Here is a 144,179-nt window from a genome sequence, read left to right on the forward strand (position 1 = left end):
ATGAGAACATCCACAGTTTCCTCAATGTTGACTTTAAAGGGTCTGTTCTTGGTGTCCTTGGTCTCATAGGAGGCCACACACCTGTACGTTTCTGCGGTGAATTGCTCTGTGATGTTCCCTGCACTGTGACGTTTTGTATCTTTGGTCATGTCTTCTGCAACCTCCTGGGTGTTTTCAGATGGCATGATGACAATGCTATATATTTATAAAAATACTTTATTTTAGAGATAATAATCTGAAATACATATATATATATATATATATATATATATATATATATATATATATATATATATATATATATATATATATATTAGCAGCTAGATTTAATTTCATGTATTTGTTATAGCGAAGTGTTTTAGTAAAACATTACAACATTGGACAAAATGACGGAGGTACTATGTACCAAAAAGCAGAAAACACCATTAACCATTGGTAGAACTGTGTCGTAATGTAAAATATTCCAAGGTCCAAAATTGTGAACAGGTTTAACATCTTCTGCTTCCTAACACTGCATTATACTGCAGGAGGTTAATTGTGGCTACAGAAAGGAAAGGCAGTGTTATTTGATTGCTAACTTTTGGGATATTGCCAAAAGCTTGGTTGGCCTAGTCACCCAGTTGTGCATAATGGGGAAAACTATACAAATAAAAATTCTATAGTTATCTCAAAGTCAGTTCCTTAATTCTCAAAAAGAGCCAAAAACATATTTCTGATCAGATTTTTTTCTAATTTCTAATTAGTTTTTGCAATTTTACTTTGGCAAAACAAGCTTTGCATATATAGGGGTTACAAACTATTTTCCATATGTTATAATGGTGCTACTAAATTGCAGTTACAATAAAATTTAGTGGCAATACTAGTGTACTCTACCTGTTTTTAGGAAACAAAGGCTCCAAGTCGTGATTCTGCGGTATAAAGAACTGGATGACATCATTGCACTGGGAGATCTTAGGGTCCAGTTCCATCAATGCTGCAAAGTACTTATCCAGCAATTTCAGCCTGAGCATCGCTTTACTATGGGCCTTCTTCCACAGCCTTTTATGAGGAACATCTAAAAAGTACATCAAATTCTGTTGATTAAACATACCTTAAGATAGTAATAATAAATACAAGAGATGTACAAACCACATTTTTATATTGTGCAATTCCAGTCGTATAGTTTTCTGTATTTGTTATTATTATTATTATTATTATTATTATTATTATTATTATTATTATTATTACGAAACATGGTTGACGGCTAATGTGCATACACTGGTGTATGAGCACCAATGGCCGTATTACGGCTCTTAAAGTATTTTGAAAAAAGAGGAAAAATGCAAGGGTTGTGTGTAGCCAGCATCTGTATAGAGACAGAATATTATTTAACTGACATTATCCTTTAAGATGTATCCTTTTAATTTTAAGCTTTGAATTATCCATTAAATAATGTTTATAGTATACTATTGATTAAAAATTGCCATTCATTCCTCACCTCAACATTCAATTTACCTTCAAATTTTGGAAGAACTCCCTCCGACTTCCTGCCGAATGCACGCTCCACGAGAAACTGCTTCTGAAGCTGCTTCTATTGATTTTATAAAAGGAAGTGACATATATATTCAGCGGTTAAGGTGGTCAGACGTCCTGTTTTGGACGGGACAGTCCCATTTTTGGATCACTGGTCCAGTGTAGGGATGGGTCGGTATACCGTTTTTTTGGTTTCCCGCAGTTTAGCTACATTACGGGATTAATACCTTTCGTTTTATTCTACACTGTAATTGCTTTATACAATGGTTAACGCATTTTCCAGCTGCAAACACGCTTCTTCTAAATCAAGCACAATACACACACAGGCGGAAGGCGGGCGCGAACCTCGCACTAAATCATAACGGCGATACCACTGTACAAAAGAGCCGGCTCCTTTGCAAGGAGCGTATATCAGGCTTATATCTTTGCATGTGATTACATCACCTACCAGCTCTGCTGCTGCCTTCCCCCGTGCACGCTACACTCTCCCCTGCCAGCCTCAAATCTGCCTCAGACTCGCTCACCAGGCTACAGTCCGACGACTGCGTGCAAGGGTACCTGCATCCCACTACTCACACCAATGTGGCGATCTTGGTTAACGCAGGCAGGCACATCACGCAGGGCGAGGACGGAGGCTAACCCGGGACCTCTCCCACTCAAGCATAGCGCCCATGCCGCTGTATGAAAGAGCCGGCTCCTTTGCAAGGAGCGTATATCAGGCTTATGTCTTTGTATGTGATTACATCACCTACCAGCCCTGCTGCTGCCTTTCCCCGTGCACGCTACAGTATGTTCATGAATAATACAACTTCATTTATGAACTACCATTTTTCCATGTTTTTGTTAAATTCATATTGTAAAAATATTTGACAAGATTCAGAACATTTTTGTATAAATGCTGTGTTGTTTTTAGCAATAATTAAATACAATAGTTTCAGGTGTCCTGGTGCCAATTTAATTTCTTTAAAAATATATATTTACATAGATAGTTGAGCACCGTATGATACAAATAGTTTAAAACAGGGGTTTTCAACCGGGGGTACTAGGGGTCATAGAGGGACACAGAATGACTCACAAACGCACAAATAAAAATTAAAGGAAGAGAAAATAATGATCTTAGTTTTTTTTAACGGTATTATATATTCTATAAACCACGATATATTCTTAATTAATCTTTGTGTTTAGAAGTATAAATGTATAAAGTTATACAGAGTACATCTGGATATTTTTTTATGCTGGCTTTAATTAAAAAAGAAGTGCATTATTGTTCGTAATTATAGTTTTACCTTGAGGTTAATGTTTGTAAACATTTGAAATGGCACGCAATTATGCTGAGGTGGGAAGTAAATTATTTTGTATTACTTATAATGACTTTGCCCAATAGAAAGTGTTTCCAAAGATTCCTAAATATTGCCTTTTAAATCTTTGCACCAAAGGTATGTAATTAAATGAAGAATGAAGCGTAATGTTTGGTTTTCTGTCTCAGCAGTTTGTCAGTCCCAGACCGTTGTGTAAAATTATATATTAAATAAAACAGGGAAAAAAAGAAATGTTTAACCAGATTATTCTGCCTTTTATTGCAACTGTGGTACTTTTCAGTAAGTGCAACTTGTAAAGGGTACTTTAGCTGAAACCTCCCGACAGAAGGGGTACAGTTTCAAAAAAAAAATTGAAAACCCCTCTTTAAAACAATTACAAAAAAAGCCCACATCCTTGTTTCATTTGACCTTCATAATCTGCAACAGAAAACATATACAGAACAAATACCATGTCATATTAAATGGTTAGAAATTCAATATTTTGAAATAAATAGATCATATGAAGTAACCTTTTAATGGAAATATTGAGGTATGTAATGTTTTGATGCAGGAAGGGTCTGGTTTGCAGATTGGACACTGGAGGACAGATAGAGATGAAAAGTGGAAATCAAAGACAGAAGATGCAGTTTCTTAGGCAGTAAATGGACTGTATTTGCAGCAGTAATCAGCAATAAAATAGAATCTCAGAATTTGATATTATTGAATTGCTATTGTGTAATGTAATGACTACCTGTTGTGCAGAAATGACATTACAAAGACAATAAGATTATTTATTCACAAAAACCTTATTTTTTAAGTAAAAGATCCCACTTTGGATATCATCAAGACTCTCTGCTTTCACTTTCAATATAATATTACGTGAACATAAAAACCCGAGCTTTGACGCTGGAAGTTAGTCAATATATTTCCATACTGTCCAAGTTTAAAGATTTAAAAATCTGGTGACTTTATCAATCGTGCCAGTTTAATTCCTTTCGGTGTTAAACCAAATGGAATGTTGGGTGTGATCTTACTCACGTGCAGTTTTCTGAAATCTTCAAACTTTCTGTAGACAATAATGTCATTTTGATCTGACCACAGGACCGACGTCATAAATCTCTGAAATAAGTAAACTACATGTTTAGAAAAGAAACGAAGAAAAAACAACAACAATGTAATTCCCCGTGTCTAGATTGTATTATGAATACTAATAATACAAATATTACTAAAAATGATAATTATTATTATTATTATTATTATTATTATTATTATTATTATTATTATTATTATTATTATTATTAGTTGTAGTAGTGGAGGTAGTAGTCCTATTTATAACCCATTAAATGGGACCGTCCAGTAGTAGTCGTAGTATTGGAATAGAAAAAGGTATTACATCTGTAAAATATAAATAAACAAGTAATAGATACGTGTCACAATATTAATATATAATTTAATATAAATATATTTTTTAAATCTACTAAATACATTTACAAATTAAACACGCACACACGCACACACACACACACACACACATTTGTATCTTACTTTTTTATTTTTGTTTTGCATGACTCCGATGAACCTCACGTGCACAGGGTACCTCTGGTTGATCATGTTTTGGTACTTGCCGGGCAGCTGCTCAGATTTTTTCCAGTGTATCCACCTGAACTACAGAATTGAAGAATGGGGAGTGCGATTTATAACAAACCTACCCGCCAATCAGAGGGTAGGGTAGGCGGGCTTAACAGGGAGAAAGGGTTCTATCAAACCATATATGTTTACATTTGAACATTTTTCTTATAAAGCAATAAGGCTAATATCTGGCTAATATGCTGTTACAATCCTTCACAATGCAAAACAAAACAAAGTATGATACAAGGAGAAATTATAGTTATTAGTCACCTGGCACTGAAAACGAGTAGGTAGAGTTGGCTCGCGATGTGCTCCTCATTAGCACAAACTCCTCTGTGGCACTGATAGGCGGGCGGTTTCAGTATTCTACATGTTAAATCAATATTTGCATCATGTTTTTGTGGTCCTCTTTGTAGTCCCATCAGCTGTGCTCACAAGGACAGTGGAGAAAAAAAGGGTTAACTAGACATGACTTTTATCTTCACTTGAAAAGAATGAACAGTATTCTTGAACTCATACTTTGGCCATATGCCAAGTGTAATGGACAAATTCTGTTTTCTAATTAGAACATAAGAAAGTTTACAAACGAGAGGAGGCCATTCGGCCCATCTTGCTCGTTTGGTTGTTAGTAGCTTATTGATCCCAGAATCTCATCAAGCAGCTTCTTGAAGGATCCCAGGGTCTCAGCTTCAACAACATTACTGGGGAGTTGATTCCAGACCCTCACAATTCTCTGTGTAAAAAAGTGCCTCCTATTTTCTGTTCTGAATGCCCCTTTGTCTAATCTCCATTTGTGACCCCTGGTCCTTGTTTCTTTTTTCAGGCTGAAAAAGTCCCTTGGGTCGACACTGTCAATACCTTTTAGAATTTTGAATGCTTGAATTAGGTCGCCACGTAGTCTTCTTTGTTCAAGACTGAACAGATTCAATTCTTTTAGCCTGTCTGCATATGACATGCCTTTTAAGCCCGGAATAATTCTGGTCGCTCTTCTTTGCACTCTTTCTAGAGCAGCAATATCTTTTTTACAGCGAGGTGACCAGAACTGCACACAATATTCAAGATGAGGTCTTACTAATGCATTGTACAGTTTTAACATTACTTCCCTTGATTTAAATTCAACACTTTTCACAATGTATCCGAGCATCTTGTTAGCCTTTTTTATAGCTTCCCCACATTGTCTAGATAAAGACATTTCTGAGTCAACAAAAACTCCTAGGTTTTTTTCATAGATTCCTTCTCCAATTTCAGTATCTCCCATATGATATTTATAATGTACATTTTTATTTCCTGCGTGCAGTACCTTACACTTGTCTCTATTAAATGTCATTTGCCATGTGTCTGCCCAGTTCTGAATCTTGTCTAGATCATTTTGAATGACCTTTGCTGCTGCAACAGTGTTTGCCACTCCTCCTACTTTTGTGTCGTCTGAAAATTTAACAAGTTTGCTTACTATACCAGAATCTAAATCATTAATGTAGATTAGGAATAGCAGAGGACCTAATACTGATCCCTGTGGTACACCACTGGTTACCACACCCCATTCTGAGGTTTTTCCTCTAATCAGTACTTTCTGTTTTCTAAATGTTAACCACTCCCTAATCCATGTACATGTGTTTCCTTGAATCCCAACTGCGTTCAGTTTGAGAATTAATCTTTTGTGCAGGACTTTGTCAAAAGCTTTCTGAAAATCTAAATAAACCATGTCATACCTTTATGACCGGTTTCCGGGTTATCTTTCAATTCATGTCTGATTTGCGCTTTATTGTTAAGCAAATAACGTTAGGAAAGAAAGATTGTGTGACGCGATCAAATACTAATGACTGCCACACTGATATACAGGTAGGCTTCCCTCAATGCTTTTTACAGGGAGGTAATACGGAAGACCAATACATTTTCAGTAACATCCGTAAGAATTAATAATTGGTTTCTAATTACTGGAAATGCCCTTACTTCCCTGAATAATTTTCTCCCCCTTTTTTTGGCACCTTAGCTGTGGAAACCCCAAAAGCATAATTATCTGCTTCAAATATGTCACTGTAAAAGCTTGGAGGGCTGATTGATTTGTTTTCAAATATTGATACAGTATAAAGTTTCTAGTTCACAAAGGATCAACCAGCTTCAAAACAGTGAGTAACATCATAAGATAATAATACATGCCTCATTGCACGTTGATTAAGTAGTGCAGTGCCGTTCATATGCATATGAAGTGGTTGATGTCTGTTAGATCCTGGAAGACAGACAGTTTCATTGTATCACCTTAAGTGTAGCCAAAAGCCATCGCACGCCCCTTCCCCTGGAAACTATGCAAAATGTCTGAGCAATCAGCTTCATGATAAACCTTGCGTATTAAATAGTGTTCAGTATTGACTCAACAAGTATGTTAACATTTGGTGTTCAAAGACAAAATCAGGTGGACTGAAGAACTGCACACATATTTGCTGGCAACATGGGAATTTCCAAGTGCCTCTGTACCAATAAAATATGCCACAAATGGCTATGCTGCCTGTAGAATGTTAAAAATGGTCAATTTCAATAGTTTGTTCTTCCACAGTGACCAGAGTTGCTGCTTACGATTGTTTGGACTCCCTCTGTCTTGGTGTAGACGGAAAATTGAATTTACAGAATCAACAACAATGGAATGAGTGTCCACTTTCAAATGCAGTTAAAGGGAAAATAAATCTAAACCCACAACCCATACCCCATACCTTCAGTGATGCTTATTACATAATAATAATAGCATGATAGCAAATGTCACAATATATATTTTCAAAGCCACTATAAGCGCGGCCGTCATTATTATATATATATATATAGATCATATATATATATATATATATATATATATATATATATATATATATATACATACAACACACACACACACATGTATATATAGTATGTGTGTGTATATGTATGTATGTGTGTGTGTGTGTGTGTGTGTATATATATATATATATATATATATATATATACACACACACACACACACACACACACACACACACTACCTTAGTTCAAAAGTTTGTGGTCACTTAGAAATTTTCTTGTGTTCGAAAGAAACGTTTGATTTCTAATGGAATATCTACATAGACGTACAGAGGCCCATTATCAGCAACCATCTGTCCTGTGTTCCAATGGCACGTTGTGTTTGTTAATCCAAGTTTATCATTTTAAAAGGCTAATTGATCATTAGAAAACTCTTTTGCAATTATGTTAGCACAGCTGAAAACTGTTGTGTTGATTAAAGAAGCAATAAAACTGGCCTTTTTTACACTAGTTGAGTATCTGGAGCATCAGCAATTGTGAGTTCGATTACAGGCTCAAAATGACCGGAAACAAAGAACTTTCTTCTGAAATTCGTCAGTCTATTCCTGTTCTGAGAAATGAAGGCTCTTCCATGCAAGAAATTGTTAAGAAACTGAAGATCTTGTACAATGCTGTGTACTACTCCCTTCACAGAACAGCACAAACTGGCTCTAACCAGAACAGAAAGAGAAGTGGGAGGCCCCAGTGCACAACTGAGCAAGAGGACAAATACATTAGAGTGTCAAGTTTGAGAAACAGACGACTCACAGGTCAGTTGGCAGATTCATTAAATAGTACCCGCAAAACACCAGTCTCAACGACAACAATGAAGAGGCGACTCCGGAATGCTGGCCTTCTAGACAGAGTTGCAAAGAAAAAGTCATATCTCAGACTGGCCAATAAAAAGAAAAGATTTAGATGGGCAAAAGAACACAGACATTGGACAGAGGAAGATTGGAAAAAAGTGTTATGGACAGACGAATCTAAGTTTGAGGTGTTCGGATCACAAAGAAGAACATTCGTGAGACGCATACCAAATGAAAAGATGCTGGAGGAATGCTTGACGCTATCTGTCAAGTATGGTGGAGGCAATGTGATGGTCTGGGGGTGCTTTGGTGGTGGCAAAGTGGGAGATTTGTACAGGGTAAAAGGGACCTTGAAGAAGGAAGGGTATCACTCCATTTTGCAACACCATGCCATACCTTGTGGCCGGCGCTTGATTGGAGCCAATTTCCTCCTACAACAGGACAATGACCCAAAGCACTGCTCTAAACTATGCAAGAACTATTTAGGGAAGAAGCAGTCAGCTGGTATTCTGTCTATAATGGAGTGGCCAGCACAGTCACTGGATCGCAACCCTATTGAGCTGTTGTGGGAGCAGCTTGACTGTATGGTACGTAAGAAATGCCCATCAAGCCAATCCAACTTGTGGGAGGTGCTTCAGGAAGCATGGGGTGAAATCTTTTCAGATTACCTCAACAAATTGACAACTAGAATGCCAAAGGTCTGCAAGGCTGTAATTGCTGCAAATGGAGGATTCTTTGACGAAAGCAAAGTTTGAAGGACACAATTATTATTTCAATTAAAAGTCATTATTTCTAACCTTGTCAGTGACTATATTTTCTATTCATTTTGCTATATTTCCTATTCAAACTCATTTCATGTATGTTTTCATGGAAAACAAGGACATTTCTAAGTGACCCCAAACTTTTGAATGGTAGTGTGTATATATCATATATCAGTTTTTGTAATTGCTGTATTCTGCCACGTGAACGCCCCGGTGTAGTGTCAGAAAGTGGTACGTGTAAAGAAATATGACCTTGTAATGTCAAAAAGTGGTACACTGTCAGATTCGGGTACATGTGCAACCATCTGATGGGTGTTTCGCGAGTGTGAGGACGTACATTGTTCACTTTCTAATGAGTGTTTTGCAGCTGTGATGAAGTGGTACATGCTTATTTAACCCTTTCAGGACCAAGCACTTTTCAGTGGGCTGCTCCCCCTGGACCAGGCATTTTTTGGCTGTATTTGACTCTTACAAAAAATAAATTTTTTACAGTAGCGTCCTTTTTTTAAGAACACTCTGGGAAATATTATAAAGTACTTCAGAAACCATACTAACTTTTAGCTTTTTTTCAATGTAAAGTATTTTTTTTATTATGTATTCTGCTTAGAGATACATGTATAAAAAAACATTTTATTCTATGAATCAACAGACGTGACAATACTTGAAAGTATTGTTAAAAAATATTGATGTTTTGGAAAATTACAAGACGTTGCTTAACCTGAATGATGACAATGGCATAATTATTCTCAGGGTCTTTTTGTAAGCAATATTGTATGATCAGTGGTAAGGGGGAAAAATTACCTGATAACACCGTGTAACAATTTTTTTTTTTTTTTTTTTTTGGTTCCTGGGTAGTAAGTGTTATTTCCTAATTGCTTATGCCTCAAAAGTATAGAAAATGGCTATTATTCCCCACAAACTTTGCTTTTGTGACCAGGACAGTGATATTTTGAAATTTACCTATTTTCTAGAACATTCCAGATAGATTCAGTGCTGAGTAAACTTGGAGTAACTTCTAGAACTTTCTAGAACTTTCCAGTAATATAAATAGTAGTATAAATACAGGGGCCTTAAGCCCACCAGTTCAGTTTAGTTCCAGCTGCCTAAGTGGATACATATCTGCATTTTTCTGAGATGGCATCAAAAGGCTGCAATGGTGGCATTCCTGATGGGTCTCCAAGGCGATTTTACCAAGTTGCCCTGCTATCTTTGCCTTTGGGACAGCAGGGACACCAAGGCGCACTACCACAGGCGGGACTGGCCACAGCGGACCGTGTTCTCTGTGGGGAGGAACAACGTCAAGTGGGAGCCACTGGTGGACCCCCGGAAGGTGCTGATGCCACCACTGCACATCAAATTGGGCCGTATGAAACAATTTGTCAGAGCTCTAGATAAGGAGTCGGCAGCCTTCAAGCACCTTCAAGACTTCTTCCCTAAGCTGTCTGAGGCAAAGGTCAAAGCCGGTGTCTTCGTCGGACCACAGATAAAGAAGATCCTGGAGTGCAATGAATTCCCCAAGAAGCTCACTAGTAAGGAGAAAGCGGCTTGGAACAGCTTTGTCGCAGTGGTTCGGGGCTTCCTTGTCAATCACAAGGCTGAAAACTATGTGGAGCTGGTTGAGACTCTGGTGAAGAACTACGGCACAATGGGCTGTAGGATGTCCCTCAAAGTCCATATCCTTGATGCTCATCTTGATAAATTCAAGGAGAACATGGGAGCGTACTCGGAGGAGCAAGGCGAGCGCTTCCACCAGGATATACTGGACTTTGAACGCCGCTACCAAGGACAGTATAACGAGAACATAATGGGAGACTACATTTGGGGGCTGATTCGTGAAAGTGATTTACAGTATAATCGTAAATCCCGAGAAACTACTCACTTCTAAATCTTTTGTAGTCATTTTTGTATTACTTTAGTATAAATACATGTTAATTTGGATTCATATGTTGTTTTTTTCTGACTTTATGTGAACGAAAAGACCATTTTCTCATTGGAAATAGGTAAATTTCAAAATATCACTGTCCTGGTCACAAAAGCAAAGTTTGTGGGGAATAATAGCCATTTTCTATACTTTTGAGGCATAAGCAATTAGGAAATAACACTTACTACCCAGGAACAAAAATTGTGTTACATAGTGTAATTTTAGTTCATTTTTTGTCCAGTGGGGACCACAAATAACGGTACTCTCATGAGGCAGTATCAATCTCATCAACCGTCAATCTCTAGAAGAAACCGTACACTGCCATCTTCAGGGATCAAGATCAAAATCTAAGTGTGGTGATGATGAATTACTGGACGAAAAAAATAGATCCCCCAAATGTAAAACTAAATAAATAAATAAATAAATCCTGAGAATTCTCAGCTTGTTTTCTCAAGTAATTGTGTTTCACTGACAGTATATTAACACAACATGCTTGCAAACTGAAGGCTGTAGTTTCAAATCCCATAATGCTAAAAAAAAAAATATATATATATATATATATATATATATATATATATATATATATATATATATATATATATATATATATATATATATATATTATAGATATATTAATATTCATATTATATATATTTGTATATTATACATATGTGTGCCATAAGTGCAACTAGTCCATTTTAAAATATCAATAAATTGTTTAATACAAATGATATACATGTCATAACTCTCTAGTATATTTCCTTGTTGACAAAACTGTCATTAAACAATAATAAAAATAAACGTTGGGATAAAAAGGAGGACATTTTCACCTGAATGGTGATTTATTTCTCTTACTGTATGACAGTGTGGCAGAGCTTAGGCCTCCCCTATAAATAGCATGTTTTGCTTTGGGGTTTCTAAATAAAATATGGTTTTGGAGTTAGGTTGTAAATAATGTGTTTAATTTGTTTAATTAGATGACAGGGCTGGGAGGTTAGACCTACCTGTTTGCTTAATTAAAATGAATGTGCAGGAGGTGCCCAAGGGGAATTGAACAATTGACAATCAATTAACTCTGCTCACCTGCCTTTAAAAAGAAGATGAGAAACCAGTTTCTTTGTTATTCTTGGGGGCGGTGCTGTTTGTGTGTTTGGTGCTTTGTCTGCTCAGCTTGGAGGGGCAGGACCTTACTGTAGGGATTATTTTAGGGGCTTTTTTAATCCTACCACAGTTTATTTAGTTTATGTTAGGAAGAAGGTACCTGGTGTGGGACCTCCCTGGGCAGCGGAAGTAGTGCACGGCCTGAACATTTGTTTTTCCTTTCTGCTATTCATATACTACTAAGTATATATCCTCTGGCCCTAGGGCTACCATTGCTGGTACCCTAGTGGTGGCCACCAACACTGCAACTTTAAATAAATAAAACCTGGACACCTGAGCGGTGTTTCAAACACAAAACCTTCTGTTTCTCAGTGGATACCCACACTGTAACAGTACACCCCTGTTACAGACAGATATTGACTTTTTTCACCTAAGAATTGGGAACTACAAATTAAAAGTGAAATTGTGCTTTTGGCTGACTGACTTTTGCTTTGCCAATACCCTGAAAACACGTAAACTATCATTGCTGTATGGAAAGTCTGGCAGTTCTCGCTGATAACTTGATGTTTCCATTATTGTTTTTATTCAACTGCCACATGACGTTATTGATAAACTAAATCACTGGGTTTAGCTGGAGCAATGGGTTAGCTGGAGTCTGTCAGTATGCACACTCATCCTCTTGAGGCAGAAGGAATATTCATTTGGTGTGTTGTTGATGTGTCAACAGGGTTGTTTATCAAAGATGACGTCAGACAAGGAAACCTGGTTTTAATCTCCAGAACATTAGCAAAGAAAAAAACAACTTGGGCTTCCCTGATGTGCCGGTAATTACTGGCACATCAGCAGCAGTAACAATAGTAAAGTTACTTCCTTAACTGAATTATATCAGGATATAAAATGATTTTTTTCAGGAAGCTGTGGGACGAATGTTAGCAGCATAACCATCAGTATTGGGAGGGTGGGTTTAGCGTGTTAGTAACGCTTGCTTGTTGATGAATATAAAAACACATTTACGCTGGGGCCCCCTTCGTTTTGAGAAAACTATTTCGTTTTTTCTTTGTGGTTCTCTAATTCTAACAATTCTTGTATTTTTATGTCTGTCTGTCTGTTTTCATTTTGAGAGTTGCCAGGTAAACTACAATTGTATAGTACTGATCTGAGTTGCCAGATCTGGAGAGTTGTCAAGAAAGATCTTGGCCCATAATAACAATAAGCTTGAAGCATTGGGTGAAGCCAATGCCTTGATGTTTTAGTGTTCTTTCAAGAAGTCATATTATCAAGATATCAAGGCCACCCCCTGGGAACAGGAAACAAGGCAGATTATAGAGAGTTCAAGTAAATGTATGTTTAAATAGAACATTCATTTACAGTCATTTCTTAACAATTAGTCAAAGATGATTTGTTTTTACAGAAAGTCTGTTAATGTTCCATAAAGGAAACTGACAGCTCAACAAAATGGCTTTGGTTTGGCCTGGACCCACAGCATTGAAGCTTGTCAGATCTTTTTTTTTTTTTTTATATCAGATTCAGTTTTTTTTCCCTCATTCGATTGGTTCGCTACTCAGGTGATAAACCTTGCTTGAAATGACTTCCAGATTTCCACACAAAATATGGAAGTTAAGAGAATTTGAAACCAAAACTAAAAACCTGTGCACATGCATACAGAGGGTCCTCACAGTTGCACAGTAACCTGCAAGGTTAAATAATGGTAAAGAAATCGAGAGTTAACCAGATTATAGCCAAATGCAATTCGAAACATTTGTATGAAGCTAGGTGTTTATGATTGGTGAATACAGAGTGTGACGGATAGACAAAGACTTTATTTTTCCGCATCAGTTTCATTCTATCATTCTCATGGTAGAGAATGGGTTTCCATCACATCAGGATAAAAGAAAACCTGCCAGGAAAAAAGCTACTAGTTAAACTAGAACCTTGACACGTTTTAAAATTCTGATCTTATATAACATGGCTATGTATGGAATGTCTTATGATAATCTATTTATCAAAATTATATGGACAAAAACGCTTACATAAGTGTTAAAACAGTGATGTCATTTGACCTACACGTTGTCCGGGCGAGCTTTCCTTAGCATCAGGGTTAAGAACATAAAAAAGTTTACAAACTAGAGGAGGTCATTCGGCCCATCTTGCTCGTTTGGTTGTTAGAAGCTTATTGATCCCAGAATCTCAACAAGCAGCTTCTTGAAGGGTGCCAGCTTACTGGGGAGTTGGTTCCAGACTCCCACAATTCTCTGTGTAACAAAGTGCCTCAAGTTTTCTGTTCTGAATGCCCCTTTATCTAATCTCCATTTGTGATCTCTGTTCCTTGATACTTTTTTAAGGTACAATTCTGCATGCTTGAATCAGATTGCAGCATAGCCGTCTTTGTTCAAGACTTAATGGATTAATTTCTTTTAGCCTGTCTGCATATGACATGCCTTTTAAATCATGAATAATTCTGGTCACTATTCTTTGCACTCTTTTTAGAGCAGTAATATCCTTTTTGTAGCGAGGTGACCAGGACTGAACACAGTATTCTAGATGGGGTCTTACTAATGCATTATAAAGTTTTAACATTACTTCCCTTGATTTAAATTCAACACATTTCACTATATATCCAAGCATTTTGTTGGACGTTTTATAACTTCCCCACAATGTCTAGATGAAGACATTTCTGAGTCAACATAAATTCCTAGATCTTTTTCATAGATTCCAATTTCAGTATCTCCCATATGGTATCTATAATGAACATTTGTATTGCCTGTGTACAGTACCTTACACTTTCCTGTATTAAATGTCATTTGCCATGTGTCTGCTCAGTTCTGAATGCTGTCTAGATCATTTTGAATGACCTTTGCTACTGCAATGGTGTTTTCCACTCCTAATATTTTTTAGTTTACATGCTATACCAGAATCTAAATCATTAATGTAGATTAGGAATAGCAGTGGACCTAATACTGATCCTTATGATACTCCACTGGTTACCTCGCTCCATTTTGAGGTTTCCCTTCTAATCAGTATTTTCTGTTTTCTACATGTTAACCACTCCCTAATCCATGTGCATGCATTTCCTTGAATCACTACTGTGTTCAGTTTGAGAATTAATATTTTATGTGGGACTTTGTCAAAAGCTTTTTGGAAATCTAAATAAACCATGTCATATGCTTTGCAATTATCCATTGTCGATGTTGCATCCTCAAAAAAATCAAGCATGTTAGTTGCTGACTCTCCCCCAGGATACTGTTACTATATAGGTAATTTTCCATTTTGGATCTTATGATAGTTTCCATAAGTTTAAATATAATAGGTGTCAGGCTTATTGGCCTGTAGTTACCGGGTTCGGCTTTGTCTCTCTTTTTGTGGATCGGTATTATGTTTGCAATTCTCCATTCTGTCGGTACAACCCTTGACTCAAGAGACTGTTGCATGATCTTGGTTAGCGGTTTGTAAATAACTCATTTATTCTCTTCATCTATGATGTTGCCATTTGTACCTCTTAGACATTTTACTTCCTCCTTGAATGTTATTTTGCTGTTATAATATTGGAAAAACATCTTGGAATTGGTTTTAGCCTCTTGGCAATGTTAATTTCTATCTCTTGGTCTTTCTACCTTCCTTTTTGACTTGCGCTTGCAGTTCCAAGTACTCTTTCTGTGTACTGTGTTCTTGGTCCCTTTTAAACTCTCTGTAAAGTGCATTTTTTTCTCTGAATATTTTTTTAATTGATCTATTAAACAATTTTGCCCATTTTATTTTAGGTTTTGATTCATCTATTTTTGGGATGTATTTGTTGAAAAATAGCCATCCTTTCTCTGTGGATGTTTTCTCTATTTTACTCCAATCTACTTCTGTTAGTCTGTTTCATTCCTTCATAGTTTGACTTTTTAAAATTGTAAACCTTAGCTTTAGTCATTACTTTTTGGGTTTGTAACAGGGCGAGCAGCCCTGTACAGTATTTATTTTTAGAATGGGGTTCCCCTTCCTCCCCTGTAGTTTATTTTGCGTTTTGTGTTATGATTTATTTATTTGTGTTTATTATGTAAATAAATGTCGGTGAACGTAATGGGTTTTGTATTGTATTTGTTTAAATGATGGCTTAGCCGCATTTTGTTTTGTTATTGTTTTTATTTTGAAACATGTTCTGGCAGAGGTGAGGGAGTAACTCATCCTTTGCCAGGAATGATTAAAAACCTTGTGCAGAAGGTGGTCATCTCCCGAATGAAGTGATTCATTTGTTGCTAAATCGGGAGATGGTCACCTGCGTAAAAGCCTGCAACTCTCTCCTCTCAGGGTGGATGTTCGAGAGGCGGAATAAGAGTGAGAGAGGAGAGAAATTAAAAATAATAAGGATCACTGAAGGCAGTTGTCCAGCCTGACCTTATTTTCAAGTAATTATTTTGTGTTTGTGATTAGTTTTATTTAAAACCTCTGCTCTGTGAGCAGTGTTTATTTTTGTTCAAATATTTTATTTATTTTTTGTTGTATTTAAATAAACGGCACGCTGCGTCTTTTGCCTGCAGTACCTTGCTGTGTTCTTCCGGCACCTGGCCTGATGTCACCACTCACCGTCCTGTTATAGGGTTTTAAAAAGCAGTTCAAATGAGGACATGCTGTGATCTGAGTGTGCCAATGGTTCTGACTTGTTTTAGTTATTCTGTCTTTATTTGAAAAGACTAACTCATGTTCCCCTCTAGTTGGTGGCTTGACAAATTGCGTTAGGAAGCAGTCATTTATCATTTCTACCATTTCAATTTTGGCTCTCGTGCTCCCCACCGGTTTTTCCCATTTTATATAGGGGATGTTGAAATCCCCCATTAGTATGGCTTCTCCTTTGCTACACGCATTTCTAATGTCATTGTATGACAGATTATTTTGCTTGGTATTTAAATTTAGCAGTCTATAGCATGCCCCTATTATTATGCCCTTTGAATTGCAAACAGGCAAAAATGCCTTGCGTTTGAGTTTCATTGCGGTACCATAGATGAAATTTACAGCTACAAATGCAATTTCAACATTTGTCAAGTCTGTGTATGTTTTTGTGCGTTCTTTGCTTAACACATTACATCAACTTTTGTTTACCTCAGTGTTTTTTGTTGGATATTAGAGCAAGTAATTTTAAAAGTTTTTTTTTTTTTTCTAATTCTACATTTTCCTACGTCTGCAATCATCCTCAGTAGTTCTGAGTTGTCTTGGTCCGATTTTGAGTTATAATGTTTCTATAAATTCGTATCTGGCTTTGTTTGCAGGGACTGAACAGACTTTCTGATTCCCTTTTAATCCTGTGACAACTTGATCTTTTAAAAGGTTTCTAACCTGTGCCTTACCTTCAGATGCTTGGTAAAGGCAGATAACTCAACTAACTCAATTGATCTGGTCCATTTCCTTCCTATGCAACAGCAATTCAATCACATGTATTTTAAAATACTGCATTATACTTTAAGTATAATCAGTCCAAAGTACAGTATCCAAAATGATAAGAACACTTTTTGGCTTGGTACTCATTTAAGTGTTTGTTCGAGTTTATATTTATAACAAAAAAAAAACAAACAAAAAAAAAAAACCCACACACACAGGAGCTGTTTTAACAGGAACCTTTTGTTTATTTTAATGCTGATGAAATTGCAATTCCTTCCTTTTTAGTTCAGAGTTCCAACCAACGTCGTTTAGTTTCTTTAAAAAACAACAGAATTCGCATCCATGCAGATTCCTCCAATAAAATCAAAACTCCTCTCAACATGGCAACTAACACTTGCATGTTATTTTACACTGAATTCTGCCAAAGCTTATTTGATTTAATCATGTGTATCTTGCATTTAGTACTTGTATTAAAATCATCTTTCTTATCGGCTTGAAATAACAACCACAAAAAAAAAAAAAAAAAAATTAAAAATTAAAAAAAAAATCTCTCAAGTTGGAGGGATGAGGAATTTATATATCTTATATATATATATATATATATATATATATATATATATATATATATATATATATATATATATGACATATATATATATGTTTCCATATTTACAGAAGTATATATTTTATAAAGTAATTTATGCATTGAAGAAAATAATTGTTCCTGTATACATTTAATTAATTTCTGAGGGTTGGTAAACACTACAGCAATCAACCAGTGTTGGTCTGAATACAGTTCTCATTATTATTCATTTAGGGAGTCTCTACCACCCCAAAAAGACCTGTCTATTCTGTGTATCACACCCTCAGTACCAGAATACAGCTCTTTCAAAGTTCACCCAGAAAGATAAACCCGCTGGCTCTAGGAATGTGATATAATGCTGCCAGGTCTGCAGTATACTCACTTACAGTCTCTGTCCAGGCTGCCTATATTAGCCACCCCACTTCCCCATTTAAAAAAAAAAAAAAAGAATGTCCATAGCCCCGCCCCAAAAAAACTCACTTTTACAATTTAAAAAAAGTTAAATAAGATAATAAATTGCTGATTTTGGATTAAATTAATAAGCATACATAGTTGGACTGTGCCATGTTTTTGATTGAATGATATGCAAAACACTTTGGAGAACACTTTCATAGAGGTAAGCTCACATTTGATAAAACTTAAAATGCATCAATCTCTCAAACTTTTTTTTTTTTTTTTTTTTTTAATCTCTTGTAATTATATATTTGAACACCAGGCAAACTTAATTTCTCTGTTGTCACCTGTTAGCAGTCAATATAAAGAGGCACTTATTTAATTCCTTGACCCTTGAGGTAGGTACAGCAGAATTTAACTTCCACCTGCACTAGCTTTTATTGGAAAGAGGTGTGGGAGTTGTATCTATATTTTGGGTTTATGGAACATTTTGACAATTTAACATGATGCAAAAACATATACAGGAGAAAACTGTATTCCTAATTATACTTCCAAAATTTGTATGAGCTTAGTTTAAAAAAGTAACTTTTAAATAAAAAAGCTCAGTTGACAGAATTTGGTTTCATCTTCAGCCATCTTTGTGAATGTACTGTAATCATATAAAATACATTTTTAAGGCAATAGGTTTACACATAAAAGCATATGGAAATAAACCACTGTTCCAACACCAAACACACAATCCGATGTAGAAGTGGACTTGTGTCCGGAGAAATCTCTACTGTGCTGCTCAAATAAGAGATCTGATCTCCAGACACACCTTTAGGTATCATTTAAAATAGTTAGGGTTTACCCAATTGAAGAGGTAAAAAGCATAGAAATACTGCAAATCCCCACCTTATTGCAAACTGTCCTGCCTGCAAAGCATAAAGAATTGACAGGTATTGATCGTGGGGGCATCTTGTCACTAGGGATGGGAATTTTAAACGTTTAAGCGTATATACTCTAAAGAAGTGGTTAAACCCTGAATAATATGCTAGTATAACCGGTCACATGACAAATTTCACCAAACGCATGTCTTAATGTATTCATTTTAATAATTTATCATCATATACAGTAGTCTGTCGTGTATCTGACTGCTTAAATGCCACAGTAAGGGCAGATACTCTAAAAAAGAAGGGGTTTGGCTATTGCCTGCAAGTAGTTTTTTTTTTTAATTGGTGTAACAGAAAGATTGACACTAGGGCGGGTTTTATTCTGTCGATCTGGCGCTTCAGTGGCGCACTCTGTGTTCATGCTATAGTAGGAGTGGCATGGTATCCAGTCCACGGGGTATGAAAGTTAATGACAAGCGATTTTTCTGACGTTTGTTATACATTTTTAATAAAATGGCATCTCTAAACAAAGAAATGAGGCGAAGCCACGTTTGGAAATATTTTGATGAAAGGGGTGAAAACTATTAGAAATAATTATGCCAAACAAAATTGACTTGAGATCTATGTAATTTGTTAACAGAAGGGGATATTTAAAATATATAAGAAAAGGATTACCCCTGTTTGTGGCACCGATCCCTGAACAGTAGAGTTAACATGTATTGGATTCTGTAACACGTGTGTGGTGTTTTTTTTGTTATTGTTTTTGTTCTTTGAATATAATGTAGGAAAAAAAAAAAAAAAAAGGTTTAGTTTACTTTATTCACTTTGTGCCCACAGGGCCAGAACAGGTACATCTCAATAGTGCAGTACAAATACAAAGAGAGACATTTACCAATATAAAAATAATAATTTAAATGATTTTAAAAAGACCAAATTCCCATTCGGTTTATTATTATTATTTTTTTTAAGATTCTATTGATTTTTTTAGTATTACTATGCAGGACAGCCACAATACGACTGTTCCCTTTTATTAAAAATGTGCACGGGTGATTCTACAGATTTATCTACCAGTTTATTAACTAATGCCCATAAATTAGTGACAACCCTAATTTCAATATATACTGGTGTGTACTTTTTTTTTTTTTTTTACTTTGTAGTTAAGTCTTTACGATGTTAAAACGTTATTTGCTTATTTTGGGTTTCTTTGCTTGGAAAATACTAACCAGTATGTAATATAAAGAGTGTGTGAGTGTGTGTGTGTAGATGTGGTTTAAACGCAGACACCTGAATAGCATTTAAACGTTCATAAAAAGCACATCCCCACTTGTCACTGCCCTGTGTTTCAAGCTTAAAATTAATACTATAATGTCTTGATAGCAGTTTCTAGAACTTGTTTATGATAAATAAAACCATGCTAAGCAATTAAAGGAGAACATAAATATTTCTACAGTGATTGTAAGTATTGTCATAGACTGTAAACTGTAAAAAAAAAAAATATTGTAATCATGTTACTCAGCAGGGGTCTGAGAACCTTAAACTGAATGCATATATGGACTGATAACTGGTGATACTTTTCATATTGTCAGCACTACACCACAGTATCTTAGTTTAAAAAAAAATGCAATATACATAACCACCATTATCCACCACAACTTCCTGGATAGGTAATCTCAGGTCACTCAAAACAGATCTCAATTGACAAATGGGGGTGGGAGATCCATTTTAAGGCCACAAAGCTTCTGAAGCCTCCACACTGTTAAAATATAAGGGAACAATTTCCCAAATATTGTTAAGACAGTTTCTTGAAAAGCAAACGCTACCAATTTATTTTCCGAGCAGTAATGAAAAAAGTCCTTAAGGTGAATATCAGAGACTGCTTTGCAGCTTTTACACATTTGCTCCCTCCTTACTTTCTCCACTCTTAATATAAAGGTGTCATGCTTTTCAACATAAATTAATTATTTCACGACGCAGTCACAAATAAAAAAACGTACAGATTATGGAAGAAAACTGAAGGACCTAAAATCTACACCAGAAATTGTGGAAAAGTGCAAATAAACATTTTAAAATAGCTTTTAACAACCCAGATAAAAAAAATAAAACTGCCCAGTCAATCCTGGTTTCCACATTCCAGCTGAGTTAGCCGTGCGCCCCATACGCTACTTGGCAATCATGCTTTCTGCCCTTCAGCAAAGGAGGCTGACATGTCATCATGATTAACAGTTTCTTTACATTAACTTTCAGAACAGTCCTAGAATGTGAACACTCCATTCTCTGCTGGTGGTCCGACACTGCCGATGTCACCGGAACTCATATATTGGGGCACTGTGTTCAGGAACGTGGGTGAGGTTTAAGGACTGGTACCTGTGGAGGTCAATGATAGAGGCTTCAAGGAGAGCAGACAATGATATTGCTTTAAACAGGTGGATAACCTCATACAAACATTGACACTGGAAATATTTCAGTGTGTAAAACAAAACATAGAACACAGCACATGTATCAAATTTGAAAGCAATACCTAGTGTTATCTCTATGATCAAGAAACAAAAGCATTTTGTACATGTTACGTAGAGTTCTTTTTTGCAACTTTTTTTTTCACCCCCTCATACAGTTAATTGCAAACTGTATAATTCTCACCTGTCAAACAAAGGCACATGTTCTAGGATCTAGCACAAATAAACCCTTGCATACATGTATATGTGAATCTATGAAATAACCAGCATATGTGTAGATTTACCAGCTCAACGGTCAATGTATAAAATAACTAAGGCGATGGTAGTAAACAATCTCTTTACTTACATCCATCACTGTCTGGCAACAATTCACAATACAAAATAATGTTTTGCTGGCCAAGTGACATAACACACTGTATGACTCTCACTGAAATGCAAAACCTGCAAGCACTTAGATTATGCATTTTTCTAAATGAGTTCAACTGAATACTAAATCACACTTAGTAGAGGCATGAGTTTTGCTGAAGTGATGTCTATTACAATACCTAATGTTTGCCCTATTTTTATTTTTTTTCATAAAGCGAACGACAAGGGGGGTAAAATTGTTAGAAATAAAACTATAAACGTGTGTCTAATCATATCTGTATAGAGGACAAAACATTAATACAAGGTCTATGCTAAAAACACATTATTATTATTATTATTATTATTATTATTTATTATTATTATTATTAATAAAAAAAAAATATTGAAAGAAGGGATGCAGTGTTTACAAAGATTAATCAAACAATAGAAACAAATCCTAAGGCTAGAGTTTAAAAAAAAAAAAAAGTTTAACTTACCCAAGTGTAATTCACCTCAAATGCTATAGCATTATAACTACCATCTCCTTAGTTATTTTATACATTGACTGCTGAGCTGGTAAATCTACACTATAGCGGTTATTTTATAGACTGACCGCTGAGCTGATTTACCGATTTTACACGTGAACCGTAACATATATCCTTTTAACATGTCGTATACTATTTTTTATTGTTTTACATTGATATGTACAACATAATATATAAACATGACACATAACTTTTGTCTCAATTTCTTTTTGCCTTTACTCAAAAACACAATATGGGCTACACAGTCAGTGTGAAACCAGGTTATTATTATCATTATATGCATGCTTATAGCTTATATGTTTGTGACCAATGGGTTTTACTAAATCGTGTTCTCCAAATTGAAACAGATTCTGCGGTTGTTTTACAGAAAAGGTGCATTTTGTTAAGGTATGCTGTCATTATGTCCAAATTTAAACCACCTCCAAGGAAGGTTTAAATTGAATCCACCTTTCATATTTAAAATGAGTGGTGAAATGTGATTGGATTGAGTGCATGTACAAGGTTTATTCTCTTTGTGAGAGAAGAGAGCACCGCACCTGTGTTGTTATGCTGAAGTTGGTGAAAGTAATCAGACTGTATCCAGCTGTTTGATTGCTTCAGCTCGCCGTTCAAACCGTTTTTTGTTTTGTTCAGTATCTTTGCAAATTCCTTTTTTTTTTTTTTTTTTTTTGATAAAGACAAGCTCACCATTCTGAACTTCTGTGGTAGTAATAGCCCTCGACAGTAGCTGTGGATTTCTGGAAGCAGATGTAATAAAAACCTGCAAAGGAAGCTCCACTGATATCCTTGATTGTGTGATCTGGAACTAAAAACTGTTCCTATAAAATACAATGAAACGCAGCATTACACAACTGCACTAAAAATAGAACATTTAGGTAATCTTTAAAAATAATCATTATTCTCTCCCGACCCTCAAAAATGCCCCCTAAATCAAATCGGCTTGTTCTCCTGAGCAGCTTTTGCAATCAGAAAACAGAGCTCCTTAGTTTATTCATGTTAAAGTTACCTTACACATTATCCATTCACGAAGACATTTAATTGATCTTGCCTTATCAATTCTTCAGTTTGTGTAAAAGTGTAACACTTGCATTTTCTAAACCTTTAACTCCTTTTTAAAAGTACTTGAAGTCTGTCTTATGCTGGTTCTCTATTAAGCACTGCCCTCTACAGGACGCGCAGCAAAAGTACACAGGCAGAAAGTGGAATTACCTTCCACCTCATGAAGACGTAGTCACTGTTCTTTAGTTCTTCATAGTCAAATTCATCAGAGTTAAATGTTTTTGCATATTGATAAAAAGCCTGAAACTTCCCCTAAAAAAAATAAAAAAAAATAAATTAGATAGATTTTTTTTATTGGTTTCCACACATAGGTTGTTTCTGTGTTAGATGCAGATTTTCCTGCAGCAGAGAAATGAGTCACAGGAGGGACGCAATAATGAATATGCATTATTGAGATTGTTCATACCCAGTGTTTACGATCTACATCCTCATCTGCGTCCCATTTGCGTGTTAAAAAAGGATGTTTTTTACTGATTATTTCCCCTGCAAAAAACGTGGTAAGTGTTGGGTACTCCTGTTGAGACAAAAAAAAGTTTTAAAACAGAAAAAATTTGAATGATTTGAGCACAATTGTCAATCTTTTTGCGTAACATGCATATGTTATTTTATTTATTTTTGTATGTTATCTGGGTCAGAGGGAGATAAACTATTTTCCGAGATATATCGATCCACAGTACAGTATTTCATAATAGTGAAGCGTTGGGCTTTTCTAAGTTTTTCTAGCTAAATCTACAGTAATGAGTCACACACTGCAGATGTGAATCATCTTTTTTTTTTTTTCACACTATAGAGTAACAGTTGCACAAACCAGATAATCCAGGAAGATGATGGAACTGAAGTATATCCTTAGAGGACAACTGACCTACTTTTAATGAAGAAAATGTCAGCTACAACACTAGATTAAAAATCAAACCTTATTGTTTATAGATTAAGCACCTCCAGATACATTCACCCACCAATACAAGCCGAACACTCATTCTCCAACTTCCATCTAACTAAAGAACAAATGACATGTATGTTTATCAGCTGTGAATGTCACATGAAACTGTACAAACAGATGAAAGGACTGCACACAAATCCCAACTGGTAAATCCCTCCATTGTGGTTTTCATTAGAAAAGGCAATGCAGGACTACGATAAACAATTAGTCCCCTGATAAAGGCATTGAACCTCTGCCACTTTGGACTCAAGTCAGTGTGATTTTAGTTGCCGAGGCGCACAAAGAAAGTAGGTACAAATAATGATGCGTTTTGTACCAATTTTACACATTTTATTCTACCCAACTCAAATCTTCCCACACCACCTATAAATCAGATTAAGGAAGATCAGCAGGAAACTTCTGTACTGCTTTTAATAGGAAATACGTAATGGGAGCCCTAAAAGTAACTGTAAAGTGACAAAACACACCACAATACTGGGCTGTGGTGTACACATGGTTCAGTTTATTTGCAAATCTCTCAGCAACTCACCTCAGTAAGTCCTTTGATCTTCAGGTAACCACACAAATAAGAATCTTCCTTGGTAACATGCTGAAGATTTAAAAAAAAAAAAAAAAAAAAAAAAAAAAAAAACACAAAAAAACACCACCACATCACACAGCATGAACAGCTGTCAGTGCTAGGTTTAACCTAATAGACAACAAAATAAACTGCATGCGATTCAATTGGACTTGGATTGTCACATTTTTGTAATTGCATGCTGGTGTCTAATGTCGATACATGTTTTTACAGGAGGAATGAGATCATTAACGGGATAAAAAATAACATTTGATAACTCTAAAGTAATGAGTCACACACCGCAGATGTGAATCATCTTTTTTACGGATAGCAAACCCTTCTAAAAACCGTCTCTAGTTCTTCTACATGGCACAATATCAAATTCTAATCAGGCAGCAGCAAAATGGGTGTAAAATTTCCGAAAATTACACATATTTTTAATAACAACAACATGACCTGGGTAATTACTTTACCATGATCTTTTACCAATTATATTAAACTAAATCAGTGATAAAACGAACTTCATCACTCAATACTTCCAAAACAATCCAAGAAAAGCAGTCTGCAGAGCACAGACTTTCTTTAAGTTCAGTCCTGTCAAGAAGGTGACCAACGTCCAAAACGCCCCCCCCCAGTACGAGAGGCTCTCAAAGTAATACAACAACAAGTTTTACGTTGTTCACTCCCCGCATTACTATTAATGCCACAGCACAACGGTACTGTCCATGTGTTCAGAGTCTGACTGACACTGTGTATATGTTTAACTACTCAATACAGACTTGTTCTTAAATATTGTGCAACAAAACAATATAAAAAATAAGAATCGTCTCCAAAATGTGCATGCATTGTAACATGGGAATTAGCATGCTGTTGCTAAATTTGTCTTCCAACGTGTCCGTTAGTGTCACAGTTGTATGATCATAAATAACTGGGTAAAAATGAAGAGGACAGCCAAAATTAGACCGCTCTCGGCTTACCTGTAGAACTACCTCCACATCGTACGAGTTGCCTTTGCTCTTCTGGTGCCCGCGGAACTTGGAACCGCTGTAGAGGAGTGAGGTGGCGACGCCGGGCTGCTGCGTGTTGATCGGGGGAGGAGGGATAAGAGAAACCGGGGAGATCAAGGCCGCGGAGGCGTTGCAGCAGGACTCCGTGCGGACCGGCATTATTATTCCTCCAGGTGGGCTGGCCCCGAACGCTGTCGACGCTCTCCGGCGGGCAGACGAGAGAATAAAAGGGGAGGAAATTGACGAGGCGGCTCACAAAACTCCCCAGGCCGCCCGAGTCTGCGTTACCAGGGTCCCTGTAAAACTGTAGGGACCACTGCGCAGCTCCACACAGCAGCATCCTCCCACCTGATTAGCCACCATAAAGAACTCTTTGCATTCATTGGATGGGAGACCGAAATGTATCATGGGATTTGTAGGTTCTGGGACTCGGATTTGTAGTTCTCAATTTCGCAATATAAACTAATTCTCCCACAATCCTCTAATGTGACGCCTGTTTTTTTTTTTTCTAACGTAATCCCTCCTTTGCCTAAACCGACTGGAAACAACACAAGCTTTTTGATTGGATAGCATGGTCTGCCAAAATTACAATTGATAGGTCACAGGCAGGGTCAATGCTATGGCGGCGTCTGTGGAGAGTGGAATGTGAATGTCATCGGTTTTCATGTTGATTTTAATAAAACTAGAAAACAACCAACGAATAAGAAACATAGTGTTCAGATTGGATGCATTCCTAATAAATAAGACGTGTTTTAAATTAGGGATGCAGAACTAATTATAATATTGTAATGTTCCGGTATTACACTACAGTACATTTGTGTTATTATTAATACCGGCACTTGTACACTACTTGTTAGAAGAGAGACGCTCTGTTTCTTTTCCAAAGGTTTAGCTAACCAATTTCAAGTAAGTACTTTATTTATAATAGTTTGGAATTGTAACGAGCTGAAAAATATGTTCCGGAATGTGCTACGTTTGTATAGTAATTCGCTTCCAGTGTGCTGCTGTCCAGTGATCACAAGCCTGACACAAACCAGACAACTTTTGGAATGCAGACGAACCTATTCATCAGCAAAATCAGGTATGGCTTTTACTTAAAAAAAAAAAAAAAAAAAAAGTGAAATTTTCAAAATTGTTAAACTATGTAAGAATTCTCATGTGGAAACAAAACTGCCATATGAAACACTGGAAGCTTTTTCCTGAGCTAAGTACATAGGCAAACCCCAGAGAGGAAGAGCCCTTCCCTTGAATGTATAAACCAAACCATAAACGGTGACGTTATTTTCAAAATAAAATGGACATGGTGCAGAAAACATGCAGGCAATTGTGCTTCAATATGACTCTTTGTAAAGTCATTGTGTTTGTTAAGCTCAGGGGAGGTTGTAAGATTGCAATTTATTCCAGCATGCCTCTACAGTAGATGAGGCATAACTGTATGCTAGTATATCTGGCTAGGCCAAAAATTGCTTAGGATACAAGAAATTATGTTTTTTTTTAAAATAGTAATGTAATTTTTACAAGCCTGTATTTTTGTACTGCAACGTTTTTTTTTTTTATCTACAGAAAAAAAGAAATTTTATCAGGATGTCAGTATTTCACAAGGAGAAGGTGAGTTATACAAAAACGTTGACTTTCTGATACATTGATTTGTTGCTTTACAGAATTCATCATTTATTTTTTTTGTCTCTGTAATATTTTAAGGTGGAGTGTTTGAGATCAATCTGGACCGCAGAAAGTTGAAAACTCCGGGTGGGAAGTTATTCACCGTCCCCAGTGAGGCTCTGGCTGTGGCTGTAGCCACTGAGTGGGATGTGCAAAGAGATACACTCAAGTTCTACACAATGCACATGGTAGATCGAAAATCTAATTTTGGCAGATCTTCCTTATTGCAGGGGAATATAAACTCAAACTATAAAGATGACATCACAGACCTGCCCCCCCCCCCCCCCCCTCCAAAAAAAAAGATGACATCACAGACCTATCCCCCCCTCAAAAAAAAAATACAAGTAGCAGGTTAGAGTGTGATAGCGTTTTATAGCATTCCAGTAAAGTCTATTGTCGTTCACAGACCACCTTGTGTAACACAGCTCTTGATAACCCCACACAGAGGAACAAGGATCAGATTATCGCAGCTGCACTCAAGTATCTGGAGACAGACACAATCTGGTAAGAGGTGATAATGATAACGAGAAAGAGAAGCGTCTCTTTTCTGTTTTGTTTTATGTTCTTATCAGTTTGATTCTCAATTTAACTAGTGTCACACGATGGTATCAGATTTGATCAGTTTCTTGTATTTACAGCTACAGGGTTGAGGAACCTCCAGGTTTGGTGCAGCTTCAGAAAAATGAATGGGACCCTGTTATGGATTGGATAGAAAAAAGGTAAATCTGAGTAGTCTGTGTTAGGCTTCAAAGCTCTGAAGTGCAGTATTCTGTGCAATGCATAATGACTAACAGAACACAATCCTAGCAGAAAGAAACGATAAACTGTAAAATATGGTATACCCAACATTGTCTGATCCCCCCCCCCCCCCCCCCCCCCCCCACACTTTTATTTTATTCTGCTTCTATTCACAGGTATAATGTGGTGATAGGCTCCTCGTCAAATATAATGGGACCCACAATCCCAGAGGAGACTAAAGATACCTTTCGACAGCACCTGGCCTCCTACAACTTCTGGGCTTTAACAGGTAAGAAGGTGGGGCTCAGTTTTATATGCTGCACTGTGAAAGAATGATGTGACAGGACTGGGCAGAACCTGTCATTTGCAAATAGGCTTGTGTTTTAGAAATTGATTGTAAAAAAAATAAACCACTAACAGCCTGATTTTCAGAAAGGGTAAAGTGAAAAACAGGTAGCAAAACACCACTGCGACTCCAGATAGGTGGCAAACTGTATTTTCAAAAGTCCTATAAGTCAGGATGTGTGCTTTATGAAAATGCACTACCATTAGAGCTTACCCACCCACCCACTCCGTACACCAAAATACTCTCACTAATTAAGACATGTTGCCTCGTCTTATTTAAACTGTGACAGCTGACAGGGCTAATGAGCTGTAATTGACAATGGAGGATATCAAACCGCTTCCAATTCTCCGAGAGGGAAGGGAGGAGGGGAAAAAGCTTGCAGTGCTGCAAATGCATTGCAACCTCTATTTTCTCTAAAAATGTGCCTTCTGAAAATCAGGCTGAAAGTGGCAGAAAAAATAAATTACTTGAATGTCTTTGTTGTCAAGACTGTCCCATTTTAACATTAGATAGGAATGTATAAATATCATATTAAGTGTGGATTCACTGTTGGGCAAAATTAACATATTCTACTACCCCAGGTTTGGAGTACGTGATCACACAGCTTAAATCGGTGATTCTGTCGTTTGGTTTAATCGACCAGCACCTCACTGTAGAAAAGGCAGTGCAGCTGTCCCGACTGGAAGAAGAATTCCAGGTAAAGAAAATTACTACTACACATGTGAAGAGTGTATTAGTGGCGAGGAGGGTTCTCTATAGTCCCCTAGTCCATCATTTCTTGGATCAGTAAATGTTTTTTAAAATTATCTTTAGTATGATGCTTTGAACCCTTAAATATTAGTATTTTGATGTGTTTCCTTGCCTTTCCAGATCCACCACTGGGGCAATGTGGAGTGGGCCCACGAGTATGACCTGCAGGAACTCCGCTCTCGCACTGCAGCCGGGACCCTGTTTGTGCACCTGTCTTCTGAGAGTGCAACTATCAAACGCAAACTTCTGCAAGACTTGGAGTTTATCTAAACACTGAAATCATTAAATGTACAATATTCTGTACAAAAGATGGACCATCATCTGCCATTAAAATCTACTGTGAAATTAATTTTAGGTATTCATGGTATATTATTTCACAGGAATCTCAAGCTAGATGGCACTGTTTCATATACAATGGCTGCGTCCAGTTTTTGTTATGTTGCGGAAATAAAGGGTATCTTCTAAAAATAAAAGGCAAAATAAAAGTACAAGTGTTGTCTTAAAAAAGAAACAAGTTTGCAGATGAAGTACCAAGCTTTAATATGTATTTGGTGTGGAATGATGTCCATCCGTTGTGATGCTTCTATTTTTTAAATTATAATCAAAGTATATGGTTTAAACATAAAACATCTAGCCATAGCCATTGTCTGGCGATAAAACCAATTGAACATTTTCAGATAGCACTTATTTCACATAAATGGATGTGGCTTAAATGCAAACTGTTACATTTAGGAGGGCATTATAAAAACTAAACAAACCATGTACTTTTTAATAAAAGTAGTTTAGGAACCAAATATAGCTATATCTATCTCCATCAATGTTCTGTCTTGGGAAATAAGAAATGTGTTTTACAAAGTCATCGGTGGGATTAATGTTTTGTAGGATCAGTGTTCCGAAAAGGTCTATTCCAGTACAGATGCTACACAGAGTCAGGAAGGTCCAGGTTCTCAATCTCATCCCGTAGATAGTCGATGTAGATGTTGATCTCCAAAATCCGCTTGCGGTTCCGTTTCACTTCATCACTATGCACCTGCAGAAGTACAAACAAAATGCAAGCTGCTCTGAAAATGTAAACCCATTTATTATTTACAATGTGGTTCCAGCATATGCACCCTAAGGATGTATCCAGAAGCTCCTAGGGAACGACGCAGGTGTGACAAACAACCAAAAACTAAATATAGGTGCAGGAAGTTAACAATAGTGGCTCAGTAATACTGCAACTTTACTCTGAAAGCTAGCTATCTAATACCTTTACATTTGCGAGCATTTTCTACAGACTATAATTAAAAGACTAACCTATGATGACTCGAACAACCTTGTATATAACCTTTGCCCAGTTCTGAAGCTCACTGTGCTGACCCTATGAGTTTCCATTATCCTTTTTTTCTGATGTGCATCCTTTGTTTATTACCTTCTCCACTAGAGAAGTGGTCCATTCATTGGCCCGTGTAATCAAGTCGTCTTCTCTGTTGTCAATCTTCAGTAGATGGATGTCATGAGATGCACTGACAATGTTAACGACAGTGTCTTTATCAACAAACAGCTAGGTAACAAGAAAAAAAAAAGTTGGACTAAAGGACTGCAAACAATGATCAAGCCATTCACAGTTAGATTTATGAATGCAATCTCTTCCCTGATAAAAATCTCACTAAACTGGTGAAATTTGTGTTTTAAAAGAGTTTAAAAAAAATGACTCTGAAAAGTAAGAAAGTGTAACAAGCTGAAGACAAGACACGCATGTTTGCATCTGCACATTTTGAATAGGTATTACTCCAGTACTACAAAAATGCTAGATTTGTTTGTGTCAGAACAACATGGGAAACTATTAGGCAATCCAGAACTGTTTGTTGTTTTGGTCCAGTAAGGAACTCAAGGTTGGAAACCCAGACCCAGAAATCTATGGTGTGAAGCAGAAATCACCTACTGACCATTCGGACTTCATCAGGAATGTCCTCGACAAACTCGTTCTTCAACACCTTCTCCAGCATGTTGATGGCGATCTCCTGCAGCTTCTCATGGTGGTTGTTCTCCAGGTCTCGGCATTGAGAGATCGTGAAGGCCAGTCAAGGGGGACAATGACAGGATAGGGAGGTACACCTTAGCACTCATACTGAACCAGTCAACACTTAGTGAATGAGCAAAGTCACCACAATCTACTAAGTATACCTAGTAAAACCTCCGTTTGACCACTCCCCTAAAACCCATGTTTTCCTAATCATAGCCAACCCATTTCATCACCACTGTCCCAAGTGATCTGGCCTTTTCAGTCCCATACGGTTTCCCCCACAAACTAAAAAACATTAGTTTGGAGAATAATGAATTTACCAATGGATGATGGATTAGATTAAGTGTAGCATCCACCCCTAGCAGACAGTAGTGTGAAAGGATATATCCCCTGAACAAATTCAATGAAGCCAGTCATCATGTCTGAGATGTTTCTTTCAAAGTCCTTGATTATGTCCTAAAATGTAAACAACTTATTAGCAAACAAACAACATTTCTGGTGGTAATATCTTTAGAAAATGTTACAAAACAATGTTTTTTTTTTTAAATACAGAATTGAGTGCATGCTAAATTTACAAAGGAAAACTAAACAAACAATGTTGTGATGGCTATGGCTACACTAAATACTGTGTATATCAACAAGCCGCGGTGCTGATCAATCTCAAACAGCCTGCTCCAGAGAGAAAATAACAGGTTTCAGGGAGAATGCTATAATGTGTTACAAGAGTCAACTGTAATTCATTATTGCTCTTAAATTGTTAGGTTATGTCCTGTGCTGCAGAGTCATATTTGTCCACATAACAGTCATGTAGAACATCTTCAGGGGTATTGTGACCACCCACATGGGTCTGTAACAGGCTGAATTTCTCTGGATTGGAAGAAAGGATTTAGGCCCTGGCTGGGGTTAATTCAGCATTGACACACTATGTATAGGATGGCTGATGCTTGTGTATTTCGCTTACTAAAGAACATTTTAATCCCCCTTCTTGTTGCAGCCTCCTTACCTCAAGCTGGTCCAACAGTTGCAGCTCCAGCATCATGAGGGAATCACATAGCTCATTGATCTCCTTGTTATACTGAGCAATGCGGGTCTCCAGCAATGACATATCAGTCAATTGATGTAGTTCACTGAAAATCTGAACGTATAGTTAATTTAACCCTATGTTGCACGGGTGGCAAAACAATACAGTTTACCTCATTATACAATCTTCACTTCAATGGTATACTATAATGTTTTGGCCACGATGATACAATACTGTAGTATGTGTTTGGGGAGACATAATTTCATAATAAAAATGGTACTGTTTGTATTTTATAGAAAGATAAATGTATTTAATGCTAATTTTGGGTGACTATTTTAGGAAGGATTTCTCTTAATTGAATCTTACGCTGATGGTTTCATGTGGTTAACTTGTTTCCTTTTGCAGTAAAAAAGCAATAAAAATAACTTTCATTCACTCTGATGTGAGAGTTGTAATTTATTTTTCTGCCAGATGCTTGAGACTACAGCAGGGGTTGTATTGGTAACAGCTTGCTTCAGTACACTGCTTGCTTATTTGTTAAGCACATTATGACTTCAAATGCACTGATTTATGGAATTCCCCTTACTTAAGACAAATGTGTTACACCACTGCCTTCTGTTACCCCAATTCCTTTTCAAAGCAGGCTAAAAATCTTCCAAATGTTTACTAGGATAGCACTGTACCAGCCAGCTATACAGTACTTGCATTTATGTACTTTTATTACAGAAAAAAAATAAATGCTGGATTATAGGCTATTCTTTACTCCTCATTTGTGCCTTTATTAATTATCTCAACAGTTATGGGTCCTAATATCAATGTACTACTTTTCATTGTATTTTAACTGCTTGTATTACAAGTATGAAAACAACATCTCGGGAAAACAAAACACTGCAGGATTAATCATGTTTATGCTAATCTGATTTTCTGGTAAACTCATTGTGCCGTTATTTTAAATATAAACTAATTGAGAATGTCCATGCTTTTTTTAAAGAGGACGGCAACTATTTTCCACATAGGCTGATGGAGCTACACTATAATAGTAACAGTATGCTAATGGACTCTACCTCTCTCTTTCTCTCCTCAAATCCTGCCACTTTCTCTGATCCCTTCTCCTGGTTGCTCTCTGTTGCTTCTCTGAGGCACTCAAAGAAGGTTGCTACCTCCGCCTCTCTCTTCACATGTTGCTTTAGCCCGTTTTCAAAGATCTGCTGGCAGATCGCAACAAACTTACTCTTGTAGGTGAGCATGGGGTTAAAGATCAGAACAAATGTGGCTTCCTATTTCTTCTGAGCCAAAATATTTATTCCAATTTATTTTTTCGAATAATGACATTATTTACCACATTTCTGTCCCAATGATGCTTTAATCTTTTTAAAAATAATTTTTATATATCATATTACATATATATATATATATATATATATATATATATATATATATATATATATATAATATATATATATATATATATATATATATATATAGTATATTATATATCATCCATCATTCAGAACATTACTGCAGTCTACTGGATCCTCCAACTAGATTTATGAAAATTACCTTGAAATTATTTTACTATTTTGTATGTCAGACACACTTAAATGCCATGATGATTACACATACTGGCCCCTCTATGTGTCTCAACCCTGCCCTGGACAGACTGCTCTTGCTGGGGGTAAAACGATAATTCAGTTTTTATTACCATCCTACCCTCACCATCTGTAAGAGGCTGACAGCAAAGATGGACAATTAGCTCAAATTGGGATGGTGGGATTTATCCAAAAGGAACTATTCTAAGCACAACAGAGCTAACATCTCACTGCCAATCTGAGGAACAAAGATGATGTTTTCTAAGACTGTCTATTCTGAACATTAACTCTACAGTGTTTCAAAGGATATGATTCCAGTAGCAGATGCATTCCAGGGAGGTATGCCAGTTTAGCTGTTTCTGGATCCTCAGAATACATGCTGTCAAAAAGGAATGATCCATTCAGGAACTCCACATAGGCAGCCTTTAAAAAAACACAATTATAACAAGCCATAATCTATATACATGAAAAATGATTGATAGATAGATAGATAGATAGATAGATAGATAGATAGATAGATAGATAGATAGATAGATAGATAGACAGATAGATAGAGATCGAGAGATAGATAATACACAGTTTCTGTACACCCCTAAACTGCATGCTCATTTGCACAGATGTTGTGTCGGTTTCCACAGTGTGCCAAAGATTGAATTTTGCACTCCAGCTATTGTTTTTAAAACAGCTGCAATAGAATCTTCAGTGTTCCTTTGTGTGCACATCATGGTTTTACTCATACCATGTGTAACATAGCAGAGGCTGTGCATCGCAAGCATGCATCTAAACCACAATGCAAAAGAGCCAGGCTCGTTTGCATGAATGGTTTTAAAGTTTTTAACCTCATCTTATCTCACCGACATGGGACTGGACAGAATCCATAACTCCATAACCCATTATTCTCTCCCCTCCCTTTAACCTTGGCGATCAGCTGCAGCCAATCTGTGAGATCTGAGTCACAGCACCAATGTAACAGGGCCAAGGTTGTGCGTGAACTGGCCACCCTGCGCACCACAAAAAAGCCAGGTACGGTTCTAGAGCTTGTAACCTTATCTCCTCTCACCAACAGGGGAATGGACAGAATCCATAATGGCAGTGTATCACACACCAGTATGATTCTTTGAAAATTCGCCAATGGCTATGTAGCACATGGCCAGCACATCCAATGTTAATCGATACTCATCTAATAATAATGCACCTTTGACCTCTGAAGGAATGGCTGCTCCAGCTTTAATATTACCTTGTGCAGTTCCAGTTCCTCCTGCTTCTGCAACTCTTCAGTAAGTTTTCTTTGTGCCATATTCTCATTGTGTTTAATTTCGTCAATGGCATACTGGTATTGCAGGCTAGCAACCTCACGCTACAAAACACATAAATAAAAAATAAATAAATCAGCAGTTTGATTAACCTCTTTATTTTTTCTCTTGTTTAAACATGTTATATGAGGGAATCTTTGTTTGATTATATGAATGTGCATATGTACAGTATGCATGTATGTATGTATTTATTTATTTATTTTTAAAAAATTGAATTGTTTAAAAATCAATAGGATATATTCATAAAGTACCATGCTGGTAAATGTCCCTGTTCTCATACAGTACTGATGATGCTTAATCTGTTTAGGGTACTGGAGTCTCCCTGGCCTTTGGGCAGGGGATATGAAATGAACACATAAAACAAAGCACCAAACACTAGAGTATAATGTTGGCAGATAAGTCACAGTTAGATCATTCTCAAGATTTGAACTGAGAACCTTCAGTCCTAATGCAAAAAACACAACAACAGTAATAATGGCTATATATACACACTGCACAAAGAGTATACCTACTGTGTTTTCATCCACTAGTCTGAAATCCAGGTAGACTAGTTCAGGTAGGTAGGCAGCAATAAACATTTTATAGTTCTCATCCTCACAAATGGGGTTCCCAGCCAGGTTCAATGAACGCAGCCTTTTAAACCTTCGCAAATAGACAAGCTGTAGAAAAGAAAGGAAAAGATACTGAAACTTTAAGATACATTTCCTTTAAACTTTGGCAAAGCTGTAAAAATGTGTTCTCACGTTTTCCAGCTGGTCCAAGCTGTTGTTCCCGATGGATAAAACCTGCAAGTTACACAGGGTGTCTATGTTTGCAATTTCAGAGATTCTGTTGTTGTATAAGCTCAGGTCCTCCAGTTTCACAAGAGCATCAAGACCCTCTATCACTTCAATGTTGTTAAACGAGAGGTCTACAAAAATCAGACATGGCCATTACTTGGAGAACAATCAGCTTTGAATTTACCTTTGTCAAGCTTCTCTAGTTTCTAGACTCACCCAGCCATACCAAGTTGGTCAAACTGTCCAGTCCTTGGATCCTCTCAATGATGTTGTTGTCCAGTTGTAGTTTGGTCAAGGCAGTGAACTGCCATAAATTATCAATCTTCAGGATATCTGGAACAAACAAAACGCTTCTCAATATATTGAACAAGAAATGTGGAGGCAACTGTTTTTTTTGTTTGTTTGTTTTTTAATTATTACTGGAAAAGGCACTGTGGTTCTCTTGAAATATTTTTTACAAGCTTTTGCATGTTGTTTTTGTTTTTTTTAATTTATCAGCATTTCAGGTGGACAGCCACCCACAGGTCTATAAATAAAGACCACTTGGAGATGGCTGGTAAAACATGCATGGCTGTAAGTAAGTTCTAGCACTAGGGTGAACTTACTCTTGAAGTCCAGGCGCAGATGTGTGACGTCTCGGAAGTGAATGCCTTCTTCTTTGGCTATGCGTCCAGCCTGGTCCTTAGGCCCCTGCTCCTCCACTGCCTTCTTCAGCAGCTCCTCATCCACCACGCTGGGTTCAATGGTGTCGTACAGACGGCTCATTTTCATGGGAAGCGCTACTGTATTAAAATGCACACACAACAGTTAGCTCTATGTGATCTAGCGCTTTTCTTTAAGCCATTAAGAGATATGATGATCACATGTTAAGCAAAAAGCCTTAGACTCTCATCCCCTTCAACCACAAAAACAACAGCTGTAGCAGATTAATAAATCAGTAGCTGGTTTATTGTGAATACATGGCAAACATTAAAATGATAATTGGAACCAAAAAAAGGCATCGACATATATTTTAGCTGTCTTTTAAAATTACACTTCCCCAATCTTCCATTATTATATTGAGACAAGCTATTCATAATTCACATTCTAACTTTGTGTAGTTCTAAGTTTAAATGAACAGACATTTAAAATCACTATTGTTTATATTTACATCTACAACGGCTTTAGTAAAATTAAATAAATTGAAGTTTATTTAGTTGAGAGTCAGGCACATAACAAGAAGATGTATAAGCAATACAACAATTAGCACGATTAACCAATCGGTATTTTACAGCTGTCCTAATTTAAGTTTAGCAGTTTACTTTTTTCCTATGTTTTTATTTATTTATTTATTTATTTTTAATCAGTTTGCTTGTCATTTCCCTCTGTGGTTTATTTTATATTTTGCTGACTGAAGCTTTGTTAATTGTGTATTTAAATATAATGTCTAACTTAAAACTCGGCACTTACCTTGCTTAAATAAAATCTAAAATCAGATGCACCCGCCTGCTACAAAAGACGCTTTCCCTGTTGCTAGGAGACCCATACCCGGATCCAAGCAAAACCTAGAAATACATTCATATAATCCAAGAGTTTTCAGTTATATAAAATCCAGAAACGCATATCGGCGTTTAAATTAGATTTGGAACATAAATCTGTATTTAAAAAAAAAAAATGTTTAAAGAGATAACATTAATAACTGAGGCTGTGCCTTATTGAACACGACACAGCGCAACTGTACTGGTTGGCGTTGAACAAGCCACTCAGATACGAGATTCACAATGTTTAGAACCAATCGCTAAAGAGCAGGTGCCAACCTGAAAGAACAGCGACCAATTAAAACAATGTTACATAAAGAGCTTTACCAGGCCTTCAGACTGTTGAAAACAGACGCAATAGCTAACCAATCCGCATGATCCGAAGGCGGAGTCATTTCTGACTTTTCTTTTCATTGACAGCTAAGCTGTTCAATCAAAATAACATTTCTGGGAAGTTGTCCAATTATCCAGCTCAGTGGGCTGACCGTGAGTGACCACCTGCTGTGCCAGTGACTCTCTGTTAGTGCGGATTGTTTGTTGTCATCAACAAGATGGAGTTTTTACTGGGAAACCCGTATAGCACTCCGGCTGGGCAATGCATAGGTAAGACGTACTTATTATTTGCACTAGCAATACAACATAACCACAACGCGAGGCTGTTTATTTGATTGTTTCTACATAGTTGTTTTAAAGAAAATTATGTTTTCTTGTGGGTGTTGGAAAACGCAATTCACGACAGTGCGTTTATAATAGCGCCGGACAGGGAGAAGAAAACAGTTTAATTATTAAACTGTATATGTAAGGCTTTAAAGTAAATGTTATCATAATTGCATTAAATTTGAATGATTCATGTTTACATCATGATGTCCATGTAGTAAAATACCGTTATGTGTCACTGTGATGGTTGCAGGAGATCCATTTAATAATTTTTATTTCTCGTTAAACTTCACTAGCAATTAATGTATTCCTGTTAATTAGTTTGAAACATGTAGTGGCTGTGTTTTCAGTCTGTCCAGCTTACATGTTCAGTTTGCAATTACATGTTATTAAGTAGTGTTCAGACAAAAAAAAAAAAATCAAGTTATCATCTGTTTTTAATAGCATTACGTCCCTATAGATAGATCCATGGCGATGTAATCAATTTATAGAAATATATATGTGTCAGATTGTTGAATTGCAAAGGCTATTTAAAATAAATCTCTTTGCAGTTTATTTAATTCAAAACACCAGATTTTGGTAAACAATCCACGTAACTGGTACCCGATAGAACTGCACCTTAATTTGCACAAAATGGAACAAAATTGCCCATTAAAGTGCCTTTCTTGAGTGTGTTTCCATTAAATAATTAGAGCGTAAAATTGATATTTAAGAACATAAGAAAGTTTACAAACGAGAGGAGGCCATTCGGCCCATCTTGCTCGTTTGGTTGTTAGTAGCTTATTGATCCCAAAATCTCATCAAGCAGCTTCTTGAAGGATCCCAGGGTGTCAGCTTCAACAACATTACTGGGGAGTTGATTCCAGACCCTCACAATTCTCTGTGTAAAAAAGTGTCTCCTATTTTCTGTTCTGAATGCCCCTTTTTCTAAACTCCATTTGTGACCCCTGGTCCTTGTTTCTTTTTTCAGGCTGAAAAAGTCCCTTGGGTCGACACTGTCAATACCTTTTAGAATTTTGAATGCTTGAATTAGGTCGCCACGTAGTCTTCTTTGTTCAAGACTGAACAGATTCAATTCTTTTAGCGTGTCTGCATTTAATGCAATAGCTTGTTTTAAACATTGAAAGAGAAGCAATTTGATAGAAGCTTCCAATAAGTCTTTAGTAGGCTTAGTTGCCAATTCAAAACGAGATCAACTAAATTCACCTACATATACTCTACTTCTTTTTAATGTAGCAAATGCAGTCAGATTGCTCCTGAGCTTTATGGGGTAATGCACAGTTTTTCATCAATGCAGCTAACAGACTGCTAACTCATCATTCAAACCAAATTCCTTTAAAAAAAAAAGAAGGAAAAAAACAGTCCCATTTCAGAATTCAGAACTTTTATAATATTATCCAAAATTGGCATTAATTCTGCAGCCCTTCTATCAAACTTTCACACTTGTTTTATTTACTTTCCAACCTTTTAAAATCAGCATGGAACCTCAATATTTGCAAAATGCAAATCATTGGGCAGCTGCACTATACAGTGCCTGCCACTGTGGTTTTGAAAGGATTGAGGTAGGTCTCCTCGGGGGATAAGGTTGCATAATGTGTTTCACGTCGTATGCACATCATTACACAAATGCATTTAAATTGTTGGCCATAATGTCTGTTGCTTTCAGATATCTCATGGGTTGGGAGCTCCAACTCAATATTTGAACAGGTTTGGAAAATGTCCCTTTTTAAAATTGTGAAAAAGATGGGAAACACACATCAATACCACTGGTGGACAATGGGCTGGTTAGCATTTATGTCTTAATTTATAGAGCCACTAAATAGACTGTATTTATTAAAAATGCATGTATGGGTCTTGCAATGACTTGTAAATCACAATGAATTGCGTTAGAGAGGTGCTTTGGCCTCTGGTGTAACACTTGAAAAGTTGCCAGTAGCTGCACTGTAACAACAATCTCAAGTTTTATACATGTTTTTGATAGATTGCATGCAGCTTTCCTAGTTGTATCTAATAGTAGTCTAAAAAAAGGACCAGTGACAATCTGTGTTAATAATGTATGATCCTACTCTGCACAGCAAGTCCATTGCTTTTACCGTTGAGCTGATGCTTTAAAACTCATGCCCCATGACCTATAGTATAGAGCCAAATTCAGCTTTATGGAAAACAGGGGAAGCCGGTCATAGAAAATCAATGGAAACTCGATTTGCAATAAGCTGCTGAGCTCGAACTAAACAGGGAATCGACTTTTCTTTAGTATTATTGTAGGTTAGGGTGACCACTGTTGCAGGTTTCAGTGTTAGCTTAACAAATCACCATGGGTGAGGTATATCGACTGTAGCTAAAATCACAGTAAAAAGTCTCCCTTCCATACCAGACCCTTTGCTACTGTCAGTACTCTATGCGGACAGGGAAGGGTTTCTTCCTTCTGAGGCCCTTTGCTTTATTTCTGATAAACTTTCTTTAATATTGTATCAGTTTTATAAGCCTTCATTCTCTAAAGGAAAAATAGGACAAAAAAACAGCCTCACATTTATGATTCAGCTATATATGTGGAGGTGCCAATAGCTTTTATGACTGCATTCCTTTGCTGTCTGGTTTCCAGGCCATGGAACAAGAAAATGCAGTATAAGAGTCAGACAGAAATGGTGAGGAATCATGGCCTCATGTGTCACTTGTCACTCTTTGAAAAAAGAACATTATTGCATTGGGTCAGGTATTGTATTGTAGTTTTTAGAAAAAATACAAATTAAAAAAAAGGAACTTCATTTCTGATCATCATTTTCTACTGTGTTTCGTTTTTTTTTTTTTTTTTTTTTTTTTTTAAAGGTGGCCAAGGAAATTGCTGTAGTTTCTGATGCTTAGAACAGACTAATACACAGAAAAGGGAGTCTTGGGGATAGTTTTAAACATGCATAACTCCTCTGCTGCATGTACTGTGTGCGTGAACAATAATTAACTGACAGGCTGACAACTTAAGATTTGTTGGACTAAGATCAGCTAAAGATTTGCCTCAAATCAGCATATAAAATAATTATTTGAATTAACTCTGCATTGGTGGTAAGGGGTTGTGAGTGGTACAGCACAAACATGTAAACAAATACATAATACATTGAAGAATAAGAGATGTGCAATTAATGTGAATGAAAAGGAAGTAGACTAAAAAGAAAATAAGTTATATCATCAGTACATAAAAGGATTGAAAAAAAAGTGCTGCTGTTGGATGTGCAAATTCTCTCAGTCCGGCATAATGCACAATGCTAGTGGAGCTTGTCCAGATATCCTGATAAAAACCACAGGACCCTATGCACCTGATATGTCCAGGACTGGTGTGCTTGATACTAAAGGCAGGAGTGACTGATGCAAAAGCAGGATGATTTGTTTGGGTCTCCTGTGAAATCAACAGGATTTTCTAGTTGTACCTGTTTGCAGTCTCCTGGGTTTTCAAGCATCAGCATGCTCCACACAGTGATAATTAGAACCAAACAGATCATTCTAAAAAAAAAAACATAACCATCCCTTGTCTTTGGAACCTCTGCATCATTTAAAATCAAGCATTCTGCAAATGGAATAATCTGACCTTGGTTTTAAAGAACTACAACGAAAATGTTAAGCCTGTCAATCATGACTTTAATTAAACAAGTAAGTTCTAACTACTATAGACCATTATAATTATGCAGATTAAGCAGATTTTAACAACCGACCAGTAGAAGCACTAGCTGTTTAAACATCTTCAATATCTATATTTTTCAACTGTTCTAATGACCCGCGGTAGTGGGTGAATTCATGGTGAATGTATCTGCTTGCGCAGGCTTTAGTTCCATTGCCGATGGGTTTCGGAACTGTAATGTAAACATTCAGTCACGGTGCTCGGATCCAGTAAGACTTGCTGCAGGACCCAAGTGCTGAGAGCTATTGTTCTTTATGTTTAGAAATGTTTAATCTGTACTCTTTGACAGTATGACATTGAATTGACTTTGTCTTTGGTATGTGGAGGGAGGAGAGTTTGCAGCATTAAACAAAAACAAAAAAAACAATTGAGAATCAGGTCCACTCCTTGGTAAATTGAAACATGTTCTGTTCCAGCTCTGTCCGTTTGGGCATGTTTTATTACATGTTTTAGTTTTTGACAACTGAGCCCAATAAGGGCTAGTTTAGGAGCCCTGAACTAACAACCTGTGCTGTCTTCTGCACTGCAACACATTGTTACTTGCAGAGGTCAGTCTTAAAGTTAAAGATAAACATGTTCAATAGCTGTGGTCATTGTGACCTATTTACTTTAGACTTGTATCTCTAATAAACTGTGTGATAAATTACTTTTAAGTACAACTGCTCTGCAACTGTATTGTTTTGTTAATGTAGTCTGTATTTGCATTACATGGTTTATGTTTAGTCTTTACTCCAGGAAAATAATAGCTGCTAAATACACAGTTGATTCAAGTAGAATAAATATTTCCTCTGAAAGCCTTTATTGTCCAATAACAAAACACTTTGAGGACAAAGTGTGAGAAGGAAAGGATAACAGCCTGTCATCTTATCTATTTCTAGTTTGGCTGAATTAATGGCTAAAATGCTACTTTAATCTACAAGGAGGCTGGTGTAGGGAGTACTCCTAAATTATGGTTTAAGATACAATTTTAGACATGTGTAATTTGCTTTTCTTTATGCTTTGCTAGTCAGAAAATTCTGTTTTTGACTTCCTTCTTTTTCTTACTAGCTTCCCTAGAAAAAAAAATCTTTATCCTGCATGAACTAAAAATGTCAGATTGTTCAAGTCCGTACCTTTAAGTTTGACTGTAGAAATGTGTATGATTACAAAAGAAACTTCAGAATACAAATATATATTCCGTTTTTTTAATCTTGCTATTATATACCTAAAATTCCATCAACTGCAGTATGTGGTGAATGATATCACAACCACATTAATAGATTTAAATAGAAATAAATGTGTAGTTACCATGACATCCAAAGCCTTTAAGTACCTCCACTGTTTGTTTTCAAACGCACTTTCCCTTGACAAAGGTATGTAACATACCGGGTGCGTTAAGTAAGTGAGCAGCTCAGAGCGGCTCAGAAAAAGAATCAACTTAACGATTTGCTCAGTTCCGCTCCTGCTGAGCCACTCGGAGCGCTCCTGAGCATTTCTCATCAGTGATCAGAGTGAGCGCACGGAATAGCCACCTGCAGGAAACAAGTGGAGATGACAGGCAGGATTGATAAATACGTTTGTCAAGAACGGTGAACTGGTTTCGACTTACGAAATTATGTATAAATTGGCTAAATAAGATGGTAAAAATTGTTTTTGAATTTGTATCATTTAATTTCATTTTTACAAAATGTTGAGCTGTTTTACGGTTATTGATGTATTATTACTATTAGGCTTGTAGTATTACTATTATTCATCATTTTCATTATTAATGTCGGTATTAAACACAGCCAGATATGAGGTTCAGTCCAAACAGAGAGCTGAACTCAGTGAGGTACAGCAGGGGACAGTAACTTCACACAGGGCCATTTCATCCACCATCACCTCAGAAACACAAACAAGCAAAGAATTATTATTATTCTCTATTTTTAAATGTCTCTCGGCGCTCTCGTGGAGCAGAGCTTTCAGTCATTTAAATGAGCTCAGTATACATTGTGAGCGTTCTCACTCTGAGCGACTCACTTACTTAATGCACCCACATTTAAAATATATAAATGATGTCACAATATATAGAACACTGTTACATCATGTAAGAATAAATCATGGATTTGAATATAAACAATAACAAGTAGTTGTCGTGCTGTCAAAAAAACCTATAAATACCTCCAGTGTTTTGATTCAAACACATGCTCCCTTGAGAAAGATAGAACATATCGAAACGTTGGGCAGCTGGCTCTTTGAGCTGAATTATGTATATCATTTTGTTTTTTTGTTTTTTATAATAGTGCGGTTGATTTTTATCATGATTTCATTTTTCTAAGCCACCGAAAAATCTACAGTTGGACCAGACCACTATTACTTTGTGGACAGTGTAGTCAAGCTTTATTGCTTTCACAGCTAATTGCTAATTAATTATTAAATTATGTTCTGGTGCACATTAATTTAATGTTTGTGTTTCTGAAAGTTGGAATGGTATATTAATAACCAGACGATTTTGATGCAGTATGTATTGTAAGATCAGTGCTGCATCCTAAGTGAAGAATCTGTAACTGTAACAGTAAACAGCAAGCAAAAAGATACTGTTGAGCTTGGTATGCACAAGCAGTTTTGTGTGCACGCAACTTGAAATGCATTTGTACGGTACTAAGTATGCAGCAAGCATGATGACTGAGACAGTTGCTAAATTTAACCACAAATAGGTCAGATATTATTGTAGACTAAAACTAGAGCATCTCAATTTCTAAGGATGCCTGGCAGCTTTCATAAACAACATGCATATGCAATAAGAGAATCGGAAGTGACACCAGCAATTTATGGTTTTCATACAATTCTGCAGTGCTGAAAAACATGCATGATAGTGCAAAGCACACAAGCCCTCACATTAAACAAATTGTAAGTGATGTTTCTTTTCAGTAACCAAACTGTTTCAAAGAGACCTGACAGACACAACCCCAAGACTTCCTCTGATTTCTCAAATTAGACTGACTAACTCAGGCTTGTAATTTTGTGGGTTTTACGAAGGGTGTGGTTAGATGCTGTTGGTCATTTGTGCCAGCGTTGGGTATGTTATGTGAGGGATTTGTAATGTTGCTAAGTTTGAAACCTGTTTTTTCTTCTCCCTCACAGAAAAGGCTACAGATGGCTCCCTTCAAAGTGAAGACTGGGCCCTTAATATGGAAGTCTGCGATATAATTAATGAGACAGAGGAAGGGTGAGGCACAGCACTGTTAAAGTACACTCTGGGTTTGAATGAGTCATTAAGTGCACCAAGCAAAGCCTTGTGTGTGTGTGTGTGTTTATGGGATATTGTGTAATCTTGCCAGTATAACAGAATAACAATATTAGGCCAATAGTTTATAGGGCTGAATCTGCCAAGGAGAAACCTGCTTCCAACATTGCATGTGGCACTTTGCTGATTCACATGCCCTCTTACAGTTAAGAAAATCCTTCCAGTTCTTGCTAATGCTACAGATTCCTACCTCCAACTTTCACACCAAGCTTTATACAAATTAAAGACACACCCAGTTATTATAGTTCCTTCCTCTCATCTGCACTAGTAACATTATCACTCTGTCATTTTGGTTTGCTTGGTTGTTATGCTATTAATTTGGGCTAGGCAGATAATTTAATTAGAAATCTATAGAATATATCCCTTCCTGTAGCTGCAATCAGACCATTTGACTTTCACTATAGGAAGTAAATAGATACCAGGAAGGAAATGAATATATATATATATATATATATATATATATATATATATAATCTGCTGTGTAAAAATTAACAAAGCCCCTTTTTCCTCACAATGGAACTGAGATCGTAGATCAGGGCTAACAAGAAAGAAAAAAAAAATTGGAATGTAGAACTGTGGTTATCACGTCTTTAACTACAGTGTTCTTTTTTATGAGGTCAGTGTAGTGCAATATTGAAAGCCGTACATGGATATTGGATGTAAGGGGTTAATTAACTGACCTTTCACACAATCTGGAATAGCTCAACCTGCTGTGCTATGACAGTCTCATATCTAGATCTGTCTCCTTTTATTAATCAAATCCCTTGTCCCTTCTATTCCTGCAGTTTATTTTTTTAGTATCTCATCTCACCATCTTATTTTCTGCAGCGTTATATTGCCCAGTCCGTCTCACAGTCCTCAGATAGACAGGCTCTCTGTCCTGTCAAAATGCAGCTTTATATCATTACAGTGTAATGCTTATAGTGTATCTCTCCCAAGTCATCCTTTCTGGCACAGTGCTGAGATTGAAAGGCAGATTTGGGTGGCCACAGTATGCCCTGCAGTCAATGCCTTTCATCTCTCAGGTTGGTGAGATCGGATCCTCCATGTTTGATCATGTCTCATCTTGTAATTATTGAATTTTAAATGTGAAGATGACTTTAGTGGTTCTCAACAGGGAGTGTTTAAATGACAACTACTATGCACTATACATTCACAGAAGTGTTAACAAATGAGCCGAAGTAAAGGTGGAACTTGTATAATATTGCTAACAAATAAGAGAGAAGTTATTTTAAAACCTTTGTTAACACTCATGTAAGATGACAGATAGCATCAACATGTATTTTAATAAAAGCATGTTTGAGAGGTCTGATCCTTTTATTCTACTTTTGATTCTCTGTTGTCTCTTAACCCTAGTGGTTTCAAATTCTCTTTTCCACTACACTAGCATAGTGCAGAGCAATACTTGTTCAGCTGTGTAAGTAGAAAATGTAATTAAAAACCCACACTAGACGGCTTGAACTCAGTTTTCTCGTAATAGGATGTCGGTAGGGTCCTTGAGGGCAAACCAGTGGAATCAGTTACTTTTAATAAGAAAAAAGACCATCGACCATATGAGAACTAGGGATCTTTTTAGTATTGAGTGTTCGAATACATTGATTTATAGCTGTATGGGATATTGGAGTGGCTTGGCTCCAAGAATACCTTTCCTCAGCTGCTACAAGATGAATACAGCCACCCTGCATTAGAACAAGAGAAGACTGAGGGTGATAAGCCCACTGTTCAGTATGATAAGGACCATTTTAATGCCATAGTTCTTATTTTGTTAGAGCGGAGCAATGATGGGCACATTTTGTTATACCCTAGAGATAAGGAACCTGCCTTCTAATTGTAGGATTCATTTAGAAGCAGCCAACCACACTGTGTGTAGGAGTGAGAGAAGTTATTCATAAATCAAATATTGATTTTAAAAGGCGGAGATACATTGCCCCCTATTTATCAAAGCTGTTAAAGGTGCAATAGTGTTACAAAATTAGTAAGAAACATATTAGGTGCACATCATGTTTGCATAACAAATTGATCAGAAAATAGCAGCAGAAAAGACGTCTCTTACAGCTTGTGTGTGTGGAAATGGTGTAATTTTAAAATTCAAATCCATTTTGTGTTTTAGACCAAAGGATGCAATAAGAGCTCTGAGGAAGAGACTGAATGGAAACAGAAATTACAGAGAAGTGATGCTTGGCCTAACAGTGAGTATGGTCAGAGGCACAGCCGTCACTGGAAAATTATAGTGCTGTGTCGTTTGAAATGGGTGACGTTGGCTGGCTTAGTGAGTTATTAACTGGCGTTCTCCTTGCAGCCTCGCTGCAATAGAAACATATGAATCAGATGTCAGAATCACAAAGCTGTCCAAAGCGTCATCTCATTATGTTGCTATGCTAAAAATAGGCATTGCAATGAATACATAAATAACATCATTGTATTTGTGAGAAAGCATGTGTCTGTTGATCTACCACTGGGAATTATAATTGTGTTAGCTCGTCGTATTTTGAACTGTCCAGTTTGAAATATGGCCACAGATGAGAGCTGGCTAGTTAAGCTATAATGAAAAAAACATGATGCGCATACTCATGCTATTCTTTCTAATATAAAGACAGGAAGATTATTTTTTTTTTTATTCCGTGCTATAAAACTGGTGCTACCCTCCCTCCATGGGCTTTCCCCTATGCCTTCACTACTCCATTTAACATATGCTGTGTTATGTCTGATGCAATGATGCAAAGCAAACTGATAAAAGGTTAAATTCAAGTTAGCTTGACTGCAGTTGTCAAGAGTCCTTAGAAGTGCTTTAAAACAATTTATTCTGTGTTCGAAATAGCTGTTAACTACATGCCTAAATGAAGTCTAAAATAGGTCAGCTTGTACTATTCAGTGGCATTTTGTTTACAGGTCGCTGTATATCTTAAATATGTGGGGAACTGTGAAAAATTTGTGTGTGTTTCGAATGTGCACTGTAGCGTGGGCGGGTGCGGGCGAACCGAGAGCTGATTTTTAAAGCAAAAACAATAAGTTGTTTTCAGCTTCTTGCAATTTACAGTGAAAAATATGCATTTTATTTTCCTTACATTATTACACTGTAAAATCATACTTCTGTACGGGGTCAAACAAATACGACTTCGATTGGTGTTCAAGTATACTTATACTAGTCTTACATTGACATAGCGAGTCAGTGGCATATATGACGTTACAATTTACTAATAATTTGAAGGTATTATGAAGGTTTTAAAACTTCGTAATTATTTCTACGTAGTATTAGAAAAAATACAAAAACTTTGTCATTTAAGGTTTGCCGTGTATACGATTTATTGAATTAAAAGCAGCAAAATATGGAAATTGCATGTTCCATTTCATATTATCTCAACATCATTTTAAAAGGTTTGCAAAACTTGAAAATGTCACTGACTTTGTCTCTCAAGGTTGTTTTAAAAACAAATCTATTTTTGTCTTTGTTTTTGCAGCCAACACATCTTTAGAACAAAGATTGTTTCAATAGCGACTTAAGTTTCAATGTTTTGAATGGCGTTTGACCTTTGACGTAGCGCAAATACTTCCAAGGTTAGCTCAAAGATATTCTATTTAATAGAATAGAAATAAATAGAATATCTTTGGTTAGCTGTACCTGAGAAAATACAGTGAAAACCAGCAGCTATATTTAGCTGGAAACAAGGTATTCTCAGCACAGTAATACGTTTTTAGTTTTGGTTTGAAGGCAGCAGGAGCATAGCATAGTATGTTTCTTTTTTCATTTTTGTATTTGCTTGACAGACGCCCTTGTGCATGGCCACTTGTAACAAGTTATTACAATAAGCTAAGAAACAAGCAATACAGCTTTTTTGTTTGGCGTATTTAAAATTTATTTTTTTAGTTTTTGTTTTGTAGAATGAAACTGTTTGTGCAATTATTGTGCACAGTGTGTTTGTTTCTGTAGGTTGTGTACGCATATTTGCGTTGTATTTGTAGCATATATGCTAAGTGCAACTACTGTTAAAATATAAACTGCTGGAAATGTTTGCCTTGCTTCACTTTGCACCATACATGTATTGTCTTGGCTACTTTGCCCTTCTCCCACCCCTGTTAACCCCTTCAGTCTGAACAATGGGCAAGGTTTTCTGACTGGAAAAACAAACTGGTAATGTTATGAATGCAGCAAAAAAAACTACAAAGATGTACAAAGGGGTCCTTGAATAACAAGCACCCCTCTGTCCACTTACTGAATCTAGACCTTTGTGTCTTATGTTTTTCTCAAAAGCAGCAATGTCGTACAGTAACTAAATTTGCCAAATGCTGTGTATAATGTCTTTTCTCTCACATCGTCATGTTTCCTGTTTTTCAATTAGGTCCTGGAGACGTGTGTTAAAAATTGCGGCCATCGGTTTCATGTTCTTGTAGCCAGTCGGGATTTCATTGATGGAGTCCTGGTAAAAATAATCTCCCCCAAAAACAACCCTCCAGCTATTGTGCAGGACAAAGTGCTTGCCTTGATTCAGGTGAGCTTCACTCCTGTTTATTTTTCTATTTGTACATTCTCTGGAAGGTAACTGATGTAATTGGGTGGTTAAAAAGTCAGTAACAGGACTCTGGGCCAGGTCTTCCTCATCACCCATGCTAAATAAATAACCTGCTTTGCAAATTGAAAAGAATCCATTCTAACATGCTACTGTACTCCTCTGTGGGTTCACTGTTTCAGCTGTCATTCGTTTATTACTCTTACTGGCCAAGTGCTGTGAGCTTGGGCCAAGAGATTCTTTATTTGCTGGACATTGCAGTTTCTCCCGCAGCTTCATGCTATCTTAGCAGCTAGTTTTTCCACTGAATTATAGATTGAGCCAAAGCGTATATGTTGACCCAGAAAATGCTTTAAAACTCAAAGAACATAGTATTATTTGCGCACACATAGCTACACATGGACTGTACATTGTATCTCATGAACGCCTTTACTGCCTGGAATCTAAAGAATTCTCAGTCAACTACAGAAAGGTTAGTGTGTGGGAGGTAGAAAACTGTTCCCACAGAAGAGGAATTCTCATGACAATCATGACGTTATTTGAACATAATAGAGGTCTGCAAGAAAATGTAGTGCTTGTAGTTGAACATGGTGCTGCGCCTGCCCACCCTGTGAATTCTTCAGATAGAAAGGAGCATGTATAATATTGTGGCAGCCTCAGGTTGCCCTGTGCAATAAGGATACTGTAGTCAGCTCAGGTGATGGGACTGTTCTGTATTGGTGGGCATTTATGAAGACAATTAAGGCAGGCAACAATCTGGTTGTCAGAACAAGCTGCAGTAAATGCTCATTGAAAGACAAAGAGATTGCCTCCTGTGTGTGACAAAGGAATGCTAGCCAATGGTTGTGTTACTGGTTGCATTGTTATATTGGTCTTTCAAGGACATTCAAACCTGAGCATTGGCACACCACCACGCCGTCTTCTTCCTGTTTTGCTTCAAAAACCCAGTACACTGGGAGCATATTGCATAATCTACTTTTATTCTTTCTTTCCTCTCATGGGGAGAGGGATTCAGCAGCCCCTGTTGGTGGAAGTTAGTCAGTTTAGAAATGCCCCTACACCAGTCCACTCCGATCAGCACTTGCATACAGACTTCTCCTCTGGTCCTCATTTTTGCCATTTCATTTCCAGGCTTGGGCTGATGCCTTCAGAAGTAGTCCAGACCTGACTGGAGTCGTCCATATTTATGAGGAGCTGAAGAGGAAAGGGATTGAGTTTCCCATGGCAGACTTGGATGCACTGTCTCCAATACACACACCACAGAGGGTAAATTGGCATTGACTGTTCTCTCCTTACTTAAAAGTGATGATTATCTTGAAGAAGGCTGTGTCTGTGTAGTTCAGGTGCAGTAGTAATAATATATATAATAAGCGCTGAGTAAACTCAACTGCTGTAAAAACCTTTGTATAAATCTAAGGTTTTAAACAAAAAATGCCTTCTTCACGGGGAAGTTTCGGTGTTATTATTAGGACATTAACACAGCCATATATGATATGTTAATGGTTGGAACTGAACAGCTTAAAATAAGTCACTGCATAAATGTAAATAATCCTGTTTCATTTTCAGCCACTCCAATTAACTTTTGTCTTTTAATTTCAAGTTGTGCACTTCACAGAGTGAGCCGGAGGGGGATCCTGCCACGAATATGCACATTTCCCAGTCTCAACAGGGAATAAACAGTGCCCCCTCCTTCACATCTCCTCTGCCACCTGCATACGCAGCAACACAGGTGCCCGCCCTGCAAGTGGCTGGACCTATCAATGCAAACTCAGAACAGGTATGGAAAATACGAAAACACAGGTATCTTTTATAAATATATAATACTCTCAATAGCTTACTGCAGAAAGTTTTACCTGTAGATTTAACTCATGGGTGGTGGTTGGGGAAGTTCATTTTTTCCTGTCTGCCTTCTCTCTAGCAAATCCATGTAGAAAGAAATTTCACTTAAAGGACAATGTAATTTTACTTGAGGTAACATGGCCTTTGAAGCCTCTTAAGAAGCTGCATATTTCCCTACAGCCCTTATTGGTACATTTCCCCAAACATGAAGGTTATTTCAAACAAGCACAGTTGTGCTGTTCCTGGTAGAGTGATGCTAGTAATCAAACCCTATACCCCACACATCACAGAGGTTATGGATGAGCTCATGCTGGATCCATGCTGAAGAGCTTTTCCACTCAAGTGGAAACTAGCTAATAGTTTATTGATCCAGCTGATGCATACATTAAGAGAACCCTGGATAAGGCTATAACTAGAATCCATGACCCTTTTAATTTTTAGTTTGTATAAATTAATTGTGCTTTATTTGCTATATCTATCAGAAGTATTATTGGTGGACATTGTTTAATCTACTGACATATTGAAATCTAGATAGGAAAATAGGTTGGCAGTTAATAGCTGTAAGGCCATCTTCAAGAAAAGGTTAGAAGTAAGAGTGTGATGCATGTGTGTGTCTGCCGTGTAATTGGCTTCTGGCTTTGTTTCCCCTGTCAGATCGCCAGACTGCGCAGTGAGCTGGATATCGTCCGTGGCAACACCAAGGTGATGTCAGAAATGCTGACAGAGATGGTGCCAGGCCAGGAAGAACCTTCAGACCATGAACTCCTACAGGTCAGAAACTGTCGTCCACACCTGCATTTCACTTCTTCAGACAGTATGATCCTGATGAGACTCTTATTAACATGTTGTTAACTGTAATCCCCAACAAGACACTTTCTGTATTAGCCACATTCAGTAATGTCCACAACAGCCGGAGTTGGAGAGATCGAGTTTTGCTGCCTGCAATCGTAACTGTCTCCTACAGTCACAATTTAAATGGATTTGATCTCAATCTGCTGCCAATGGAAATGAATGAATGAATCTGATGTCAGGTTGCTTTCAAGTCAATACCGGAGGCGGATGTAAACTTTAGTTGTACGGGTGTAGATGGAGTAAGCCATTTATCAGAAGATAAATGAGATTCAGAAGTGAGATTCTGAGCTATGTAGGAGGGACCTGTAAAAGACACATGTGTCTAGCAAATGTTATAACTGCATTTATGTAGTGGTTTTCTTACTCACACTGGTGTTCTTTTGTTCGATTTTAAAGGAACTAAACCGAACGTGTCGAGCGATGCAGCAGAGGATTGTGGAACTCATCTCACGAGTGTCCAATGAGGAAGTGACAGAGGAGCTACTGCATGTTAACGATGACCTCAACAATGTCTTCCTTAGATATGAGAGGTCAGTTTCAACATCAGCTCCTTTTTAATTTCTTTAAAACAGTTCCTCCACATTTCAGCTGTGCGAGGCCTGCTTCACAAAAACCTGGCTTCATCAACGTTTTATAAAATCATCTTTAAGCTCTAATTCTTACTTATTGCTGTGAGCTTATTTAACATGAATGCTGTAACAAACCATCCAAAGCCGTCTTATTTCCTAGCTTGGTCAACAGCACATTGTTTCTGATTCCAGAAGATGTTAAGCTAAGCAAGGTTGGGTCTGGGCAGTTCATGGATGGGAGACTTAGGTTCTACAGTAAGAGTGGCACTCTCCTACAACTCAACCAGTGGCCAAGCTTGATATTTGAAAATGCTGTCTGCTTGATTTGTATTGGCATTGCACTGGATTAGCATTTACACGGTAAGCCTAATTTGCTGTAGCTTCCAGTACAGAATGCACTATAACTGATGTTTCATTTTTTTGGTACAGGTTTGAAAGATATAGATCTGGACGAGCTGCCCAGAATACTAATAATGGGGTAAGTAAAGACTACTGTTGCTAATCAGTGAAAAGGGTTGTTGCGAAGCACAAATTCAGCATGTAAGATAGGAATGTATTGATGTTGGGTTTCTGATCGTTTCTTATGCTAGTATTGTCAGTGGACTAATAGGCAGAGGAATCTTTTAACTGCTATGCACACAGTAAATATTGGGGCTTGCAATCATCACGTGCCATCATAAACTATCTTGTAAGATTTTATTTGGTATAGTACATGCCATTCTTCATTAGAAGTACAGTCTGTACCATAAAACAACTGCAATTTTTAAGTTAGATTTAAATGCATTATTCAAATAGATTTTTCATTTCAGTTGTATTTGCTTGTATTTATTTATATTTTTGTTTTCAGCACCCACTGTTCTTACTGATAGACAGTAATCAGCTAAAACTACTATGTTTTTTTTTCTTTTTCTTTTTTTATATATTATGGCTAGCTGAGGCAGGCAAGTATGAAAGTTACCAATATTTTTGTATTTTTTTTTTCCCATTTAAACTAATAAATAAAAAGAGCGGATGTCAAAACATGAATACAAAATATGGATATACCGTATTGCTTCAATTTGGCGCCGTGGAGTTTATTTTAAATTGATCAAAATGACTGTGACCCTTAAATGAGGGCGGCGATTATATGAGGGCGACCTTTATTAATAATACTATGCTTTACAAACGCTGCAATATTTTATTACATGATTTAAGGCATTTTAGAAGCGGCACCGTGAGAGGCTCCGATCTGCAACACTATACTCTTGGGTGTTTTTGGGGCTTGAATACAGTGCATTTACTGACAGTCAATGAGAGCCTATTAGGTGGGAGTTGGGAGGTTGGGAGTACTGTACCAGACTGTGTATTGGTTGATATGGGGCGGGACAAGATGAGGAGAGAGAACGGTAGTTGAGTGTGATGCAATTGTCTTTCATAGTGAAAAATATTACCTCTGAATATCAGTTTGATTTCTGTTAACTAAAATATATCCTACTCGTTTATGTTTTTTCTCACTGTAATTTATCTGCTTGTTTGTAATTTCTCTGTAAGAGAAACCAAAACTAAATATTCTTATAGATAGTGAGCTATATAATTGTACAGGACTGAGTACAATTCCAATTAAATAAAAAAACAAAACAACTAAACCCCCTACAAGAAGATGTCTTCGGCCAGCGTTCGGATAGCGCTTAGAGTGACCGGCAAATCGCTGAGCTTTTACGTTTCTTTATTGAGAGCGGCATAAAGCTGATATGAAGCGTTAATTTGAGGGTGGCCTTAATTTGAAGACGTCTTTAATTCAAAGTAATACGGTAATTATACATATTCTCCCCCCCACCCCCCATTTCATTCAACTAACTATATTTCATGTTAAAGTTTTTTTTTTTTTTTTTTTTTTTTTTTTTTTTTTTTATGTAAACCAAAACACCAGTGCAGAGTTCTGCACCTTCCCTTTCATAGGAATAGAACAAACTGTGGTCAAAAGACACAGCTGTTTTATTGATTCTGGAGTAAACTGCTTCATACCAGAAACAAGTGGAATTGACAGATGTTCTAGAGGTTTGGATAATTGGATTCAAAGCTAAAATCACATATAATTTAGGCCTTTCCAAAGCAGTGGTGCACAACTCATGTCATGGAGGACTGGTGTCCCCCCTGGTTTTTGTTCTAACCATACCCTAAATTAGTTAATTGGACCAATTAAGCTTCTAATAAGGCCCAATCAAGTACTTTAGGGTACAGTTGGAATAAAAACCTGCAGGGACTCCAGCCCCCCAGGACCGAGTTATGCACCACTGTTCCAACGCCTTCAGTAATTTCGATAATTACCAATGTGGAATGTATTCCCGCTTAGTAGTTTCCTTTCTGCCTTTGTGGCGAGTACCCCTCGCTATTACTCCCAGCTTCTGGTGGTGGGGTTGATCTCATGCAGGTTACCTGGGATTAAGGACCATTATTAGATTGCAAGTTTTCAAGCCATTTGTATAATCTTTGTCTGAGGTGCTGATTCTGAGTTGTTGAATCCTCATTTTGCGTGTTATTCTCAGGTACTAAGTGAAGTTACAGAGGATAACTTGATAGATCTGGGCCCAGGATCCCCTGCTGTCGTCAGCCCAATGTTAGGAAGCACTGCACTGGCTACACAGCTGGCTGGACTAGGTAAGGTGCTGCCACACCAGGTATGGCAGCCCAGAAACAAGATTATTCTCTTTCGCTGACCTATTTACATGGAACAGTGGTGACACCTAGTGGCCATAAATGTGCAATGATTCAAGTTTTTCTAAAACATTGTATTCATATTAATTTGGACTTTCTCTAATAACAAATCTGCAAAACAGGCTTTACTAATGTATTTAAATATTGTTACATTAACATACATGTAACCCATTCCTGTAATAAGGAGATATTGCCTGCCTAATAAAAATCGCTGTGTAACTTGATGCTGTTTTTCAATTTCAGGCCTGGGTAAAGACAATGTCAGCGGGACCCTGAGCTCACTGCCGAGTTGCAATCCTCAAGATGATTTTGACATGTTTGCTCAGACGAGAACCAGCTCTTTGGCTGATCAGCGCAAAAAGTAAGCCAGGCATCGGTATGTTTTTTCAGAAAATTACCCAAGATGTCAAAAACAAACATGCAATCAGTATCCAATATATCCGATAACAGAGGGTTTGATATTGAAAACTCCGCTCAGGCGTCCAGGTTTTATTAATACACAAGAGGTTGCAGGCAGTTGTAGTGATTGGTGGCCGCCACTAGGGTACCAGAAATGATATCTCTAGTGCGGAAGGATATATACAAACATGCAGATGGCAAAAAGTCAAAACAAAACACGAAAAACAGAAGTTTGCCATCCAGTGGCTCAGTGTTGCTCCCACTAAAATGGAGGTCCCACTTCAGGAACCTTTTCCCTAACACAAACTAAATAAGCTTTGGTGGAATTAAAATCCCCTAAATTATTCCCTACCTTAACATTTATTCAATTATCCCGATTACACATGCAGTGATAATCTTTGTTGGTCCATCCTGTTAATTCTCCTTGGCTTTACACCCTGGCATGAATCTTCACATTGGTACACAAGGATAGGAACAAACAAAAGAACAAAAACTGGCTTTTCAGCCTCTTTTAAATGGCAGGAGACCAGTGTTAATTGATTGCCAATTCTTCAATTGACATCTAGCCACTTGCTGCTCACTGGGTTTCAATTAGGCAGACACTTGTTCTATATTATTTGCAAACCAATTGGTTTATGCACTCCCTGAATTTGCCATTGTAAGGCACTTAATGGTTTTGTTGTGCTTTTCATTTTTGAAGCATGAAGTATGAAGATCCCCAAGCACTGGTAGGACTGGCTTCTGCTCTTGATGTCCGACAACAGAACTCGGAAGGGGTGAGTTCTCTCTGTCTGAAGCATGCTGGGAACTGTAGTCTTTGACCCTCATGTGTTCAAACCAAGCGTGTGCGGTTTTGTAGGTTTTTTTATGGACCTCAGTGTGCCCTTTTCAGCATTGAAATGTGTCGATGCATGGGCTGCTTTGCAGTGCGCTGTTGACTTTAGCCGAAAGCAAACTTGAGCTTTGACTAATATTTTTTTTGGGGACCCTAAATGTATGACAAAGATGCACAAGTTCTGTATTGCGGCATCCACCCCAGTTGTGCTGCACATTTTCCTTTTCTTTCCATAAGATTCTTAATCTGCTGGTGTACTCTACTCTACACCAAACCTTCCCAGCCCTTTGTTTGAGTGAATGCTGCTCTGTGTTTCCCGTCACTGGAAGGCCTTGGTTTACCAAAATGGATGCCATCATAGATATATTTTTAATTGAATTAGCCTGTGCTGCTTGAAGAAGGTGGTTGACAGAAAGAAGCAATGATGGTCTCTATTATGGAAAAGAATCAGCCATCAAGAAAGGAAATATGAAGTGGCCATTCACAGTCTGTTCTCCTGTATCATAGTTTTACTCTGTGGTTTTAGTGGAAAGAAAATTGTTTTAAAAAAAAAAAAAGAAAGTATTCCTAAGCAAAGCATAATATTGAAGCTCGGGACAATTCTCCCCAAACACTGTAATATGAAGAGAAAAAAAGAAAAGACCTCGGTAAAATTATTGTAAATGTTGATCGTAAAATGTGTTTTAAATTTTACTTTTAAACATACCCATTTCACATGTTCATTTGTGAGGCAAGATTCATTTAGTTTATTATAAATAAATAAATTAGGAGAGAGTACTTTTTCTCTGAATGGTGGGGTGAGTCATGCAATATTTATTTCTTAAATATATTTAATCAGGGACTGCAAAAAAGTAGGGTTAATTTTGATTTGCCTAATATGTAAATTGAGATCTACATGCTGTGTACTTTGTGGCTGTTTTAGTTTCCATATCTTATAATTATAGGCAGGGATTTTTAAATGTTATTAAAAACTAAAAAAAAACTTGTACCTTTTTTAGTACAGAATGTTTGCATGTTTTGTTTCTAAATCCAAAAGTATTTATTGTGATCAAATAGATGTAAGCTTTCGATTACTTGGGGAACTATTTAACTAAAAAGATGCTGTTAAATTCATTCGTAGCACTGTAATCCGTTCGATGTGGCTTCTATTTTGTAAACTTAATTTATGTATTGGTTCTAAGTGTTGTAAAATACCTGCAAAATCTGCAGTCCTAGGTGTTTACAATGCTAATGTAAATGTTTGTTAGATTGCAGGTCTATTAAAAGTGTTAGCTGTAGCTAAACTCATAAAAATATATAGATAGTAAACTGGAACTTGACCATGGCAATAGCGTTTTGATACCTGGCTAAATACTGTACACTAGGACAACCTGGTATACACTATAATCAGCACAGTCACGTTACTGTGCAAACTTCAGATGAACTTGGTGACATGCAGGATTCCCAGGTGAACTTTGACTTATCGAAAGACGATGATGGTGTACAAGTATGAGCCTTTGGAACCAAACAATGTAATTTATCAGGGGTTGTATATTGGAGCCATTAGTAATTTATGTAGGTCAAAATGCTGTCTTGCTTCTGTTTTTAAACGTTTACATAGTTTTCAAAGATAAAGTAAAAAAAAAAAAAAAAAAAAAAAAAAAGCAGTAGTCTTTAAACACTACAGTTACACACAAAAAATATCAAATCAGTGGAGAACAGAAGTTGAAAAGATTTCCATGCATGCTTGTTTGTTTGATGAATTTCTGCCTGTGTTTTTTCTCATTTCTTTTGGCTGTTGTTCTTACTTCACTGTATAAGGCATTTTCTGTTGTTGATTCAGCTGAGACTTAAAGGTGGTAACCCAGACATGGAGCCAATAGACAGCTGGCTTATTACCCAAGGAATGGTGAGGATTTCACCAGTACTGTTGTCCCGCAGTGTCCCTGCAGCCGTTCCCTTCAGCTGTCCTGCCTTCCACCCCCAATTCCCACCCATTAACCATGCAAACCCTACAGTAAAAGGGAAAGCCTTTAGGAACAAGCTTGTAGTGATAGGTGATTCTCAGGGAGTTCAACAAAGTGCAAAATATGAAAACAAGCCTCTGTCATCTTGTGATACCTCCGTGGTTTGTTTTCAGGCATTCACTTGAGAAAGATCTGTTCAGCAAACCGCAGCACTAAAAAGCTGCTCCTGAGAAAAAATGGTTACAAATGTGTAACGGAAATGTGCTGTGCCACCATTAGCAGACGGTGTGTAGTACACATGAACTCCTCAATCTTGGCAATCTTGGTGCCTGTGATTAGAGTTCTTCTTTTTATTTTTTCAGTCCCTGTTATTTTTCCATGTCTTGTGTTTTACCCCATTCTGTTTCACAATTCGCCAGATTGAAAAAATGCAGCCTTCATCAAAAGTTCTTATATAATCGTGTTCTACAAATCCTGACCAGTGCCTTGCATGCATGCTGGGTACTGGCATTTCCTTTGACGCAAACTGCAAAAAGATGTGACATATTGAGACTTTTATGTATGACTGAATGCTTGCCTTTGCTCAGTCCCTTTTACTGTCATTATTTAATCCATTTCATTTCAAACAAATTGATTTTATCAACATGAAAATGCAGCCTTGTTCCAAAAGAACAGACTTGTATTTTTATAAACACAGCCTCAATCTGTGTGTAAAAACTACTAACTTCTTCCAGGCAAATTACTGTAGAGTAAATCCAAGCTTTTTTTTTTTTTTTAGTTAGTCTAGCTTTTACATTTTTAACCAAACTGAAATTAAAACTGACATATTAACAATTCAGCACCATAACATTTGCTAATTAGACTGTATTCTAAAATGATTATTGCTGTTATGTATTTAAATAGATCATAATGCTAATCTGTATGCTGAGAATAACATGCAAGACTGTCAGCATCAATTATGATGTTTGAGCAGGGCTGGCTTTTACTATGCCAATACACTTTAGCCAATCTAGCCTGTGTTACTTATGTCAGTGGCTGGACCTGAAGAGCAGCTTCTGAAATGAAGACAAAACACCTTAAAACAGATTTATAAAAAAATAAAATAATAATACTTTGGTTATTGCAATAGGGAGCACTTAGAATGACTTCAAACACCAGAAATATGTAAGGGGACAAAAAACAGACCCTGGAAATGATCATTTTAAGCTACTTGACATTAGAAATTGATCTTAAATATTTTGTTTTAAAATGCATATATCTCTAAAGGACCTTTTCAACAATTACTAATTTAATCATTTCAAGAACAAACCAAACCAAACAAAACACATCCAGCTGTGGAGAAAAAGAAAACAATTTGCATCAAACCCATCACAAGAGGCCACCTCCCAAAATTTGCAGGTATTCCGCTGCAGATTTCGCTACTCAGTCAAATACACAAATCTTGTAGCCCAGTGGGTGGGGCTTAACCATTGGGAGTCATGACATCCTGATTTAAATTTCAGGCCCATCTCGAATTACTTTTCAGTCCTGCTGTCATTCCCTTCTCTCCTCTCCGATTGAACCGTGGAGAAAAATCCACATTTAAGTTGTAACTAAGCTACAATTATGATTGGGAGAACTTCTAAGTAATCACATTTTCACACTTGTGACCATTTCGTAACTACCAAATGCTTTATACAATAAGAATGCACATCCTTCCTTCTGTCCTTGCATGAGATCATGCAGTTTGTTTCTCTTTTGTCACAGTGCAGCGTGATGTGTGTATTTGCCATTATTTCGTTTTTTGACCTTGTACTTTTCTCAGTTTTAAGTTGAAGGTATTTTATTTTGTGTGTGTATTTTTTTTTGGCTTTGCCCGCTTTGGTTTTTCCCTTGCTTTGCTCCGTAGATTCCTGTTGCGCAGTCCTCTGTCATGGATGACATTGAGGAGTGGCTCTGTACCGACGTGGTGAGACTTTTTTACGTTGATTTCTCTCTTTTTTTTTCCTCTCTCTCTTTTTGCATACATTTAACATCATTCATCAATCAGCAAATTGATTTTCCATCTGTCCACTGAGTTAGGAACAAAGACCTTAACCCAATGGCCATTCCACTGACTTATTCTGATTTCCAAAGCAACACCAATATATCGGCCAGTCACACCCACTGGCAAATGTAATTGGTCCTGCATCAGGCTGAAAACATTTTAATGACAGTGAAGTGGACAATCGGCTTTGTATGGAACACTGTCAGGTAATAATTGATAAAAAATGTATTAAAGGCTGTGAAATGGTAGCAAATTGATTTAAAACAATAAGAATCACATCTCTGAGTGAATATTTCAGTGATGCAAAGCAGTCTGAACTGCTGCTGTGATTGGTGTTTGTGTGTATGTGTGTGTGTGTGTGTATTTCAACGTTTTTGTGTGTGCATTCAAAAGCATTGATATTAAATACCTGCAAAGCACTTACTGTGCAGGCACTACTCCAGTGAATATTCTGCTTGTTTGAGGTCTTTTTTTTAATCATTTTTTTCATTGTTTAGTAGTCAGCAATTGTTTTTTTTGTCATTTTCTCCCAATTTCGAATGACCAATTATTTTTAGGCTCAGCTCACCACTACCACCCCCGCCTTTACTCGGTAGCGGCGAAGATGAACACATGCTGTCCTCCGAAACGTGTGCCATCAGCTGACTGCATCTTTTCACACTACAGACCCATCATGCAGCCACCTCGGAGCTACAGCGTCGGAGGACAATGCAGCTCTGGGCAGCTTACAGGCAAGCCCGCAGACTCCTGGCCAGACTACAGGGGGTTCTGGTGCACAGTGAGCCAAGGTCAACCTGGGCGACCTAAGCCCCGCCCCCCAGGGCAGATGCTTGCCCAATTGTGCGCCTCCCCCTGGGAGCTCCCGTCCATGGTCAGCAGTGGAATAGCCTGGACTCGAACCAGCGACATCCAGGCTATAGGGCACATCCTGCACTCCAAGTAGAGCGCCTTTACCAGGTGCGCCACTTGGGACCCTCTGAGGTCTGACCGACATAACGTGACTTTCGGCTTGTGTATCGGGACAAATATCCACTGAAAGTATACAGTAATATACCTTTCCAAACCGTTGAGAGTCTGAAGATTTTGAAGAGAATAACATTTTCACTGTATGTTGAAATACACCCTACGATTAACTAGTTTGAATATGAAAAAATACTTTTTAAAATGTACTCAAATTAATTTCTCTTTAGAAATGTCAATCTCCAGTAGTGTAATTTAGTGATCTTATACATGAAAACTGTAAAAGTATCAGTGGTAGGTAGGAACTAGGGTCAGAAATACTTTTATAAACACCAGGTTTTGATTTTACACCACATTGTTTGACAGGTACGTAATGTGAAAAAGTCAACTCATGAACATCCTATATTTAAAAAAAAAAAAAAAAAAAAATTAATTTAAAAAAAAATAATAACAATAATCTTCGGGTCGGTCAGCATTCTTGGTTGCGTAAAGCAATTTAGTCTGCTGTCTGGTAACGCAGCGTTTTAAATTCATGGTATAAACAGTAATCGAAAACCGAAACCTAAGGTACTGAAATTCTGCACCTCATAATAAAAGGTGTCTATTGGCCTGGGGTTTTAGTGAAATGCATTTTGATTGGAAAGCCATCCCTGAAGTTCTTCCTATGAATATTTCACTACAGTTAATATTTTGTTAATTTATTTTGGGTTTGTAAACATTTTGGACGTTTAGTATGATTTATGGTAAGCTTCTACTGTCAGTCGTTTGGTAAGAAACCAGCGGTTGTTTAAAAAGGCTTATAATGGGCGTCTAACCCTTACGTCATCGTTCATACATGAACAATTTGTAGCACTGCCAAAGGGTTAAAATGGGCAAATCCAGTATCGGTAACTATAACGTTTTTCCTTTTAAATATTTAAAACTAAAATGTTTATCAAAAGCAATCAGAGCTAAAAACCAGTCAAGCAAAGAAGAAAATGTTTTTTTTTTTTTGTAAAACTTGATACCCTTGTAATGAATGTCTGGGACACTGCCTTATAAATTTCAGATTTTTTTCAATAACATCAGTGATGGTTCATTGGGTAAGCACAGTTCAAAGTGAATTACTTCTAGATTAAACTTGTTTATTATTATATAACACGTTGTAAAGACATGTATTGGAATCATAAACTGGAAGTACCGTCTTTTCTTGGTTAATGTTTAATGTTTTTAAAGCCACACAGTTAAGACACTTTAGGGCAGGCAGGGATAAATGAGTTGCAGTGTTGGTCTTATCCGTGGCATTTGGTTCTAGGTTTAATAGGATATTTCTGCATTTATGTGTTTTCTCTTTTATTCCTTCCAATTCAAGACCTACTGACCAACCTTCATTGTATCACTATAGGTGGTAGAGTACTTCCTTCATCTGTCAATCAATAACATATCCTATATCCTTGTATCCTTAACAACAGTGTATTAAATCACCAGTTGCTGCAGTCCAGGCTTGACCAGGTTCTGATGACAAAGGTGGCTTTAGCAATGTACATATACTAGCCTTGAGATAGATGTATACCAGCAACATGGAACTTTTGGGTGTGAACAGTAGGTGTCAAGACCGAGTGACTTTCAGAGGCTAAATAAATAAGAGGTTTATTAGCTAAATAAGGATTTTGGACGACATTGCTTGATGTTGTGTTAATTCCCCTTTTTTTCTAATTAACAGAAAGGAGATGAAGCAGAGGAAGGAGTAACTAGTGAAGGTAGGGGTACCTTTTATGCTTCACATCCTGAACACGAAATTATTTCATGCTATTAAAAAACATTCTTGACTGCAGGTGGACGTGCTTGGTGTGGCGCAATGTCATTTCTCCACTGTGTCATGATATTTGCAGTTGAATGGCTGATGTGTTTTTGTTCGTCTCTCTTCTCCAGAATTCGACAAGTTTTTAGAAGAGAGAGCCAAAGCAGCAGAGGTGATCCCCAGCTTGCCATCGCCCCCTGCTGATGAACCCATGCTGGCTGCCCCTACGACCAGCAGCAGCAGCAGCCGCAAGAAGGCAGAGCGCTCTGAGGATACCCTCTTCGCTCTGTAATCTGCCTCTTCATCCCTCACATTTCCCCTGTGTCCGGGGCAGAGCACAGCTGTACAGAAATACCACTGCTGCTGTTGTCATCGCAGCTAGCCATTCTCCCCGTGCACACCTGCCTTCTCTCTCTCCTAACATTTCCTTTTCAAGCAGTCTAACATTGCTGTCATAACTTTAAATCAATGTCTAGGTGTAAAAGAACAGATTAAGAAGAAACCACTGACACCCTCTTTCCAGTCCACCTTTTTCTCATTGTAATTAACTCAGAAGAATTACTGATAACTTTTAACATGGACAGTTTTTTTGAAAATATATTATTGTCCTGCATGAAGTTGCTATATGCCCTTTAAGTAGTTATATTTAACTCGCAATTTCTGTTCTAGAACTTATTTCATTCAACCATAGATGTTTTTGTTTGAATTAATATTATTTTAGATTTTGGGAGAAAAAATGTATGTTGAAGTAGGTGAGAGTAAAGGAGATTTAGCGGCATTGGATGGTTATGTGTACGGTTTGTTGGTATCTAAGTTGGATTGCAAAGTTATCCTTTACTTGGTTGAGCTTTTCGCATAAAGAAATGTTTGCAACTTCTCGTGGTTTCTAGGAATAGACGAGCAGCGAAATAGGTTATTCTGTTTCTCTTTCTCATTTCAATTAGCTTTTGAATATTGCGCTAATAACCAGTTGATGAACCGTGCTGTATGTCTAATTGAAAATATAGCCATAACAGAGTCGCTTCGGTACTTCAGAGCACTTTAAAATCTGTTCATATTTAATTTAACAACAATTTTGCAGTGTCATATTACGCTTAACATGCAAGGCTGGAAGCCTAATTCTGTCCGCCGGATGATTTGCTCTTCCTACTGGGAGCTGCGTGTAATTGTTTGGATTCAAGTGGCCTTAAATATAGAAAATCAGTAACCCAGTCTAAGTGGATTTACATTCATCTATTAAAATGAGGCAATTAAATGGCATTAAGGACTAGTTACAGGGGGTCCGGTTGCAGATGATTTTGTTTCTGGATTTTGATTTAAATATTTCTCTCCATACTGTTGATCAGAATTTTTCTGAAACATGAAGTATACAGAATTGGTTCACGGTGGGGTTTTTTGGGGGTTTTTTCCCAATGAGATGTTGGAAATGCCTATCCCAAATTCTGTTTTCAATAACAGAATTTTAAGTGGATTCTCCGATTTGTAACATAGTTGGTTATTTAGATGTATTTGTAAGAAGGGGTTGTCGGTTTTATCCCTGTTCAGGATCACCTTGCCTGTGATGTGATTGAATTGCTGTAGATTTTTGTGGTACTCGTCTCCGTATTTACTTGCTACCACTTTAATACTGGCTGCAACCAATGGGTTAATATTTAATAATTGTGTTTGTTGCAGAGTTTATGAGAAAAGGAACACCTGGAAGAAATTCTCATGGTATATAATGTAGCCAGTAGCTTTTCCAGCACCTGATACAGTTTACACAGGATAAGTCTGCTCTTAACAAAGACAATTATTCCAATAAAGTTTCAACCCAGTTACAGAGGTACATTTCCAGCAATGGGATCATGTTTAGCTTGCAAACTGATGCATCCTTATACTCCATTATTGAAGTGAGACGCCTGCAAAGTGAGACCGGCGTGTTCACATTCCTTTTTGCACACTATGCCCAGCTATTCTAAGGCACTAACACACATGTACTAATACACAGTATTAACTACCTTGCTAATGCTTTACTAATAAGCTTTATATTCTTTCTTTGAAATATCCTAACCCTCTGTACAGACACTCAGTGGAAATTCTGACTGGGTCTAAAAAATGACTACTCCAGGGGAACTGAAATGAAAAAGGATTGCAGTTTTGGGATTATGAACTTTGTTCAAAGGATCTTTTAACCTTGTGTAGTTGTACATAACTCTAACTGCAAAATTGCTTGATAAAATGTTCTTTACTGAGTAAGTGCAGAGATCAGCATTTAATCATACAAAACACTACAAGTACTGTATCCATACTTCACACAAACAAACCAAGATAATTATAGCCATTGACAAGTACAATACTGTGGATTCCATATCCAGAAGTTGTGCTGCTTGGTGGCTAAGGCTAATTTTCTTGGTTATATATGAAAATAAATACCTTTTTTTAAATCTTTTGAGTCTCTTATCAAATAATATTGGATACTTTCTAATAAGTACATGTGGGTAGAACCTAAATAGACAATTTTAAAATGATCAATTCCAGATGCAGGAGACCCTAATTCACCATTGTTCTGGCTTGGTATGTAATTTGGTTTGTGGGAAATTATAGTTTTACTTTCATCAATCACAGACTCTGTGGGACAATTCACATTCAAACTAGGATGACAATTCCGTAGCTTGTTATAGTAAGCCATTTAATTTACCATTTAAAAAAAAAGATTTAAACTGTGAATATCATTTCAAATCCTACGTATTTTAACATATTGTAGGTCTAGATGAGTAGCTAATGCATATATTTTATTAAAATGGGGTTGTTTCATGTAAAGCTGTAAATCTTTAGAGATGATTAACAGTCTGTGGTTTTGTTACCCTGCTGTCATTTTGCTTGTGAATGTCTGTGTTTTCTGTTGGAGCTACCTTAGGAAGTTCACATTGAATTTCATATCTTGTTTATTCAACCCAAATGTAAAGACTTGTTGTTAAAATTCTTCAGCTAAGGTGGATAGATATACAGAAGAGCTAAAAGATTTGTCAGTGAGTAATTTACATGTTGTGTGCCCCAAACTAGACTCCCAAGTCATTTTAAATTTCCAGATGTCACAGGGGTTTTAGCAAACTAATACTATTTGTTTTCCCAGAAAGTACCTTTTCCATCTTCGGGAAACATGTTGTTGATATAAATATGGCATTTGTTGAATAACTAAAGCATGTTTGTAACAAAATATTTCTCCCATTAACTAAATGAGATTACGTTATTGTTTTATCTATCTTTTTGATAACAATATTTTAAAAAAATACAATTTTGGTTTATCTACAGTAAACGTGTATTATGGAACTTTTTTGTGTGCACCAGTTATTTCAAAGGACACTTTCTCGCCATTTTAACTTGGTTCAATGTAATTCCATTTTTGGTAAGCAGTTAAGCTTTAAGCACTAAAGTTTAAGTAATATAGTAGCCTGCACTGAAACAGAGTGTGAGAAAGATTGATCTGAGCTAGGGTGGCCAAAGAAATGCACAACATAATATAATTTTTTGGTCAATGGAAATATGGAAAATTATATATAAACTAAAGCAAGCATCATTTGCAGACATTTCTTGTAAACTGTACACATCACAGACTATAACTCAAGTTTTTTCTGGTCCAGTTGACTTCAGTCTGTAGCGCATATAATTTAACAGCAACATATCTGTAATGGATTAACTCTTTGTATATTGGATGTAAGGGTTTCAGAGCAGGGGCTTATATTTATTGAGTTGTAAAGACTCTAGGAAATGGTTTAAAGAGAAAGACTGGGTGTGTAAAGTCTTTTCCTTCAGTTCTGACCATGCTTTCAGCTGGGACAAAGCCAGCATCTGTGTGGGAGAATGATGCCTATGTATTTGTAAAAGCCTGTCTTTAAAAACGCTGTTACAGATATTAAGCTCTGTACTATTGAACTCTTGCATGTGTTAAATTTCAATAAAACCAGTGTGACCTATACCCATGGATGTGTGTGTTTGGTTACTTTTAACAAATGTCTGCTTTTATTATAGACTTCTTCCAAGAGGTATTATCGTGACGATTAACAATAACTTGAGGTTTTGGTGATCTCATCTTCGCTCTGATTGCAAGTTGGTCCACATCACAAAAATGCCATGAACATTGGCAGTGTGTTGGGTGTCACATTGCTTCATGTTATTCACCTGCGAATGCAGGCTTGTTATAACATTATTAAAAGGTGCTCTCGTGGTTATTCAATATTTGCTACACTCTGAATGCAATGGAAAACATTGTTGTTTTATTAGGTTAAAACAATTCTCTTGAAATTCTTTAAGCTCTTAACCCCATATATTCAGCTTCATCTTGTACAGCTATAGTTACAATTCAGACTTGCATTATTAACAATTAATCCTTCAAAACCCATGCGTAGCAATATTCTCATTTTAATTAAGTCCCAGATTTTTACTCCCTGGAGTATCAACAAAGGAAGTCGCAGTTTGTTTTGTCCCCCCCCCCCCCCCCCCCCCCCAATTCATTCCCAGATATAATAAGTACATTCACTGAAGTGCATATAAATCCCATTGCGCTTATAATATTGACCGTATGTTCAGGGATTTGGGGGGATTAGTTTCTGAAGGATGGAGAAAATCAGAATGTTAGCTGCACCCCCTAAAGAATTTGTATTGACCATGCGTATAATTTTAAAATGGTCTTATTGCGTTCACCTGAGGGATTATAGCACTCCTCTAATCCTATGTAGTGACTGAATCACTTTTCCAGAGGAGAAATCTCCTTTGATTAGAAAGGGCCTGTTGGATGGTATATGGAGGTGATAGCTAGACTTCCGTTCTTGTTGGGGTGTATCTCAGGATTTCAACAAGAAGAATGGAACACTCTTCATCACTCAGGAATTCAATTTTAGCTTCTATGCAGAGAGCAGGGTCAGTCCACACGTTTTATTCCACTCTTAAAACTTAAATAGCTTTTGTTTAGCAAGCAGTCTAGCTTTGATCGCCTGACAGCCTGTAAAGCACATCTTGTTGATGAAGGAAGCTGTAAAAAAGGAATTGGTACAGGACAGTAATTCATGGGTTGTCTATTATTATTATTATTATTATTATTATTATTATTAATAATAATAATAAGAAGGCCATTGTGATGTACTGGAGATTTACTGGGGGCTAAGAGGGTTACACATGGTAAAAGACCCACTTGTTCTTCGTTCAGACACTCCACAGGTACAATGAGTATTCTATGGGGGGTGATTTTCAAATCTTTTCACCACAATATGTCATTTTATCTGCACCATCCACCCTCCATCCTCCACCCCCTTGGAAACTTGCTGTTTACTTTCAGTCATGATTTCCAGTCATCATTAGCATGTTATCAACTTGCAAACAAAGAGCATGTCAGTGTGGCTCTGTTTGGCTACAAAGTGTTTCACTCTCCTTGTGCTGTATTTGACCACTCCAGCGTGGTCCTGTGTTGTGTTATCCCAGGGCAGTGATCCCTTTCTGTTCTATTTTGTCCAGCTTTTTATTCTTTGTTTAAAGTCTTGCATTCACTGTATGCTTTTTGAACTGTCTTCACTTTAAAATAAAAAGTGTGTTTTTTTTAAAGATTTTTTTTATTTTTTAACGTTTAAAAAACATCTGTTTTTTCCCTCCTCTCAGCAGATTAGTGTTATACGCTTGAATAAGCGTTATGACACTATACACTTAGCATTCTGTTTTTGCGCCTCAAGGGGCTGCAAAATCCAAACTGCCTAGTGGCCAGGCAATTATTTTGCACTGCAGCGTATGGAATCTTAAGAGCAATGCAAATTACTCAACACGCACAAATATTATGGTAACGATGGTCTCAATGAGTGCCACCTGTGCATTGGGCTACTTAGTGGCTGCCAAAAATCAAATGAAATTTAAAAAATTGTCAGAGTAAAGGAAGCAAAGTCCTCTTGGCTCACGGAAATTTTTTTGTGAGGAGGAATTGGGAGTCCTTGTGGCTGAGGTCACTGGTCATGAAATTGAGTTATTTGGAAAAGCCCCAGCCATTATGCTAACAAAGAGGCCATATAGTCCACTATAGTGGAAAAAGTCAATGCTGTCCAGGTTACCAGTTAACCAAGTGATGAAAAGTTGAAATTCAACTGTTAGGTCTAGGATGACCTGCGGAGTGAAATGATAACGCTCTACCACTGCAGCCTCTGACATCCCAAACAAAGTGACCCTGGGTTTGACTATGCAGGGTTCAATGCAACATCTGCTTAGTTTTGTTTTGTGAAAAGAGGTAACTGACCAGACGAGTGGTCAGTTACAGCAGTGAGGTGACATTCACATCTCAAATTGGGGACAAAACTGAGAAAAAAGGCTGTATCGGTATGAAAATGATTATAATAAACATTCTTCTTGATATTTACATTGGTTGTTTCCCAAATTATATCCATAATAGAGATCTACTTTCTTGTTGGGTTTACAGATCAGTGATACTGTATTTTAATTGCATTGGTGTTCCATTTATGAAAAGCCGGAAGTCAACATTCTTCGGTGCAGAACTAACTCCAAAGACTATTTAGCCTCCCAAGCGTTATAAACAGCTCTCCTTTTCCGTGAACAGGAGAATCAGCCTGGTTTGTGCCTGGGAGGATTATATGATGTAATCACAGAGCCATGGTTGTGATGTGAAATCACCCCACTCTGAGCCTGTTGTACGATTGGCTAATTCTACTGGTTCTACAGGCAGGGCTATCTCTGTAGTTCTACCAAACTTCACCAAGTAGTCCCACCTCTAGCCTCCTCTGATTGGCACACCCCTCCAGTGGCTATTCAAGCAGTTGTTACTGGCAAATTTCAGATACTGTATTAAATTTAGGAAGCCAAGCTTACAGCATTGATATGCTGCTGATATACCCTGGTGATGATGAGAAGTTGACATGCAAGAGAGAACTGGAACACACATTAGTGGTTTATTTTTTTACTGGCTATTTATGTATATAAGTAACACTGATACAAATCCATTTAAGAGTGAAGATAACAAATGATACTGTAAAATATTTTTTTCTTAAGCCAGCACAATCAGTCCTTCAACCAGAAATGCAATCTCTTGACTCACCATGACTAGTTGAAAACTAACACTACCAGTTCTTTGAGTAACCCCCTTTCAAGTTCAACAGCACGCATCATTTCTTTCTGGTCAGTCCTATCAAAGCTAGAGTTTAAATCTCATGTTCTGCATTGATTGACAACGTGGATGGTTTAATGCAATATGAAAATTGACAAATAGAATCGCCCCCTACTGCACTTGACTTTTTACATTCATGTTATTTCACAACTGCTAAAAACGAACTTTAGAGTATTTTTCGATAGTGCATATGTGTATACAAAATGTAATATGATATTATTATTGACAAATTACATTCAACAAACAATTAGTTAGCTCTGTTTCCAGACTCCAGCTCTACATAGCATGACATCAATCTGACATTGATTTTTAGGTCTGGTTATATTCTTGGTACAGTGAGTTCAGCATACGATAAAATCAGTAGTCTGCTGGATCTGGCAGCATGAACAAGTTTCAAAGAACTGGTGAAATGCAGAGGATTCTCATTTTACTTGAATATAGACATGGCCAAAAGTTTTGAATTACCTAGAATTTTCGGACTGAGACATAATTAAAAAAAAATAGAAACATCATTTTTATTTAACACCATGCATCGCAATCAAGGAAACTAAGAAACGTAGTTTACTGTAAACCATAGCAGTACAGTACTTTCTGTTAGATTTTCAATTTCAGGTTTATATATTATAGGCAGTAGACAGAGGTGGCATCCATTATGCACTCTGAAATAGAACAAGATAACCTTTAACCTAAATAACCGTATGAGGATTTGAAAGATAAATGGACTTTGATACCTCAGGAGATATTTCAAAATACTTTAGCCTCCACACACCAGGCATGCCCAAGATTGCCGTCAAGATAAAACAATGAAACCATATTCCATAAACCCGCTAGTTCCATACTTTTACTGTAACTCTGCTTAATTGCAATCCTTTGTTAGGATGAAATACATGAAAGACGTGCATGTCAGACAAAACAAATCAAGTAAATACTGAACACTGGTAAAGGGGCACAGGCATAGTTCAAATAAGTGGCTGCAAAAGCCTATTTCGATTGTGACACATTTTATACCATACCTATATAGAATGTAACACAATCTGACGTTTAAATGAGTGATCTGCCTAATGTCTTTTAAATTTATTTATTTTAAAAATAGAAACAGATGTGGAGTGATTTTTCTTCACTAGATATATAGATTTCTAATTGAAACCCATAGAGTAAGACCTTTCATCATTTCACGTTCTTGCACGTTGTCTTCTCTCGGTAGTCTACATAACGACACACCTCTTCTCTCTGTGTACAGTGCAGAGTACAGACCTATTTAGCTTCTGTGTATTGGAAAGCCTGTTAAGTAGTGACCGCGTTGATTCGCTCCACCTGTTGTCAGTCACTACAGTTCCGGCGCTTTCTTCCTGGTAGCACTTCAGTGCGCTCTGTTTGGACAACTTTCACAGATATGGAGGAGGAGGGTATGAGTGAGTAAGGGGGGGGGGGGGGGACCCTCACTATTAGTCAGAAAGTTTAATTTGAGTTTTTTTTTTTTTTTATTATTATTTTACTTGGAAAAGAAGATCTGAGAACACTGAAAAAAAAAATATTGACAATGAACAGCTTGTCCTTTGACGAGACATCGCTGGACAATTTGGATCCTACTCTGACTCTAAACGAACCCAGTGATATTGACACAGCCCTCCTGAGCGATATAGATGGTACGTTTTAATATTTAGATGTCCCTGTTAAGTTGGATTGATTGTACAGTATTTATGTAAATAAAGTGTCTGGATAATAATTGTGTTGCATGCTTAAAGCAAAAATAAATACGAGCATATGCAATAACAGTACTCTAATGTATATATAATAATATAATAATTGTTATTTTTTTCAATGCTTTTTCTCTGAATTGCTACACTATATAATATTATCAGACGTTATCTGCATATATATATATATATTTTATATATATATATATATAGTATATATATATACTATATTATATATATATATATATCTATATTATAATATATATATTATATAACTATTTATAATGTTCACAATATTAACAAAATTATTGAAAATGCATGGAAGCGATGTGCACGGATCTATCAATAGAATTGTATCTATTATTTAGATCTTGTAAAAAAAAAAAAAAAAAAGAACAAAGTTTAATGCTTTCTAACTGCAGACTGAACAAGTGCCGGTCGAGTTTATGGTGTTGATCTGCTCCGCCCACTCGAACTTGAGTAAGTGAAGTCACACCAGGTTACTATCGGATATAATGACATTGCTTCAGACTAAGCTGCGTTATAGAGCGCAGTCCCTCGGGTCTCACTTATGGGAATTGCAACAACAGTCCTGCATCGAAGGTAGCAGATATCGAACACAAAAACCATAATATTTGTCCAATATATTGGCATTATATTTGAGGTATATTTAAATTTACATACGCCCTGAATTAGAAACTAAGGTACTAAAGCTACTTAGATATCGTAAGACTTCACCATTACATCTGTGGCGTTTATGAAAATGTACAATTTGTTTTAACGGACATGGAGAAATGCAATCATAAGCACCCTTTGCAACCATGCAATCTCCTCTATGAAAAAAAATATGTTTCCAAAATATAGACCTTTTTTTGTATGGCTACATTACATTTACGTAATACAGTTCAATTCAACCCCTGCCTTTCCCCCCAGATCCTTTCAAACCTACACTATACTGTATTTAAATACAAACTTAGATGTAATTTCCAATCTTCTGTATCTTAACATATAAACTAGATATATAACCTTATTGACAAGAGCTAACAACACTAAAAAATACATCTAACCAATAAAGCCAATTCAGGTTTCAAGTATTTCTTTTATTGTCGGGATGATATACCACACTCACTTTGAGTGTTAAAGGGTTAAATGAAAATGACCGCGAGTAACCTCCTCCTGGTGTTCCAGCACTGAAGGAGTTAAACCGAATACCCTACAGTAACCCCAGGCTTGCACCTTGACAACTCTGGAAGTGACAGACTGTAAAACAACTGGGCATGGGCACGCCCACATAGCAAGGCGGCCTGCTGGGATCTCATTGGCTACCAGGAATCACCTCATGCAAAAACATTGGTTTACAAATCCACCCCTCGCTCGCTGCCATACTCAAGTCAGAGGTGTGTTTAAAGCCCCACGTGCCTTACTTTTACTTTTTAGTTTAGCTGCAGAGGCGGATGCAAGATAACAAAAACAAAGCTGTTAGAATGGTTTAGTTCAGTGTGTTAATGTTACAGCATTCGATTCATTGATTGCATTAAGCAAATAAACTAGATCTCTCTTTGCAATAATGGATTGCACTTTGGAAGGTAATAATATTATGCATTAATATTTATATTTACATTGATATGATGTTATATGGTTATTTTGGATTTAGGTAACTTTGTGATACAGTGTAATCTTTTTTTTAATACTAATATTGTTTCACTTTGCAAAGCTTTTTGTGTGCCTTTCATTAAAATCTTGCACAGCATTGGATGAACAAGCCTCCTGTTCCTTCCTGTCTGTACTTGTGCACTTATTTAATTAATATAGGTGATGATAACACTGAGTAAATCAATTTGCTCCATTGAAACCTTTATGCTGAGGTGGCTCCAGCTATAGAGGTTATGTGATAATCCACAGTACTGCTGTCAGAAGCCTCTACAAAAATTTGTTGAACTAGTCTAGTAATATAAATTACTTCTCTCAAATGCACACTGTGCATGGATGATGGTATATAGCGTTTTACTGTTATTATTAATAGCATGGGTAAACTATTCAACTCTTAACCAGTAATACCACCATAATAATTGCTTATTGGATTACTAATTGCTACTGTCACCTGATACAGTGGCACCATGTTCTCCCTCTGAATCGGGTTTACTTTTATTATTTGTTTGGTGTCCTTTAACTTTACATCGGCAGCTGTGCTGTTTTACAGAACAGTTTTGTTCTTTTGTTCATATGGTTTGAGTTTTAATCTGCGCTGGTTTTAATACAAGGGCTATATGCCACAAGACATGCTTTTTGAATGTTTTGATACACCTTAAAGTGAAGACACTTTGTATGTTAGACTGTATGTCATAATTTTAATGGATATTGTCATTTCCTTTTTTTTTTCACCTGATATTTGGTATTCATAGAGCAGTATATAGTACAGAGTGAATGTGTTTGCTTTTACCGTTTCTATTTCCGTGCATTTTTCCAGTGCAGGATTGCAAATTTTCCACAGCTTTTGAAACTATGAGATGATTGCCTTAATTCAGTTAATCTGCAATTGCAACTTTTTAAAGGCTAAGCTAAAACTAGAAGAAACTAAGTCAAATTGTAATTGAGTATTGTAAAGTTTTGGTTAACTTTTGAAAGCTCCACAAAGCAACCTGCAAAGGCTGATTATCACAGCCAGTTGCAGGTTTGTTACAGTATACGGTATAGCTCCTCTTGATTAAAAAAGCTTTTTTCGCTGTCTTTCCCAGATATGCTACAGCTGATCAACAACCAGGATGTGGAGTTCCCTGGCTTGTTTGATCACCATCACTTTGGAGGGAATGTGCCCACCCAGGAGACCACCCCTCCACCTGTCCTGCATGCTCAGGGCTCCCTCGGCACAGTGAACGCACCTATACTGAACGGGTACCTAGGCAGTACCAACAAGCAGACAGCAGCCCCCACTACTGCTGCTGCAACCAAGCTGTACCAGAGAACCCTCTCCCAGCCCCAACTCCAGCCCGAGCCAGCCTTCCAGCATCCCCAGGCACCCATAATGATGCCTGTACCCCCTGCCCAAGACCTCAGCCAGCAAGCTGTCAAACAGGAGCTCAAAAAACAGCATCAGGGAGCGCCGTCGCAGACACAGAAACTTCTGCAACAACAACAGCAGCAGCATCAACCCCAGAAAACACATCAACCCCAGGAGCCACAGATTCAGCAGGTCCCACCACCCACCAGCATGATGACCCCGCACTTCACATCTCCCCCACAGTCCCAGTCACCATTCACCCCCCAGCTGCAGCCACAGCCCACCATCTGCTGCCAGAACCAGGGAGGCTTCAGCAGTAAGGCCTGGTCACAGTACTTTGCTACCTGCTGTATTGCGTGTTTGCAAGGCAGACTCAAAACATTACAATATATGATTGGTTTGTGCTGTGTATAGGTATTTGTAAACCTATAGCTTGGTTTCCATACCTCAACAGTCTGCCATGAATTTCATGCAGTTTCATGTGCTTTATGGACAACATAGCGGCTACAAGCACCCTCCAGCACTTTTTTGTTTTTGGCAAAAGCATGCATGTTTGAGTTCAATTCCTTATAAACATGTTGCAAAACAAGCTGTGAGCATAACAAAGTCCAGCATCAGCCAAGTAAAGCTGGTGCAATAGAGTGATTAGGGCACATCATGCAGGTCCAAAATTGATCAGTGTTCATTTGTTCTAGTGGGCAACATAACATGACATTTTGCGAGAATCCTCTGTACTCTACTCAAGTTTCTATTGTGCCTTGAACCTACCTCTGCTTTTTTAAGTAACTTAAGAGGTTTATGCCCTCAGTCCATTTTGAACTGATCATGCAACACAGGTTTTATTTGATCAGTAGTTCAGATTGATTACAGTACTATGATTATTTAAAACTTCCATATGTACACACATGGCAAATCATGTTTGTTGGCTGTCATTTGTGTTGTTGTGTCAGCACACCATAACATAACCAAGCAGTCAGTTCTTCAGTTTTCCGTCAGTCTTAACCATCCTCAGTATGTGCTGCTGTGTAGTTAGTGTTTCTTATGGAGTTAGACGAACAGTAGAACAGAACACTGTTCCATTGTTTTCTCTTATTGCAGGTACACATTACACATTCACTTTCTGGGCCAGCTTGGCCCTTGACTGATTCTTGGCTCTCAGTGCTGTTGTTGCAATAATAAGGCAGACAGAATATTTTGCAAGTGGGCACAGATAGTGTACAGTTTGTGAGCCAGGCAACTGTTGATTTTGTTTGGTTCCCAAATTGGAACCTGATAAGGAGCTGTCTAGACAGAGAACATTACATAACACCGTTTGCCTTATTTTAAACTACTGTACAGTGGGAAAATCTGTTGCCCTCTCATCACTGACGCCTGTAATGAAACTGCAAGAAAAACTTGGTTATGGGCAGAGACATTTTTTCAGTGAAAGAGCTGTAAATACAGCTGAGTTTATTTTACCAGCACTTTGGCTGTAGGCTAGGTGTGCTATAATTACTTCAACCTTCAGCTAACTGAAACCGTTTATCTCTTGGCATTGTGCTAAGTCGCAAGGTCAGTTAACATCTGACCAAAGCTAGTCTTAAACCTCATATTTCTACTGTACCATATAATCCTACCTTCTTGAAAGAAATGAGTGTAATGCCTATTGTTTTTAACCCAGTAGTCAAATATCTAGGACGCTAGGACGGGTTAAGACAGTATAATAAACTGCTGCTGATAGAGACGATGGGAGTACAAAGGCTGAAAATCCTTTCTAGAAAGGCTGAAATACCCTTCGAAAGTAAAACACAAACAAAATGGAACAACAGAGGATAATGGCATATTCCCAGGGCTGGAGCCACAGGCGACAGGGACAGTTCAAAAACACTCTCAGTGGAGCCTGGGAGCTGCTTTTATCTGAAGGGCTGCCAGGGGCACTGTAAGCTGAGGGGCATTTGCTGAGCCTTGCGTAGTAATGACAAAACGTAACAGCGCTGCAAGTTGAAGTCAGACTCACATACTATAGTGAAAGCTGAGTTAACAGGAAAGGAACATCTGTGGCGTTATACAGCAGAAGCTTCCTATCCCTGACACTCTGCCACCTGGTAGATGGCTGTCTAATGTTTTCTTTCTTGTGTTTGTCTCTGGCAGCGGTGCACCGGGGAGTCTCCGCCCAGCCACTCCCCTGCATCTCCCCCTCCCCACAGCAGATCCAGCCAATGACCATTCAGACTCAGGTCCAGAACATCTCCCCTCCACAGCTATTGGCCACGGCGGCCACTACTGCTTCCACCCAGCACGTCCCCACCCAGGTCCAGCAAGTCCCAGTAAGCAGATCATAGATATGTCATTTTCTCAGTCATCAACCATTCCTACAGTGGTTTGTGTTGTACATGTCGTACGTGTAAACACACGGATAGGGTAACTGTGCTTTCTCACAGAAATATTTTTCAAGACTTATCTATATTTTTACAATCACAGTTGTCCCGTCACTGACTGGTCATTCCTCTCCCCAGGTGCTGCTTCAGCCCCAGTTCATCCAGACGGACTCACTGCTCCTCACTGCTCTCAAGCCGGGTGGCAGCTCTGTGGTGACGGCGGTCAAGTCCCCGTGCGTCACTACGCTGGCCACCTCGACCACACCGGTGCAGACCACGTCTCTACAGGTACAGTACAATACAGTACATCCTATTAGATCCCCAAAGCCATAAATACTTAAAGCACATAGGTTTAACAAGAGTGTATCTGTGTAAATATGTGTACAGTACTCTGTGTCAACACAAGCTTATGTAATTACCATACAGCATCAGGAAATACCCCGTACACTTAACTGTAGTCAAAAAGGTGCTTAAAGTAACTTGGCTGCTGTGCATTGGTGCTGTGAAAAAAGAGACGGAAAAAAGGTCTTTTGTGTCAATGTGCAAATGCTGTGTCTTGTATATTTTAATTTAGGCCAAGGATGGAAGCCCTTAACCCTCCAGTGAGTTACAGATTTCTGGATGTATGATTCCTGCCCTGTCTTTGCAGGCTCTGATGAGCGGAGGCACCATTCTGACCACATTGCCGCTGGTGATGGACGCTGACAAACTGCCCATCAACCGGATCACAGTGAATGGCAAGCCCTCCGGCATGCCAATCAAAGGGGAGAAACGCACAGCACACAATGCCATCGAGAAGCGCTACCGTTCCTCCATCAACGACAAGATCATTGAGCTCAAAGACCTGGTCGTGGGAACAGAAGCAAAGGTAGGGCTATGTGTGCCCACTGCCAAAAAGACTGACTGTGCTGTGGTTTTTGTGTGACAGGGGTTTTATTTTGTTTTTCAGCTGAACAAATCGGCAGTTTTGAGGAAAACCATCGATTATATCCGGTTTCTGCATCAGTCTAATCAGAAGCTCAAACAGGAAAACATGGCGCTGAAAATGGCAACGCAGAAGAACAGTGAGTTCAGGCAGCTTTGGAACAGGCATTGGTGTAATACAGTGCTGCAGGAATGTGAAATAGGCTCAACGTGTACAAATCCAGCAAAGCGGAATAAGCTGGAACATCCTTAACAGAAACTCGGCAGTGCATTCTATTTATAAAATAAGGATTTGTCTAAATAACAATCATGCTTCCTATAAAAACATTCAGTTGCAGTGTACATATATTGTAATGCTTCTGGGACTTGATAGAATAGCAGACATACTGTATAACCTAGAGTTATTGCATTTGGTGTGTTTAAGATCTGGTCTAAGTACTTGTGTTGTGTGATTTTTGCTGACCCTCCCCTTCTCTCCTCAGAGTCCCTGAAGGACCTGGTGGCTTCGGTAGGGGTCAGCATGGAGGTTGAGGAGATCAAGCCGGAGACCACGGAGTTGCCCACGCCCCCGGCCTCGGATGCTGGCTCTCCCACCCACTGCAGCAGTGACTCGGAGCCCGACAGCCCCATGTCGGAGGATTCCATGGTAATAGACTTTTCTGATTGGCATCAAACAGCATTTTAGTGTGATTACTTACTTTGGTGGCCAATAGGTTGGTCTATGTGTTTAACAGATGCTATACGTGTATACATCACTGATTGCATTATTTGGCTGATTGCATTTTGAATCTTTTTTTCTTAGGATAGTAAAGTGTTCCACTTGCTGTTTTCCAACAGCCCTGTTCATAGATGTGGAGGATTGTAATTTGACTTTTCTTTTAGCTGCATCTGGTACGGGGCATTTATTAATAAACTTTGCTTTTTAACCTAGCCACGCTACCTAAATATTGCACAATTAAGATGCGTTGAAACCATGTGGTTGCCGTTTACTCCCTTCACAATTTTTCAAAGCATGTTGATTGTGCATTTTTTAGGTAGGTTGAATATTGAGTCTGCAACATGCTCTGTAACAAGCTATGAGGCCTCGTGGTTTGATTGTGCCCCTCCTTCTTGCCAGGCTAGTGTGAAGCAGGAGCTGGCCTCCCCCACAACCATGGGCATGCTGGACCGGTCCCGCATGGCTCTGTGCATGTTCGCCTTCCTCTTCCTGTCCTTCAACCCACTGGCTTCTCTGACAGGTGACTCAGGAGGCTACCGCTCTCTGGACAGCTCGGATTACCATGGCAGCGGGAGGAGCATGCTGGGGCACTCCCTAGGTCAGTCCTGCAGTTCAGGGGGGAAAAAAAATAGCTTTTTACTTTTCACAACAAATTTTAACTATTTTCTACACCTACAGTAAAGTCTTTGTGTCCCTCTATCCAGGGAAGTCCTCTGGTTGGCTGGATTGGATGCTGCCCACACTCTTCCTCTGGCTCATCAATGGCGTTCTGGTCCTTACTGTCTTTGTCAAGCTCTTCATCTATGGGGAGCCTGTGACACGTCTGCACTCAGGCTCCTCTGTTCTCTTTTGGAGACATCGCAAACAAGCTGACCTGGACCTTGCCAGGGTAACTACTGGGTTATGTATTTTTTCATGCTTTCTATTTCCAAGGAATTCCTAAAAGTGGGCATTTATGGCTTATGTGCTTTGTCGTCTTTTTATCCTGAACAACAAAGCAAAGCAAAAAGCAATATCTCATTTACCATAGGAGACGTTATTTTCAGTCCATTATAACTGCCAAGAACCAAACAAACAAAATAGGTCATCAAAATCCACATTTGTCCAGATGTTTTACAAGAATTACCAAAATAAGTTATATACAAGTGACTTATAATCAGGAGTAGATTTAACAGTTTCAACCACAGTGTGATAACCCATTGAAATTGATATTGATAAATTGCTTGTCCTCCTATCCCTCTGGGCTCCTCTCCTCGGGTACTTCCTTGTTAGATTACTAGAATAACAGTCTGATATGCCATGGCACATCAGTGAGGCGATGCATGGAAGTACTGTAATGCACTTCATTAGGAGGCTGGTTCCATGGCTTTCTATTCCACGTTTCTCAGTACTATGGTGCCCTGGTCGACTTCTTACTTACCTTTGGGGAACATTCTGAGAGCTCCTAATCCAAGGTTTTTTCCAATCAACACTCATGCAATCTCTACAGTACTGTATTGTGATTCTGTCTATGATTCACTGTCCTACCGACATATCAGAGACAAGCTCTTGAATAACTGCAGTCTAGCCGTACTGGAGACAGATATTAAAGCAATTAGCAAAAGTAGCTGAATTAAAGTCATGTTCGTTAAATAAATCTCTGTGTTGTCTCTTTATGGTGACAATACGCTTTTGCTGTCTGCCTCTCTCCTAATAAGCATTTGTGTGTGTCTCTTGTCTGGTGTCAGGGTGACTTTGCTCAGGCTTCTCAGAACCTGTGGACGTGCCTGAAGGCCCTGGGCCGGCCCCAGCCCACCTCGCACCTGGACCTGGCCTGCAGTCTGATGTGGTCGCTGGTGCGCCTGGTACTGCAGCGGCTGTGGGTGGGCTGCTGGCTGGCGGGGATGGCGGGGGGGCTGCGGCGGGACCGCGAGCTGCAAGACGACGTGAGGAAGAGCAGCCGAGATGCCGCCCTCGTCTACCACAGACTGCACCAGCTCCACATGACAGGTAAGATCTGAACACCGCAGTTTGTTCTGTTTGAGATACTGCTGTGCTCACCGCGCGAAAAACAAACAAAATTTCCTTTCTGGAAATCTTGGCACAGGGTTCTTTAGCAGAGATGGAAATAAGACTCCCATTCCTGGTTTTATTATGAGTTTAATAAGACACTGCTGCGGCTAGTCAAGCTTGCATTAAAACCTGGAAAGGGCGAAACTGCTGTGCAATAGGAATCTTATTTCCATTCCTGGTCTTTAATGATCTTAAGTGCTGAACCAGACTGAAATTTGTGTTGCCTTCTTGTTTTAGTCCTTCAATAATGCACTGTAACATCACTGCAGCCTGCAATGTATGATTTGGAATGACGTGTTTATTTTAGAATAAACGGATGGAATGGCTTTGGAATGGCTCCGGTGGTTCTTCCTGAATTCTGTCTCAATGTTTTTTTTTTCTTGTTGCTTTTTGCCAGGCAAGCTAGGTGGCAGTCACCTTGCAGCCATCAACATGGCTCTGAGCTCAGTGAACCTGGCAGAATGTGCGGGGGACACCCTCTCCGTGGCAACGCTGTCCGAAATTTACGTTTCGGCCGCGCTGCGCATCAAAACCAGCCTGCCCAGGGGACTGCACTACATGTCTGTGAGTTTGGACGAAATATTAATGGGGGTGGCAGGCTTCTTAGCAATTGAAGAGCACTTACAAATGAATATATAAAACTGCGCGTAAAGTCTGACGTATATAACTAATACAAAACATATAAATCGGATTTTAGAAAATGTACATTTATACAACATTCAAAATTAAATAGAGTAAACAAAGCAAGTTTTACGGTTGTTGCAGTATCTTGATTTAGATGTAGTACTGCAGGTGAACTGCAGATGGCAGCAAAGTGAGCACAAAGACCTGTGGTCTATTTTAATTAGGTTTGAACAGGTTTAAATAGACTTAGTGCAGTAGTCTGTAACGTAACATCACTTTCTGCAACAGCTCTTCCTAAGAAGGACTCTAGCAGGTATGTGTCCTCCATAGCAGACTGCTGTTGTCTTGATTAGAATTGTAATGGCGCAGCATCCTTGTCTTCCAGCGGTTCTTCCTGAGCAGCGCCAGGCAGGCGTGCCTGTCTCCAAGCGGCACGGTGCCACCTGCCATGCAGTGGCTGTGCCACCCTCTGGGTCACCGCTTTTTTGTGGATGGGGACTGGGCGGTCCGCAGCACCCCACGCGAAAGTATCTACAGCATCGCTGGGAATTCCGGTGAGGACACAAGGATGGGTATTAAAAACAGTGTTTAGATATAATTTATTGGTTTTGTTACACGTGTTTTATAGTTGAGTGACTATACAAAGATGAGCAGATTGAAATAGGCATCATTTCTGATTAGGTGTCATATAAGGTTCTCAGCACAGATTATCCAAATCGACAAGTTACACAAAAAGACCATGGCTTAGGTGGACTTAGTGTCTGACTGCTTCACCCTGGGTCCTAGTGAAATGAAACTGAGGGGCACTGAATCCATGCTGCACTCAGTGCCTATCTGTCTGCGTTGATTCTGAACGGCTGTCTTCGTTGTTCTCCTGTCTCTGTGCAGTTGACCCCCTAGCCCAAGTGACCCAGGCGTTCCGGGAGCACCTGCTGGAGAAAGCTCTGTACTGCATCGCCAAGCCAGAGAACGAGAAGGCTCTCACTGAGGGAGAGGGGTAAGGCTCAATTATAGAACAACGCCACCTATTTATATGTTTTACATTTATAGATTTTACTCAGACGCATATATTTCACATCCACTTCAACAACGGAGTTGACAGATTTCACTTTCGTTAAAACATTCACAAAGCTAAAGCAAAACCATAAAGTAATAATAATGCCACATACAGATTTGTGACGGTTTCAGTTCTCTTTGATTCAAGCTGCTGTTGGTTTTGCTGTGCTTCCTGCAGGGAGTTTTCCGATGCCCTGGAGTATCTTCAGCTGCTTAAGGGCTGCTCGGATGCAGCAGGAATCACAACTCAGGCGTTCGCGATCGGATCAAACATGGCAGCCGTTACTGGTCAGTGTCCTTATAAGTGGTGGACTTGGTCCAGGTTACCACTGATATCTGAGGGATGTTCTGGATAAACTTGATCATTTCAGATTTACCTCGCTTTGTTTAATATCATCGTCAAACACAAACATTAAAATAGAGAGGGTGGAAAAACTTAATAACCCACAAACATTCATATTTTCGGAAGGCAATAGGGTACATTGCAATCTTGTGGTGGTAGAGTGTTTACTGTAGCTCTGTGTAGGGGTGGTCCTGTTTGTAAAGCACCTGGAGTTGTACTGTGAATGCTTTCTCCTCAGGTACAGACCCCATTGCAAAGTGGTGGGCATCCATGGTGGTGGTGGCAGTGAACTGGCTGCAGGGGGACGACGAGGCAGCTGAGCGACTCTACCCTATGGTGGAGTACATGCCAAAGGTCCTACACACTGAGTGAGTCCTCATTCCATCAAACAAACATACATACCGCGCTGCAGTTGACATGATAACGTGCTGTCTAACATGTTCAATTCTAGGATCAATTTCACACGTTAAATATTGTTATGCGAATGCGAATCAGTGTGTGTCTGTTTGAAATCTCAGTTTGCTCTAATGAAAGCCTGTCTGTTTCTCCTCTGCAGGAACTGTCTGCCCTGGGCGGCTTTGTTTGCGTTCAGAACAGTGCGCGCCCTGCTGGCCAAGCACAAGAACAACCAGCTGAGCCTGAAGTACTGCGAGAAGGCAAGCGGCTACCTGCGGGACAGCATCAACATGGTGCAGTGCAGCAGCAGCATTGACAAGGTATGTCAGCTATTGTGTGGCTGCTCATCTGTACCAGCCTTACTGGGAGATCTTCTAAATCTTCCCAACCAACTCTGACAGTGCTGCAACACTTAAAGAGTTTGATAATGAAAACGTCTAATAAAAGACAACGGCATCAAAATTGATTAATGCAAAGCTTATCAAGATTAATTTATTTAAAGATAATAATTATAGTAATCTTAATATTGCTGTGTAATTGGGAACCTGTGATATTAATATGTGAGCTGTGAGTCAATGAAGATTGTGGCTTAATTCCCTTTGGTGGAAATAGGAGCCGTCTGGACAGCTGTTTCTCTGTTTGCCTGCGAGGGTGAGGGTCTCCGCTGTAGTGCATTGTAGTTGCATTGCATGTGTCTGCTTCTGTGCAATGCATCTGTGGTGCAATACAGAGGTCGACCGCACACATCGATCAACACTCTGCCTCTGTCTCAACCATTGCAAATCACTGCTCTGCACTCTTTCCAAAACTAGGACACTGTTTCTGAACTACAACTGACTGGGGTTAGGATGCACTTTTTTTGGGACAGCTAGTCCCAATTTAGTGTCATAATCCATCAGATTAAATGTTTAATAACCAAATCTTTTAAAAAGCGTTTTCTTAACACTACGATACTACGATTTCCAAGTCGTCGTTTTTCAGACTACATTTTTTGTTTTGCCTGTTCATGCAGCCACAGGAGGATACAACCTCAAACCTCGGCACAGGAAGTGAAATTCTTCAGATTTACGGTGTTGTGGCACTATAATCCGGTCTGCAATGATTAAATATGAAAAAGTCACAGGGGTTAAGCTTGTCTAACTTGTCTGCCTTGTGCCTCCCTGATGCAGGCAGTGCATCTTTTACTCTGTGACCTCCTGCTATTGACCCGGACAAACATGTGGCAGCAGCAGAGCCTGGCGCTGAGCAGCACTCCTCAGGCCTCACCACTGGAGCTGCGCGGCTTTCAGCAGGATCTGAGCAGCCTGAGGAAGCTGGCACAGAGCTTCCGGCCCGCGTTGCGCAGGGTGAGCGAGGGAGGAGCGCTGGGGGATTGCAGATTTGCAACAGCAGGTAGTAAGTAAGTTTTGGCTAATTTACTGTGCTTTCTCCCCGGCACAGTTGTTCCTGCATGAAGCTACAGCCCGGCTGATGGCAGGTGCCAGTCCCACACGCACTCACCAGCTGTTGGACCGCAGCCTGCGGAGGAGGGCCACCCCCAGCTGCAAAGCAGGTGAGTGAGCTGGTTCTCAGCTTCCACACATGCTTCACGCGCTCACTAGCCTTCAGGAGCAGGGCAGAGCCATCTCATTGTTTTAGTGTTTTACATAGAGGATCTCTAAGGGCTTGATTTTGCAAATGTTACCCCCAGTTTTTTTTTTTTCTATGTATATAAAACTATGTTGAGTTATTTCTTGTTTGGTTTATAATGGTTCATATCCAAACCATGGGGGTGGGGCTTTAAAATGAGGCCCTAGGAATGTCACTTCAAGCAAATGTACAGCATATGGTGCCTAATATGAATCGTTAAGCTAAAGCAGCTATCAGTTTACATCATGGGCAGTATGCAGCTGAGTGTTTTATGTAAAGCAGCTATCAGTTTACATCATGGGCAGTATGTTTTATGTAAGATGTCAGTCTGAATAGGCATTGTTAATATTAAACCATTTTCTATAAAACAACATTTAAATAAAAATAGCCCAGACTAGAAAGCTGTCATTCCCAATAATAGTGAAATGTACACTGAAGCTTACTTAATTGCATTCAAGATTTCTATTCTATTCTTTTTATGGAGTGAAATCCACTGTGTGGTGGATGGATCTTACTGTTAATTAGCTGAACCAAAAGCTCACAACAGCGAGCTCAGCGGTGTCTGTCTGGCAAGTGTGTGTCTCTGGAGGGGTGATTGGTAAGAGGCTGTGTGCCTGTGTCTCGTCAGGTGAGCCACGGCCGGGTCGGCGCGAGCAGGCGGAGGCGGTGCTGCTGGCCTGCCGATACCTGCCTCCCTCCTTCCTGTCGGCTCCAGGGCAGCGCGCAGGCATGCTGGCAGACGCGGCACGCACACTGGAGAGGCTGGGTGACAAGCGCACGCTGCACGACTGCCAGCAGATGATCATCAAGCTGGGCAGCGGCACCACCGTCACCTCCACTTAGAGGACATCCCCCAAATAAAAACTGAAACTTCAAGCTTGGGCGATAACCCAGGGGCATCCATTTTCACAGGCTCCCTCCCCCCTTCTAATTTAAAGTGTTTTTTTTTTTTTATTGAGGAGAGATTTGACTGATGTTGGAAAGGGATTGTAGATGTTTTAAACTCCTTGTTGAAGCTTTCAAATTGTATAATTTTTTGCTTTTATTTCCAGTTCTGTAGGGCTATTTTCTCACTGGGGTTTGCTATTTTATACATTGTAGCATCTAAAGAGTGTGTCGAAAATGTGTATTTGACTTTCCCTTTGAGAACCTTGCTGCAATTACAGTATTTAGCCACCATGTGGCACTGCATGCTACAGTTAAGGAAATAAAAACAGTTACAGTTAAGGAAAATTAAAAGTGTTAAGCATATGTTATTAATTTCAAAGAGAGAGATTGTGATTTGTATTTTTAAGGGAAGGAAGGTTTCACCTGGAATCTGGTTTCTAGACCATTCCACAGTGTTTCTTATGCAAGTTGACTGAAATGGGGAAATTTGTTCAACACTGTAATCTTAAGATCAGGGAAAAAAATCAAGAAAAAAAACAAACATACATTTTCTTATCAAGCATTATTTTCATATGGTTTGATACCTTTTATTTGTATATATATATATATAATTTTCTAAGAATGTTTGAATGTGGCAGAATTATATTTTGCAGATGGATTCTTTCTCTTCTTTTGCTATTTATTAGAGCTTACCTTTAGTTAATAATTACATTTCGTTGTACGTTTGGGGTGCTGTAAACACAGGAAAGACTGAAAAACAAACAACATTTCCAATTGAACATCAGTACTGTTGAAGCCTCTAAAAAGAGATATTTTGAATGAAAAGGTATACTTGCCATAGCCCCTGTGTTGGACTATCCTTACAGCTATGTCTGGGTGTTGTCGAAGAATGTGGACTCATTCTGCTAGATTTCACTTACTGTTACCAGCTTTACCTGTCACTGGGGTTTAGCTGGAAGACGGTTATGATTATTTAATCAGACCACAATGGATCCATAATTCCACTGAACACAAAGTGTCCTTGTTGTAAACCAACACAGCACTGCCCCTTGAAAATGTCCATAAATCAAAACAGTTCCTGTGATTAACACACCGCGGCTCCTGGGTCACAAAATGTTGGGTCAGTTTTAATTAATTTATGAATTCATTTGCTAACACTAGGTTAGAACGCTGTTGGCTTCTGAATCACCATTCTAGAGATGTATCATGAAATGAATAACCAAACCTGTAATTGGCCAAAGCAGAACAATGGTCTTGATATGGGCTTGAGTTTTGTTACTAGGGCCTCATTCTGTCAGCAGTAGACTGAATTCATATACCTGCTATAACAAAGGTTGCACTATTCTGGATAAATAAGTTTGAATAACTGTATTTGTTAGCTTCCTGGGTCTTGTCCTATTCTTACCACGTCTCCCACCACTGACAGCTCCGTGGGCATGCAGTGGTAAAGACTGGCCATCAGGGGGTGCTGTCTGATTGGTATTTTTGAGCCCTCTTCAAAGGTTGGCAAGTGTGAGAGCTGTTTTGTGCATGGAAGATGCAAGTGCCTGATATTGTGAGCCAGAGCTGTAGCTCCCTGGAAGTGCAACACGTCACTGTTGACTGTTCATGTTCAAAAACCCTGTGCATTCACTATAGAGTTACCATACTTTGCATAAGATAAGCAGGAGGGTGGGGGTGCAGATCATAATTCATACTATGAATTAATTTCATCCATTTAAGTTTTTTTTTTTTTTTTTTTATAACCAAGGAGTTTTGCACTTTTTCTTAAGCTATTTTATTTAAATAGTCTAATTAAATGGAAAGCAAACACACATCTGTCTAGTGTGGGTAGGTGTGTGTGTGTGTGTGTGGGTGTGGGTGTGTGGTGTGTTTTATTTATTGGGCAGATGTCCAATGGTCCAGCCAAGCACAAGCAGACAATAACTTGCATTACTGCCATCATGTTAAAGAGTATTGCTTCTTGTATTGTGTTCCTGTATCAACAAAGCTCACCAGATTTACTTAGATCCCTCTTTCCTATTAATCAAGATATTTTTTTTTTTAACATGCTATTTCATTGCACTTGGTTTTAAATACAAAAAGGCACTTTTTATTGTGGTTTAATTAAACTGTAGTTCTATAATGTATATTTAAAAAAAAAAATCTTTATAATTATTTTTGACTATGAACTGACTTGCTTCTTATGATTCTATTGTTCATTGATGTATTTGAGAATGTAAATACAATTTTGTAACAAGCTGTTAATATTGAATATTGGTTACAAAAGACAAAAAAAAAAAAAGAAAACTTGACTGCCCGCTACAGGTTCTTTTGACCTTGTCTACTTTCACACTGTACCGTCTCTGAAATACCTAAGTTAGCAAGCTTGGGTTTGCTTGTCAATGACAGTGTACACTTTACAGCCCTTAATAATTCAACCGCACATGGCATGTTGAACAGTGAGCAGTTCATGATATTTTGTTATATACCACAAGAGGGCACTCTTCACATTCACTTCAATCTGCTCAGTGCTTTTAAAACAAGGGAAACCACCAAGATGAGTAACATTCCAAAAATCATTTTTAATTAATTCATTTAATAACGTTTTATAGGCAATAACATATTTATTTTATAGAAAATAAACATCTCTAAGAAATACTATACACAATTATTTAAGTACATCACATCTTACAATTAAACTTAATCAAATACTTATGTACACCATTTAATAATAATAATAATAATAATAATAATAATAATAATAATAATAATAAGATTTTTATTTAATTTTAATACATTTCTGTTAAATCTTACACAGTTCTTTAAATTAACCAATTGGAATACCTTGTAATTGGCTGAAGGTAGGTTTAAAACTGAGTTCTGGCAATGATCTTTTCATAAAGAAAGGAAATAAAAGCTTATCTCAGTTCCACTCTGAATACAAATCAAGCAGTTATGAATTCACCAGACAGCAAGCGGAGAATATAACGAGTATCACTGGAGCTCTGAGCTTGATCTATGAACTGATCCATGGCCAGATCTATTTGTCACAAAGAGAGGCGGTTCCCCAGGATAGCTGCTCAGAATGCACAAGGACTGGGCAGTCCACTGTCAGTAAGGAGCAATAATCTGTCGTTACCTTGCCTTGGTATAAACAGATAATCCACGCTTATGAATGGAATATTTCAAAATATGCGAAAGAGCAGACAACCAGCTCCAAAAATGTGGTCAATAGACAATGTAACTTTGTTTAAATTCTTCAGCATTGCAAACTAATAATATTTGCCTTTCAAAGAGAACAGTGGTTTGATACTGGCACTCACGATCAGTACTGTTTACATTGTTGTTGTTCATAGATATCTTAACTCCAAACATTAGTATGTTTATACTGAATAGATCCCTTAGAGGCAGTATCAGCAATTTTAGAGATTTGCCATTTACAGAGGCAAGAGAACTGAAAACTTGCTATAGAGGGAATTTTTCCAGTTTTATATTGTTGTTTAGCCAGGACACTGGGGTAACACCTCTGCTTTCTTTGAATGCATGCAATGGGATCTTTAATGTCTAATGAGTAGACAGGACCTTGGTTTAACGTCTCATCCGAAGGACGGTGAGAAGGTTTGCATTTGTGTTAAATCTGACACAAAGCATCTTTCTGTATATACACCAGCTCCACCTGCTGGACACTTACAGCTGACTTGAAATGTATTAACAATATCTCCTGGGGTCTGCCTTTGTCTATTCCCCCTGCCTTGTTAAAGCTCTGAGCTTTGCATGGGTGACGCTATGTGTGCACGGTCTATGAAAAGAATAAGAAATAAGAATACATACAGTATTGGTATTTTCTTTTAAACCAGACTGTAAAAAAACAGCTTTTAATTTTCTCTGAAGCATAGCAACAACTAACAGAAAAGGGTCACTCCGTAACAGTCAACAATCCGTCAGTACTGGTAAAAGAACAAACTTCTGTGTCACGCAATACTGGATGAAGACATGAAGCATTGCCCGTGAAAAAGAAGTTAGACAAAAAAGAAAAAACTGCATTTGGGGAATGAAAATACTGTTGAGTTCACTGTTAACATTGCTTCAGTATTGCTGCAGTGGCGCTACAAGCTGGATTCTGTATAATCAGGTGGTCTGAAGCATTAAGTTCTAACCCATATTTAGTTGTCTATCCAGGGATGGATGTCCTTTGATGCACTTCATAGAAGGGGATATTCACAAGCGTGGCTGCTTCCCTTTCAGCAGAACTAGCAGGGTTCATACGCCCTAGGAAAAAAAAAAAAAACCCACATACAATCAGAAAACAGGCAGCATGAGAAACTTTGATGTCTAAAAACAACCCCATTAGAAGGTCTGCATTGGAAACGTGGCAGGACGTGTGTACAGTACTTTTACAACCTCTTCATTATCTTTCAAGCTACTTTCTCCCCTTTCCCTTATTACTATTCTCATGAAGTAATCCTTTTCAGTGGTATGCATTTTGTACTCGTCAAACTGATTTCTGATCTGGGTCACCCCTCCTCTTTTCAGAGGGGAATTGTTAAGTGAGTAGAAGAGCTGCTCACTGCTCCACCAGCACAGGCTGGCTGTTCAGATGTTATACTCACATGCTTTAGCAGCACATCTCCTTAAGCCATGAGTATATGACCCGAATCAAAACATTACCAGCTTAAAAGCAAAACGTTGACTACAATGGTTTGAAGAGGAGTGAAATATTGTTAACACCAATGAAAAGTTGTGAAAAGAATTATGAAATGCTAGCAAGTATCTCTTTAAGGCACTGAATTGTCTCTATCAAATACTGCATGGTTATGGTCATCAATCTGCTTGGAAAGCTCATGTAAATGGATACCCAAGTGCAATTAAAGCCCATTCTTGACACGGATTCTGAATTGCGGGTCAGTGAATAATTCATAAACTGTCAGCAAGTGATCCAAACTGAAGATAAGCAAAGGTGTCATTCACATTCTTCTCCATCTAAAGCACAGTAATTGGAAATCCCAACATGTTTCATAGCGTCTCAATGACCAAGCCCAGATAATAAATAATACCCTGAAAGGGCACAGAAAACAGGCATGCAATTGTTTGCTTCCTCTGTTCTTTGTACAGTGAAGTGAATGCCTAAGAAGAAAAACTTACTTTCCCTTTTACCTATTGGCATCTAGATAGACTGTTTTTCTCCCCCTTTTGTATTCATTGCTGTAGTTCAGCCAGCTATCCTTCCCTAGACTTTCAGAGCCTTGATCTCACTGAGCCCCCTTGGAATGAATCCTCTTCTGTCTAGTATCTGGTTCGGTGGGAATGTTTCAGAAAAGTCAGCATTGATCGTTGCCCAGGCTTTCACATATTGCACTAGTCAATTTTTATTATTAGACAAAATATAGGATTCAACATTCCCTTTATAAGATCTTTGGAGGAATCTATTTAACCCTTTCAGTCCTGGCAGAACCTCAAGATCAACGCCTTATTGTGTGTTAACATACGCCATCAGGAATCACATTGGAACCTCATGGGACTGCTACGTCCCAGGCAGAGGTTGTGTATAAATACATGTCCTGTTTTCTTGTATACATAATAAAGGAGTTCCTTCTTCATCTCAACAACAATAACTAAGGACTGAAAGGGTTAAAGAAACTGTAATAACACAATTTTGACCACCAGGCGGCACCATGTGCAGAGGAAAAATCATATTAATTAAAGGTAAATAAAACTGCAATAGTAGAGAACTAACTAATAGTACAGTATGATTGACCCGGGGAACGATTTTTACATCAACATCTCAGTAATACCACTTATTAGGACTAAGAGTAAGCTGTGTCCTGTATATAACAGTATAGTGCGGTATCCTGAATCATTGAAGTGGTGGGTTGCCATTCATTTTCACAAGCACTGTTTATGAATCCATGGAAAACCATCTGCTGTGCTTTAAATGCTGCACAGGGAGATAGACAATTTTAAGCAGCAGCTAGTTTGTAGCACTGATCCTAGTCAATCAGTCAGTTTGTTTGCCAATGCTGAGGGACCGCTTTGTAACACTATCGAGTGTACTGGGGGGAGTGCACAAAATGGAAAAAGGCTTAGTAAAATGTCTAACTCATATAAGTGCTGTTTTGAATCTAATAGTACGACAATGCTAATTATGAAATGTTTGGGTTTCTTATTTCTGCATTTTAGCACAATCCTTACCTTATGTTTAGGACATTTCAATGAGACATTTTCTTCCCTCAACAAGCAACCTAAAGGATAGATACACAATTAGTGATAGATATATACATATATATATATATATATATATATATATATATATATATATATATATATATATATATATATATATATATATATATATATATATATATATATATATATATATTATATTATTATATTATTATTATTATTATTATTATTATTATTATTATTATTATTATTATTATTATTATTATTAAATAATAATAATAATAATAATAATAATAATAATAATAATAATAATAATAATAATAATAATAATAATTGCTTCATTAAAATAAATAAACAAAATAAAGTTAGTTTTGTATATGACACACCCTCAATTTGTGTCATCTAAAACTCCCTTATCTAGGAATTGTGTTGAATGCAGCCATAGAACAAGGTATTGACAGGGGTGATTGTGCTCTCTGCATAAACAGCTCCATTAGTCGGAAAAACTCTTACCCATATCTCTGGCACAGACATAGTGAAATTTCTGCGTGCATCCCTTCGAACAACAGCCTACTGTAGCCCCAGATTCCTGGCATTTCAAACAGTTCTGGAATAATAAGGAAGAATAATAAATAATTAACAGATGAGACAGAAAGATAATACATGATCAAACCATGTTAATAAAGGGTTTGGAATGTGGCATGAACAGATGTCTAGCGCAATATGAATTACATTTAAAATGATGGAATGGTTTAATTCATGAAAAGGTCCCTTTGTGGCACTAAAACATATATGTGCATGGGTTAAACAGCACTAAAACACCTGAATGTAGGAATAGTTTTAGATAAACATAAAACAAATTATGACAGGTAGTGAAGCAGGGAAAATAAGTCTAAAGTTGAGGCCAGTAAGAATGATATCCTTGTTTATCATTGCTAGACCTCAAAAAAAGATAAGGAGGAATATAAAGGGTCATTCAGAAGCCACTAGACAAATAGGATAAACATGTGTATTAATCGATAAATGCACAAGTTACAGATATAGTTCAAACTTGTCCACTGGGTTATTCAAAAGTCACTGGACAAGTGAACAATGAACAGTACCTGTAGGTTCAATGTTTTATCCGTTAATCAACGTGTCCATTCCTTTTGTCCAGTGACCTCTGATCCTGTATACTACACATCAGGTCAGATTTTTTAAGAAGTTTACTCCAGAAAAAAATAAAAACACAGTTCATGACGGGCTCTTAAGTCTTAAGAGCACATAAGTTGTTTTTCAATGACATAAATATAATGTTTATAAAATGGGGTTACCGTTTCACTGGCCACCAGTACTGCTTCCTGAAGTCCATACAGCTTGCCAGCGATGAGGAACACGCCATTACTCCATACTACACAGGCCTCATGTACCCAGTGTTCTTTGGACTCTGCCTCCAGCTCCAAATGCTGTGAGACTGGCCCACTGCAATCCTGTTCTTTTAGGGAGTTTGACTCGGTGTCCACAGCTTTCCTGTTGTACCCCTGAAACTGATGTAACTTTCGGTATCTGTCCCTAAACTTTGATCGGACACCACTGTGTTCCCCTGGTAACTTGTCAAACTTCCTGGGCCTTCCAGGGACATCACTACTGCTGCTCTTGTCCGTTTCTGGCTCTGTAGCCTCACTTTGAACAGAGCTACATATCGATTTGACCCTGTTCTCTCCTGACTCTGTTTTGCACTTAAAAGATTGCGTTTTTCTTGGTATGCTGTCCTCTGGATAGTATGGACCACAGAGGTCTCCCAGCTCTCTGAAATTTGCAGGCTTTCCACACAGGCAGCAAGATAGACATCTGTCAATCAGGTTCTTGTTTATCAAAGGCCCCTGTTGCATGACAGAAGAGTTTGGCATCACCTTGGCAACTGCTACACAGTTCTTTATCCTTGGTGAGTTTTTTTTCCTTGTCTGAAGAAGCTGACATTCTTCTTCAGGCCTGTTAACAATGGTACATATAGAAGACAACTCTTTTGACTTGTCAATGCGAATATAAGGACAGAACTGAGGTGGCTTGTTTTCATCTTTCTGAGGTTTGTATGACATATTCTTTAATTGAATCTCAGGCTCCTTGTCTTCTACTATTGGAGCATGTTGTCTTTTATGTCGGTTCTTGAGCCTGCATCCATTCTTCCTGGTCTTAACTGCATTTAAATGCTTCCTATTCTTTCTGATTGGACCTGTTTTTTTAATAGTCTTTTGATTTTGCCTGCTCTTATTATCTAAATATTTCACCTGTTTCTTTTTCTGATGAGATAACCTTTGATTGACCCTTTTACATTTGCTTGTTTCTATGGTGACTGGTGTGGGTGTTGTCAGTTCTGTTTCCGGGGGAGATGATGCAAGTGAAGGGGTTGAAGAATGCTGGACTGCGACAACATTATCTTCAGGAACCGTTGATACAATACCTTTTCTCTTTCTCCTCCGTTGTTTCATGTGCATTTCGTGATTGTTTTTGATTGCTCTTTGTTTAGCTAGCCTTGGTCCAACAACTAAATTAGCTTCTGTTTCAAAGGCTGAGGCATTTTGGCTCCTACATTCACAGATCTTGCCAAGTGACAGTTTCCTTCTTTTCGAAGGGGGGCCTTTGACAAAGATTTCTTCTAGTTTCACAATCACATTCTGTGAGTCTGCATCATCCCTTGGCTTGAGCTGCTGTGCTTCCTTTATTTGCTCATTTTCTTCACAACTCTGCAATGCACCCATTAGATTAGCCACTGTAGTTCCTGTGCAAGTGGTAGAGGCATTCTTCTTGGAGCCTGGAGATGTGATCTTCTGCACCATGGCTTCATATTTAAGGCCCCTGCCTTTCCTTGGGGGTAGATATTTAGTCTTAGCAGGGTACTGAGCCTGAATGCAAGGGGCAACACTGGAGACTATGAGAGGTGATTCTTTGGTAAGGTAATTGTTTAAAGAGATTTTGAAATGGGCTCCCCTCCGTGATTTCTTTTTGGGAGTTTTTGCCACCACCTCTTTGTTATTTAATGGGGCTGGAAGCGCCTCACCTTTCCCCTTTTTCACACCTCTGTGTTGTTTCACAGGGATGGGTGAGCTGTTGCTGGACTTCCTCTTAAGAGTGGATAACAGATTCTTGGCTGGTTTTTCAGTTTTGTTTTTTATTCTGTACACCACTTTTCGATGGGAGTCAGCTGTGTTCTGTTTAGAGCTTGCTCGCACTTGACTTTTCAGAAAGGCAGCCTTATGCTTATGCGGTGTTTTAAGCTTTTTAGGCAGGAAATTGAGCGTTCTTTTCTCTTTGATTTTTTCTTTCAGTAGCTTCTCTTGCTTTTGCTTTCTTGACCTCAATACCATTGGTCGTTGCTCTTTTAGCAGTGGCAATATACTCTGGGTGATATCCTGGCCTTCTCCATTCGGGCAGCTCTCACTAAAAATCATCTTGCCCTTCATGTAACTTTCAATAGACTTTAGGCCGTTGTGTTTCAAGCATTTGGAAAACATGTCTGCAGGGTGACAAAGAAGGTCTTTTGAGGAAACTGTCTTAGGTAGACTAGGGCCTGTATGTCTTTGTATATGCATAGAAGCCTTGGGGGCACCCAGGGCTGTGAAAGATCGAGTACACATCCTTGATGGTGGGTTCTCTGCAAAACACTTAGGTGTCTGACTAGACAGATTGCTGCTAGTTGCTTCTGTCTGGTCTGCTGAAGATGTACTTTTACTAGATGACATATTGATCGCTTGTGGAGCCGTTGGCAACCCCTCTCCTACCAGACTAGAAAGCCTCCTAATTCTAACACTTGTGTTCATTAATCTTCCCGGTTGGTTGCTTTTCTCTTCGTCGTGCTTTCTGTTTAATTCATTGAGCTTTGCTGACGCGTCAAATGATTCAGACTCAAAGGATTCTGGCACTTCATCTAGACAGTCAATTCCAAGTTCTATTTCTTCATCCCATTTTTTTGAAGAGGGAGGGGTATCAGCCCATGATGGGGCAGAGTGAATCACTGACTGAGCAGCTAAGAAAGGTATGTCATGGGCAAGCATCATGCTGTCCTCGACATCACTGTTGTCACTTGTCTGGGACAGTGTTGGTCCTTTGGGGGTCGCTAAACCTGGATGCTTGGGTGAAACATTGCATATTACTGATCTCCTTTCCGTGCTAGAAAAGGCTACCTCTTGGATGATTGACTGTAGAAACTGTTCTTTAGATTCAGGGATCTGGTTTCCCCTATCCTGGTCTTCTTCTGGACTACTCGATTCTGCAGACTCCTGTGTCCATATCTGGTTCTTGAATGTCTCTTCAGGGGATAGTGAGCTATGCTTCTCATTTATCACAGAAGGTTTATTTGATTCTGACAACTGGACAGAGCACTGCTCAACGTACATCTCCTGGTTCTCCTTCTCAGCTGCTGTAAGCTTTTCTTCACATACTTCTACTCCTGAATTAAAGTGGGAATAATTGGACACTTCCTCTTTCATGGTTAAATATTGATCTTGTACAAGGTCATCGCTCCAGTTGAACTGCACAGCTTTTCCAGCAGCGTTTAAATCTGTAGTAAAGTCTGAATTATACAATTCAGCCTCCACATCAGAGCCTGCAGCCGTCCCACAGTTAAACTCGGCAGGGCTTGAGGGCTTCTCACAGTCTTCCCCCTCATCTGTCACATACTGGATTTGCATATCCTGATATATTTTCTGCTCCATGCTATTGGGGTAGCTTTTGCTTATTAACGCTTTGCTTAATTTATGAAAGAACCCTGGGTATTTCTCTTCCTCCAGCCAGCCTCCTTGGTCTAATGCACAGATGCCACCCTTCTCATCATCTGTGACTAGAGGCTCCTTTATTTCTTCCTTTTCTGTTTTCATCTTATCAGGCCAAGCTGACTCTTCGAAGTTCTCCTTGATAACGACAGCGGGGGAGCTTTCCTCTTGTTTCAGAGGACTGGAGGCAGACTGACTCTTTGGAAACTTATCATTGCCTAGGTGGTTCGTTAAGGCTGTAAAATTCTCTCCTGGTTCACCACTCTGGAGGCTGTGCAGTGAGTCGTCGGATTTGGTCGACATGTCATCAGGTGAAGTCACAGAGCATGAAGCTACAGTTTCAAGGATAACATGTGAATTGTTTGCAACCCGGGCTGGACATCTGTTTTGATTGCACATGTAATAGATCCTCTCAAGTTGATCTTCAGAACTGCTTGAGTATTCTCCCTCTTGCATCTCTGTGTGGACTGACTGAGGTGTGCTGAAAGGTTCGGACGCTGGTGTGGCTAGCTGTGCCTCAGACCCATCCTCCAGAGCTCTCAGCTGACCTTTGTAGTCCTCTGTTTTTTTAGGGGTGCGTTTGACACCTTTCTTGTTGGAGATGAGCGCTTCGGAAAGCAGAAGGTGTTGGACGTTATTAGAAATGTTCTCGACTTGAGAAGTCAGTGCATTGAGACTCCAAAGGCTTGGGTTAGAAAGAAGCTTCTCTGAAAATCTGTCTTTGAGAGATCCCACATAGCTGGTGGGTTGAAGGTTATGATTGGAAGAGTGGGTGTGAGAAGGCATCAAAAGACTCTGGTCTCTGATGTTAGTGGATGACGAAGCCCCTGTAGTGATGGGTGGCTGGTTGTACTGGAAGGTCTCTGGGTTGACCATTAAGGGAGAAGGTGTGGAACTGTAGGAGGGAGATCTCCCAACTGATCTAGCTGGGGAGTGGCTTGAACTGGGGCTGCAGTTTTGGTAGTACTGCTCGGGAGACCTCACAGAGATGTCTGTCAGGCAGTAGTTCTGTTGGGGGTTATAATGTTGGTACTTTAAAAGGTTGTCCTGGGTATTGGCCATTCCTTGCAGGGGAGCTTGCTGTTCATAGCCAACTCTGGCAGGAGTCGATTGGTAGCTATAACTAGTCTGGGCTCTGTAGCCACTTTGTTTGATATTGCTACTCCCAAGTTGCCTGTTGTATTGGGAATTGGAAGGCATGGCATAGGTTTTGTAGCAATGGCTAGTTTGGTTGCATTTGTCCACCACAGTGTAGGAAGGAGTTGAGGAGGAGAGCGATTGGGAGTGCTGAGGAAAGTGGAGGGAGCCTTGTGTGTAGGTCATAGCAGAGGTGGAGTTGACTTGTTGGACTTTTTGCTGGTGATGGGTGGTATAAACTGGGGGGTTCTGCTGGGTAGAATGGGAGCACTGGCTCCTCGATATAGGGTGTAAGTTCTGCTCAAGGTACTGACCACCACTAGTGGGAGACTCCAGTCTTCCTAAGAGCTCCTGCTCATACTGGGGTAAATGTGATGAATCTTCCCACTTTTGCTGCATGTGTCCCTCGCTTACATACTGGGCTGAATACGCATTGCTGAGGTGGTTGCTGTAGCCAGTCAAGGACGAGCTGTTTTGCAGATGCTGGGCTGGGATTTTTGCTCCTTTGTATTGCTTATCTGCACCTGTGCTGTTGCTGTAACCATGGTAGACTTGCTGGCTGTAACAGTCCTTTGCTGCTGCAAGAGCATGCGCCTCATAGCCCTGTCTTGTCTGGCTCTGATGATGCCTATAATTCTCAAGGCGTGATAATTCATGTGCCTCCTGCTGGTAGCACTGCTGGTTGCCATGGAAACCACTCCTTTCTCTGAAGGACTGCATGACTCCAACTCCAGCTTCTACAAACAAAACAGAATTCAGGATTACTTTTAGCCCAGCATGTTTACATTTACTGTGTTTTTTTTCTTTATTATTAAAGGGCTGATGTGGAACTGATTCTTGTTGTTTTCATGCTCAGTGTTTACTCCCAGGTTATGTATATTCTCAGTTTATTAAAAAACATACAGTACATGATTAATTGCAGCGCTACTAGGAAATTCATTGTCAGCTTTTCATTCAGTTTTTCATTTAGTCATTTTGACAATAGCCAAGGTCATATACTAAATGCAAGCTGAACTACATACGCTTTATATGGCAATGTGTTTCAATTTAAGAATACAGATGATGGTAGAGTTCTGTTGTTAAGAAGCAGAAAACACAGAAACCCTATTTCAGACCCAGCACCACCAATAAGCATGTTTGTTGATTTTTTAAAATCTTATACACAAGCCTTTAGGTAAACAATGATATCTAGTCTTTAGGTTAACAAAATGTTATTTTTTATAAACAGACTATACATAATATTTTTACCAAGGTTAGTTTAAAAACAATAAGGTTCTGGTGTTGTTAGCTGAAAATGTTGCATGATGTTGAGCAAAACACCTTACAGCTTGTGCTGATAAGCCATCAGTATCATAATTTTGTACCTGTATGTTCTCCTACCTTACACCAGTAGGTGTTCAAACTGAAGTTTTTAGGGAGATGCAGCTGTACTCTGTACCAGTGAACAACATGAACAATACACAGTGTATTGACCAAACCTGTGCACTCAAATGTAAAGAGTCACAAAAAGCTATTTTTATCAGAGTAATACAGACCGCTCTGGTACAGTATGATCACTATAGAGGAGTTTTCTACACTCAATTGCCTAAAAAGTCTGGCTTTATTTTGCTGCAGAACTAACTGGCCTCTTGCATCTGATAAAAACAGAGTCAATGGATTGGACAGACAGATCCTGTCCCCCTGGCTAACTAAAGCTAACTTTATTTAACAAACAAATAAATAAATAAAACAAGCTGAAAATTGGGCAGATTTGAGGGCTTTATTAGAGTTCCGGACATTCCTGATTAAGATGTCCATTGTCCCAAGTGCAATGGTGGCTGTTTCTTTGTGACGAGGAATGCTGTTCTGTTTAAGAAGCTGTCTGTGTGCAGGGAAGGCGGAATCCGATTATTAAGCTTTATGGCAGATAATCAGACACGCACTGAATGCAGAGGCCTCTCTTGATCTCATCATTCATTTGGCAACCTTATACAGGAATTACTTTCCTCTATTTCCCTGTCTTGGTTTTATTTAAGCCTGAACCCCGTAGGGACTCCAGTGCTCCACCCTGTATTTACTTCGCTGTCATCTCCTTTATTATGTATGCCAGAGTAGTTGGGTGGGAATAGTAGATACTCCTGGAGGAAATTCAGACATGGTCCAACACGCTTCTCAAAGGTTGCTTTGCCCTTGTTTTGTTCTACATATTTATGACCTTGAAATATGCAAATTATTTGGGGCTCTACTGGGAGTGGAGCATTTGGTTTACTTTTAATAACCATCAACAATCTGCTTGTACTCGAAATTACAAAATGCTTTTTACTTGAAAGCATAATAGACTTTTTTTTCCCCCCAACTAGGATTATTGTTTGCTATTTGTGATTAGCATTTTAATATACTCTTAAATAAAAATAACGACAGCTTCCTTAAGGGAGTTTGACAAGAAGTCTGATCATCGCACACACTGAGGCGGGCAATAAACACGGACACCTATAGCCGTCCCTCTCATTGCGTCTCAAGCTGAAGGTTGCGCCAGAGAAATATCATAGTGAATACCTACTAATAAACGGATGTCTCTTTCAGCGCTATTTTAGTATTGTATTGCTTTAACCTGGAATTTTCAGCTTTCTGGTTGGCTATGTTGACCATCAATATAATCTGTGACCTGGATAACATAGTTATAGGTTTTTTTTCTGGTAACCTACACTCAGCTATTTTCTAAAACGCCATTTAATCTAACAGGCACCTACTGGACTGTTGTTGTACTGTTAAATTGCATTTTTTGTTAGTTACTTGAATTGAAAAAAATAAATTAAATGTATTTTTTTCACACATGACATATTTTATACACAATATAAGAAAACACAGCAAACAATAATTAATCGTGACTAATAAATCACTTGATGTGTCTAATTCTTTAGTATAACTTCATTCCAGCAATTGCTTGTGCACAATTCATAATTTACACTAGTCTAATACATATGTATACCAGTAATGAGTGTGAATAACTGCTCATTTAAGTAATTCATTTGCAGATTATAAATGATCCTCTTATTTTATTATGTACATTAAGTAAATATGTGTTAAATGAAATATATTGGCTGTATATCTTGGTTCAAGGCTATGGCAGTGGGTTGCCTATTCAAATTGGTGATTTGTCACTATATAGACTTAAATTTGAAGAATGCATTTAAAAACCAATGCCTCATTCAACTGATCTTCAAAGATAGCATGAAACACCTTGATTGAACAGACCTCAGTGCAGTGTTGTGGTTAAACAAGTAAGCAATGCATTACTCATTTTAGGATCAACATTTTAAAATGAGAAATATTTAAATAATTGCTTATAAGGCAGCTTTTGTGTTCACAGTGAAAACATCTGTTAGGGAATGTAAACAAACTGGTCAACCAAAAGATATATTGTGCACCGAAAAAATAGTAAACAGTAACCCAACAAATTCAATGTGCAAATAGGTTAGCACCTTTAAGAGGTACATATTAAATAGTCACATCTTTAAGAGGAATGTAAAGGTTAGGGTTAGGGTTGGGGTTTATGCAGCAGCCAGGTTACAACCATGACAATGGCCACAATGTTATTGTCTTAAATGGAAAGTAAGTTTAGCCATCTTTAATGCTACATGTTTTAGTATTTTTTTCTCTCTGGATCACAGTTGCATCAGTGAACAGTTGCAAGATTTTATCTTCTTAAAACACTAGCTATCAACATGGACATAGTTGTCTTTCTACCAGTGTTTTCTTTTGCCATAATCTGTGATTTCTATCAACAAAGGCTGAGACTGATGTTTCCAGAATGTGCACCAGCAGCACTCTTTTTTTTTTTCAATCACACCTGTGTGTCCGAGCTGGAGCCTGGAGGCTGTACTGTAGACGGGGAGAAGCAGGCAACGAATGACCCTGGATCAAGTAAAGGCAGATGTGATGCTGAGATTCAGATCTGCAATGCGATGCAGCACAGCCTCACACCCAGGGTCATAAATAAGATGGTGGCTCAAGAACCGTTGTCCCTGTCACAATCGCATCTGGAACGCTGGGCATCTCGGCATTAAACTGATGGATTGCACTGCTCTCTGTGCCCAAAACGGTCAGGCCCTCAACTCTACAAGCTACATGAATCAAAGCATTAATAGCATGCATGCATTCATTTAAGATTCAAGATTACCAGCTGCTTGTTTAAAGAGGTCAAAATCAGAGCAATAGTGTTTTTTTTATGTATGACGTCAAAGCTATTTCCTACAGTGGTGGTATTTTTCCTAACTTGCATATAGATACCATGCTTGCAGTTTTGTAGTTCAATCAATACTTCAACATTAAAAGTTGCACCAAGAGATTAGCGTATCATTTTCAATAAGGCTCTGAAGAAGGAAGGAACAGTCAACTTGCATTAGCACCATAGATGATAATTATTTGGCTTAGCCACTATGATAAATTGCTTAACGTGGTTCTGTTTACATCCTGGCTACACAGAGGTCAAATCTCACTGGCTGTTTTCTTGCAAAGGTGAAAACTAATAACTGGATGTGCGCTCAGATTCTGTCACATGACTGACTAGGCTCACAGTTCTATTTTTGTATATTGCAGGATGCAGTCACTTTATTGGTGGATAAAGCAGGCACATCATGTAATGCAAAGGAGCGAAACCATGTGATCGGTCACATGATCAATTGTGCAGTTAATATAGAGCAAGTAACTATTAGTTGGTCGCGAGTACACTATTTCAGCCAGAGCTCTGGACAGCATTGGTATTTAAGGAATGGCAAAGGATCAAGGAAACTATTGAGCAGTTAGGTGACTAATAGGCTGCAGATCATTGGGTTAAACACCCAAACACTGAATGCCGGAGGTGAACAAGGCAAGTTGAGCAGAATGGCACAGAACGGGGATCCAAGTGGATAATATACTGTAATTTGCGTTAGTGTTACTCTTTAATCCCTATGACAGGGGAGGCTAATTGGTTGAAACTGAACACAACAACAAGTCTAGGGCTGTGTTGCAGTGTTCAGTTTTTTTATTGTAAGTATATTCATATTTAACATAAATTCATATTTATGGGGCACTGAACAACACTCATACCGAAGGTATTCAACACACACACACACACACACATGTTTTTTGTTGCCATTTACAGCAGTGACTAGCATTTGCAGTCAATAGTATATTAGCTTTCATTAATCCTTTTGCCTGTCTCTTCTGGCAATTGTCAACAATCACGCTCTATCAATCTGACCTGCAACATACTTTTCTATAAATTTTCATTGTAGAATATCTATTTTTAACAAGAGCCTGGAAATGTTTTCCTGACAAACAAAACAGTGGCGCACTCACTCACTCCCTGACACTCACGCGCACTTGATTGCCCACCGGGGCACGCACACACTCACACACACACGACAAGATTATAAATGAGCTTCTGTCGCGGAGGCTGGCTGAGAAGGGCTTGAGCTAACGAAGCTGCTGCATGGCGTTCACAGCAGTGCCCTGTTGCTGACAGCAACAACAGCTACAGAATCACACAAACAAACCGCACACAAGGCTCTTCAACAACTCGCTATTAACAGGTCGAGCACAAGCATCCATCACCAGCTCACGCTCAAACTGCCTGCTAAGCATGATAAGCAGATCTCAAGTGATAATGTGTTGTGGGCTTGGTGAATTTCCATAGACAGAGACCACCTTTGGTAAATGCCCTCTCTGTGAATAGTTGTAGTGGAACCCATATAAACCATGGTACATTTGCAAGGAAATGTTGCATGCAAATAACATGCATTTACCACGACTTTGAATCTATGATTTAACATGGTCCCACTATGCTTTATTACACTTTACTATAGGTGTACAATGTCACACTGCAGTGCACTAATACAAGAGGAAATCACATCTGAGGCTCACAGTTGGATCCGATATCCTTTGGCTCAGCATGCTGAACTATCACCGTGGCCAATTATCTATCAGGTAAGTCCTCCTGAGTCATGTTTTATTGCTGAATTCTAATGGGATACACTGCATACTAGTGGATAAAGCTGGACTGGGAGCTAAGGGATCATTGGTTCAAATCCCTGCTTATCTACTGACTTACAGTGTGGGCATGCAATAAACTTACAATACTGCCTATTGTGAAGTGTGCTGTAGAAATTAATAAGTACAGGAATCTAGGAAATAACCTACCCACTTCCCTTACACAAGCTGAATTTAAAATAACAAACAGTATGAATTTATATAGCATATAGTGCTTATAATGTACTTGACTGAACTATATCTAGTTCAATCTGTTCCGCAGTTGCCGAGCAGCTGATCCACAAAGCCCCTTCTTTTCCCCCAACATCTGCAGCACACCAGTTAGCAGTCTGCAGTATAATATTTTTTGACAAGTAGATAAAGCAGCCTGTAATTATACCTTTCCCCTGACATCGCTGGGCAGCTCCCAAGGACAGATACGAGGGGCTCTGTCCTGCTCTGCCACTGTAAACAGCTGCCGTTTATTATTGCATAATAAGAATCAAATTGGGAAAGAAAAACTAAAGATTAACTGAAAGAGTTTGGTATTCTGCAGAGATCAGTGGCATCGCACACAAAGGCTTTGACACAAAAGGACTAAAATTGGAAATAGTTAACACCAAAACAAATCCTACATTGAGCTTTAAGCTGAAAGCCCTGGAAGTACCAACATTCATTTATTTTTCAGGAGGTGTTGTGAATGTGTTTGCTGCAGTACCACAGGAACCAACACCTGCTGTTCAAAAGCAAGAGATGGAGGCAGTGCCAAAGTTGGTGCAAAGCGGTGCACCAGACAACATTGCTAAAGAATATATATATATTTAATGCATGGCTGTTTTAGTGTTGAGGGTTTCTCTGTTCTGAGTACCTTTACAGAAACATTGAATATTACAATATATTCAAGTGACTCGGAATATCAAGTGTTTTTTGCACTCCCCTAGCTTTAACCAAGGTCTTTGTTTAGTGTGATACCGTGCGGTGGCCTGCCTTGTAACACTGTGTGAATGGATTTCTCTAACCCAAGAGGCAGTCTCTGTGCTGCAATTTTACCAAGCTAATCCCTGTGTAAAGGCTTGGCAGCTGCGTCAATGCTCAATTCTCCCGTCCCTCATCTCAGGGCGCTGTCTCTGAGTGACAGCTCGGGATCACTGCTCTCTGCCACGCTCTGCCTCACTTCCTGACAACACTAAAACACAGCAAGGGAGCCACTGCTGCCAGAGATTGGAAATCGCTAGTCATGCAAGCTGCAGCCCAGAGTAATTCAGAACGTGAGAGAAGGTCTGTCAGAAAGACACTAGCTCTACCACACATGCATGCAAATGTTTCCATTCTGAATAGATTATTTACTTGTCTGTACGTTTAATCATTATACTTTTGTTTTGTAAATGTCCTTACAAAACCTTCAGTTTGGATACTATTGTATTAAAAATGAGACACATATATGAACCAATAAACTGTATGTTGGTGATCGATTACATAGCCATGATACCATCTGTACCAATCAATTGTACAATATTTGTCAGACTGGTTTAAAAAATCTTTATAATCTCGCAATCCATCCTCAAGAATGTCAGAAAGAGCAAACTAATGGTGAGGATTTTCTGATAATCAAATAATTGACGTTCCATTATCACAAGTAAGTGACTCATTGGCTGGATCTAGATTCTGCTGCACTACAGTGTCTGTTTATTAGCACTATATATGCGCGCACACACACGCACCAGACAAACAAGTGTTGTCAATAGCATGCAGATACGTTGGACTGTGACTCCTATTTCTGTGGACTGAATACAATACAATGCAATACATTATATGTGACAGCATATCGACATGCTGTAAACAGCAAGCATTGCCATACATAAGTGCATCTCAGCCAAATAATTTAATAAAGAAACAATCCTTTGATTTGAGGTCCAAAGCAGGATCTTTGATAAAAGCCAGACTGACATTCTCCAAGAGGTACTGTATGCGTCGGCTTGCAGCGTCTTGGTTTTACTTTACTGCCCTGGTATTTCCAGTTCATGGATTTTGACTGTTGGGATTATGTCACTTCAAACACAAGGCTGCAGCTGGGGTATTTGAATTATTAAAGGTGGCTTTGTTGACATCAAAACGCTGAAAAGACTGAACACAGGGGTGCTTTTTCCTTCCAGGAGATGTGCTCAAGTGCCAGTCTTAAGCCTAAGAAGAGCTCTCACACATCACTGCATTTCCTGCCCTTGTAATAAAAGTCTCTCTGGAAGACTGATATAGGTTGCAAATTTAAAAAGGAACATATGTTTTTTTTTTTTCCTTAAGAACTGATATAAAAGTGTCGGGGTGTCACACATTCTGACCTCTGTTGTGAGATGAGTTAAAGGCTTCAAAACTGATCAAAAAAGTCTGGCTCTTTTGTTCGGGTAAGATACTTGCTTGGGATGTGTTGTTGCCAGTTGACTTCATTATTATTATTATTATTATTATTATTATTATTATTTATTATTATTATTATTATTATTAATAATAAAAAAAAACATTATTATTATTTTTCTCCTGTTCCCTGTATTATGGCATTGTTTCTGCCTCTTTTACCACATGGGGTCATTCCATACCTATCTGTGCAAACCAAAATGGTGAGAAAACACTTCATGTCCGGGCTGAATAATATTCCGTCTCCGCGCGTTACGCCCCCTGCCAATGTAATAGTCATCATAGTTACTAAAAGAAACTTCAATGAAAACACATCCACCCCCCTCATCCCCCCTCCCCTCTTGCTTTGTGTTTTTAATGTCTTCAAATAATAATAATAAAAAAAAACATTAACCATGGTACTAATCACTTTTTCTCCTGTTCCCTGTAGCGGTAATCTGGCATTGTTTCTGCCTCTTTTACCACATGGGGTCAGCCTTCCATACCTATCTGTGCAAACCAAAATGGTGAGAAAACACTTCATGTCCGGGCTGCTGTCTCCTGGACTCCTGCACCGCACACACACGCCAGACTCCCGGCAGCAGGGGGATCAAACTCGTGATGAGAAGTGTAATGTGCTTCTGGATAATAGCCAAGCCGGTATGGGGGAGGCAGGGTCGTCTTCCTAGCTGATGAAAAGTGAAATTGAAATCACCTCACACCAGTTAGGCCAGTGCATGCTGCAGAAGCAGGTGACTGACATCTCACAGAAGACTACGGTATTCTGCTGCATTAGGGTAAAACTATAGGACCGATATTGTATGGGAGTGTTTTGCGTTTTTTTTTTTTTTCATTTGTGATTCAATAATGGTGTGCAGTGGTTTTGTAAGTGGGGTTTTGAGGGGCATACTGAAGAGGGAATAAAATGGCAGTGCAATAACTGTCTACAATAAACCACTGTTTATATGAGCAAATAGCAATATAAAAAAAGACAGGGGCAGTGTGGATGAAGAATAATACATACAAAAATACAATATGACCTAGAATTTCTACTGATATGTTTATAGACCAGTCCGTAATGATGTTTCTCTTGCATTACACATACTTGTATAAAATTATTATTATTATTATTATTATTATTATTATTTATTATTATTATTATTATTATTATTATTATAAACTAGAAGAAAATAATGAACAAAAAGATTGTCATTAACATTGTAAGAAATTGCTGGAGAGATTCGTGTCACTCTTATTACAGGCTAATATGTACAGTTGAGTCTACATTATTATCTTTATTACTATTCTTATTATTACTACTATTATTATTATTATTAAAAAAGGTTCCAGACTGGCAGGAGTTAGAAGGCCATTGCCATTGTCCCCCTCCCTCCCCCTGATTCTGTTCCATACTGCTGTCCGCTGGCTGTAAGATCTCCTCTGGCCCCTAATGTGGTGTAAATAGTTCTTACCAGCAGCTTCACAGGCGTTGTTGTGCTGCGAAGGCATACACTGATCATTCTCGCTCATTTCATTGAGGCAGGCTCAAACAGGAGGCTCGTAATGAAATGCGCCAGTCTGGTACTCAGATGAATGACATTGTTCTCGGAGAGGTGAGTTTGAGCTGCTTATCACAGCCCTGCAATAGGATTTCCATTCACTGGAGACTGCTCGAATCAGGTGCTCGAGTTGCAGCCTCATGAATAACTTATTAGATGCTGGGAGGCACAGCAGCTTTTCCTGGGCTCATTTGCATAGACTACCTTATTTGCATATATATGAGCATTGGAGTAATAGATTTGTTTTAAGGAGCTATGACGAAACCTATTGATGAAAAGAAGAAAGAATGCTCCCCTCACCAGCCCTAAAACACAAAGCCTATCCAGGCTGTTCTGTAGTGTGTCCTTTTAGCGTTCTCTTTCTGTCAGTCTCTCTCTCTCTCTCTCTCTCTCTCTCTCTCACACACACACAGTCATATCTATTCAAGTCGCCATAATACTTGAGCGATTCTTTTCAATACAGATGGGAACATCAGCAGCATTTTGAAAAAATAAAAAGAATGAAACACCCCTCATTATCAGTTCTACCAGCTCCTTGGGAGTAGACTAGACAGCTATGTTGCTGTGCTAAAAAGGCATACCTTGCTTCAAAACTCATTGCTTTCTGTTTAAATCAGCTGATGAGCATATCAACTTTTGCATGCAACATTCTATGCTATGGCAAATGGATCCTGGCTATAGTAAGGGCTGTAACACTGGATAAATTCCTTCTGTTTGAAAAGCCTTCAATCTAGGACTGGAAGTATCTTGCTTATAAATAGATATCTTCAAATAAATAAACGACCTGCTGTCCTGGCAGCTGTGAATCGTTGATGGGTGTCTGGGAACAGAAAGAGCTGAGATCACAGCCTAAGTGTTCTGGGTTATTATGCGCTCCGTGAGTGTTCCCAATCGGGTGACCTAGCTGTGGAGAGCTGCTGCCTGCTGTTTAATCAAGGAAGGCTGTCAGAGAATGCCAGCCAACCACTTTTCTCCAGACCAGAAGGCAATTATAAGAAGCATATATAACACTTATTGTGGATAAAATGAGCTAGCCTTTATGCATTATTGTTTGGTCCTCTTTCAGGGTATTTTACCTGATCATTTTGTAATTTGAAAACCCTCACCAGTTCAGATGCATACCAAGATTAATTGTACTGTACATTTGAACTGGCAACAGGCAATGGGCTATAGAATCTTACAATCAAACAAATGGACTTCAAATGTGCTTATTTTCTTCTGTCTCCTTAGAACTGCATTACAATCTCCTGAACCATCAAAAAACTCAGACAACTGTCTAAAACCAGAGATCTTTTTGGTAATTGCTGACAAAGCAGACATGTAAAACACTTCCACGCCATCCCTATTGTTTATTTAAGACAGGGAAGCACAAAGCATCTCTATCTAACAGCACTTATGAGATCAGCCTGCAGAGATTCAAGAGACTCCTTTGATGTTGCAAAGCCACTGTAGAAACCTTTAATAACGACTTTATAGAAAGTGCACTTTACTGGGTGTAGTTGTGTGTAGGAAGACTGTGGAGTCGACAGCAGCATGCCATTCACATTTGCATTTAACAAACAGCGAAGGGAATACATAAAATATTTCACCTGAGCTATTACAAAATTCTGTCCAGTAAAAATTAACCTCTTGGTTCCTTTTTTGCAGTTTACCATACTTTTAACTACACCTGCTATGCTTTTTCCAATTGTGCACTGACGCTGTTATAAAGGTCAGAGACCAATAGTGTAAAGTTATATAGGGGCTTGTTGTAATTATCTGACAACAAACAACACAGCCTTTTTTCTTGGTGCAATAGGATGAGAAATGGAACATGGTCAGACCTTCCACGGAGGCAGCAGTTCTTAGGGATGTCTTTTCTGCTTATATGTTTTTGCAGTGCAACTCTTATTCTTACTCAGGAGTCTCGCTGTGTTTTTTTTTTTAGGCAATGCTGAGCCGGTAGACACACTCAACAAGGGGCTCTGGGAGAGGTGGCTAAGGCCACATTGCTTTATTCATTTTCATATTATTTCCCTCTGAGAGGAGCAGAGTCTTGGGGAATGTTCAAAGACTGCGGTATAATAACAGCCACACTGACTCCTCTGTTAAGCCATTGAGTTATCTATAGCAAGAATGGAACCCTATTATGTTTGTGTGTGCAATACATGACGGTTTCCTGGGACTGGTCCAGATTGTGTGCTCCTTTTTTTTTTTTAATCAAGCTGGATTGCAACAGTATAACTTATATGACCAAAACCAGCTAGTATGTAAAGGAAATTTCTAGAAAAAAACAAATGAAAACAAACCCAGAAATGAAAGACTTTTTTTTTTTTGCTCCTCAATTTGACATTACAAAAACATGTTTGCTTCAGCATAAAATAAGAACATAAATTAAACACCCACTACCGTAGAATTTTTGTATATTTATTTTTTATTTTTTTGGTTTAGTTTGTTTTTTGCGACAGAAAGCGTATCCAGGAGGTATTTGTCTCTTTTTCCACCAAAACAAAAAAATGTGTGAAAGACTTCTGACCTTTGATACACAAGCATATCCTACTGTATGTTTTGTCTTTCAGAGGAAATGGTGCACTGTATACCGGTAAGGCTGATCTGACTGCGTGCTGCATCTGTGCTCTAGCTGACTTGTGGGCTGGTGTTTCCCTGGAGCGCAGGCAGGGAAGGCACAGTTGATGGGCTGTAAAGAGACAGTGAAACACAGCAGAGAATGTGCGGGCGGGAGAAACAAGGGGCAAACACCACATTACTCCCATACGCTGACATTGTACAGCTCATTTCAACCTATGCTAACAAAAAAATATCAGATATGCCACTGGAATGAAGCAGGGTTGTATCGTATGAACAGCGTTTCATATGAGTAAAGCTGCATAGCGCAGGTAGGGACTGCTTTATTAAAAAGAGGTTTCTTCTGATAAAGTAGCAACACTGCAAAAAAAAACCAAAACATCCTGTGCATGCATTCTGTGTTTCGGTTAATGTGCATATTGATTGACTGACGATTGCTGGGGTCCAACTGACATGACCTTTTCTTTGCTTTTGAAGATTTTTACAGTGTAATAATTGAAAGCTAACTGCTCTTGGCCTAACATACTGCCAAGTTAATAATGTTGCCGTGCCTATTGCTTCTTTAATTTTTGAATCATTTCTAATAATGGTATGATTTATACACATTTACCAAGCAATGATACAATATTAGACATCCAGTAAAGAAAGGAGCTGGCCTCTCACAGCACCTTCCTTAAAAGCGGATATCCACAAACACAGCTGCAGTAATAGCATGTTGCCAGTGGACAGGTAATTTAAGCAGCAAAGAACAAGCTTGTATTATCCTCTTCAAGCCTGCTAGCTTAAGCCAAAGCTCAAAGGGATTGTGAACATGTTATTACAGGGTTTGTTTATACTGTACAAAAAGCCCATGTGCAACAAGAGATAAAGTACAAGGGTATTCTCTTTTCTGTGATAACTCTGTGAGCTCACTGCAGAATGGCAGGACGGTAAGAGCACAGTACAGTTTAGTACAGCAGAGTGAAAGCATAGCCATGCTCATTGAAAGCAGCCCAACAACATGCTGAAGGCATGTGAAAAGGTTTCTAAGATGATAATGGCAAGAGTTACAGTAACAGAGCAACAAAGTTAGCTATCTACAATTTGTGCTTTAAAATGATGGAGTCTGTTCCCTGAAACCAGTTGAGGTGATTTAAAATACAGCAATTAACTTGTAAGGTGGCAGAAAAAAAATAGGGACTATTTATCTTGTGAATAGATAACTTCCGTGGATGCAGTCTCTTGCATTACAAAAATACAAGCCCAGGGGGTAATCACCAGATTGGGAGACAATATTTCTCCCATCCAGATCCCAGCTGACAAGCACTCTCTCAAAGCTCACGTCTTGACAATCAGCATTCACCAGTGAGATACTAAATCCTTTTAAAAGCAGACACAGCATTCACCACATCCACATTTCAAACAATGTTTAAGAGGTGGCTGAAATGATAATTCTGGCATAAGTTTACCCTGAAAATTAGATCTTACAGCTGATAGGTGTTTGAACACCTCATTTCACGACTGAAGCATGCACACTGGCCAGGAGATAAACAAGTGCGCTTGGCTCTCCAGGGAGGTAACCATGGATACTAGAGAGCTCATATTAAGCTGTCTGTCTTGTAGGCACTATAATAACAGTTTCCCAGCCAATGTCAAAACGCTTATTGATAAATGGATTTTCAAACACACCCAAATCAATGATATTGGCTCTGGCTGGTAGAAGCACAACAAATACACACATACAATGGTTTAATTTGGTTCAATGAAGTAACTGGGTATGACTGGTTTATTTATTAATAAGACTTCAAGATGACTCCAATGTGAAATCATACTATCCTACACATCGAAGTTTTTGAATTACAGAATTAATAAACTAGAACTTCAAACAACAATGCTATAGAAATGTGTTGAAGTGTGAACAAAGATACACTATATATATATATATATATATATATATATATATATATATAGACACACACACACACACACACACACACACAAGTGAATACCGTGTGCAGAAGCCTGTATATCAAGGGACAGTGGTTGGAAGAAGGGTAATAAATGAGAGAACGCCTTTAGTTTGAAAACGCAGTCTACCAGCAGGGAATGGGTTACAAAGGAAATGAAGCAGCAATAACCCAAAGCCTTACAGATATTCCAAATGTGCTCTGCGGACAAGAGTGTGCTAACCAAATGAAATGTATTGAAGACTTGGAAACATCACTTAATTAATCCATAGTTCACTGAAATGTTATTGATCTCTGTGTGTGTGTGTGTGTCTGTCTGTGGGTGTGTGTGCGTGTGTATGTGTGTGCATGCATACGCATGTTCATCAGCAGTACAGGAGGAATCATTAAGAAAAAGATCTTTGCAATTGTTTGAAAGACTCAGTGGGTTCATGTTTTATGTGCTCAGTTGTATCTGTGACTGATATGCATTTTAAATGGAAATGCATTCCCTTCACTGGAACCACAAAATAAGGTTGAAACTATTGCGGTTAAAAAATGGAAGAGCTACCTTTGGGAAGCAGTGCGATTTTTATTGACAGCACTGCAGTGTACAGAGGGGAATGGGGGAACACAGGTAGTACGATACAGTACATACAAATATCAAACTTTATATAAGAAAAGAGGATATATATTCAATATTTTGTCTTAATTAACTTTCAGTATGAAGAAATATGATTACTATATCTTAGGGGTGTGCCTAATTGGGCATCACTGCCTATTATTATTATTATTATTATTATTATTATTATTATTATTATTATTATTATTATTATTATTATTATTATTATTTAGTAGCATAATGTAAATGTTATAATGCAAATATCTAATGCATGAAACCATTTGTAATGCATGAATATCCAATGTTTACATTACAAAACCAAAGTTTCAGTAAAATGAAACAGTTACTGCACATTTCAAATTCTTCTAAAAATGAATATTAATTATTACTATGAATTAGTAATTTAGAAAATACTTTTATCCAAAGCGACTCAGAGAGACTCGAGGTAAACTAGGCATATCACGAACTGCTGCTGCAGAGTCACCTACAATAGGGCCTTGTTTGTTTTACATCTCCTCCGAAGGACGGAGCACAAGGATGTTCAGTGACTTGTTCAGGGTCACACACAGTGAGGCCGTGGCTGAGCATATTCACAGAGCTCAGCAAGCCCCTTTCTTTAACCACTGGAACACCAAGCCTTCTTTGTTGCACAAAGCTGTCAGATAATTGTATGAAAGAGTAATGTGCATGCGATATATGTTTTATTTAGCCTTGTATTGTGTGTGATTAAACTGGTAATTCATTGAGCAAGTAAAGTGATGACAGCTCTAAAGGTACATTAATGGTAATGTAGTCTGAGGAATCATCAGGGAAACAGAACTGAGATTAGGAACATAAGTTCTGCTCTTTTTTGCTTTCTTTTGTTTTGAATACATAGTAGTCATTAAAAATGTAAAGGCCATGACCCCACTAATGCTCCAACCCCCATTACCATTTGATGATATTTCCAATCATTCTGACTGTATTATTCTCCTCTAATGCTCTAACTGGCTGCCATCTCGCTTGTAGGTCTGTGTTGTTTTTGATTCTTGTTTTTGTGTGCTGTGACCTTTCAACCCCACCTGCTTCACAGTATACTATAGAAGTGGGTACAGTCAACAGATTTGAATAGGAAGTAAAAAATAAATAAATAAAAACATTCAGAATCATTGCAAACATCACACAAGCCTACATGTCAAAGTTCATGATTTTCCTAAATGACATACATAGCATTCAACTCCTTTTTAATAAAGTACCATTCCATACCAGTGAACTGCAGTATTCATGGCAGCGCTGTTCAATAGCATTACTGTAGGTTTATGGTGTTTAAGCTAAACTTCTTAAAGGTACGCTAGTTAAAATGCTATGCTAAATAACAGTATATGAGAATGTATATGCAATTTTATTTTGCAGTTATTTCATTATATTTTTGAATGCTCCATTGGACTGCAAGGTAAGCAGATGTTCACCTAATTGGTTTCTTTTTTTAGCAATAGAAAGAACAACGTCACAGCAGGAGGAAATCCCTTCATTTGTATTCACAGACACACTCCCACACAGACACACAGACACACACACACACTCCCACACAGACACACAGACACACTCCCACACAGATACACAGACACACAGACACACTCCCACTCAGACACACACAGACACACAGACACACAGACACACACACACACACACACACACACAGACAGACACACAGACACACAGACAGACAGACAGACAGACACACAGACATACACACTCCCACACAGACACACAGACACACAGGCAGACAGACATACACACTCCCACACAGACACACAGACAGACAGACAGACACACAGACACACAGACACACAGACAGACACACAGACACACAGACAGACAGACACACAGACACACAGACAGACAGACAGACAGACACACACAGACACACAGACACACAGACACACAGACACACAGACACACAGACACACACACACACACAGACACACAGACACACACACACACACAGACAGACAGACAGACAGACAGACAGACAGACACACACACACACACACACACACACACACACACACACACACACACACACACCCCGTATTTAAAAAAATAAAAATAAAAACTATCCAAAACTACCAGTGCCTCAGCAGTTAACAGTGGCTTCCAGAGTAACATATGCACACACCCAGCATAAATTAGCAAACAAGCAAAAAGAAAGCACGAGAGGAACAGGATGTCTGTGAACAAGGATCAGCAAAGCTGGAGCTCTGATCTCTGATCTCGCAGGGAGGAGAGGCAGCGAACATCCTGTTTTCTACAGCGGTAATGCACTCACATGAAGCTGCCAGCCTGGCACATCGACCACACAGCGCATTCAATCAGTCCCAGCTATTTCCTTTCTACTGGAGAGAGAGAGAGAGAGAGAGAGAGAGAGAGAGAGAGAGAGAGAGAGAGAGAGAGAGAGAGAGAGAGAGAGAGAGAGAGAGAGAGAGAGAGAGAGAGAGAGAGAGAGTGAAGAGAGGCAGAGAATTCAAGAGATGAGGAACCTCCAATTACTCTTAATTTGCACAGCACAAATGATGCTGCAGCATAAGAGACAAGTCTGACTCTGAGCTCTTGTTAACAGGCTGTGGTGAGGGATAATTTGATTTATTTTAGTTTATTTTTGTACTTTCATTTATGTTGTTAGGTTCCTTTAGGACTCTTCTGAGGTTTTGTTATTTATTTTTTCATCTGGAGTATTAGAGGAAGCAAAATATACACATATTAACCATGCTGATGTCTGACTGAACCATAAGAAAGAATACACTACCATTATAATTATTAATAATAATAATAATAATAATAATAATAATAATAATAATAATAATAATAATAATAAAATTCAAGCCATTCAAGAGAACGACTTCAAAGCCCCCTCAATTATTCAGTCACCTAAGGTTTAAAATGCCTTTCAATTATGCCTCTCACCTAGTACGTGATCTGACAGAGAAGTGTTTCTGGTTTCTATCTCCCCCCTACCCAATCACCTTTGCAAGATTCTTTTCCCTGAAGGCTGAACATTAGAGCGCCAGTGATGCACTACTTGCATTAACAAAAAGAGAGCATAAGACGGCAGATTTGAAATGTAGAAGGCAGTACATTACTGTGCGCAGAGTATTTGAAACAAACAGCATCCACTTGCACTACTATACCGCTACTGTATTTCAAGTGTACATTGTACAATTTCTCGGGGAGCATTTAAATATTCCTGTTAGCAACCATTAACCCTACCACAAACAAACAAACAAACAGCCTGAGAAAAAATCCCACCCCACGCGACAACGCCACAGGGTAATCGGATGAAGTAGGTTTCGGGGAACTGTGTGCAGATCCCAGAGCTTCAAAGGCAGTGCGCTATCCCCCTGGCATTGCCACTTCCTGAACTCTCTTATGCCTCAATCACTGATAGCAGACTCTGAGGTGTTACCTTTGATGTAGCATTCTCACAGACTCTGTACTGCAGAGATGCTTGAAAGATGCCTTGCAAGTAGCTTAACAAGGGTGCAGTAAATACGTCTTAGAGCTGATTAAATGAGCAGATTCCCCAATCTGTCTTCACCTACACAAGCGGATCGAGGACCACTGTGTGACACATCTCTACTGAATTGTAAATGTCCAAAAAGAACACACAATCAGAGTGGTCAGAATAGACTGGTGAAGATGAGGTCTGCAGGGGGAATGTGACAGTAATCCAAACACTAAATGCAGTTTGTGAGCTTATCATACAAGGCACCCTATACTGTATATACAGTATACCAAAACCGCACAGCAACTTTTAGATGGTCCCTTGAGCATTCACTAAAAGCAGGATTGACTGAAGGTCCTCCATGCAAACAGAGTTCCAAATATAATGCACTGTCCTACCTAAATATGTGCAACACCCAGTATCATCACAGCCATGCATTGTCCCATTCAGGTACAGGGATATCCAAGAGTCAGGCTTTTGACTAAATTCTGCTTTTACATGCAAAATGTTATATAAACCCATACCGGATTGCATTGTTTAGTATGCACACTACTTGATTGCAAATATTCTGGTGGTATTGTTTTGCAATCTATAAAAAAAAAAGGCTGATCAAGGTGCTAAAAGTGTAGCACATTGGTACTGATAAAGCGTACTGCATCGGATTACTGGTTTTGGTTAATATCAAAAGGAAATGGCACCGTGGTATCATTTGGTAAGGGTAATTCGCTGATATATATATATATATATATATATATATATATATATATATATATATATATATATATATCCATAAGGCATAAAGCAAAAAAAAACCAAAAACTGTTTTGACACGTTGTCGCGAGATGCCTCCTCTAATTGCATTTTAGGTCGCAATGTCAAGAAACCTACAAGCGTACAGTTCTTTGGATCACAAAAAAGATACACAATACAAATAAACTGTTTATGAGACTATACTCTGACTTATAGAAAAAAAAAAATTTTTTTTTTTCTTTTCTGAAGAAAAGACTTTCAGTATTCAAAGTACATAAGTTCCGGTACATATATATATATAGTATATAATATATATATATATATATATATATATATATATATATATATATATATATATATATATATATATATATAATATATAATATATAAATAAAAAGTGGATGAGATTTTTCACCTAAGAGAAGGTCTTCCAACATGGTCAGCACTAATCTGAAGCCAGGTTGAAAGAGGTTTTGTTTTTTTTGTTGTTCATTGAGGCAAAAAAATCCTAGCTGTACAGGTCCACAGTGGCAGGTAATAGACAGGCTTGTTTCCCTTGGTTACGACCCAGTGGTCTAGTAAATCTTGCAAGAAGCAGCTCAGAAATTAAGAGCCACAGATCCATTTAGACGGGCCAGTAATTTCACATCCTTGGATCGGTGGCAGGTAATTAAATGACTCGAAACTCTTTTATAGAAAGAATACCCCCCCCCCCCCCCCCCCCCCCCCTCTCCTCCCTTTCAAGTGGGGGTCCGTATATGCACGTGTTGTAACTACAACACCCAGAGATCTAGTTTATTCTGAAACACTCAACTCAGAATTCTAACTATGTGATGATACTGAAAAACCAACCATTCTAACACATGGAAACTGTAATGAATATTACTTGAATTTAGACAGTTACTGCATATAAATGAAATCCTGTGTTAGTTCATACATAATTCCATTAATTTTACTGGCACTTTATTAGGCAGTGTTAGCCAAGGACCTCTGTTTGCACTTGAAAAAAAGGGGGCGGGGCTTGCAATGTTCAGGCTGTTGGGATGTGAAAGAAAAAGGAACACTGCATTTTTAATGCGCCAGACAGTCTCTAAGCTTTAGTGACAGAACTGGTACCTGGGGATTAGTTCTGTTCAATTAAAATTGACCAGGACTGCTGAGGATTATTAGGAGATTCAGAATAAATGATTCAGGAGGCGAACTATCACTTAAATACAAGCAGAGCGCCGCTCACAGCTTGCATCACATTGTGTCCCTATCCTGGATCTCATTAGCCTGTGTTTCAGATGCCCAAAGCTTCAGCTCCATGCTAAGGAGGTGACTGATTGAGGTTTGAAATAGGCTCCTCCTGCTCATTGTATTCTACATTTACAAGCATTCCCTTGGAACCCCCACACATAACCCATACAGTTTGCATCTTTGAACATGTTCAGCCGCTTTGCCTGAAAGCTTGTCTAAATTGATAGAGTTTAGCATATTCATTTTAAAGTTTGGATTTAGTGAATGCATTCTTCGGTTCCTTGCACTCAAAGTATTTTTCTGGTAAATAGTTTTAAAATAAAGTAACCGATTGCTTCAAAAAGGAGAGGAACAGCATCTACACAGCTTAGGCATCTGATGTGAGTTTTCTTGACATACTGAAAACATGTATAGGAATATACCACAGGAGCTATGCAATCTTAATTTATATGGATGTGTGAGTATTATGTTGTTAGTACATGTTTTGTTATTCACGTTATGCTAGTTTCCCATCCTCGTCATTGAGGACGCACCCCCTCCCTCTGTCCTAGGCATCTATTTCAGTCATCTATGACACTGCAATCTCAGTGCAACATTTAATAGCTTTTAACTGCAGCAGCAATTCTAGGTTCTCTTGTTTTGAAGCACTCTGATAGGCAAAGAAGAACAAAGTCTGTAAAACCAGACAACTAGTCCAAGACAATATCAATAATGCAAAAAAATAAGACCTGACAAGCCACTGAGATTTAATGACATGGTCTTGTCAGTGTACCTATGATTGACAATGCTACTTTCAGGTTTATTATCTGATTTTATAAAATCATATTTTTAAGGTGACAATAAGACTTTTGTCATGCCAGCATGCACTAAATATGCAGCATCCTTTTTTACTTACATAAACAGATCAGTAATACAAACTCCAAATAGTTATCCCGTATTTTGCTATACTGTCCCTACAGATAAAATTCATTCTATGTTGCATATGTTTTGCTCATGCACACACACACACACACACACACACACACACACACACACACACAACACACACACACACACACACACACACACACTAGTGAAACAATTCAATTGCGTGACATTGAGATGCCAGGAGAACCAGCATCAGAAGAATCCGAAAAAAAAGTACCTGCTTATGTATTGGTCCGTCTCCCTCTCTTTTCCAGCAAAGCTCAACCAGATTAGATCCTCTGCAAGGTGAAATAGCAAAAAAAAAATTCAAATCAGCTGCAGCCACTCTCTCTAACGTTCCTTCCTCTTACCCTGAGCAGCCATATTCACAGAGCTCAGGGGGATACAAAGCAATTAGCAGCCAGCCCTGTAGCTTCCAGACTGAATGTATAATGGAATTAGCACTGGGGCGCTCTGCTGGAGGATCCTGCAGCCAGTCCGATAGGAGAGAGAGAGAGAGAGAGAGAGAGAGAGAGAGAGGGGGAGAGAGAGAGAGAGAGAGAGAGAGAGAGAGAGAGAGAGAGAGAGAGAGAGAGAGAGAGAGAGAGAGAGAGAGAGAGAGAGAGAGAGAGAGAGAGAGAGAGAGAGAGAGTTAGTCAGGCGTTCAGGGTCAAGGGAAGCCAGTAGCAGGGCCACCTTCTCTGGCAATGTCAGGTGAAGAAGGATGCTTCCTTGAGACGTTTTGACTGGCTCTTTCTGTCCTTTGGAGTGGGTGGCAAGTAGATTGATCAGTGTGTGTGTGTGTGTGTGTGTGTGTGTGTGCGTGATTGTGCCATGAATGAAAATAAGGAGGAGGGCCCCCCCCCCCCCCTTTCACTGAACAACCGACTATCCTTCCAAACCTCCCTTTAATCAGAGCGCAGCAACACAGCAGAGCAAGAGACACGCCAGTCTGCAGGGAACAAAACATCCACTTCCACCTGGTTCACTGAACTACTGATTCTGAACAATTTTCTGAAAGACTGATTATGAACAAAATTCAACAAGTATGTTTTTTTTTTTTTTTTAACTGAATAGTCAGTCACAGGTCGTATTTGATAATGTCATGTTCTATAACCCTTCTTTTATTCTGCTATTGTTTTCCTGTAATAAATAGGATAGAACAGAAATGAATGCTTCCCACTCTGACATTCTGTAGCAACGTTGGTTTGTGTTTTGTTTTACGTGCTTGCCTTTACAAAACAACCAATGCTGTATAAAAAGGACTTCAGGCTGGTGCTGCTAATCCAGCATCTTTCTCATGCTGAATTCTCCACCTTTCTGATAATTATCCTCTGACAACAGTCAATGAATTCTTAATTAAAGAAAAAAAAAATTAACTTATTTTAAGCTGAGAATTAAATGCATAAGAGATAATTGGTTAAGTCTGGTCTGCCTTGCTTGATTGTTCAGTTTTTTATATTATTATTTCTGAAGGAAGGAAATAGTAAGTCATAGACATACTGTGGTTTAGTGATTACATTATTTACATCATAAAAACTGAACATTATATATAGTACAGTATGTGCTCACAGTTCTGTATAGGGGTTAAAACACTGGATGGGATTTGCATGGATTTATTTTTCTACTAAAAGTTAATTTATACCAAATAGATAGATAGATAGATAGATAGATAGATAGATAGATAGATAGATAGATAGATAGATAGATGGATAGATAGATAGATAAAGGTTATTTTCTCTAAACACATACAAGTTACATTGAATAGTGCTTTGATATTTGTAAATGCATACTACCCTCATTAGAGCAGGCATCCAAGCATTACATTAGAGGAATCCTAACAATGAAGCATATAATAAAGGTAGAATACTTAGCCAGGTTAATCCTTTTTACTTTAATTGCCGATGATAAAGAAAATATTAAGCATCCAACGTCATGGTCTTTATAATAAACTAATGGTGCCGTAACACACCAACTAAATTAATCATTAAATTAGATGCTAGATTCATAAAAGGAAATATCAAAACCTTTATTCTTAACCAAAATAAAATGAATTAATTACAAACACGATCAGATTGGTTTTGACTACCAGATGCATGGGCTAGGGGGCCAGACAGTCTGAAGGGCCATGTTTGACCAATCCTAATTTATATTATAAAATGGGAGTGACGATTGCTATTGCAGATTCAAACAAAACACAAATGTGTTGGGATATACCTGTACTTTGTATCTGATGTTTTATATATTGCTTATAAAAAACCCAGTTTGGAAATGTAAAAAACCTTGAAGAGATTAAATTAAAAGCTCACCCTGTGGAAGAAACAAGAAGCAGCTACCTTCACATGGTACAATTGTTTCACTGGGGCACTTCATTGAAGTGCTCTAAAATGGGGAGCCTAGAAGCCCCTCCCCTCAACCCCCAATTACTAGGGACCTGAATCTGATTAGCTTTAATTAGCACCCTAGCTGTCTGCGGCAGCATGAGGGCCTGGGATGTGTGAGTAATGTATATTAATCTGTATAGATGTGTGATACAGCTTGCACGTATTGCAGGAAACATCTCGACTCGTCCTTGCATGCTCAGAACAAACAGGCTGAGTAGTGCACAGGGGGTAAACAGAAGGGACAAATACTGCAAAGAAAGATGAATCCGCTGTCTGAGCTCAAAGCTGCCAAACCTCTCTCTGGCCAGTAAAGCTGCCCACTTATAATAATAATGAACTTTCCAGTCTCGTTCACATGTTAAAGCCCCGTGGGCATTGCTTTACTTTTCTCTTGATCAGGTTTGCAGTGTTAGCTACATTATGCACCATACATAGGCATTACATATATGTATTGTCATTTATGAACACATATTAGTTCCTGCTAAAATCATTTATTCAAACTGAATTCATATATTAGTACCTCAACATGAATTCATATAACATTATGTATTGTGTGATACTAAAATGCAATAAAATATGAGTAGGGTTCTATTCCACATAGACAAGTTGGTGAAGTTCATCTAATACCAGAACCTCAATTGAATCAAATGGTTAGTCTTGCCAGGAAGCCCTGATGTGCTATTCTGATTAGACTTTCTGGTTTGATGTATCGAGGCCTGTTTCCGCCCTCAGATACTATTAAAATGAGTGGGCTTGGAATACATACAGCATACACAAATACATGCAGAAAAATATACCTTGCATGGAACAGAAATTAAACACAATTTCCCCAGCACCCTCAGGGCTATGTACAACTAGTAAAAACACTACCTGCCACCCCATTGTGTGTCATTATTAAGCAAGCAGGTAGAAATATTTTTTATACACATTGGCATATTAAACAGTGAATAGCACTTTGAGATGAAACATCTCTTTTTCAAAGGTGTCCTTCAGGCGAATGCGGAGAGCTGCACAATATCGTTGCTACAAAAGTTTCTATTAAAGAGCACGTCATGAACATCAATAAAATGAAGTACAGTAAAATTAAAACACTGGCTGTAAAATATTAAACCTGACAATTAACTGCAAATAATAATAAGTATGGAATGTGTCAGACTTGGGATTTGAAAGTGTGGCCCTGGAGGATAAGGTAGCCTCAGCTCGTTTATCCCGCTCGGCCATCCTGAATCGCTTAATGAGGGAGACCCACTGCTGAGACGTCAGCGAGAGTCACTGATGGCGCAGCGACTCCCTGCATCGGAAGCTAGTGATTTATTGTGAAGCAGAACCAGACTCAGCTTTGACTGCCCTTTCTGGTGATTATGCAGCATGAAGCACTCTCTGTCTTCAAGCCTTCTGGTTCCCAATCTGGCCTAGCTGTTCCTGTCTCTCTCATAATAACAGTGTGCAGCAAAGCCAGACTCACAGTGTCCCAGGGAATGCATGTCTGTCTCTAGAGCCACCTTTGAATATTGCAAAAGAACCAACCGACTCTTGAAAAGGAGTTTATCCAAAGCACAATGCAACTTCAATTATCCCTGAATATCCAGCCAGGGAACTTCAGATAATACAGTGACTGTATTTTGTAGCCAAGCTATTATTTAATTCTGATTATCGATTTTTCTTTATTAAAAAAATTATAGTTATGGTGTATTTTCCTTGTTTGTATAACAAAGTTCTACTGTATGTATATGAATGCAGGATTCATGCCCGTCTAGACAACTGGAGGACTAAATGTATTCCACAAGGGGGAGATCAATGTGGCATATTGTTTTAATGGTCACCTATTAAAAGGTCAGATTAATCATGCTAATGAGACAAGTGACCTTAGAGCCATCCGCACAGATAGACCAGGGGAGGCAGCAGCAGAGATTGGAACGGATTGGAATCTGCTACCTGATCAATGGGGCAAGAGGGGGCTGTTTCTATGGAGATGGAGAAAGAAGAGATTTTGCTTGATACTTGTTTTATTGTTACCAACGGTGATAAAATTCCCTTTAAAGGCACCAGCAAACTGAATTGACATCTAAATGGATATCTGTCTGCTGGCCTTTGAAAAAATTGGAGGAAACCAGATTGAGTATGATAATTTCAGGACTGGATTAGACCAGCTGAAAATAACCCAATACATATTATTATTATTATTATTATTATTATTATTATTATTATTATTATTATTATTATTACATGTACTGCACCCAGTCCTTTTTGAATTTAGGAATGTCTTTAAAAGACACTAAATCCTCTTTTAATCATCACTGAATGGACTATCGATATACATTTTTTATCCTTTTATGCAGTGGTTTGTGCCGATATATAATGCTAAAGTTATTTACCATAGGAAATATATCTACAGTAAAGTTACAGTATCAAACTAGCCTCTGTAGACACATGGTCATTCTATATGTATTGTCTTTAATACAGGTTTGACTAGACATGTTTTGCTTATATCTTGTATATTAGTTCATATAGTATATAAACAAACATTATCATGGAAATTGTATTTAACTAAGTGAAGAAACAAGCAGGAATTCAATTGCTATTTGCATTAATCTTATTTAAAAGCATTATGCTCGTTTTTGGACAGGACTGCATAAAACACTTTTTTGAAGTGCTTATTACCCGGGTGCTGTGCATTTATTTGTGGGGGAAAAAAGAAATAAAAATCCTGTCAGTTCATAAACAGGTTCTGGCGGTCAATATGTCATACGCTGAAGAGACTCTGAGCAGCAGCATTGTAAGTACTGCTGTCCTGTTTGCCAGGGAGTGAATACTGCACTCTGTGCCTGAAGAGCTCTGGGAAGTGATTTTTCTTTAACTTGCACTTGAGGGCAGCCCCGGTATTTTTAGATCCTCTCCATCCAGGCATAGTCAATCTACTGCTCCACTTTATTGCATGCAAAATAAGCCAACACGTCACAGGCTGAAGGGCTAGGTTTAGCTTTCCTGAAAAGATCGCTCTGATGTGTGACTTAGCTCCAAGGACATGTGTAGGCTATAATTAGCCTTGACTTTGACTTTGGAGGAAGGTATATTTTGTGTACAATGTGGGCAGAAAATGAAGATATGCTGGGTGACATTAACGTTTTCACTTGCACAGCACTTGTGGAACAAGACGAATATGCAGGCCCAGGGCACTTGAACTGAATGTAAAAGCAAATGTAGGCAGATCTGACTGAGGTACTTCATTTTTAGAAAAATTGGGCCTGAATTAAATTTAAAATGATTTTGTGTTAAGTAACATGTCCCAGGCTTAAGAGGATAACATGGCTATAGTGATGCTTTTTTTTTTTTTTTTTTTTTTTTTTTTAAGTATTATTTAACCAAATCTAGGTAGATAGTGTTCAGACATCAATACTCGTTCTGCTTTAGTGCAACCTGAAACAAAGTGAAATAATGACACCATCTAGTGGAGGATTGTCTTAACTAAAACTGTAAAATTTCCTATATAAACACAACTGTTACAGCTTTGTTGATAGCTTGCAAACCTTCATTTACTCACTTGTATTAATATTTGGAATAATAAAAACATAGAGAACTGTAGAAACTGCATCATGGTAGTTATTGGGAAGCTTTGGTGTTCGGCCAAGATGCCCAAATCTCCTGTGCTGACACTCCTCCAGCACATTTTAGAGCACAGAGATTTATCAGATAAGCTTTTAGCACCTATTCCCCCCTCTGCCTCTCCAGTCCTTAGTTGAGTGCAGTCACTGCTCAGGTCTTCATTCAGTTCGATAAGCACTATCTATTACTATTACACTATCTAGTACTATTATATGTTGTCTACAGTGGAATTCAAGTGTTTATTATTTTTTTAGACCTTTATTTTGTTAGGAAATCACATTGATTAAAATCTCTTTTGCAAGTGAGACCTAGCCAAGAAAGAAGCAGCAATACAATACAACATATTACAATACAAAAGTTAGTGACAATCAATACAAACCAAACCATATTACACACAATGATCAGAGTGATGAAATTGCTACCTCTCCTGGGTTTTCGTTTGTTTACCTGTAAGAGACAACTATTGCAAGTGAACAGCAAAGCAGTGGAGCTGATGGAAGGTCCAGCTGCTTCCATGGCAACCAGTGATGCCACCTTTGGAAGAGTTAAGACCAGGATAAAAATGATATTGCCATCTTCTGGTTGTATGTTGGTATTGTAAACCTATAAGGGACAAGAATTGTGGTCACACTTTAGCTTAAAAATAAATTTATAAAACCTATAAAAATGTGTTATTAAACAGTTTGGTTATTTTGTACAAGAAATAGCAATTTATTACAAGAAGTGTGTGTGTGTGTGTGTGTGTGTGTGTGTGTATATATATATATATATATATATATATATATATATATATATATATATATATATATATATATATAAGCTCAAAGAGACAGCTGGACCTGTTTCGAAAGCTGCACATACGTTTATCAGAAAGAGTTCCCTCGTACACAAAAACACACCACCCACAAACAACCACACACACACACACCACAATCACACTACACACCACACTACAATCACACATAACCATGAGTTAACTGACACCACATTGGTGGTTATACAATATATTATATAAATGCCTTCTAGTTCTTAATGTAACATAACTCTGATAATATTTATATTATTATTATATTAATATAATAATAATAATAATAATAATAATAATAATAATAATTACATACATAGTAAATCTCACCCAAAAACACTATGTTTAAACTTTGCTACCTGGTAAATTAGACACTAGGCTGTAAGCAGTATAATTTAGCTCTATGTTACTTTTGTGTCGTTTTATTTTGGATAACAAAAACATAAATACAATTATCCTATTCCTGCTAATTATGGCAGCTAGTTCTTTTGATTGCATGCAAGATTTTATTGATTTTGAGAGCTGTAGTAATATTACATCAAAGACATGTCATTAAATTGTGAAAAAAAGAGGTCATATAATTGCCTGATTTGTTTAAAACGAGACAGATAATGTACCATTGGGTTTGTTTTCTGTTTGTACACTCAGAGCGCCACCTGGTGGATGTAAGGATTTATGATTAATTCATGTTATGGGAAGGGTGTAATATCGTAGTGAAACGGTAACACTTTACATTGTGTCTCTAATTACTATGTGCTTACACATAATTACAATGCTATTATGCATAATTACAATGCACTTAACATGTAAATCTTTTTGCGCAATATAACCATAACTGGCACTCTAATACTAAGCCTAACCATTTTCTAATATAATTGTGTACTTACATATATCAAACGATTTACACATTAAGTACATTGCTACAATGTATAATTTTATTTCATTTCATTTAACCTTTAACCTCAAACATCACAGCAGCACAAAGCAAACAAAAACAACATCTAAATAAATAAATAAATAAATAACACATTAACAAGTACAGGTAGTAGACAAAAAACTGGAAACACCTGGTAAATGAGGGACACCAAGTATATTGAAAGCAAGGGCTTCCACACAGGTGTGGCTCATGCGTTAATTAAGCAAATAACATCACAGCATGTTTAGGGTCATGTATAAAAATGCTGGACAGGCCTGGTTGTCTATAATTATGGTTAGCATGGCTGCAAGAGGAGACCTCAGTGACTTTGAAAGAGGGCTGATTCTTGGAGTACGCTTGGCAGGAGCTTCAGTGACCAAGACAGCTGACCTTGCTGATGTTTCACAAGCAATGGTATCTAAGGTGATGTTGGCATGGAACTCCGAGGGAAAGACATCATCAGTAAAGGGCAACAGTGGGCGGAAGCGCATACTCCAGGATCGTGATATCCATGCATTAATTCAAAGTGCAAGGCAAAACAGGCGAGCAACTGCAGACCAATTGACTGCAAATTTCAACCTGGGGCGCAAGCAGCCAGTTTCATCAAAAACAGTCTGCCGAGAACTCCAAGGAGCAGGATACAATAGTTGGGTTGCAGTGCACAAACCACTCATCACACCTGGCAATGCACGTTTGCGAGTCCAGTGGTGCAAAGAGCACAGGCAATGGACTACCGAGAAGTGGAGAAATGTGATATGGTCAGATGAATCATCCTTCACCATGCTCTTGACAAATGGACGAGTGCATGTGTGGCGCCAACCTAAAGAACTTTACAGCCCTGAGTGCTTGGTTCCAACAGTGAAGAGTTCTGGTGGTTCCGTAATGTTGTGCGGCACATTTTCCTGGCATGGTTTGGGTGCACTCATTCCCTTAGAAGGCAAGATCAATGCTAATTGCTACTTAATGGTACTGAGTGATCATCTTCACCCCATGTTGCAACATTTCTTTACTGGAAGGGGGAAGGGGTGGCGGGGGTGTCTTCCAGGATGACAATGCCCCCATCCACAGAGCACATGTGGTCGCCCAATGGTTTGATGACCATGACACTGATGTTATACATATGTCATGGCCTTCTCAGTCACCAGATGTGAACCCAATTGAGCATTTATTCGATATTCTGGAACGACACCTGAGACAGCGTTTTCCACCTCCATCAACCAGGCTTAAGTTGATTGACTTTCTCGTGGAAGAATGGTGCCTCATCCCTCCTGCAGAATTCCAGCGGCTGGTAGACTCTATGCCATGGCTCATACAGGCCGTACTGCCCACACGTGGTGGCCCAACGCCCTATTAAGTGACTTTACATTGGTGTTTCCATTTCTTTGTCCACTACCTGTACAAACACATGCATCAGACAGTAATGAATTCAGATTTTGAAATTAATTTGAAATTCATTCCAGTCAGAAGCAAACGCAAACTGAATTAAATTATACCCACAAACAGTTGCGAATAAAAAATCTAATAAGTGAAATAATAACATTGTAATTATGTATACGTACACATGCGTTTACAAAGTAACTACTATGTAAATGCACAGTAATTAGAGACACTTACTGTAAAGTGTTACCAGTGACACTACCTAAGTAATGCACAATCATCCTATGATTTTGAATGAGTGAATTGCAATCATGTGGTTTTAATGCGTCTTGATCATGCAATACTTAAATAGTATGGATAAGGTGTACTTAAATATTTTTTTTTCTTTCTTTCTTTCTTTCTTTCTTTCTTTCTTTCTTTCTTTCTTTCAGTGGAAACTAAAACAGAAAGTAATGAAAAAACAAAACAAAATAAACCTCCATGTAATCAATGAAAAATGTCCTATTACGTCACAAGCATAGGCAAATAATCAAGGGATTAACAACAGCACACACACACACACACACACACACACACACACACACACACACACACACACACACACACATGCACACACACACACACACACACACACACACACATACTCACAAACACACATGCCCACACATGCCCACACACGCACACACATACACACACACACACACACACACACACTCACACACATATGTATTTATTTTAAAATTTCTAATGTTTAGTCCTAAAATACCGGTTGAAACCTGGATTGATAATTAGATAAAAAGGCACTAAAATAGCTATAACTGTTAAAGTAAAATCACCTCACCAAGTAATAGTCAAATAAACCTTTTAAATACTTTGGCTAAATTATCACTACATGTTTTACAAAGCAAGCATCCTTGTATGGTCCATACCAATACACACTGTGAGTACAGTATTTTCTCTGAACTGCAACCCACAACACTAATATCCAGTAGAAAAGCACAACTCGATCAATGTTCAAGTCACCTGACATTTCCCTTTGATTTATGGATTAACCTTTACTTCCCACTTGATTTAACTTGCTTGTTTTCATCACTTAGGGATTTGTTTCAAACCATCATTTCCCAGCTGTTCCCTGGCTAAATAAAACCATTCCTGGTGATTAAACATCAAGAACAAGGTCTGTTTTTTACAAACAATGGGCAAATATAAACAGACTAGGGCACAATTAGGATGAAATGAGCCATGGGGTCTTCCACTTGAATTACATTTAAGAACTGGGCCGAGACTAAGATATCAAAAACTTCTCCACTAAAAACAGGATTTCATTGATTTATTGTAAACCTTAAAATTTGTTTATTTGGTTAAAGTTCTAAAAGTAAGCGGTGTGCTTGTCTATATTTATAATTATAATGTGTGCACTGCTTCTGTTGTACTAGTTGCAGAGTGAGGCTTTGTATGGTTCAATACAAATGCATGAAATATACTAGAATATATATCTTTCATATATTTTTTACCTGGTATATTGAATGCAGGATATTTTAACCAGATATTCAAATATATGTGGTGCAGTACTTTGTTACCATCAATATAAACTATACTAAAATATAACACAGAATATATGTCCAGATATATTCTTTCAAAATATATGCCATTAAATATATTTGCAATATATATATTTTCATAATTACTGTAACAGGGTAAGTTGATTATTTACCCGGGGACCAAACCCATTCTTACTTGAAAGGGGATGTTTCCCTTTGGGGTTATTTAAAGAATACACCTGGAAGGCCTGTAGTCTGTGCTGTTGCTTCAATAAGAGGAAATGTTGACTACGGCCTGTCCTATCGACAAGATCCCATCACCCCTTTCTTTCACTTGAGTTTTATAACTAGTTCTGTACTATACTGGAAAAATATTTTTCGTGAACAAGATCTGTGGACTGTGACTATTACCAACAATGCTAACTTTCTAGGATACTGATGAATATACTGAGAATTATTTTACATCCTTGTCCTGGCTTTTGTTTACACATACTGCAGACCAGACCCTTACAATGCCCCCTTTACTGGCATTAGAACCAGCTGCTTCCCTTAAAGACTGGCCTGCTTTTCAGTCAGTAACATGCTTTGACCACAGAGACACTGCTGAGGAGAAACATGAACAGACTTCCTAGAAGTACAATACGCAAACAGAGAGAGAGCTTTCGTTAACCAAGCAGGGTAACCGATTTTAAATGGAAATGTACGTTTCTTTCAAATCTGCACATACAATATTAGATTCACATTGAAACAAAGGTTCACGACAGTTAAGATAAATGCAATTCGTTCACTAACTTTAATCCTTTAATCCCAATATCTGAATCCTTTTTATCAAAAGACCAGGTATCTATAGCGACCATACAGTAAATATTGTCCATGCTAAATAACTTCCATATAAACAGCACCTGTCTATAAAGAGCACATTTCGGAGATCCCTTGAGTGGTCATTATCATCAGATTGGAATGCGTGCATGCGTGTATGTGTGTGTGAATCCATGCGTGCATGTGTGCGTGCGTGCATGTCTGCATGCGTGCATGTGTGCATGCATGCGTTTGTGCCTGTGTACGTGTGTGTATGCGTGTTTGCATGTGTTTTTAATAACAGGGTCTTGCAAAGTTATAATGACCAGTAATAATCTATTCAGAATCTAGTTGGCTGTGACATTTGGTGAGATTTATAATCTTGTTTTCCATGTCTTGCTGTGTAATTGGATGCCATGTTTACAATATATAATTACAGGTATTATAAATAATTACATTCCTCTTACATTGTGCTGTAATCCAAATACAAACATATTTCAAACTCATTTAGGAATTTGGAACAGAAAAAAAGAATGACTGCCTTGCTCTTTACTTTTTCAATTATGTGACTTCCATGGTATGTTGCAGAAAACAGCTTCAGTATACAGAATACTTCATAGCAAAGCTATTTCTTTCAAAAAAATGACCCATCCTATTACAATGTTTGAGATCTGTGGGTTCTAAAATTAAAGTAAATAGTAAATACTTTTCTAAATCCATTTCATACACATTTTGTTCCGTTAATTTATAGAAAATATTTGTTCATCAAATGGTTCTGTCATAAGTACTGTACATTTGTATGTAAATACACTTTGATCTCATCTGAACAATTAATTGCTACATATAAAAATAATTAGGTTCAATATACTTTCATTTACATTTTCCACCTTTTTTATAGGGAGGGTCTTTTTCTGGGGGCCTGTGGCTATTGCCAATAAGAACCTCCTAGACAGCAATTTTCAATAGCTATCAAGTCATTTTCAGTTCTAGGGGCAATGAATATATCATATAAAAGTAATGTAGAATGTTAATCAAAGACTCTGTCAGAGAACACAGGCCACCAAATTGGTAAATATACAAACAGTATTTAAATTACTGGGTTTTTTAAAAAAAAAAAAAAAAGAATTGGTATTTCAAACAATACATTATGCACAAAATTACATAAGTATAAAATTAAATGACCTATTTCTGTTTACTGTTCAGGCTTTAATAAAGTTGCAGCTCATCGCCTTCCCAAGCTCTAATGTAATAATTTGCTGTGGTCGCCTTAAGCTGGAATATTATACCGGTACAGTAGTTGCACCAAAAACCTTTACATTTAAATTCACTTGTCGTGGTTAACAAGTTTCAAGATTCATCAGCGTTTCTCACAATACATGTTTGCTTCTTTTCCTTCTATTTTTTTTTTAGAACAGTGTTATGCAGCAAACAGCAATATTTTAACGGAAATATTTAAACAGAAAGGGCAGATTCTGAGAGTCTGTATTCCCTGTACTCTACATGCCTGCTTAGCTTTTTCGCTATTTATTTATTTATTTATTTCTTAGCAGATGCCCTTAGCCAAGGCGACTTACATTTGTATACAAAAAAAATACATATCAAGAATTACAGTACAATTAAGAGCAAGATACAAAATACAATGACTTCAGTTACAACAAGAGCAAATACAAAACACAGTACGATTTGATACTGGTGCAGATAACAGTGTTGATAGTTACATCTGGGTTAGAGACGAGAGCAAGTGAAAAACAAAATACTACAGATTGTTACATGCAGGATTAAATATAGTAAAATAGGGAGCAGATAGGTACAAGTTAAAGTGCATTAAAGGCAGAGAGCTCTATTGTCAAGCAGGGAACAGTTGAGTCTTACAGGTGTTGTCTGAAGAGGTGTGTCTTGACGAGGCGCCGGAAGGTTGTCAGGGACTGGGCAGTCCTGACATCCGTAGGAAGGTCGTTGCACCCGTGCAGTGCGAGGGTGGAAAAGGAGCGGGGATGAAACTGATTTTAAACAGCTATTCAGACGCAAGTAGGCTAAAGTGATCCAGTACAAAATACAATATAACCCGAAAGCAAGTTCCCGTGTCATTACCTCTAAATTAGTTTAAGGATCCGATAAAACAATCAGTAATGCATCAATAAACGTGCGATAAAGATTTTATAAGCAATATAAGACAGTAACGATAACATGCTATAGCAATAAAGATTTCTAAGATATTTTTTAAAGAAACGTTATTACATAAAAGTTCATTAAAATGTAAAGTGTTAGATTCCATGTTAATAGCCAACAAAACGTGTAATAACATGGTTATAGATGCTTTATAAACAACCCCCTAAACTAAAATACAAACCAAGATAAACTGTGCACAGGGGAGTGTCCCAGGCTGTTAGAGAGTCACCAGATATCATGTGTCCTGTATCATATCCTATAAGGGAAAGGGGGCAATGGATAAGAACTGCTCTTTTGAATAATACAAAAAATACAAAACATAACCAAACAAAAAGAAGAAAATTTTTTTATGAAACGACCATATATAGTACTGTGTATTAGTTTAAGTTTGCACATTAACAACAAAATGTGTCATTGCAGAAATCAGCATTCATGAATTGGCTGTCGCGTTTGTTCATTGTGTTTCAACCAGCAGCCACCACACTTATGCTAAGTTAATTTACCTAAATATATCCCTAGCATATGGCAATACATGAACAACTTCGTTAATGGAAATCTGCTGATCCATAACACCTCTAGTGGTAGACATTTGCTGGGGGGCAATAAGATATTAATGCTAATATCAATGATCGATCAGAGGATTTGCAAGAAGGCATAAAGTGTTTAATTATAATTGCATTAGGATTGGCATTGTAATGGCTTCAGCATTTGAATAAGGTCACATCTAACCCTCACCTGCACTTGTTCTACTATATTAAATGCCACTCATGTTAAATGCATTGAAACCTGCTGGATGCAGTCAGAATATAATATAAAGGTTAAATTAAAAAACGTTCTTTCTCTCCCAGAAAAAGTATGATGATTGATATCCCGTTGCACGAAAAAGAAATGTGAACAGCCAGTTCTTAACATTTTTTTTTAATGAATACATTGTATATTAAATGAACTATTAGGAATACATCTGGTGTTGCAATTTCACTTGAATTGAAAAGGTCTAAGCAGGGGTTGGGAGGGTTTACACAAGGTTAAGCTTATTTCATTTGTCTATTTGTTAATTGACTTAGAAAAGGATAACAATGCCACTCAAGTCCTCTGTCATATCCAAATATTAATTTAGTATTTTTTGTTCTATCTCCATTGCCTTTTAAGTTTCTTAGGAAAGCAAATATATATGTTCATTACTCAAATATAGTATTACATTATATTATTATTGAATCATTTTTTTTTACTTGAAGATTAAGTAAACATGTAGTGTCTATAATAACTACTTTGTATTAAAAATGCATAACAATGGTATTACATTTTAGAGAATTACACACAAGTGTACGAAATAAGATCAATATTACTGTCTTGCTAGAATTTGTATTATTGTGTGTCATATTTTAACCACTTTTAACATTACATTTATACCAGATACAATGAAATGACAATACTTTCTGACAGTTTTGCATGGTTGGAATCTTAGCAGTACCCTGTGTATGATTTTAAGGTTTTCATTTTTTCTTTTATAATTATATTTGTGTTAAAAAAATGGTAAAAACTTTAATATTAAAAATCAAGTTTAATCTGGCTTTATTTTTGTACAAACTCACTGGTGAAATCAGGGTAGATTTTTTTTTTTTTACAATTTCTTATATTTTCTTAAAAAGTAAAATAGAGTATAAGACAAATATTTTAATTATATTTTCACTCATCGCACAAAAAAGGAAACATCATTTAATTTTCTTTTACAAAAAGGATCACCAGTTATTAAAATGGCTGGTTAATAATACAGTACACTTTACGGTTCTGTCTTGTTAAATATTTTTTGACAGAATTTTCATGTGAAATCTGGTTAAAACCCATTTTTTAACTGAAATTAGAAATTAGATTACTGTACACTGTGTCAAGGATACAATTGTTGCTTTGCATATTTTGTCTTAATAACTCAATTTACCAATATATTCTGTGTTCACCTTTTCACCAGTACACATCAAAGAGTGCTTTCTCAACCATTGCCAACTCTTTTCTCCTAAGACATGACTCTGGTTTCACATTGTCCAGAAATGCAGGTTGATGTGATGTGGCTCCAGCTGGTGAAGTTTACTAACCGTCCCACTGAAGTGGGGTCTCAGCCCTGGCATTGGATCCGGGGCTGATAGGATGTAATCAATGCTGAACTTGATTTCAGAGTCAGGTTTTGGCAGGCTGGAGTTCACCTCAACCTGCCGATGGCCGGTGTCACTGGGACAGAAGCCGTCCGATTCCAGCTGCCTGGACCCAGTCCCCAGATGGTGGTCGTTGAAGCCCCCGAGTGCAGAGGGCAGCTCTGGGGATGACGGCCCTTCACTCTGATCTGTCTCATCTCTGTATTCTGATTTCATATTGCGCCTCCTCCTTCTTCTCCTGTAGTTCCCGTTTTCAAAGAGATCCAGCATGGATTCGCAGCCTGTCGCAAACATCCAGTAGTTCCCTTTCCCTTTCTCGTTGCCCTCTGTTCTGGGAACCTGCATTTAAAGATACAGCAGCACCTAACACTGCAATGTAACTGTCTTCCGGTTTTTAACAGGTAAAAAGTTTAATGAATTGTGTCCTTATAAATTCCAAAACCAACTGCAGCAATAACGAGCAACAAAATAAAATATACTGGACCCTTAGTTATTTGTGCTTTAGTAACAAAAGTGTTTTTTTTACATGAATGTTCTGCTTGACAACAGTCAATGCACATGGTTTAAAAGTTAAAGTATGCCTTTCAGACAAAACTGCAAACGTAGTAAATAAATATATACTGTGAAATCTGTGTAATTCACTTTTGTACAGTTTTCATGTCTCCTCTGTGATATGTACCAGCTGGTCAGTTGGTAGTACAGTAGTTTCTTTTGTAAGCATTACTATACTGTACTTTTTATCTGTAAGCATTTTATATACCTACTGTACGGAAGAGGGCATGTTGACATCTGCAATCATTTACATTCAGCCTGAGCACACAGTGTGTAATTGAATATGCCATTCTATTACATCCCTTTAAGGTAACAGTCAAGTGGTTTTATTTATAAAAGCAGACTATAATATTTATTGTTTGATCTCTAAGGGAAATACGATGGTTTACATTCTACCTTCTGCTAGTTTGCCTGTTTCTACTTTCTCTTTAGTCATAGAGTTAATCTGTTTGTTATTTTATTTTATACACACACACACACACACACACACACACACACACACACACACACACACACACACACACACACACACACACACACACACACACACACACACACACACACACACACACACACACACACACACACACACAGGTATCCAGGTTTTTCTAATAAAAAGCCACTCAATATGCTATACTTAGTTACCATGTTATAGAATAATTTAAGCAGGGCATGGCATTGCAAAATAATACAAAATAAAACTATTATCTAGAAATACACTACGGCGTTATATTGAGTAAAGTTTTTTTAGTATTAAAGTTTATTTTGTATATTCACTTAATAATACTTGCTATAATAAAAGTTTTAAAAACAAAAGCAGCTTTGTTAGACTTTATCAAATAGACTGTGTATATAACTCTAGCAGCAACCTGACATAATAATTAAATAATCTGTTAAATTAGTTTGGTAGTCTAATATGAGGATATCCCTGTGAGTTAATACAGTGAGTTCAAAGTAATAAAAACAACTAGTTTTGACATATTCTGTTTTGCTTTGCTTTTATGACTTGGGGTTTAAGTAGCTTACCAATAATATAACAGGAAGCCAGGTGTAGTGTTTGTGTAGCATCTCACATTCCTGTAAAGAAAAGTAAATCCTAGCCTCGGAGTACACATGCACAGTGCACTTCAAGGGCAGCTTACCTTTACAAAGCAGCTGTTAAGTGACAGATTGTGTCGGATGGAGTTCTGCCACGCTCTTTGATTGGCTCTGTAGTAAGGGAACTTCTTCATGATAAAATCATAGATACCAGACAAGGTAACTTTGGTTCCAGGACTCTGCTGGATGGCCATAGCGATGAGGGCTATGTAGCTGATCAAGACATAGACTATGGTCAGTGCTGTTGCATTTCCTTATGTTATATTAAAGTGTAAAGCTAAAAATTACTATCTCCAAGCTGTTCAAAAGGTCGCTATCTGCCTGTTTCTGTATATCACAGAGACCTCTTGCATCCAATACTGTAAAATTAAATTAGATTCTTTAGCTCCATATAATGATGTATGTCCTAAAAAATAAAGAAACGTCTTGAACAAGATTTTTTTAATCTTTTGAACTTTCTGTGTACATTTTTCAAAAACCTTTTCTTTCATATATGTCAAATTGAAGTATCTCAGTGTGTTTTTAATTTAACATATAGAGATGTTGGTTTAGTTATGATAACTATTTACTATAAGTAACATTTTCATGCAAAAATGGTATAATTACATTTAGAAAGAAAACTAAATTTACACCATTTTCAAAATCATGCATCATAAATATAGTAACACATACAATAAATTATTATTATTATTATTATTATTATTATAATAATAATAATACTCAATAATAATATTATAATAATAATAATAATAATAATAATAATAATAATAATAATAATAATAATAATAATACTCAGTAATATAAATCATATTTAAAACATGAGAAATTCTTTATAATGACTCATCTTTACAAATTGTAAATATAATCTGAAATAATAATAACAGCTACAATGCCAAACAAAAGAAAACACAATTGTTTGATAAAATGTGCATATTAAATGAAGTAGCTTACAATTGCAAATAGCATCAATGCAAATGCCTACTTACACTACTACATATTAATAGATTCATTTTAGATTGATTAAAAACATGCAAATATAAATTAGAACTAAATATTATTACTAAATGTTATTATGAAGAACATATTCTTCTGGATATTTGTACGCCACAAAGCATGCAGTTACAATATAATTAATGTACAGTAATAAATTGCAATGATAGGTTTGGTAAGAATTTTTTTTTTAAATCCCTATAGTTTACTATACTGCTATGCAGGACTTCATTGTATTTTAGTGTACGATATCTATAGTCAAATTATTATCCATACAGTAGACCTACCAGGCAGCTACACTGGGTACATATCACTATCACTTTGTTATATAACCATATTACTGATACAAACTTGAAAAACTTCAGTAAGATAAACAGCAGCTCTGCTGCGCTTACCTGTATGCAGGTCTGGATATTTTCTTCTCTTTATCTGAGCTACATGTGGGATAGTCATCACCATCATAATTGAAACAGTTATAAGGATATTGAGAATTATCAAACATTATACAGATTAAAGAAGAAGAAAAGGGGAATACGAATAAATGTTACTACTAATGATGATAATCTCCTATTTGTTAGGGGTGTTAGTGAGGCACTGACAGTCCTCCTCAGATTGATATAACTAAACGACGCTCAACCGTGGTGATAAGGTAAATTATTTTGCACTCCCTCAACTCTGGATCATGAGGTCCAATAGGCACACAGCCACCAACCACCGGTCTGTTGGGAGATCTATTTTTCTCGTCCAATCTGCTTGTAAAACAAGACTGCTAATAACAGAACAGATTGGTTAGTTCTTTCTCTCATGAACCTTTGAACCCTGGGCGTGCTCAACCAGTAGCAAGTCTCTCCCTCTCACTCACTTACTGGGTGGTCCAATGTACAGAACCAACAAGCGTTCTCCCATTCCCATCTACAAAACCAAACACATGCAAACAACCGACACACCTAGCCTTAATAAACCTTTGCGCACGCTATTTTGATCCTTGATGGGTGTCTGCGTGTATATTATAGCGTTAGTCTGCTCTGCTAAAGCGAGTCATTTTTGTTTCTATCCCCTACAACAAACAACAGAGGTTGCAGCCAACAACGCAAGTTCCGCAGATTTAATCTATAATACAGTATAATAGACATAAATTGCATTTCCGTGACTAAAGGGAAAGCTGTGTGTTCAAAGAGGAGCAGAACAGAGAGTTTGAGGGACTACTGTCAGGCGGGCAAAGGAAAGGAAAAAAATAGCTCCGGGCTGTAAAACTCCTTGTGTGGGCTTTGATCCCGAGAATGGATTAATCTAATAGCCCAGTGTGCGCTGGCATCAACAAAACTGTAGCAGTTTAATAGCGTTTTGCTGGCGTTTTGGGGTTTTCTCCAACAAATGATCCAAACCAGAAACTACAGACTGGATATTCAAGCATGTGTGCAATATGATCAATACTACTACTACTACTGCTAATAATAATAATAATAATAATAATAATAATAATAATAATAATAATAATAATAATAATAATAATAGCAAAAGCATAGTGATATGGAATGCCAAATTGGTAATTATTTCTGAAAAAATGAAAACTGTGTTGGTATGTGAAGAAGAAGAAGAAGAAGAAGAAGAAGAAGAAGAAAGAAGAAGAAGAAGAAGAAGAAGAAGAAGGCCTCAAAGTCACGAACATATTGTTCTTTATTTCTGTAAATCAATAATTTGAATTGCTGCTTAACACAAAAGGTTACAGGAGACTGTAACCGATGCTAAGGAGAGTGAACATCTGGGCAAAAAGTAAGAGGGCACCTATCAGATATCAATAAAAAAAAAAAAAAAATATTAGAAAAGAAACACCACAAGGAAACGTTTAATAAATACAGAATTGAGAATTAAAAATACAACAACTTAAAACATATCCAGTACATTAATACGGTACCGATAATATGGTATATGATGATATAAATTAACATTGTGTATAATGTATTTACTAGTCCAACGTGCAATCTAATTGCAAACTCGTGAATGGCCCAACAGTATTTACGCAAAATATATATTTTTTTATTATTATTTTTTTTTTTAAAGTAAATGGTTATTTCCAGATTCAAGTGAATTATTAAAGTAGGCATGGGTTTGTTTGTTACGGGTGTGGAGTTCTGTTGGTCTCTTCCTACGTGGCCTGGACTTTTAACACAGCGCTCGCGAAGGCGGCTCAGACTGCCAAATATATATTTAACAAAGGGTTATATAATGACCTGTTTATATTATGAAAAGCTGCTCTTCACTTACTGTCTTGATATATTTTAAAAAACAGCCTCAGGGTTTAAATGAAGATCCGTTTTAAGGCGTTGGGGCACCTATACACTTCAATTTGATCTTCAAAGACGTTCTACTGCGTATATTATAGTAGCCTACTGCTCCATACAATTTGAATTAGCAATGCATAGTCGAATTAAGCATACAAGTAAAAAATAAAAATAAAAAATAAAAAAAAGACAAGAAAACCATAGCAAAATTAAGAAAATAGTAAATGTGAACAAATAATACATCTAACAGCTAAAGAGTTCTGAACAGCTACAATAGTTATCACTGTGTATGTAGTTGTTGCATGTCTTTCAAAATATAATGTTCTTCTTTGATAAGCTTTAGAAAATCATTAATTTGGTGAAAGTTCACTCCTGAGGAAACAATTAAGCCAATGTTGTTCCGGTACAGCCATTCCCATTCCAAGTTGTCGTTAGGTTCAATAATCGTTGATTGCATTGTCATTGAAGCCATATGTGCTCGCTATCTTGAGCACATAATGACTACATTATTAACTACGTAGACGATAGGCTAGCCTGTGTAGAATACCTTAATTTCACATACATTAAAACAACTACGTACTAATTATTCTTTACCACCCTGCTACTATTGTGAATAATGCATAACAGCAATACAGTCGCAACTTGGTTTAAAAACAACCCCAAGAGCGATTGAAAAAGTGTTTTCTCTACAAAAAAAATGCATGGTGTGTCTTGGGGAATGTAAACAGCTAATAGACAAAAATCAGATAATTAGAAACACAACAAACAATTTCAATGCGCCTCCTGGCTCTCTGGAGTCAAGATCACATGGGCATTCCCATGACGCAATTTCCTAAACATCTATTTGATAGTCTGGGGCCATTTGTATTGTGTTGGTCTAATGTGTTGCTTGTTTACCTCTGTTGAACTTTTTCAGAAGGACATTAACAAAGATTATCTACTCTTGTGAAAATCAATGTAAAGTAGCATAGAGGATTTGGCCACCACATAACATGGGCAAATATAGAAACCCAGTGCCTTCTGCCATAGCTCCCCTGGGGTTTTCATTCAACTCCTTCACTTCATGTGGGATTCTATAAAAAAACAACTTGTTGACCAGCAGAAAGGTATGGACATGGGTTCCATGGCTTAGATGTTAAATATGTTTTAAATTGTTAATTCCTTACATTGGCTTGCACTGGCCCTTGTCAAAACTGCAAACGACATCTGTGTATGGAAATGGGATGACATTAGTGGCTTGGTGGGATTCATTCAAGTGCTGATAAATGGTACTTTATAAAATTTAAAAAGCAGTTTTACATAGCAGTGTGTCAGAGTTTGGTAGATGGACATTATGTGCTATAAGGTAATATAAATTACTAAATAAAAGCTAAAGAAAACTTGTGTCATTATGTGTCATTGTGTGTATGTAATTTTAATAGGCTCCAATAGGCATATCCTCTTTTTTTTACTGTTTTTTTTTCTGGATAATTTAAACGCTAGGTGGTGCCAAGTGACTACAAAATGAATCCCATAAAGCTTTTCCACATTCAGTATAGGGTACATGCTTCCAGTCCTATTTCCAGTTCTTTACTGTAGGATATGAAACACATGCAAAGACAACAAGATCTGAATATCTGAACCAAACTACATAGCCCCAGAAAGCAAAATGCTGGACTTATGTAATACGAGCAAATAGAAACATTTGAAATGCAATTGAATAGATTAGAGACTTTGTTTCATTACAGGGCAGGAATGCATCAAATATATTCCGGGTACATTGCTAATAAATGTCCATCAAGCAAAAGAGGATGGTGCTATAGCTATCAATGATGTGTGTTCTATCCCATGTAAATAACATCATATGAAAATCAACTCAAAAATCTTGCTGTGCCTCCACTGAAAGATCCCATTGACACATTTTGAAAAAGAGGTGCAAGAGATATTTTAATGTATTTTTTATTTAGTCTGTGTTCTTTGCTAATGATAACACTGTCAAATTGTGCATGTTTCAAAGCTTTAGGCAGCAGTCTAGTCAAAAGAGAAAAGCAGACATGTAATAAATGTGTAGTTAGGGATGCATTTAGCCAGCTAACCACATCCTGTGAGAGCCTTGCACAGGATCATTATGGATCCCTCACAGTACTGTGGACTGCGCTAAACTTCCTGCCTGAGAAAACCGTCTCTTCATGGGAACGGCGTCCGTGTTTCTGTGAGCCAGACAGAATCAGGAAACTTGTTCCTGAAGATTTGATCAATTTTTTAAAACGATCTTTAAAAAGCATACTGCAAATGAGCAGTGAGTTTAACCACAATATAAGCAGTGTCTGTAGATCTCTTTTAGATTATTTGCACACATGCCACTTTTATTTTGTAATTATTTAAACTGATGCACATTGAACGGAAACATCTATATTATGAAATGTTACCACAAGAGGAATACATTTTTTGCTAGTGAAATGACATTAGGTTGTGTCAAACTATTTATGGCAATTTGATTAAATAGCACCATAATGCAGGGAAATAATATAGGTCTGAAAAAGAATCTCTGACTAATGTAATGCAATCACAGGTGTCAGATTTATTTGCGTGCTCTAAATGCTAGAGGGAGACGTCCGGCTATAATTATGCAGCAGACACAGATTTGTGCTCTGTTCCTATTAAAATTCTGTGGTGCATCACATTAAAATGCCCGTTCAAAGCCAACTTGTGCATGCAGTGATAACTGAGTTATTGACAAGAATCTAACATTCACCAGAAGGCTACTGGACAAAATTGGTAATGCTTGGGCTACATTAAGAACTCTTTTCATGTGGAATTCAGTGAGGGTCGTTGGTCAGTGTGCAGGGTGCAGAGATATGATAACCTGTGATCATACTCTCATGCGGTCTTAGTTTTTTGGATGATACATTTTTTAATACACCCAATCTCCCAACTAGCTACAGGAATCCCATCAATGAATGTGTTATAAGTTTGCCAAACACAGAGTAGCGTATATATATATATATATATATATATATATATATATATATAGATATAGAGAGAGAGAGAGAGAGAGAGAGAGAGAGAGAGAGAGAGATACAACTAAAAAGGTAAGCATGAGGAATACAAATAAGTCTGTGTTCTGAAACCTGCTCACATAATCATATTACTGTATCTAAACCTGAAAATGAAGAACATGTCACAAAATGAACTTACCATTGACAAATAATGAAACACATTGTTAACATGTTAGTAAAATATCCCTTGACATTTAAAAACAAATAAGTACTACCTTAGCATTTTTCAATTTGTGATTTTAGAAACATATGACTTGTTTGAATACAGTTCTGGTATTTTATTTGATGGGTAATACTGAATCAAATCTTTACCCTCTGTAGCACACGTGCGGTGTGCTAATCAACTAGAGATTCATGATTCTTGCTGCTGCCATCCAGTGTGAGAAGTAGGTATGACACCTTTGTGTACATCCGGCAGGGATAGATGGAACGGTTCATGTATGTAAATGATACAATGGACGCCAACGTAAATTAAAGGCACCTTCTAGGAGTTTAAAAAAAAACATTGATATGATTGAAAGGGTAACATTTCCCATT

At 38.0% G+C, this 144,179-nt stretch overlaps 8 protein-coding genes across 19 annotated transcripts in view; 3 read left to right on the forward strand and 5 right to left on the reverse strand.

The window, feature by feature from the left end:
- Positions 1–4,990, reverse strand: part of LOC121300480 (SH3 and PX domain-containing protein 2A-like) — a 7,682-nt gene extending 2,692 nt beyond the window's left edge. Inside the window, exons 1-4 of the mRNA XM_041229052.1 lie at positions 4,356–4,990; positions 1,495–1,570; positions 874–1,090; positions 1–195 (exon numbers count right to left, since the gene is read on the reverse strand). The exon at positions 1–195 is cut by the window's left edge and continues 14 nt beyond it. Of these exons, the coding sequence (XP_041084986.1) occupies positions 1–195; positions 874–1,090; positions 1,495–1,570; positions 4,356–4,421 (554 nt within the window). The 5' untranslated portion in view covers positions 4,422–4,990. The remainder of the gene's footprint in view (positions 196–873; positions 1,091–1,494; positions 1,571–4,355) is intronic.
- A 15,017-nt stretch (positions 4,991–20,007) lies between these two features.
- LOC121300823 (glucose-induced degradation protein 4 homolog) lies at positions 20,008–26,299 on the reverse strand. Of its 2 annotated transcripts, XM_041229713.1 has the most exons (6): positions 25,912–26,299; positions 24,908–24,967; positions 23,845–23,952; positions 23,589–23,690; positions 23,067–23,197; positions 20,008–21,400 (listed from the first exon to the last, which is right to left on the reverse strand). In XM_041229713.1, exons 1-6 carry the CDS (start codon positions 26,098–26,100, stop codon positions 21,337–21,339), a joined length of 654 nt encoding a protein of 217 aa, XP_041085647.1. In that variant the 5' UTR covers positions 26,101–26,299; the 3' UTR covers positions 20,008–21,336. The 2 variants fall into 2 exon arrangements, with proteins under 2 accessions (XP_041085647.1, XP_041085648.1); XM_041229714.1 differs by lacking the exon at positions 24,908–24,967.
- Positions 26,300–26,539: 240 nt separating this feature from the next.
- On the forward strand, positions 26,540–29,786 carry LOC121300822 (ATP synthase mitochondrial F1 complex assembly factor 2-like). Its single transcript, XM_041229712.1, has 8 exons — positions 26,540–27,022; positions 27,505–27,549; positions 27,643–27,791; positions 28,010–28,107; positions 28,242–28,322; positions 28,518–28,630; positions 29,269–29,384; positions 29,558–29,786. Exons 1-8 carry the CDS (start codon positions 26,896–26,898, stop codon positions 29,705–29,707), a joined length of 879 nt encoding a protein of 292 aa, XP_041085646.1. The 5' UTR covers positions 26,540–26,895; the 3' UTR covers positions 29,708–29,786.
- Positions 29,787–29,952: 166 nt separating this feature from the next.
- Positions 29,953–37,866, reverse strand: drc3 (dynein regulatory complex subunit 3). The gene is made up of 13 exons (XM_041229710.1): positions 37,594–37,866; positions 36,750–36,926; positions 36,361–36,477; positions 36,109–36,275; positions 35,878–36,024; positions 35,290–35,409; positions 34,363–34,475; positions 33,528–33,702; positions 32,446–32,577; positions 31,828–31,898; positions 31,366–31,489; positions 30,849–30,980; positions 29,953–30,467 (listed from the first exon to the last, which is right to left on the reverse strand). Exons 2-13 carry the CDS (start codon positions 36,913–36,915, stop codon positions 30,357–30,359), a joined length of 1,575 nt encoding a protein of 524 aa, XP_041085644.1. The 5' UTR covers positions 36,916–36,926; positions 37,594–37,866; the 3' UTR covers positions 29,953–30,356.
- Positions 37,867–38,176: 310 nt separating this feature from the next.
- LOC121300683 (TOM1-like protein 2) lies at positions 38,177–67,610 on the forward strand. Of its 10 annotated transcripts, none has more exons than XM_041229339.1 (17): positions 38,177–38,264; positions 45,088–45,172; positions 47,361–47,439; positions 49,588–49,737; positions 50,887–51,021; positions 51,356–51,532; positions 52,249–52,365; positions 52,843–52,976; positions 53,445–53,493; positions 53,948–53,956; positions 55,541–55,652; positions 55,953–56,070; positions 56,809–56,884; positions 58,766–58,831; positions 60,778–60,837; positions 63,578–63,614; positions 63,787–67,610. In XM_041229339.1, exons 1-17 carry the CDS (start codon positions 38,213–38,215, stop codon positions 63,945–63,947), a joined length of 1,617 nt encoding a protein of 538 aa, XP_041085273.1. In that variant the 5' UTR covers positions 38,177–38,212; the 3' UTR covers positions 63,948–67,610. The 10 variants fall into 10 exon arrangements, with proteins under 10 accessions (XP_041085273.1, XP_041085275.1, XP_041085278.1 ...); XM_041229341.1 differs by having other exon boundaries at positions 51,371–51,532; XM_041229344.1 differs by lacking the exon at positions 58,766–58,831.
- Positions 67,611–72,253: 4,643 nt separating this feature from the next.
- On the forward strand, positions 72,254–88,771 carry LOC121300763 (sterol regulatory element-binding protein 1-like). Of its 2 annotated transcripts, none has more exons than XM_041229594.1 (19): positions 72,254–72,433; positions 75,220–75,798; positions 77,613–77,788; positions 77,978–78,127; positions 78,489–78,707; positions 78,789–78,903; positions 79,246–79,409; positions 79,881–80,079; positions 80,186–80,370; positions 81,209–81,470; positions 81,931–82,097; positions 82,543–82,711; positions 83,046–83,154; positions 83,392–83,501; positions 83,795–83,924; positions 84,113–84,272; positions 85,122–85,298; positions 85,393–85,504; positions 86,210–88,771. In XM_041229594.1, the coding sequence occupies exons 1-19, from the start codon at positions 72,328–72,330 to the stop codon at positions 86,422–86,424; spliced, it is 3,504 nt and encodes a 1,167-aa protein (XP_041085528.1). In that variant the 5' UTR covers positions 72,254–72,327; the 3' UTR covers positions 86,425–88,771. The 2 variants fall into 2 exon arrangements, with proteins under 2 accessions (XP_041085528.1, XP_041085529.1); XM_041229595.1 differs by lacking the exon at positions 72,254–72,433 and adding an exon at positions 73,939–74,070.
- Positions 88,772–89,302: 531 nt separating this feature from the next.
- On the reverse strand, positions 89,303–120,413 carry LOC121300451 (retinoic acid-induced protein 1). The gene is made up of 5 exons (XM_041229027.1): positions 120,181–120,413; positions 93,945–99,253; positions 93,145–93,238; positions 92,641–92,690; positions 89,303–90,720 (listed from the first exon to the last, which is right to left on the reverse strand). The coding sequence occupies exons 2-5, from the start codon at positions 99,234–99,236 to the stop codon at positions 90,712–90,714; spliced, it is 5,445 nt and encodes a 1,814-aa protein (XP_041084961.1). The 5' UTR covers positions 99,237–99,253; positions 120,181–120,413; the 3' UTR covers positions 89,303–90,711.
- Positions 120,414–135,204: 14,791 nt separating this feature from the next.
- foxl3 (forkhead box L3) lies at positions 135,205–139,058 on the reverse strand. Its single transcript, XM_041230198.1, has 3 exons — positions 138,718–139,058; positions 137,377–137,545; positions 135,205–136,021 (listed from the first exon to the last, which is right to left on the reverse strand). The coding sequence occupies exons 1-3, from the start codon at positions 138,822–138,824 to the stop codon at positions 135,566–135,568; spliced, it is 732 nt and encodes a 243-aa protein (XP_041086132.1). The 5' UTR covers positions 138,825–139,058; the 3' UTR covers positions 135,205–135,565.
- Positions 139,059–144,179: the final 5,121 nt, after the last annotated feature.

Source organism: Polyodon spathula, chromosome 26, assembly GCF_017654505.1.
Source record: "Polyodon spathula isolate WHYD16114869_AA chromosome 26, ASM1765450v1, whole genome shotgun sequence".
In the NCBI taxonomy this organism is placed as follows: Eukaryota; Metazoa; Chordata; class Actinopteri; order Acipenseriformes; family Polyodontidae; genus Polyodon; species Polyodon spathula.

Coding starts and splice junctions, on each gene's coding strand:
- LOC121300823 (XM_041229713.1), bottom strand. CDS start 26,100: ATGCCGGTCCGCACGGAGTCCTGCTGCAACGCCTCCGCGGCCTTGATC. Junction 24,968..25,911: donor ATGTGGAGGTAGTTCTACAG/GTAAGCCGAGAG, acceptor TTAAATCTTCAG/CATGTTACCAAGGAAGATTC. Junction 23,953..24,907: donor AGATCAAAGGACTTACTGAG/GTGAGTTGCTGA, acceptor TTGTCTCAACAG/GAGTACCCAACACTTACCAC.
- LOC121300822 (XM_041229712.1), top strand. CDS start 26,896: ATGTTCCGGAATGTGCTACGTTTGTATAGTAATTCGCTTCCAGTGTGC. Junction 27,550..27,642: donor CAGTATTTCACAAGGAGAAG/GTGAGTTATACA, acceptor TAATATTTTAAG/GTGGAGTGTTTGAGATCAAT. Junction 28,323..28,517: donor ATGGATTGGATAGAAAAAAG/GTAAATCTGAGT, acceptor TTCTATTCACAG/GTATAATGTGGTGATAGGCT.
- drc3 (XM_041229710.1), bottom strand. CDS start 36,915: ATGAAAATGAGCCGTCTGTACGACACCATTGAACCCAGCGTGGTGGAT. Junction 34,476..35,289: donor AGGAACTGGAACTGCACAAG/GTAATATTAAAG, acceptor GTTTTTTTAAAG/GCTGCCTATGTGGAGTTCCT. Junction 31,899..32,445: donor AACTGTTGGACCAGCTTGAG/GTAAGGAGGCTG, acceptor TTTACATTTTAG/GACATAATCAAGGACTTTGA.
- LOC121300683 (XM_041229339.1), top strand. CDS start 38,213: ATGGAGTTTTTACTGGGAAACCCGTATAGCACTCCGGCTGGGCAATGC. Junction 52,366..52,842: donor CAGACCATGAACTCCTACAG/GTCAGAAACTGT, acceptor TCGATTTTAAAG/GAACTAAACCGAACGTGTCG. Junction 63,615..63,786: donor GGAAGGAGTAACTAGTGAAG/GTAGGGGTACCT, acceptor TCTCTTCTCCAG/AATTCGACAAGTTTTTAGAA.
- LOC121300763 (XM_041229594.1), top strand. CDS start 72,328: ATGAACAGCTTGTCCTTTGACGAGACATCGCTGGACAATTTGGATCCT. Junction 78,904..79,245: donor AATGGCAACGCAGAAGAACA/GTGAGTTCAGGC, acceptor TTCTCTCCTCAG/AGTCCCTGAAGGACCTGGTG. Junction 80,080..80,185: donor CATGCTGGGGCACTCCCTAG/GTCAGTCCTGCA, acceptor CCCTCTATCCAG/GGAAGTCCTCTGGTTGGCTG.
- LOC121300451 (XM_041229027.1), bottom strand. CDS start 99,236: ATGCAGTCCTTCAGAGAAAGGAGTGGTTTCCATGGCAACCAGCAGTGC. Junction 93,239..93,944: donor TACTGGTGGCCAGTGAAACG/GTAACCCCATTT, acceptor TTATTATTCCAG/AACTGTTTGAAATGCCAGGA. Junction 92,691..93,144: donor TGTCTGTGCCAGAGATATGG/GTAAGAGTTTTT, acceptor TCTATCCTTTAG/GTTGCTTGTTGAGGGAAGAA.
- foxl3 (XM_041230198.1), bottom strand. CDS start 138,824: ATGTTTGATAATTCTCAATATCCTTATAACTGTTTCAATTATGATGGT. Junction 137,546..138,717: donor ATATCCAGACCTGCATACAG/GTAAGCGCAGCA, acceptor TGTCTTGATCAG/CTACATAGCCCTCATCGCTA. Junction 136,022..137,376: donor TTAACAGCTGCTTTGTAAAG/GTAAGCTGCCCT, acceptor CTTTAAATGCAG/GTTCCCAGAACAGAGGGCAA.